This window comes from Diplotaxodon limnothrissa, linkage group LG15 (assembly GCF_057381915.1).
Source record: "Diplotaxodon limnothrissa isolate DT_005_m linkage group LG15, D_limnothrissa_male_GT1.1, whole genome shotgun sequence".
In the NCBI taxonomy this organism is placed as follows: Eukaryota; Metazoa; Chordata; class Actinopteri; order Cichliformes; family Cichlidae; genus Diplotaxodon; species Diplotaxodon limnothrissa.
In genome coordinates this window covers 27,432,215-27,576,393 of record NC_140610.1, presented here as the reverse complement: position 1 = coordinate 27,576,393, position 144,179 = coordinate 27,432,215, and the positions used below count along the sequence as shown (strand labels likewise).

Below are 144,179 nucleotides of genomic sequence, written 5' to 3'. Positions count from 1 at the left end.
GGCTCCGGTATGTGGGAGCCAAGTTAAGATAGTTCATATGCTCCCACATACCGGCCCCTAATTGTGACTCTATTACACAATTACCCAACTTGTGGAGCCAAAGTACACAAACTTCAGTCTCTGCAGTTGATTACTTCAGTCCGATTCCGGCAGAAGGCAAATCTTCGTAATAGGTCTGTCCAGTACACTCGTTTTGGTCTTGAGCCTAACCTGCCGCACCATTCCTGCCTTGTCCGAGATGGTATGGATTACTTTCCCTGTAATCCAAGAGTTGCGTGGGGCTGTATCATCAACAACAAGCACAATGTCTCCAACCAAAAAGTTGCGAGATGGACGGGTCCACCTTTGCCTCTCTTGAAGTTGTGGCAAATATTCCCGTGCCCATCGTTTCCAGAATATTTCCGACATGTATTGCACTTGCTTCCATCTTCTTGCATAGAGATCTTGCCTGTCGAACAGTCCGGGAGGAAGAGATGGTTTATTCCTGAGGATCAACAGGTGATTGGGAGTGAGTACTTCCAAATTATTTGGATTGCTGGACGCTTTGGTTATTGGCCGACTATTAATAATGGCCTCCGCCTCACACAGAAGTGTATGCAGGCTCTCTTCCTCCAGTGTCTGCAGCCTCAAGGTAACGTATGGGATTTTCTTCACTGACTTGATCAATCTCTCCCAGACCCCTCCATGATGGGGTCCTGAGGGAGGGTTGAACGTCCACTGAATGCCTTGTTGTTTTAGGTGGTCTTCAATTTTGGACACATTCCATTCAGCAATGGCTCTTTTAAGTTCACACTCTGCACCAATGAAGTCAGTTCCATTGTCAGAACGAAGGATCTTTATCTGGCCTTGTCTGGCTATGAAGCAACGGAGAGCATGGATGAAGGAATCTGTGTCCAGCGAGGCTGCCATCTCCAAGTGTATTGCACGAGTAGTTAGGCAGGTGAAAATGACTCCATACCTCTTCACCGTACTTGGACCACGTTTGATCTCGAACGGACCAAAGTAGTCTACTCCGCAGTTAGTAAATGGAGGGTCATCTGGCAAAACTCTGTCTCGGGGCAGGTCAGCCGTTTGCTGCTGCCCTGCAACTCCATGCTCACGCCGGCAGGCAATACACCTAGCGAGTATTTTTCTTACTGCAGAGGCACTGGGTACCCAAAATTTTGTTCTCAACTTGGAGAAAACATGATTGCGACCACAATGAGCCAAGTTCTCGTGTATTTCTCTGAGGATAAGCTTCGTGACGTGAAGATCCTTGTTCAGGATTGCTGGCCGCTTAGACTCCTCGGGTAGTGCTACTCTGCTGAGTCACCCTCCGACCCTGAGGATGCCTTGTTCAAGTACTGGACACAGTTTGAAAAGACTACTAGTCCTCTTCACCCCTTGACCTTTAGAAAGTGCGCTGATCTCCTTGGGAAATGTCTTCCTTTGACGGTAGCGAATGATTGCTTCTTCAGCCTTAGCAAGGTTCTCTACAGTTAGCTTGTTGGTGTCCCCTTGAAACAGGCTGTCCTTGAAACCTTTCATATCCCTATCGACTTCAGGATGAGTTTTAACAGCACTCAACTCCTTCCTTTTGAGACACAGTTGCAGCAGAATGCTCTTGACTTTAAGCATCCATGCCACTGCCCTTTTAAGCTTAAACCAGGATGAGAAGTACTGCAGGAACTCCAGCACTACATCTTCACATTCCTTGATTGTACTAGCACACACCAGGTTACCCTTTACCTCTGGGTCATCTGTAGTCAGGCCTTCAACTGGTTGCACCTCTTCTGGCCACTCTTTCATGGATTTGGTGAGAAAGTCCGGCCCCTGTACCCATGTGTGGGACTGCAGGTATCTCTCTGCTTGGAGCCCTCTTGACGCAAAGTCGGCAGGATTCAGTGAGGTGTTGATATACCTCCATTGCTCTGGACTGGAGCATTTCAAGATGGCATCCACACGGTTAGCAACAAAGGTATGGAATCTACTTGTTTGATTGCTGATATACTTGAGTACCATGGTACCATCTGACCAAAATACAGATGGTTGGAGTGGAAGCTGCAATCCAGATGTCAGAACCCTGTCCATGCGTGCTGCCATTGTTGCTGCGGTAAGTTCCATGCGGGGAACTGTAATGGGCTTAAGTGGGGCCACTCTTGCCTTTCCCAACATGAATGCGCAGTAGACTTCGTTACGGTTGTTCCTCTGTAGCAAGTAGCTTACTGTACCGTAGCCCTCTTCACTGGTATCAGCAAAGTGTTGCAGCTGATTGTATACTGACTCTCCAAAGCCCACAGGTTTAAAACATCTTGGAACGCTTATGTTCTCCAGCTGGTGGAGCTCATGCGTCATCAGATACACTTCATACATAGGTCACACCAAAACCACAATGACTTTTAACACAATTTAAAAAGGAACATGGCATCTTCATGGCAGATGTTTCCTGTCAACCTTTTGACTGCCGCTTCTCCAAACCCGCAGTTACAAGCAAACACGATTAACCTCTCACCTATCAATGATTCTCTCTAACTGAGTGTGTGTGTGTGTGTGTGTGTGTGTGTGTGTGTGTGTGTGTGTGTGTGTGTGTGTGTGTGTGTATGTCGTCCTTAAATGCTCTCTCATCTCACCCGTTGCACTTCTGACCTTTTACCAGAACAGAGGCTCATCCTTATGTGTAATAACCTAACTGGAACTATATGTAGTATGTTGAATAAATGTTTTAATCAAGAACCTCTACTAAAAGCTTAATAAAAGAATATAAGAGTATAAAAAGACAATTTGAATAACCTGCCCTTAGACTCTGCTTTCGGTTTCACTTCTGCAAAAGGCACACTCTGCAAACCTGCAATTTCCTGTCAGCCTGCAACTTAGTCTTTCTGAAAGACACACACTGTTTAAACATCTGAATACAATACCAATGCTGTAGATTATATTATTAATGCAATGGTAATGATGATGATTATTAACAATAGCAGTAAAATAATTTCCCTGATCTCCACAACAGCTGAAGCATAGTCCTTTAGTTCGCATGAAGTCAAGCTTTTCCTTATGAAGTGACTTCTTCATCCTCTTGCACTGTTCCATGGTGTGCTCTTCACCACGACAGAAGAGACAGGGTTTAGAAAATGCACACACCTGATTTCCGCTGACCTTGTTCCTTTCTTTAGAGGGTAAGTCCTGTGTAGTGGTGATAGTTGCAGCTGTGGTGAATCCTTTTCTGTTTCCACTTCTCCTTTGCAACCTCTCATCCACTTGCCCTCTAACTTGGACCTTTAAGGTGCTGTCCTTTATATCACCGAACAATGGATGCAAAACTTGTTTGGCCTGCTTATTGACAAACTCCGCCAGATCTGCAAACTTGACTCTGCGTTTTGCCTTGTCTAAGACCCCGCAAGCAAATGTTCTCCACCTTTCTCTCAGCTTGTACGGAAGCTTGGAAACGATAGCACGCATGTTGGCCGTGTTATCCAACTCCTCCATGTACTCCACATCCATCATTGCATTATGACATCCAGTAAGATAGAGGCTGAAAGCATGCAGAGCCTCTCCATCATCTGACTTGATGGTTGGCCAGTTAAGAGCCTTGTGAATGTATGCCACTGATATCTTGTAGGCATTTCCAAAGTGCTCTTCCAACAGTCTCTTAGCCGTTTGATATCCATGTATAGGTTCCATATGAAGACAACTCCGTATCAATTCTCGTGGTTGCCCACTTGTGTACTGTTCCATGTAGTACAATTGATCCTTGTCACTCTCTGTTCTATGCTCCACAACATGTTCAAATGACCGCATGAACAGCCGATACTCCAATGGGTCCCCTTTAAGTCACAGAAATGCGGCCTTTAAGGCTGCAGACCCTGAATTGGGGTACAGCCTGTGTCACCCCTCCTCTGCAGCAGGCCAGCAAACCACGCCCCCGACACAGCTTCCCCACCGGCCCACCGAGGCCGGGGACTAGGGATAAAAGGCTCAATAACAATTTAAAATTTATAATTTACAGTTTGATGATTTAAAGTCACACACACAACACGTCGAAAGGGGAGGGGCCGGCTGCTTCGAAATAGAGCACATTTCATTCATAATGTGGAATATCTAAGCCCATTATGTATTCATGATTTGAATCCTGGGTTGTGTGAAATCCCAGAAATACACCTTAGACAAAGTGAATCTGTGAACTAATATGTAGGTCTATTAGGTTATGTTGTGGTGATCCTCGGGTTGAAGGATGGGTGTTCATACTGGAGTGCATAATTAAAACCAATGGAAGATGGACAAGAAAAGTGTCATGGTCCCGGGCCATGTGGGCCCGGTATTCTCAGTTTTTGTATGTTTTGTATTTCATCCCCTAGTCATGCCTTGGTTCCTAGGTTCTTCTGTTAAGATGTTCCTTATTTGGTTACCTCCTGTGTGCCCCTGTGTAACTGTGAGCCCTCGTGTTTTATTCCATGTCTTCCTCAGCCCGTTATGTCTGTGTTTTCCCCGTGCTCTCTCTCCTCCTGTTTGAACCTCTGTACTTCCTGTTTGACTCTGCCTGTCTCCCGTCAGTGTTATGTTCACCCCGCCCTGTCTCGTTATGGTTATCTGTGTCAGCTGTGTTCCCCGTGTGTTCCCACTTTCCTCGTTAACCCTCTGTGTATTTCTGTCTGCGTCTCCCTCTGTTCGGCGTCGCATTCTCCCTCATGCTGTGTGTGATTCCCCCTGTGTTTCCTGGTGAACTTTATGTTAGTTTTTCCCAGTTTAGTTTTCCTATTATCTTTTGTCAGCAATAAAGCTGCATTTTGAGTTTATCCCTTGAGTCCGTGAGTTTTTGCGATTGGGTCCTCATCCTGCCTGCCACACAGCCGTATCATGACAGAAGAACGCGACCACGACATGGACCCAGCAACTCACAACCCCTCCGCTGAGCTCCGGGAGGATTTGATCTATACGGTGGAGTACCACTGTCAGGAGTGGGAGGCGCTGCCAGGAGACGAACATCGGGAGGTCGTAGCCGTCCGTCTACAGCGGATGGTGTCCGGACTCCCGTGGCTGTTCGGAGCGCTGCACCCCCACATCCGGGACTTCCTTGTTTCCACCGTAGGCGTCCGCCCGGAGCTGCCTCTCCAGTGTGAGGGGTCGGAGGACGTTCAGCCCGGTCCGCTGGAGGATTCGCGGCCCGGCTCATCTCCTCCCCCCTCTCGGCGAAAACGGCGCTCACGCCGCCGCCGCCCTAAAGTTTCTGAGCAAACTCCGGTGGTGAGTGACACTAACTGTTTCTTCCATGCCACTTCCAAGTCGGACCAACTCGGACAATATTCTGTTCCTGAGTCCGCAGTTTTTCACGTCTGTAACTCATCAGAGATGAACAGTAAGTTTGAAAATGACTGTGTTTCCAGGCCTCATAACATTTCTAAGTTCACCTCTGCACCTATTAAGCATGAGACTGAGTTCACTGCCCCCCTAGAGACTGCTGTTCAGGCTGACTTAAAAAACTCTGGCACTGTAGACTCTGTGTGCGTCATCCCAGAGACTGTTAACTCTGTGTCTGGTAATTCTGGGTCAGTTAATCCAGAGTCTGCATTACCTACCCTCACACCCATGTTTGAGAATGACTGTTTTTCCTTTGCTCCTCCCGGGTCAGCCGTAATTGACACACAGACTGATAATCCCACTTTAGAAAATAAAAAGACTATTTTTGAGTTGCATACTTGTGAACTAAGTGTTAAAACAAACTGTCCTGAGGTTCCTCTTCCTGCTGAAACCAGAGGGGACCCCCTGGAAAATGAACAGTGTGTCTGCCAACCTCCAAAGGCTACACTTTCTGTTTCTCAGGTTGCTTGTGACCCTCTGCCACATTTAGCTTTTCCTGCCTTGTCTGCTAGCTCTGACTCTGTTTCTCCAGGGATAAAGAATGTTGCTCCTCTCGTGTTAACACTAGCTGATGCGAAGTCTGTTAACTCAGGTTCTGAAAACACTAAGACTGTGCATTCAATCACAACTGTTAAGGTTAAGTGCAACAAGTTACCGTCCGTCATGTGTAAACTGCTAGGGGAGCTCAGGTTGACTATTCCTGAGTTAGTTTCTCACCAAGTTGCCTCGGACACCGCCTGTGTTAACTCCCCAACTCCTGTACCTCCTATGTATAAGACTGTGGATGGTGTTTCTTCAGTCCTGAACTATGCTGCTCTCCAGCCTGTATATTTGGTTACCTCCTGTGTGCCCCTGTGTAACTGTGAGCCCTCGTGTTTTATTCCATGTCTTCCTCAGCCCGTTATGTCTGTGTTTTCTCCTGTACCTCCTATGTATAAGACTGTGGATGGTGTTTCTTCAGTCCTGAACTATGCTGCTCTCCAGCCTGTATATTTAGAAACGGTCTGTGTGAATGCTCCTGTTATTGTCTCTGTCACCAGCTCAGTGCTTAGCCCAGCAACCCGTTCAGTCACTGCCCACCTCAGCTGGAAGCCTTTGTGAGCCTTCTTCGCCAGCTGAGGATTACGCGGTGCTGACACACTTTAAACTGACTGTTTGCCCTACACAGCCCCAGCCGTTGCATCCTAAGCCGGCTGTGTGCCCTGTGCCGCTACAGTCAGCGCCCGCGGTGCCAGAGGTCCCCGCACCCGCTGGCTCTGCATCCGTCTCCGCTGGGGGTTCAGGGGAACCCCTCCAGCCTCTCTTCGTCTCCGCTGGCGGCTCTGGTCAGCCCGGCCAGCGCCGCCTCGTCTCCGCTGGCGGCTCTGGTCAGCCCGGCCAGCGCCTCCTCGTCTCCGCTGGCGGCTCTGGTCAGCCGTCGCCGCCGTTGCCGTTGCCTTGCGCGCGGCCGGCCTCCGGACCAGCTCTGTCTCCTGTGCCACCCGTCTGGTCGGCCCCCCGACCGTGTGGCCCGTGAACTTTTGTGCCTGTGGGCCCTGGGTCGGCCTCCTGACGTTTGTTATGAACTAGTGTCTTGTGCTCCGGTGTTTTCTGTTGGGGGTTTTGTTTCCTGTTTTGGTCCCTCCGTCCTGGTCCCCCGCCTCCCGCCCTGGGTGGGGTGTTTTCTGTTTTGCTTGTGTTTTGGTTCCTGGGTTTGGGCTGTCGGGTGCCAGCCCTTAAGGGGGGGGGGGGTGATGTCATGGTCCCGGGCCATGTGGTCCCGGTATTCTCAGTTTTTGTATGTTTTGTATTTCATCCCCTAGTCATGCCTTGGTTCCTAGGTTCTTCTGTTAAGATGTTCCTTATTTGGTTACCTCCTGTGTGCCCCTGTGTAACTGTGAGCCCTCGTGTTTTATTCCATGTCTTCCTCAGCCCGTTATGTCTGTGTTTTCCCCGTGCTCTCTCTCCTCCTGTTTGAACCTCTGTACTTCCTGTTTGACTCTGCCTGTCTCCCGTCAGTGTTATGTTCACCCCGCCCTGTCTCGTTATGGTTATCTGTGTCAGCTGTGTTCCCCGTGTGTTCCCACTTTCCTCGTTAACCCTCTGTGTATTTCTGTCTGCGTCTCCCTCTGTTCGGCGTCGCATTCTCCCTCATGCTGTGTGTGATTCCCCCTGTGTTTCCTGGTGAACTTTATGTTAGTTTTTCCCAGTTTAGTTTTCCTATTATCTTTTGTCAGCAATAAAGCTGCATTTTGAGTTTATCCCTTGAGTCCGTGAGTTTTTGCGATTGGGTCCTCATCCTGCCTGCCACACAGCCGTATCATGACAAAAAGTTCAAAGCCATCAGGTGCTCAGTTTAGAAAAAAGAGAAAAGAAGAGGAGGAGAAACGAGCAAAAGATACAGGTAAGCAGATGTGTCATTGGATAATGGCAGGTCATCCTGAAACAATCAGAATCAGAATACTTTATTAATCCCTAAGGAAATAATGTGGATTACAGTTGCTCCAAGAAGAAATGGTAAAAATAGTAACAGTAACAGACTAAACTCCAAACAATACATTATGTTACAGATTTGAATAGTAATTAGTCATTGTCAATTGTTGATTTGTCCTGTTCTCATTGTATGACGAATTATGATGGCTGTTTGGTAGCCGTTTGCATACAATGCATACTCTCTCTCTCTTCAAATCAAATCAAATCAAATCACTTTTATTGTCACATCACATGTGCAGGCACACTGGCACAGCACATGCGAGTGAAATTCTTGTGTGCGAGCCCCACAAGCAACAGAGATGTGCAAACACAACAACACAAACGAGCAAAATACAAGAATGGCCAACCTGAAACTAATAAATATATGTACAATATATAATAGTGTATGCATTTCTGGATGTGTATACTAAATATTTTCCTGTGTGTGTGTGTGTGTGTGTGTGTATACACATTTTTACAAATTAAATAGTAAAAAAAAAAAAATATATATATATATATTATAATAATAATAATAAAATATATAAAATATACAGAGTTGAATATGTGCAAAACAAGTGGCATTTATATACAGTGTGGAGTGCATAATGTTGAAGTTCCAGTAGTGAAGCTGAGGTGTCTATGACGTGTTCAGCAGTCTGATGGCCTGATGGAAAAAGCTGTCTCTCAGTCTGCTGGTACGGGACCGGATGCTGCAGAACCTCCTTCCTGATGGAAGCAGTCTGAACAGTTTATGGCTGGGGTGACTGGAGTCCTTGATGATCCTCCCCGCTTTCCTCAGGCAGCGCTTCCTGTAGATGTCTTGGAGGGAGGGAAGCTCACCTCCAATTATCCTTTCAGAGCACCGCACTACTCGCTGGAGAGCTTTGCAGTTGTAGGCGGTGCTGTTGCCATACCAGGTGGTGATGCATCCAGTGAGGATGCTCTCAATGGCACAGTGATAGAAGGTCCTGAGGATGCGGGGGCTCATGCCAAATCTTTTCAGTCTCCTGAGAAAGAAGAGGCGCTGCTGCGCCTTCTTCACTGTTTTGTTTGTGTGTACTGACCACGTAAGATCCTCAGCCAGATGTACACCAAGGAACCGGAAGCTGCTCACTCTCTCCACAGCAGCGCCGTTGATGGTGATGGGGGTGTGTACTTCTCTGCACCTCCGGAAGTCCACTATCAACTCCTTTGTCTTTGCGACGTTGAGGGTGAGATGGTTGTCTTGACACCAGTGGGTCAGGGCGCTGACCTCCTCCCTGTAAGCCGTCTCATCACCGTTGGTGATAAGACCCACCACTGTAGTGTCGTCCGCAAACTTCACAATGATGTTGGAGTTGTTAGTGGCTGTGCAGTCGTAGGTGTAGAGTGAGTACAGGAGAGGGCTCAGTACACACCCCTGTGGAGCACCAGTGTTCAGTGTGATGGGGGATGAGGTGATGCTGCCCAGTCTGACCACCTGGCGTCTGTCAGACAGGAAGCTAAGGATCCAGCTGCAGAGGGAGCTGCTCAGTCCTAGATCCTGCAGTTTCCTGTCCAGCTTCGAGGGAACGATGGTATTGAATGCTGAGCTGTAATCTACAAACAGCATCCTCACATACGTGTCTCTCTTCATAAGTGTGTGTTTCTCTGGCGAAATTCAGTATGGTTCCGACAACAGTTTTATGTTAATGCACAATCCTTAATATGTTTTGTGTGTGTGTCTGTGTGTGTGTGTGTGTGTGGGGGGGGGGCGCCAGAGGGAGTGTTCACCCGGGGCGCCAAACAGGCTAGGATCGCCACTGCTTACAATAGAAAATAGACATAAAAAATATTTATTCTGTGACCCCAGTTCCACTCAGTCTTGTTTTTCAACAGTAATCTGCTGAAATTAGCCGGGCTGCTTTCATCTTTAGCTGAGGAGAGAATTTAATTCATTTCACTAATCTAAGCAATTAAAAAGAGCCACTGAGGTTCAGCTTCAGACTACAGAATGAACACTTTACAGCTACACGCTACAGCTTAAATAAAAGCCCCCCCCCCCCCCCCCCCCCCGAGGTTAAACCTGGAACCTGGAACACTTAGCAGATGCTCTGAGGCCTCGCTTGGGTCTGACTCAGGTCATATTCCAGTACAAATACTGATTACCTGAAGATTATGGAGGCAAAGGTCAAAATAATAATGATGATTCTAGTTTCCACAGCAGGAAGTTCTGACTCTGCCTCCACCTGCAGGCCTGCGTCCGTGCTGTGAGGAGGCACAGTGGTTCTCCTTCTCAGTGAGTCAAACCTGAGCACCAGCACCCTTCAAAGGAGGCTCACCGCCACTTACATTCACCCCCACCAGCTTTCAGTCAGTGACAGCTTCACAGCAGCTACACCAACCTGTCTGTCGTCTCCAGCTCCTCCCACCCCCACCACCCAGGAACAAGAACCTGAAGGCATTCCCACCTGCAGAGTCGAGACAGAGGTGTTAATCCTGGACCTGGTGTAAAGACCTCAGGACCGGCTCCTCGCTCACTGACCTCCACCCCACTTTAAACTCCTGTGGGTGGTGTTAGAGCACCATCAGCATTATGTAGCTGAAGTGTGCTGATGAGCCGTTATGTAAGCCCGTGTCAGAGCCTGTCCTGTCCCACTGTGTGAAGGTTCACGCTTCAGCAACATCATTCTCCACCCACAGCCCGTGCACACCCAGCGTCCCTTTATTCTGCAGTGGAAGCACAGATTTCCTCGGACGCTGAAGGAAAATCAAGCCAGAGAGTTCATAACTGAGCACTGGTTAAGCAGAGATGTACTCACAGTACTGGAACATGGCTCGGGGACGCGGGCCGGACTACAGGAGATATACGGTGAGTATCACACAATGCAAACCACTCTGATCCTGCTACACGTGAGACAGATGAGCACAAACATCTGTCCTAGGTCTACGCTGAGCTCACTGTTGAATGTGCTTGGCATCATTTCTAAAGCTTGATTCAGACTAACTTCAGTCCGAACTGATCCTCAAGTCTTTTCGGTACATGTCGGTGTGGAGTTGCTTTTCTCCCACGGTGCACATCAGGTTACTGCGTAGGGTTAAAATGGCGTTCTGGTTATGGCGACGTATATTTCACACGGCAGCACGATGGCACAGTGGTTAGCACTGTTGCCGCACAGCAAGAAGGTCCTGAGTTCAATTCCACCATCAGGCCGGGGTCTTTCTGTGTGGAGTTTGCATGTTCTCCCCGTGTTTGCGTGGGTTCCCTCCGGGTACTCCGGCTTCCTCCCACCGTCCAAAGACATGCAGCTTGTGGGGATATGTTAATTGGATAATCCAAATTGTCACTAGGTGTGAATGTGAGGGCGAATGGTTGTCTGTCCCTGTGTGTTGGCCCTGCGACAGACTGGCGACCTGTCCAGGGTGTACCCTGCCTCTCGCCCTATGACAGCTGGGATAGGCTCCAGCACCCCCCGTGACCCTGAAAAGGATAAGCGGAAGTGACTGGATGGTATAGTTCACGTATAAATGTGTCAAACTTGCTTTGCTGTACTTTCATGCAGCTTTCATGTCTCGCTCTGATTGGCTTGATGAAAACAACCTGATTGCCCTGTTTTTGTTTTAATTAATTATCAAAATAAATATTTTGATAAACAACAGAATAAATATGTGTTGCTGTAGCCGACTCCTGACCAATCACAACAATCCATTTTACTCTGACCAAAACCCGACTCGTTTCAACAGAGGATGCCACATGACTCGAGCACGCCGAGGGTTTGGTTCCATCTGTTCTTCAGGTATCCACACTCCTGGGTGTGGATACCTGAAGGAAAAAGGAAAAATACAGAAATCGCAGAGCAACAAAGGACCGAGACGACAGACTGTACACACAGAAGGTTACAGACACAGGTGAGGACAATCGAGACCACTAGACAAGAGGAGGAGCCTGAAACTAGGAGGAGCCTGTGATTCAGTGGTGCCTGGAGCAGCATCTAATAACCAACTCGCAAAATAAAACATAATAAAAACACAACAACAAACATGAAAACACCAGACATTATGATACAGACTTATAATTTGCACCGATGTTTTTTCGAAATTCTGTACGCGAAAAGTGAGCGCAAGAGCCCTCGGTGCGCCTGCTCACTGCTGAAGTCAAAGTCAACTTTATTGTCATCTCCGCTACATACAGTCCAGTATATAGAGAGATGAGATGACGAGGCTCCAGTTACAGCAGTGCAAGTAAACAAACAATAAATATAAGAGGAGTAAGAAAATAAATAATCACTTTAGGACTAGGGATATGTGACACAGGACCCACACACACATGGGTTATGCTTAGTGTCTTTTTATTTTGGCACCCGCCTCGGACGCAGCCACTCCCTCTCTCTGCCAGTATCATCTGCTCCATCTCACTGTGGGCACACAAAAAGACATCTCCCTCATTAACACAGTTCTGTACCCCTGTTGCCTCCCCGCCTCCATGCTGCCCAGAGAGTTCATTGTGGCTGTATCCCAATTCAGGGTCTGCAGCCTTAAAGTACGCAGCCTTAACGGTCCTCAAGGGCCGCGTACTCAAAGACCGCTAAGGCCGGAAGTGCGAGGCTTGTAGGCTTGTGAAATGGGATGGTCTAGCCTCCGTCGCGCTGCCCAGGTTGCCTAGCAACCATGATACTAACAGCTGGAAATGTTTCATACAGCTTTGTTTGACAGAAATGAAGGAGAACATATTTTGTACATTTGTTTCTACATGAGCTTTGTGTGATTTGATAAGTATCTGAGGCTGAGACCACAGGACTGTAAAACATGATTGTTGGGCTTCATATCTGTACTGAACAGTCATTTTAAGATTAGTTAGTAAATAACAATTAGCTAATGTTGTTCATGAGACTAAAGTCATCTCACTTTGGTAATGTAAATATAATATGGCCAATATTATCGTTATTATATTAATAATTATTAGTTATTACAGCAGTGAGTTTGAACTCTGTGTCAAACACTGAGCTTCAGTAAAGATTCAAATTGCAGCTATTTATATGTCCTATCACCTTAAATCTTCACTCAAAGACAAGTATCTTTGACAGTGTATCTATAGATATATTATATATAAGAGACAAATATTGTTCTTTTAATATATTGGCATTACTAAATTTGGCTCAATGCTTACATATATGTGTAAAAAGAAAATGTATGAGCTGTGATAACGGTTGCTGATAAAATGAAGAGTAGACTGATATATTAAATATTCCTTTATTGGGTGAGAAAATCAGACCATGTCATAACTGCTTTAAGTCATACAGAATAGATATCAGAGCCTTAAACAGTCTGACTTCTGTTAAATGGGTCAAACTGGGCAGAAAGTCTACAAACACATAACATCCTTATAGAATATGATGTAGATCAATTTAAAGCATATAAACAATTACAGCAATATGATGCAACAAACACAGCAGTGCTACTAATCCAAAATACTCAAAGCTTCATAGAACTGAAACAAACATTTATCTTTAGGTCCATTCTGCTGCTGATACATACTTTAGGTTTCTGAATATTAAACTTGTTTCTGCCTTTCATAGTGTGTAACGTGAAGGCCCTGAATACTTTCTCCCACACTGAAAACACTGGAATGATAAAATGATTTGAACATTACCTAATAAATAAGACGGATTCAGGACAGACAGTTATTTTAAACTTTTCTAGCAGTCATTCACAAACAGGGAACAGTCTGTCTATTCTCTCCATCTGTCAGCTGCTGCTGGCTCTTCCTCCTCCTCTTCCTCACACACTGCTGAGTTTGTCCTGGTGGATCATCAGGGGTGCAAAGCCTCACAGATGATGTGCAGCAGTGGGTCCCTCAGTCTGTCCTCACTCTGGACACTTGCAGTTGTCACACATGGAAATCAAATGTGTGATAAGCTGCAGAATTCAAACACAAATGTAACTTATAAATACATGTTCAGACTTTTATTACACAATCAGAGAGAAAGAAAAGAAGAGAGAGTGCAGGACAGACAGGTGACAGTCTCAGGTGTATACACTGCTACAAAACAGCACAAGAGAAGGAGAATTTAGTGATTGTGTTATTACGAGTACTAAACAAGAAGAGTTCCCAGATGGTACAGTGGACACATGTGTGACTCCTGTGATTAAAGCATCTTTCTATCAGCTTAACGAGTGAACCGTCAGCTCGTCCAAACAAACGTTAAAGTCCGTTTGGCTCGACACCACCGAACAGAGGCAGCAATATAACATAGCTAACATTAACAGTGCAGTGGATCCTGCTTGTGCGGTGATATCCAGGACCGCAAACCGAGCAGCATTCACTGACTTTCAGCTTGTTGCGTTTGTGGATATATGACTGACTTTAATTATCCACAAAATCATCACATTCTCTGTAAGATTAAGGCCAACTATCAAACGGCGTATAAAGTAAAGGCTTTAAAACAAAGTAAATGCTGAAAGTACAAACATCGCTAATGTCACATAACTTTGCCGGCATGTGGCCAAAAGTAATGTTTTAATGTTCTTCATTATTAAACATTTGCACATAAATAAGTGACATAATATTCAGTACTTATTGTATAAGCCATGAGACCAGTTTTCCCGTGCTTCACTCGCGTACGTCAGTTTGAAGAGGAAAAAGAACTCCACGGGACTCCGATGTGAAAAGATGTAACAAAAAATTTATTCCATAGTTTGCATCTTACAGGAGTGGTCAGGTTTAACTTATCCTCAACAAAATAACCTACTACGGTAGGAAAACCGTGTGGCTCTGTTCTACCCTGCTGCCGCTTATAGCTTATGCCGTATTAACTCTTTTTCTCTCTCCCCGCTCCCGCACCGCATGCGCTAATTTGCATATATCCATGTTATACCCCTAATTAAAGATTAGATTAAGAGCCCACTCCGGGTCGGGGATGAGTTCCTGCCCCAAGTGGAGGAGTTCAACTATCTCGGGGTGTTGTTCGTGAGTGATGGGAGAAGGGAGCCGGAGATCGACAGATGGATTATATATCCGTGTTGCCCGGATTTTACTATAAACACGAGTCTTTAAGGCACATGCATTCATGGTACTACGTAACCAAACCAACACAGCAATAAAATAATTTTAGTTCCACCATAAACATGCATTTACTTCTTAAATTATTAATTACACAAACAAGCTTAACAATAGTGAAATATAAATACTAAAACATATGAACTATCTTAACTTGGCTCCGGTATGTGGGAGCCAAGTTAAGATAGTTCATATGCTCCCACATACCGGCCCCTAATTGTGACTCTATTACACAATTACCCAACTTGTGGAGCCAAAGTACACAAACTTCAGTCTCTGCAGTTGATTACTTCAGTCCGATTCCGGCAGAAGGCAAATCTTCGTAATAGGTCTGTCCAGTACACTCGTTTTGGTCTTGAGCCTAACCTGCCGCACCATTCCTGCCTTGTCCGAGATGGTATGGATTACTTTCCCTGTAATCCAAGAGTTGCGTGGGGCTGTATCATCAACAACAAGCACAATGTCTCCAACCAAAAAGTTGCGAGATGGACGGGTCCACCTTTGCCTCTCTTGAAGTTGTGGCAAATATTCCCGTGCCCATCGTTTCCAGAATATTTCCGACATGTATTGCACTTGCTTCCATCTTCTTGCATAGAGATCTTGCCTGTCGAACAGTCCGGGAGGAAGAGATGGTTTATTCCTGAGGATCAACAGGTGATTGGGAGTGAGTACTTCCAAATTATTTGGATTGCTGGACGCTTTGGTTATTGGCCGACTATTAATAATGGCCTCCGCCTCACACAGAAGTGTATGCAGGCTCTCTTCCTCCAGTGTCTGCAGCCTCAAGGTAACGTATGGGATTTTCTTCACTGACTTGATCAATCTCTCCCAGACCCCTCCATGATGGGGTCCTGAGGGAGGGTTGAACGTCCACTGAATGCCTTGTTGTTTTAGGTGGTCTTCAATTTTGGACACATTCCATTCAGCAATGGCTCTTTTAAGTTCACACTCTGCACCAATGAAGTCAGTTCCATTGTCAGAACGAAGGATCTTTATCTGGCCTTGTCTGGCTATGAAGCAACGGAGAGCATGGATGAAGGAATCTGTGTCCAGCGAGGCTGCCATCTCCAAGTGTATTGCACGAGTAGTTAGGCAGGTGAAAATGACTCCATACCTCTTCACCGTACTTGGACCACGTTTGATCTCGAACGGACCAAAGTAGTCTACTCCGCAGTTAGTAAATGGAGGGTCATCTGGCAAAACTCTGTCTCGGGGCAGGTCAGCCGTTTGCTGCTGCCCTGCAACTCCATGCTCACGCCGGCAGGCAATACACCTAGCGAGTATTTTTCTTACTGCAGAGGCACTGGGTACCCAAAATTTTGTTCTCAACTTGGAGAAAACATGATTGCGACCACAATGAGCCAAGTTCTCGTGTATTTCTCTGAGGATAAGCTTCGTGACGTGAAGATCCTTGTTCAGGATTGCTGGCCGCTTAGACTCCTCGGGTAGTGCTACTCTGCTGAGTCACCCTCCGACCCTGAGGATGCCTTGTTCAAGTACTGGACACAGTTTGAAAAGACTACTAGTCCTCTTCACCCCTTGACCTTTAGAAAGTGCGCTGATCTCCTTGGGAAATGTCTTCCTTTGACGGTAGCGAATGATTGCTTCTTCAGCCTTAGCAAGGTTCTCTACAGTTAGCTTGTTGGTGTCCCCTTGAAACAGGCTGTCCTTGAAACCTTTCATATCCCTATCGACTTCAGGATGAGTTTTAACAGCACTCAACTCCTTCCTTTTGAGACACAGTTGCAGCAGAATGCTCTTGACTTTAAGCATCCATGCCACTGCCCTTTTAAGCTTAAACCAGGATGAGAAGTACTGCAGGAACTCCAGCACTACATCTTCACATTCCTTGATTGTACTAGCACACACCAGGTTACCCTTTACCTCTGGGTCATCTGTAGTCAGGCCTTCAACTGGTTGCACCTCTTCTGGCCACTCTTTCATGGATTTGGTGAGAAAGTCCGGCCCCTGTACCCATGTGTGGGACTGCAGGTATCTCTCTGCTTGGAGCCCTCTTGACGCAAAGTCGGCAGGATTCAGTGAGGTGTTGATATACCTCCATTGCTCTGGACTGGAGCATTTCAAGATGGCATCCACACGGTTAGCAACAAAGGTATGGAATCTACTTGTTTGATTGCTGATATACTTGAGTACCATGGTACCATCTGACCAAAATACAGATGGTTGGAGTGGAAGCTGCAATCCAGATGTCAGAACCCTGTCCATGCGTGCTGCCATTGTTGCTGCGGTAAGTTCCATGCGGGGAACTGTAATGGGCTTAAGTGGGGCCACTCTTGCCTTTCCCAACATGAATGCGCAGTAGACTTCGTTACGGTTGTTCCTCTGTAGCAAGTAGCTTACTGTACCGTAGCCCTCTTCACTGGTATCAGCAAAGTGTTGCAGCTGATTGTATACTGACTCTCCAAAGCCCACAGGTTTAAAACATCTTGGAACGCTTATGTTCTCCAGCTGGTGGAGCTCATGCGTCATCAGATACACTTCATACATAGGTCACACCAAAACCACAATGACTTTTAACACAATTTAAAAAGGAACATGGCATCTTCATGGCAGATGTTTCCTGTCAACCTTTTGACTGCCGCTTCTCCAAACCCGCAGTTACAAGCAAACACGATTAACCTCTCACCTATCAATGATTCTCTCTAACTGAGTGTGTGTGTGTGTGTGTGTGTGTGTGTGTGTGTGTGTGTGTGTGTGTGTGTGTGTGTGTGTGTGTATGTCGTCCTTAAATGCTCTCTCATCTCACCCGTTGCACTTCTGACCTTTTACCAGAACAGAGGCTCATCCTTATGTGTAATAACCTAACTGGAACTATATGTAGTATGTTGAATAAATGTTTTAATCAAGAACCTCTACTAAAAGCTTAATAAAAGAATATAAGAGTATAAAAAGACAATTTGAATAACCTGCCCTTAGACTCTGCTTTCGGTTTCACTTCTGCAAAAGGCACACTCTGCAAACCTGCAATTTCCTGTCAGCCTGCAACTTAGTCTTTCTGAAAGACACACACTGTTTAAACATCTGAATACAATACCAATGCTGTAGATTATATTATTAATGCAATGGTAATGATGATGATTATTAACAATAGCAGTAAAATAATTTCCCTGATCTCCACAACAGCTGAAGCATAGTCCTTTAGTTCGCATGAAGTCAAGCTTTTCCTTATGAAGTGACTTCTTCATCCTCTTGCACTGTTCCATGGTGTGCTCTTCACCACGACAGAAGAGACAGGGTTTAGAAAATGCACACACCTGATTTCCGCTGACCTTGTTCCTTTCTTTAGAGGGTAAGTCCTGTGTAGTGGTGATAGTTGCAGCTGTGGTGAATCCTTTTCTGTTTCCACTTCTCCTTTGCAACCTCTCATCCACTTGCCCTCTAACTTGGACCTTTAAGGTGCTGTCCTTTATATCACCGAACAATGGATGCAAAACTTGTTTGGCCTGCTTATTGACAAACTCCGCCAGATCTGCAAACTTGACTCTGCGTTTTGCCTTGTCTAAGACCCCGCAAGCAAATGTTCTCCACCTTTCTCTCAGCTTGTACGGAAGCTTGGAAACGATAGCACGCATGTTGGCCGTGTTATCCAACTCCTCCATGTACTCCACATCCATCATTGCATTATGACATCCAGTAAGATAGAGGCTGAAAGCATGCAGAGCCTCTCCATCATCTGACTTGATGGTTGGCCAGTTAAGAGCCTTGTGAATGTATGCCACTGATATCTTGTAGGCATTTCCAAAGTGCTCTTCCAACAGTCTCTTAGCCGTTTGATATCCATGTATAGGTTCCATATGAAGACAACTCCGTATCAATTCTCGTGGTTGCCCACTTGTGTACTGTTCCATGTAGTACAATTGATCCTTGTCACTCTCTGTTCTATGCTCCACAACATGTTCAAATGACCGCATGAACAGCCGATACTCCAATGGGTCCCCTTTAAGTCACAGAAATGCGGCCTTTAAGGCTGCAGACCCTGAATTGGGGTACAGCCTGTGTCACCCCTCCTCTGCAGCAGGCCAGCAAACCACGCCCCCGACACAGCTTCCCCACCGGCCCACCGAGGCCGGGGACTAGGGATAAAAGGCTCAATAACAATTTAAAATTTATAATTTACAGTTTGATGATTTAAAGTCACACACACAACACGTCGAAAGGGGAGGGGCCGGCTGCTTCGAAATAGAGCACATTTCATTCATAATGTGGAATATCTAAGCCCATTATGTATTCATGATTTGAATCCTGGGTTGTGTGAAATCCCAGAAATACACCTTAGACAAAGTGAATCTGTGAACTAATATGTAGGTCTATTAGGTTATGTTGTGGTGATCCTCGGGTTGAAGGATGGGTGTTCATACTGGAGTGCATAATTAAAACCAATGGAAGATGGACAAGAAAAGTGTCATGGTCCCGGGCCATGTGGGCCCGGTATTCTCAGTTTTTGTATGTTTTGTATTTCATCCCCTAGTCATGCCTTGGTTCCTAGGTTCTTCTGTTAAGATGTTCCTTATTTGGTTACCTCCTGTGTGCCCCTGTGTAACTGTGAGCCCTCGTGTTTTATTCCATGTCTTCCTCAGCCCGTTATGTCTGTGTTTTCCCCGTGCTCTCTCTCCTCCTGTTTGAACCTCTGTACTTCCTGTTTGACTCTGCCTGTCTCCCGTCAGTGTTATGTTCACCCCGCCCTGTCTCGTTATGGTTATCTGTGTCAGCTGTGTTCCCCGTGTGTTCCCACTTTCCTCGTTAACCCTCTGTGTATTTCTGTCTGCGTCTCCCTCTGTTCGGCGTCGCATTCTCCCTCATGCTGTGTGTGATTCCCCCTGTGTTTCCTGGTGAACTTTATGTTAGTTTTTCCCAGTTTAGTTTTCCTATTATCTTTTGTCAGCAATAAAGCTGCATTTTGAGTTTATCCCTTGAGTCCGTGAGTTTTTGCGATTGGGTCCTCATCCTGCCTGCCACACAGCCGTATCATGACAGAAGAACGCGACCACGACATGGACCCAGCAACTCACAACCCCTCCGCTGAGCTCCGGGAGGATTTGATCTATACGGTGGAGTACCACTGTCAGGAGTGGGAGGCGCTGCCAGGAGACGAACATCGGGAGGTCGTAGCCGTCCGTCTACAGCGGATGGTGTCCGGACTCCCGTGGCTGTTCGGAGCGCTGCACCCCCACATCCGGGACTTCCTTGTTTCCACCGTAGGCGTCCGCCCGGAGCTGCCTCTCCAGTGTGAGGGGTCGGAGGACGTTCAGCCCGGTCCGCTGGAGGATTCGCGGCCCGGCTCATCTCCTCCCCCCTCTCGGCGAAAACGGCGCTCACGCCGCCGCCGCCCTAAAGTTTCTGAGCAAACTCCGGTGGTGAGTGACACTAACTGTTTCTTCCATGCCACTTCCAAGTCGGACCAACTCGGACAATATTCTGTTCCTGAGTCCGCAGTTTTTCACGTCTGTAACTCATCAGAGATGAACAGTAAGTTTGAAAATGACTGTGTTTCCAGGCCTCATAACATTTCTAAGTTCACCTCTGCACCTATTAAGCATGAGACTGAGTTCACTGCCCCCCTAGAGACTGCTGTTCAGGCTGACTTAAAAAACTCTGGCACTGTAGACTCTGTGTGCGTCATCCCAGAGACTGTTAACTCTGTGTCTGGTAATTCTGGGTCAGTTAATCCAGAGTCTGCATTACCTACCCTCACACCCATGTTTGAGAATGACTGTTTTTCCTTTGCTCCTCCCGGGTCAGCCGTAATTGACACACAGACTGATAATCCCACTTTAGAAAATAAAAAGACTATTTTTGAGTTGCATACTTGTGAACTAAGTGTTAAAACAAACTGTCCTGAGGTTCCTCTTCCTGCTGAAACCAGAGGGGACCCCCTGGAAAATGAACAGTGTGTCTGCCAACCTCCAAAGGCTACACTTTCTGTTTCTCAGGTTGCTTGTGACCCTCTGCCACATTTAGCTTTTCCTGCCTTGTCTGCTAGCTCTGACTCTGTTTCTCCAGGGATAAAGAATGTTGCTCCTCTCGTGTTAACACTAGCTGATGCGAAGTCTGTTAACTCAGGTTCTGAAAACACTAAGACTGTGCATTCAATCACAACTGTTAAGGTTAAGTGCAACAAGTTACCGTCCGTCATGTGTAAACTGCTAGGGGAGCTCAGGTTGACTATTCCTGAGTTAGTTTCTCACCAAGTTGCCTCGGACACCGCCTGTGTTAACTCCCCAACTCCTGTACCTCCTATGTATAAGACTGTGGATGGTGTTTCTTCAGTCCTGAACTATGCTGCTCTCCAGCCTGTATATTTGGTTACCTCCTGTGTGCCCCTGTGTAACTGTGAGCCCTCGTGTTTTATTCCATGTCTTCCTCAGCCCGTTATGTCTGTGTTTTCTCCTGTACCTCCTATGTATAAGACTGTGGATGGTGTTTCTTCAGTCCTGAACTATGCTGCTCTCCAGCCTGTATATTTAGAAACGGTCTGTGTGAATGCTCCTGTTATTGTCTCTGTCACCAGCTCAGTGCTTAGCCCAGCAACCCGTTCAGTCACTGCCCACCTCAGCTGGAAGCCTTTGTGAGCCTTCTTCGCCAGCTGAGGATTACGCGGTGCTGACACACTTTAAACTGACTGTTTGCCCTACACAGCCCCAGCCGTTGCATCCTAAGCCGGCTGTGTGCCCTGTGCCGCTACAGTCAGCGCCCGCGGTGCCAGAGGTCCCCGCACCCGCTGGCTCTGCATCCGTCTCCGCTGGGGGTTCAGGGGAACCCCTCCAGCCTCTCTTCGTCTCCGCTGGCGGCTCTGGTCAGCCCGGCCAGCGCCGCCTCGTCTCCGCTGGCGGCTCTGGTCAGCCCGGCCAGCGCCTCCTCGTCTCCGCTGGCGGCTCTGGTCAGCCGTCGCCGCCGTTGCCGTTGCCTTGCGCGCGGCCGGCCTCCGGACCAGCTCTGTCTCCTGTGCCACCCGTCTGGTCGGCCCCCCGACCGTGTGGCCCGTGAACTTTTGTGCCTGTGGGCCCTGGGTCGGCCTCCTGACGTTTGTTATGAACTAGTGTCTTGTGCTCCGGTGTTTTCTGTTGGGGGTTTTGTTTCCTGTTTTGGTCCCTCCGTCCTGGTCCCCCGCCTCCCGCCCTGGGTGGGGTGTTTTCTGTTTTGCTTGTGTTTTGGTTCCTGGGTTTGGGCTGTCGGGTGCCAGCCCTTAAGGGGGGGGGGGTGATGTCATGGTCCCGGGCCATGTGGTCCCGGTATTCTCAGTTTTTGTATGTTTTGTATTTCATCCCCTAGTCATGCCTTGGTTCCTAGGTTCTTCTGTTAAGATGTTCCTTATTTGGTTACCTCCTGTGTGCCCCTGTGTAACTGTGAGCCCTCGTGTTTTATTCCATGTCTTCCTCAGCCCGTTATGTCTGTGTTTTCCCCGTGCTCTCTCTCCTCCTGTTTGAACCTCTGTACTTCCTGTTTGACTCTGCCTGTCTCCCGTCAGTGTTATGTTCACCCCGCCCTGTCTCGTTATGGTTATCTGTGTCAGCTGTGTTCCCCGTGTGTTCCCACTTTCCTCGTTAACCCTCTGTGTATTTCTGTCTGCGTCTCCCTCTGTTCGGCGTCGCATTCTCCCTCATGCTGTGTGTGATTCCCCCTGTGTTTCCTGGTGAACTTTATGTTAGTTTTTCCCAGTTTAGTTTTCCTATTATCTTTTGTCAGCAATAAAGCTGCATTTTGAGTTTATCCCTTGAGTCCGTGAGTTTTTGCGATTGGGTCCTCATCCTGCCTGCCACACAGCCGTATCATGACAAAAAGTTCAAAGCCATCAGGTGCTCAGTTTAGAAAAAAGAGAAAAGAAGAGGAGGAGAAACGAGCAAAAGATACAGGTAAGCAGATGTGTCATTGGATAATGGCAGGTCATCCTGAAACAATCAGAATCAGAATACTTTATTAATCCCTAAGGAAATAATGTGGATTACAGTTGCTCCAAGAAGAAATGGTAAAAATAGTAACAGTAACAGACTAAACTCCAAACAATACATTATGTTACAGATTTGAATAGTAATTAGTCATTGTCAATTGTTGATTTGTCCTGTTCTCATTGTATGACGAATTATGATGGCTGTTTGGTAGCCGTTTGCATACAATGCATACTCTCTCTCTCTTCAAATCAAATCAAATCAAATCACTTTTATTGTCACATCACATGTGCAGGCACACTGGCACAGCACATGCGAGTGAAATTCTTGTGTGCGAGCCCCACAAGCAACAGAGATGTGCAAACACAACAACACAAACGAGCAAAATACAAGAATGGCCAACCTGAAACTAATAAATATATGTACAATATATAATAGTGTATGCATTTCTGGATGTGTATACTAAATATTTTCCTGTGTGTGTGTGTGTGTGTGTGTGTATACACATTTTTACAAATTAAATAGTAAAAAAAAAAAAATATATATATATATATTATAATAATAATAATAAAATATATAAAATATACAGAGTTGAATATGTGCAAAACAAGTGGCATTTATATACAGTGTGGAGTGCATAATGTTGAAGTTCCAGTAGTGAAGCTGAGGTGTCTATGACGTGTTCAGCAGTCTGATGGCCTGATGGAAAAAGCTGTCTCTCAGTCTGCTGGTACGGGACCGGATGCTGCAGAACCTCCTTCCTGATGGAAGCAGTCTGAACAGTTTATGGCTGGGGTGACTGGAGTCCTTGATGATCCTCCCCGCTTTCCTCAGGCAGCGCTTCCTGTAGATGTCTTGGAGGGAGGGAAGCTCACCTCCAATTATCCTTTCAGAGCACCGCACTACTCGCTGGAGAGCTTTGCAGTTGTAGGCGGTGCTGTTGCCATACCAGGTGGTGATGCATCCAGTGAGGATGCTCTCAATGGCACAGTGATAGAAGGTCCTGAGGATGCGGGGGCTCATGCCAAATCTTTTCAGTCTCCTGAGAAAGAAGAGGCGCTGCTGCGCCTTCTTCACTGTTTTGTTTGTGTGTACTGACCACGTAAGATCCTCAGCCAGATGTACACCAAGGAACCGGAAGCTGCTCACTCTCTCCACAGCAGCGCCGTTGATGGTGATGGGGGTGTGTACTTCTCTGCACCTCCGGAAGTCCACTATCAACTCCTTTGTCTTTGCGACGTTGAGGGTGAGATGGTTGTCTTGACACCAGTGGGTCAGGGCGCTGACCTCCTCCCTGTAAGCCGTCTCATCACCGTTGGTGATAAGACCCACCACTGTAGTGTCGTCCGCAAACTTCACAATGATGTTGGAGTTGTTAGTGGCTGTGCAGTCGTAGGTGTAGAGTGAGTACAGGAGAGGGCTCAGTACACACCCCTGTGGAGCACCAGTGTTCAGTGTGATGGGGGATGAGGTGATGCTGCCCAGTCTGACCACCTGGCGTCTGTCAGACAGGAAGCTAAGGATCCAGCTGCAGAGGGAGCTGCTCAGTCCTAGATCCTGCAGTTTCCTGTCCAGCTTCGAGGGAACGATGGTATTGAATGCTGAGCTGTAATCTACAAACAGCATCCTCACATACGTGTCTCTCTTCATAAGTGTGTGTTTCTCTGGCGAAATTCAGTATGGTTCCGACAACAGTTTTATGTTAATGCACAATCCTTAATATGTTTTGTGTGTGTGTCTGTGTGTGTGTGTGTGTGTGGGGGGGGGCGCCAGAGGGAGTGTTCACCCGGGGCGCCAAACAGGCTAGGATCGCCACTGCTTACAATAGAAAATAGACATAAAAAATATTTATTCTGTGACCCCAGTTCCACTCAGTCTTGTTTTTCAACAGTAATCTGCTGAAATTAGCCGGGCTGCTTTCATCTTTAGCTGAGGAGAGAATTTAATTCATTTCACTAATCTAAGCAATTAAAAAGAGCCACTGAGGTTCAGCTTCAGACTACAGAATGAACACTTTACAGCTACACGCTACAGCTTAAATAAAAGCCCCCCCCGAGGTTAAACCTGGAACCTGGAACACTTAGCAGATGCTCTGAGGCCTCGCTTGGGTCTGACTCAGGTCATATTCCAGTACAAATACTGATTACCTGAAGATTATGGAGGCAAAGGTCAAAATAATAATGATGATTCTAGTTTCCACAGCAGGAAGTTCTGACTCTGCCTCCACCTGCAGGCCTGCGTCCGTGCTGTGAGGAGGCACAGTGGTTCTCCTTCTCAGTGAGTCAAACCTGAGCACCAGCACCCTTCAAAGGAGGCTCACCGCCACTTACATTCACCCCCACCAGCTTTCAGTCAGTGACAGCTTCACAGCAGCTACACCAACCTGTCTGTCGTCTCCAGCTCCTCCCACCCCCACCACCCAGGAACAAGAACCTGAAGGCATTCCCACCTGCAGAGTCGAGACAGAGGTGTTAATCCTGGACCTGGTGTAAAGACCTCAGGACCGGCTCCTCGCTCACTGACCTCCACCCCACTTTAAACTCCTGTGGGTGGTGTTAGAGCACCATCAGCATTATGTAGCTGAAGTGTGCTGATGAGCCGTTATGTAAGCCCGTGTCAGAGCCTGTCCTGTCCCACTGTGTGAAGGTTCACGCTTCAGCAACATCATTCTCCACCCACAGCCCGTGCACACCCAGCGTCCCTTTATTCTGCAGTGGAAGCACAGATTTCCTCGGACGCTGAAGGAAAATCAAGCCAGAGAGTTCATAACTGAGCACTGGTTAAGCAGAGATGTACTCACAGTACTGGAACATGGCTCGGGGACGCGGGCCGGACTACAGGAGATATACGGTGAGTATCACACAATGCAAACCACTCTGATCCTGCTACACGTGAGACAGATGAGCACAAACATCTGTCCTAGGTCTACGCTGAGCTCACTGTTGAATGTGCTTGGCATCATTTCTAAAGCTTGATTCAGACTAACTTCAGTCCGAACTGATCCTCAAGTCTTTTCGGTACATGTCGGTGTGGAGTTGCTTTTCTCCCACGGTGCACATCAGGTTACTGCGTAGGGTTAAAATGGCGTTCTGGTTATGGCGACGTATATTTCACACGGCAGCACGATGGCACAGTGGTTAGCACTGTTGCCGCACAGCAAGAAGGTCCTGAGTTCAATTCCACCATCAGGCCGGGGTCTTTCTGTGTGGAGTTTGCATGTTCTCCCCGTGTTTGCGTGGGTTCCCTCCGGGTACTCCGGCTTCCTCCCACCGTCCAAAGACATGCAGCTTGTGGGGATATGTTAATTGGATAATCCAAATTGTCACTAGGTGTGAATGTGAGGGCGAATGGTTGTCTGTCCCTGTGTGTTGGCCCTGCGACAGACTGGCGACCTGTCCAGGGTGTACCCTGCCTCTCGCCCTATGACAGCTGGGATAGGCTCCAGCACCCCCCGTGACCCTGAAAAGGATAAGCGGAAGTGACTGGATGGTATAGTTCACGTATAAATGTGTCAAACTTGCTTTGCTGTACTTTCATGCAGCTTTCATGTCTCGCTCTGATTGGCTTGATGAAAACAACCTGATTGCCCTGTTTTTGTTTTAATTAATTATCAAAATAAATATTTTGATAAACAACAGAATAAATATGTGTTGCTGTAGCCGACTCCTGACCAATCACAACAATCCATTTTACTCTGACCAAAACCCGACTCGTTTCAACAGAGGATGCCACATGACTCGAGCACGCCGAGGGTTTGGTTCCATCTGTTCTTCAGGTATCCACACTCCTGGGTTCTCAGTGGAACGCTGTTCACGCACAGCTTACCTGGTCAGTTTGGATTAAAGACATTTTCTATTGAAATTAGAAAACCCGAGACCAACAGACAAGACAAAAGTTAGAGCTGAAAGTAGAGACGGTTTCTACTGGTATGAGTGATCAACAGTCTATTGCTCCCTTTCTTTCACATGTGCTCAGTATTTATGCCCTTATACTTCTGTGTCTCTGAATGCATGCCCTGTTCTACACACTCCACATTAAATGTATATATGCACACCTGTATGCAGGTGGTGGAGGGGGACACGCCTCTTCCTTTGGGCTCCACCTGTTGCAGGAAACGCCTTCATTCTGCAGGAGAGGACGAAGAGGAGGAGTTGAGGAGGAGCTGCGCATCTCGGCCCAATCCCGAAGGCTCGCTGTCGGCTGGCGAGCTGAGCCGCTATGGCGAGCCTGAGGAGGAGGAGCTACAGAGACTGTGCCAGCGCTGCCACATCATGGCGTCCCAGCTGAACCGACAGGCTGCTGCTCTGGCCGACACCGCAGCGCTGAAGGTCAGAAACACATATGCACACACGTGTCTCGGAAACACGAAACCCGGCACCAGTGCAAGGACATCACTGATGTAGTTTCTGAATGTCTCTTTAGGCCTGTGGCGAGGGCGAATAACAGCGCCTGCCGAGCCACAGCCGCCTTTGAGGCGTGACCACAGGCTCCCATGAATAAACGTTAAGCTCTGTGGCACTCACAGATACGTCATATACATCCTGTATGTTCCACACGCTACAGTTTGTGGTTTTATTGATGTTTAGAAAAACGTTCCCATTAAAAGGAGGCTGGCTCCAGGCTCCAAGATTCACAGGGACTCTAACCCGTGTGTGACCACTGCACTCACCTGTTCTGTAGTTGTTTTCAGTTTGTTGTCAGTATTTGAGTGTATGTCGATGCAGGCAGGCCTGCGGTCTCTGATAACGCCGTCCACTCAGACTTCTCATCGTTTCCTTTGCTCATGTAGTTTGATGGAGTTCATGTTTCTGTATTTGCTATGAACTTTGATTGGGAGATTTGGAGGTCCACTTCCTGTCCTGGTGAATGTTTGACACTGAACTCCTTTGTCAGGCTTTTTTTTATATCAATGCATGAACATCAGAGTGGCTCACGTCTCCGTTGGGCCAAGCAAGCTTTGCTCTTCGCTCTCGCTCGCTCTGCAGAGCGGGTAGCTGTGATTATTCTGATGATCTCTCTGGTCACCGAGTCGCTGCTCGCTCTGCTGAACACAATAACATCACAAAGTCTGAATTACTTGTGTTCCTTCACTCGCCTCTTTAATCTCTTTTTTCCCCTCCATCTCGTTGTTATGTGTATTTTAAGTATATATTAGATCCAGAGAAAATAATTTTATCCTGGTATGCAGGAAGTATTTAGATCATGTATGGAAGGAAAAATTGTAAATTATTACTTGTAAATACTGAAATCCTTAAAATGAGCACTGACCGCCAGTTTGTGTTAGCTGAATTAGAACAGCCTTGTTCACTGACAGTCCGACGGATTAAAGTGTTTCCGGTCCGAGCATCTCCAGCGCTGGACAAGCCTCTCGTCTCTTTGTCTCTTTCATTGAACAGAAACGCATCTGCGGTCGTTCTAGCTCCAAGTTTAAAGGAAGTACAATGTAACTGCAGCCGTGGGACTCATGGTGTCCCGATCACTAAATAGACGAAGAATCCTTCTCAGTGTGGACATGAGGATCAGCAGCAGACTTATGGCTGACCTTGTGCTGCGGATGGATCGCCTCAGACATACTCTCTGCTGGACTTCGGTGCATCGTTTGTGTCTTCTTCCTGCCCATCAGGGACCCTCAATGTGAACAATTTAACCCTTAACCTCTATATTCCTGTTAATGTCTTCCTGTTAGCCTATCCAGAGCTCATTAGTTAGCAGTACGTCATCATCTGCCCTGATTTCACCAGCCCGCCAAACATCTCTGATATTTAGAATAAACTGATCATTGTGTGAGAGCTAAAAGGATCTGACTGGTTTGTCTGTTTGGACCCGGAAACGTCTCCTGGTGTCAGACTGATTTAGCTCGTGCATGGTGATGGGTATTTTATTTGGAGCAAGCAAAAACAATTTCATCAGTTTCTTCTCTGATTTCACGTAAATCTGCGCTAGAACTAAATTTCTACAAGTTTTCACATTTGCTTTAATCCTGAATCCTGTTTGATTATGGTATGCGCTACTGCTAAAGGTCTCGCTCCAGTAAAAGCCCTGAGGATGTGCTGTGTCAGCAGCAGCTTTATAAGCCTGACCTCAAGAGCCTGACAGGAAGTGCTGAGCGTCACTTCTGCCTGTGCATTCAGGCCCAATATTATCCTGATCATCACCACAGCACATATCTCACTTCATGATGGTGATGGGGATTTTGCAGGTTTTGAGGAGAATAAACTCTGAGCTCAGGTCTTCAGACTTTAAAAACCCAATTTAATGCTTTCAAATGGGTCATGTGAGCAGGATAGTAATTTAATGAAGTTCTTCCATCATTAAATATATAAACCCAGTTTACTTAATTGATTCTCCGCATAGTGTTCTGTTTTTGATGCTCAGAGCGTACAAGCTGATAATAATTTCTATGATTCAGGTTATAGGTTTGATTAATTAACAGCTGGTTTCATAGGCAAACACACTGTGGACTCCTGTATGCACACACCGGGGGGCACTGCTGCACATCATTTTCAGAGCATGAAAGAATGGCTTAAAGAGAAACATCTAGGCTGTTTGTGTGTTGCACATAAAAGCAGCCGGCAGCTCTGATGTGGAGTCTGAGCGTCTTCTCAAAGTTTGATCCTCAGCCTGAGGAGCTCCAAATAAGCATCAGAGTCAGTGAAAGCTCCACCCTGCTGTCTGACTGCAGGGACACAGACACTGAAACATAATGCTCTGAAATGCGGACTACAAGAGCATTTCTTTCAGAGTCTGAGACCCCGAGGAGGCCTGCTGAGATAAATGACTGTGTGATGGAGGGCAGATGAAGCTCCACCTCCTGAGAGGGAAGCCCCAGATCTGTTAGAGACAACAAATGGAGTCCACGCTGAGCTGCTAATGCAGGCCGGCACGGACTGAGACTGATGGGGTGGTTGTAGCTCAGGTGGTAGAGCGGGTCATCTACTGATCGGAAGGTTGGTGGTTCGACCCCTGGCTTCCCCAGTCTGCATGCCAAATGTCCTTGGCATGTTATCCTTGACTAACCCCAAATTGCTCTCCGATGCATCCATCGGAGTATGAATTTGTGTGTGAATGTTACTTAGAAGCTTGTGTGAATGGGTGAATGTACAAGTTGTGTACAGCGCTTTGAGTGCTCAGAAAGAGTAGAGTAGTGCTATATAAGAACCAGCCCATTTACCATGATGATGCTCTCTGCAGGACCCGCTCATCGACTCCATCCTTCACCCCACCAGCTGTAACAGGAACATCTTCACCCTCACAGAAAACATGCAACATATGTGACCTTCAATCAAACATCTAAGGTTCTTCTTTGAGGCTGTGAACGAACAGACAGATTTCAGAGCAGCTGAGGTTTCTCCTTTTCTACTTTTGGAAAAGACTGGAGATGCACAAATTTACATTCTTATCCATTCATACACAGTCACATCGTAGCCCTGCGAACATCCTGTCAGAGGTTTAGTTGAGGTTAGCAGGGAAGGAACATCTCCTACATCCAAAAGATAATTCTTTGTTTTTAAATTAATCAGGTCCCAATCAGCCCAAATAGCAAAGAGAAATTAAAAATGCATGCCATTAAAGAGATCAGGTCTTACGAGTTAAAGGCTTTACTCAACTTTATTTCCTGTGGTGAGAAGAGCAGAGCGGGAGAGAATAAAACTCTGCTTCTATAGTGACGTGTTTCTATTTTCCCGTTTCCCGTTTCTGTGGTCCTATGTTTCTATTTTCACGTTTCTATGGTCACGTGTTTCTGTGTTCCCGTATTCACGTTTCTTTGGTCACATGTTTATATTTTTACATGTTTCTGTGTTCATGTGGCTCTATTTCAACGTTTCTATGGTCACGTGTGCCTATTTTCACATATTTCTGTGTTCACTTGTTTCTATGGTCACGCGTTTCCATTTTAATGTGTTTCTATGGTCACATGTTTCTGTCACAGCTGCGGTGGCAGTCGTGTAGGGTTGAAGGGGAAAGGACCCAATCGCAGGCACTAATGATGCAAAGAGTGGGCTTTATTTACATGAGGTGATAATACAGACAGAGCAGAGATGGGACAGACGGAAACTAAGAACAAACCTAAACGGGGACAATCTAACCAACAAATCTGAAACCATAACTCACAGGAAAACATACTGGGAGGAACACAAGATGACCAGTAAGAAGCAGAATAAAACACAGGGTTTATATACACACAGGAGCAATCAGGGAATGGGAGACATTGGGAGACTGTGTTTACATTTCTATTTTCACATGTTTCTATGTTTACATGTTTCTAGCTCCTGAAACTTCTCTGGCTTCAGTTTCAGGATCGTTTCAGCTCATCCTTAAATCCTGAAAACATTCTGTGTGAACACTGATCCACGGCGCCCTCTGTGTGGCCACGCCCCCATATTATTTCACTCACTGTCCGTTTTCATTTCTCTTGGTGATGAACTCAGTCATGTGTCGCAGTCTCTGATTAATTTGCCAGCTACTCTTAATTAACAGATCAATGTGTGTGTGTCTCTGTGTGTGTTTTTTCAAACAAATTCAGACAAATTCATGTTTGTTGATAAGCATTTGAATTTCATTAACTTGCAACAAAATAAAAATGTAACAAATAAAAATGAAATTCTAATGAATCAGACAAGTGCAAAATCTGACTGTAATAAAGACAAACTGTTTTTAGCACTGCTGATTAGTGGTGGGCAGATCAATCCAAATATCAGTTGTATACCAATACCAAGTCAGCATAAGTATCGGATTGATACTAGCCTGGTGAGATCGATTCTTTACTTTAAGTTCCGCTCTTGTTTGCAATGTTGTGCTTTCGGCAAAGACGAAACAGCCAGGTCGCCAGACTCACCGCTGCTGTGTCAGCACAGAGCAGGCACACTTTGCTCCCCCTCCCCCCTCTTGTGCTTAGATATTGCGTTGTTACGTGACTTTGGTGATAAAGTGGCTTAAATATTATTTATATTTATTTATTTATTTAATAATTTTTTTTGCCTGTCCCGTTTGGTTCTTTTGCCATCAGAATTATTGTCTAAAGGCGAAGAAAGATGCCCAACGGATTTACTTTACCAAATGGACCATCCCAGCCTTGCCGTAATGGTCTATTTGATTCACCTTTTGGTGTTTATTTTATTTTCACTTGCTAAATACAGGACAGACTTGACTGGGGAACAGAAAGGTGAGAAAGAAAGACGGAAAGAATAACAGCGGAGAAGAGGGACGGTGATAAAGGGCAAAAAACAAAAAACAACAAAATAAGCAGACAAAAAATACATATATCAATCACCTGGATCACCTGTTGAGAAAGAAAAAAGGAACACAAGCAGAAGAAAAAGAGAGCAATATAATAAACAACATCACGATGATCTATGGGAATATAACGGTAAATACTAAATAGTAAACATTATTGTGCAGCACGTAAGATCGACAGCGCACAGTGTGCTTTGAGGTAGGAGCCAAAAAGGGTGTAGTTTGTATGTGTGAGCACCCGTGTGTACACCTGTGAGCATGAGCACGCTTGTATTTAAAAGGTTCCTTCATGTAATGATCTGGGTGTCGGGAGCCACAGCCCCGTCCACCAGGGCATGAAGCAGGTATGGAGGAGAGCAGGGGCCCGTTCTTCGTACCTCGCTAAGTAGGTTAGCTGGATTTGATCGTTGACGATTTCGCGTGATCTTGGATCGTTCGGTTCCCCAAAGCTCCTCCGGGACTTGCTGTCATAGCAACAGAGCCGTAAGCGTAAACCTACTCGGGAGCAGGTTTACTTTATGTAAACAGGATTAGATCGCGGCCACGCAGGTATGTCCGCTTCATTTATACGAAAGCAACAGCGATATTCCACCACTGTTTCACCATAAATAAATAACATCAATGTAACTAAAGACAATGCAGCACCTGATCCATTTATTGATTTCACACAGATACATACAGGTCATTTCCTAAAAAAGGGAAATGTACTATTAACATTCTATTACATGTATGTGATTATTACAGATGTAATTCATATTTCAGAGTAGCAATTGCAAATTACTTCGTGTAATCAAGATGAGAGACCACGGCTATAAAAGCGAAGGTGGATTTGGGAAGCCTGTCGCAGCCATGTCCTGTCCGTATACGCGAGCCACCCATTGCGGAAGGTGCAAGATTGATAAGGAGAGTTTTCAGAATTCAGCGTATATTGCGGGACAGACAGGATCCTTTAGCTCAGCGCGACAGTGTGCTCATAGAGAGATATCGATTTTCCCGTGAGGGTATTATTTACTTAACCAACTTGTTGACGAGGGGGTGCAGGACCACCACCTGTCTTTTTTTTGCTCTGCCCTTTTCTTGGTTGCTGTTATAAACAAACAAACAGATTATTTCAGGGTCTCTTTCCAAGAGACGAAAAGCAATATAAGTGATAAATATTACCATGCTGTAGAATATTCTTATATTTCACTTTTACTTGTTCCCATGTTCTAGTGGGTCCTGTTGTGGCTCTAATGTGAAAGGGGATATAATATAACATATTATAATATAATGTAATATAATATTGGATAATATAGTGTAATATAATAAATCTACCCTACCGCCTACTGGTGTTGGCCAGAGGGGCCGATGGCGCGATATGGCAGCCTGGCTTCTGTCAGTCTGCCCCAGGGCAGCTGTGGCTACAACCGTAGCTGCCTCCACCAGTGTGTGAATGTGAGAGTGACTGAATAGTGGCATTGTAAAGCGCTTTGGGTGCCTTGAAAAGCGCTATATAAATCCAATCCATTATTATTGTTATTATTAAATTACTTACGAGTTTAATTTGTCAGCAACTTTCTGCCAGCCTTGCTTTTGCAGCCTTTGCAGTGTTCCCTTGCGTTTTAATTAAACTCTGAAACTCCTGAAATCCCTCACTCAAGAGTTCTTGCTCTGCTGCCGAAAAATACCGAGCCGAGCGCGCTCCGTCGACATTTTCGCCGACCAATCAGAGGGTTGCCGATCAATGTTTCCACTATCGATGCGTAGCCCCTTTTACGACACCCAGTGATGTCACATTACTGCGTCCAGCTGTACTAATCGTCAACAGCAGGTGTGTTCGGGGAACCAGATTAGCGAGCTCACGGTTAGCGCGATGGTTTGGTCTTGGATGTGTCATTTGATCTTGGATGTAGTAAGCGACGTACGAAGAACGGGCCCCAAGACTCCAGACATCCAGAGGCCCTCAGAACACAAGAGACCAAGGAAGAACAACGGAGGGCCAGCTGCATCAATATCCCAGAAAGAGCTGAGGAGAGCCCCAGATGAGGGGTCACTCAGCTGTGCCAGAGTGACTGAGCCCCAGGCAAGTACAAGTGATTACAATAATCACTTGTACTTGCTGTAACAGTACATTCAACAGCTGCAGCTCTCCCGCTGCCAGCGGTACACATCACCAACACCACCAACAACAACAACAACACAAGCAGAGCATTGTTGATGCTGCAGCATTGCTGCAGGTTGCTTCACCAATCTCCGACAGCTACAGCCAGGACTGTTTTGAAGCACGCGCCTGCAGGGTCCCCGTGAATCTCGGCGAGGAAGCACTCCTCTGCCGCCACACTGATGATTAATGAGTTAATTAGCAGCGAGGGAGGCGAGTTCAGCTCCTGCCTTTAAACACGCTCAAAAGAGCCATTAGCTCTGAAAACTCTCTCACGGCCTCGCGGGAGAATTAGAGCACTGATTGATGCTCTATGTAGGTGTGGCAGAACCAGCTCTGACATGAGCTTCATGGTAAATGGTAAATGAACTGATTCTTATATAGCGCTTTTCTACTCTCCCGGAATACTCAAAGTACTCTTCCCCTAAGCACTGACTCTAAACTGAGTGCTTTTCTAACAACATTCACACACACATGCTGCACAATAATGTTTAACATTTAGTATTTACTGTCATATTCCCATATATCATTGTGATGTTGTTTATTCTATTACTCTTGTTCTCTTCTGCTTGCTTTCTTTTTTCTTTCTCAGCAGGTGACCCAGGTGATTGATATATGCATTTTTTTTCTCTGCCCGTTCTGTTGGTTTTTGTCTTTTGCCCTTCTCCCCCGTACCTCTTCTCAGCTGTTTCTCTTTCCCTCTTTCTTTCTCCCCTTCTTTCCCCCAGTCAAGTCTGTCCCGTATTCAGTAAGTGAAAATAAAATAAACAATAAAAGGTGAATCAAATGGACCATTACGGCAAGGCTGGGATGGTCAGTTTGGTAAAGTAAATCCGTTGGGCATCTTTCTTTGCCTTTAGACAACAATTCTGATGGCAAAAGAGCCAAACGGGACAGGCCAAAAAAACAAAAAAAAAACAAAAAAACATTCACACACACACATTCATACTCCGATGGATGCATCGGAGAGCAACTTGGGGTTTAGTATCTTGCCCAAGGATACTTGACATGCAGACTGGAGGGGCCAGGGATCGAACCACCAACCTTCCGATCAGTAGGTGACCTGTTCCGTCTAAAACTTTTTCACTCTGTCACAGAGAAGCAGGAGTGTGGCCTTGTGCTGGGGAAGAGCGCTGCAGAGATTTAGAGAAGGTCAGGGGCAGCTTCACTCTGTCTTTAGATAAACTTTAAACCACAGACTGTATATCAAAGGTGGATGTTGCAATATCCATGAGGGGTGGATCCAGTTGTGAGCCAGCGCTCTCATTGGCTGATGACTTGTGACTGACAGGTAGTTAGCCAGAGTGAGCATGCTCTGAATAATCCAGAACATACAGACTTCATGTTTCACTCAGTAAGACCAAAATCACTCAGGGAGGGGCAGCTATCTGCTGTGACCAGTTGGGGTGAGAGAAGGAAGACAGCATAAAAGACATGCTGTGGAAGAGAACCAGAGATTCTTCTTCTTGAATTTGCCCCTCGATTGGCGGTCGGTTGTCGCATCTCCGTCGGATGTCCTCGTTTCGAAGGCGGTCTGGGAAGTGATACTCATAATACTTGCCAAAGGCAGCGCATCTGGAAAACTTAGAGTTTGTTGAACCAGAGATTAATAACAACTATGAATAGGGATGGGTATCGTTTAGGTTTTATCCGATACCGGTGCCAAATCGGTACTTTTGAAACGGTGCCGGTGCTTAAACGGTGCTCAAACCAGTGCTTAAAGAATGGAGAACACAAAATTGGTCCAAAAACCTCTCATGTTCAGCTGGTTTTTTGTAAAAAGATAACAATGTTAGCCTTTTCTGCAGCTGTGGGGCATATATGGTATCACTCTTGGCTGGAAGCAGTGCTTAAACAATGGAAAAAACACAAACTTTGTCCAAAAACCTCTCATGTTTAGCTGTTTCCCTCTTTTTCTTTGGTCATTTTAGCCTTTTTGGCCAGGGTGAAGGGAGTATCTGCCATCAAACAAGAAGACAGCTGCATGTAGCTATGATGATGTTTGCTAGTTCACCTTACATGCATTAATGTAATAACGTGGTTAGCCTACTCAATGTAAATTGCACCCGAACAACATTAAGCTACTCACGCAGAGAAGAACGGCTGCTGCTGCCATCATCATCCGTCATCACTACATCACTACACTGGCAGGGCTAGGGGCCAGGACTCTCCTCTTCGTGTTTTTGGGGGATGTTGCTAACTCCGGGTCCGATAACAGGCAACCCACCCGCAGTAGATGTGCTCGGTGTGAGGTCTCGCAGCAAGCTATCAAATACGGCGCATTTCTCGGCTTTTTAAAAAAACGCTATGCATCGCCAGGTGTTTCATCGGATTTGAGGTGTTACCTCCTTTGACAGTATCACAGCCAGACTTTTGACCGCTTCGCCTTGGGCATTTTAATTTGTAGCTCTGCTCTAACAGAACGTACGTACCTGGACCCGCCTACTATCCTCGGAAACGTAAAATGATTGGCTAGAAGTGTATCACAGCTCAGGAAAAAAAAAGCACCGAAATAAAGCACCGAAATGTACGCTGCTTTTCGGTCTGGTTACTACCGTTTATGTCAGAACCGGTGCCATCATGGCACCGGACACCGGTACCCATCCCTAACTATGAATCATGTGATTAAAGTGAGTGTGAGGAGCATGCTCGGATAGTAAAGGGCCCTCCTGAGGAGCTACACAGCGGTCCTGGTGGTCAATAATATAACACCCTGAAACACTTTGAGTGAGCTCACCTCAGCACATCTTCTCACCTCCAACACCTTCAACACCTCCACCTCCAACACCACTTCCAACACCTCCACCTCTGCTTCAGAGCAGGTATTACTCTTGAAGGGATTTCATGCATCATATTTAAAACGTTGATATCCTTTGTGAGCATGCAGCCACAGCTGTGACTGACCACAGTGAGAAAAGGAAGTGACATCAGCACAGGGCCTGCTGCAGATGCAGGGTCCCAGCTCATGGAACAGCTCTCTGTCATGTGTGTGAATAAAAAGTGATTTAAAGAGAGGCGCCGGCTGCTCTCAAACTGAGACTACACTCAGCGTGGAAGTAGCTTCGGGATCAGACTGCACAACCTGGACTATCCAGGGAACCGGGGTCAGCTGGTCCAGGGAACCAGGGTCAGCTTGATCAGGGAACTGGGATCGGTCATTCAGTCTGTTTGCAAGTGTGTCGGCTTGAGCGGTAAGGTGTCAGCAGGTAGAAAAGGTTTGATAGTTTGACGTTACAAAGAGTTTGAGCTCCAGATGAGTTCAGTGATGATGTCATGATTGAAGCTCCACCTACAGCTCCTGCTGTGCGTGTTTCAGTCAGGTGGGTTCATGAGGTTCTGCTCGGTGTCTGTTTGCAATGATCTTGTTCAGCTTGAGCTGTGCATCTCCTGGACATGGTCACATTACGTGAAAGCTTCTGACTGGATGATCTTTTTAATCATTTTAGGAAGTTGCTTTTTGATGAGAAATGTTAATTTCATATTTTTTCCCCATTTTACCTCATCTGGCTCTCTCCATCTGTCAGCCTCCTCTGTTACTTCCTCTCTCTCATGGCTCGTATTAGGCTGTAAAAGTTCAGAAGTGGTTCTTGTTGATGAGGTTTTTTTTAACTGAAATCCTGCCAGCTGCTCTGCAGCAGCAGATGGGAGAGGTCAGAGGTCAGAGAGACTGTCAGAGAGATTTGTTTGTGTCGGAGCAGCTGGTTTCTGAAAGTGACTCCAGAGAGAGGCTCTTTATTTGGGCCAAAGTGAGAAATTTCTTCACGTGAACATGAACACAGTTCAACTCCTACATGGAGCTTGCCGCAGCAGCCAGCAGGACAAACGGCTGCAGGGCCGAGGAAACGTGCACGTTTGATTTTAGGGTGAAGCTCTTCAGCTCGGGCTGTTGGGCTGCAGCTGTCTGATTGGTCATGTGAAGTTATTCCAATCATGCAGGGCGCCAACCTCCATTGATGATCAGTGACTCGAGTCAACAGGAGGTAATACCCTGACACAGCCAACTGTAAATCTGAGGTTGACAGCTGTGTATGTGTGTGTGTGAGTGAGTGTGTGTTTGTCTGTGTGTGTGAGAGTGTGCATGTATGTGCATATGAGCATGTATTCGTATCTTCGTGGGGAGCAAAAATTGGAAGTTTACTATACTACACACTTATGGGGACCTAAATCCCCGTCCCTACAAGTTTGAAGACATTTTTGAGACTCTTTTGAGACTTCTGGTTTTAGTGTCAGGGTTACAGTTAGATTATGGTTAGGTTTAGAACAGTGGTTCTCAAACTTTTCACAATGAGTACAACCTCTTAAAATATATGGCTCTTGAAGTACGACCCTTATGACCGACATTAAAGTACAGTAGAATAGGCCTATTTAACACCACATACAGTTTACACGAGACAATTTTATTTCTTATATGAATGTTATTTATTTTAACTGTCATAAACAGGATGTGACATGTGATAATAATAACAACTGTACTGCATTAAAACATTTGCAACAGGTGGGATCTTGGAGTGATGACCTGATGAAACCTAGTTGCGGGCCCAAACAAGGATGTTGTGTTTTTAACATGTTTTACTGCTATTTAATCTGAACAAGCCCCTAAAACAGTCAGTGATCACCGACGGCCTCTTTCAGTTTTTATCATCACTATTCATTTTCAAGCTCAGTTTTTAAAACCTTACGATGTAACTACAGCTCAGCAGTATTATTATATTGCAGTTGTTCTCCTGACATTTGTTCATAACCATCGGGAACCCTCACTGAGTGGAAAAAAAGTTAGCGTTCATCCTCCAGCTTCACTGTGTTTATATTATGCTAACATAGCTGTGTCACTAGCCACCACACAGCACATCATTATATACCAGCTAGCCCAACATCGGTAACCCTACAGACACCACTGCTGTTTAGTTTTCTGTCTTCATTTACAGTGGGGCAAAAAAGTATTTAGTCAGCCACCGATTGTGCAAGTTCCCCCACCTAAAATGATGACAGAGGTCAGTAATTTGCACCAGAGGTACACTTCAACTGTGAGAGACAGAATGTGAAAAAAAAATCCATGAATCCACATGGTAGGATTTGTAAAGAATTTATTCGTAAATCAGGGTGGAAAATAAGTATTTGGTCAATAACAAAAATACAACTCAATACTTTGTAACATAACCTTTGTTGGCAATAACAGAGGTCAAACGTTTACTATAGGTCTTTACCAGGTTTGCACACACAGTAGCTGGTATTTTGGCCCATTCCTCCATGCAGATCTTCTCGAGAGCAGTGATGTTTTGGGGCTGTCGCCGAGCAACATGGACTTTCAACTCCCGCCACAGATTTTCTATGGGGTTGAGGTCTGGAGACTGGCTAGGCCACTCCAGGACTTTCAAATGCTTCTTACGGAGCCACTCCTTTGTTGCCCGGGCGGTGTGTTTTGGATCATTGTCATGTTGGAAGACCCAGCCTCGTTTCATCTTCAAAGTTCTCACTGATGGAAGGAGGTTTTGGCTCAAAATCTCACGATACATGGCCCCATTCATTCTGTCCTTAACACGGATCAGTCGTCCTGTCCCCTTGGCAGAAAAACAGCCCCATAGCATGATGTTTCCACCCCCATGCTTCACAGTAGGTATGGTGTTCTTGGGATGCAACTCAGTATTCTTCTTCCTCCAAACACGACGAGTTGAGTTTATACCAAAGAGTTCTACTTTGGTTTCATCTGACCACATGACATTCTCCCAATCCTCTGCTGTATACTCCATGTGCTCTCTGGCAAACTTCAGACGGGCCTGGACATGCACTGGCTTCAGCAGCGGAACACGTCTGGCACTGCGGGATTTGATTCCCTGCCGTTGTAGTGTGTTACTGATGGTGACCTTTGTTACTTTGGTCCCAGCTCTCTGCAGGTCATTCACCAGGTCCCCCCGTGTGGTTCTGGGATCTTTGCTCACCGTTCTCATGATCATTTTGACCCCACGGGATGAGATCTTGCGTGGAGCCCCAGATCGAGGGAGATTATCAGTGGTCTTGTATGTCTTCCATTTTCTGATGATTGCTCCCACAGTTGATTTTTTCACACCAAGCTGCTTGCCTATTGTAGATTCACTCTTCCCAGTCTGGTGCAGGTCTACAATACTTTTCCTGGTGTCCTTCGAAAGCTCTTTGGTCTTGGCCATGGCGGAGTTTGGAGTCTGACTGTTTGAGGCTGTGGACAGATGTCTTTTATACAGATGATGAGTTCAAACAGGTGCCATTCATACAGGTAACGAGTGGGGGACAGAAAAGCTTCTTACAGAAGACGTTACAGGTCTGTGAGAGCCAGAGATTTTCCTTGTTTGAGGTGACCAAATACTTATTTTCCACCCTAATTTACGAATAAATTCTTTACAAATCCTACCATGTGGATTCATGGATTTTTTTTTCACATTCTGTCTCTCACAGTTGAAGTGTACCTCTGGTGCAAATTACTGACCTCTGTCATCATTTTAAGTGGGGGAACTTGCACAATCGGTGGCTGACTAAATACTTTTTTGCCCCACTGTATGATACATTTTAATTTTTGCTGTGGCGGATAAGATGCCGGATTTTTGGCATCACGACCCTACTTCATGGTTCGTGCACTTTGAAACTCAGTTTGCTCTTCGTGGCATTTCAGCCGACGACACAAAATACCATCATGTGGTGGCCTTGCTGGATCAGCTGTCCACCCGCCGTGTGATGACCCTCCTCCGGGATCCCCCCACCCAAGGGAAATACACCGCTCTCAAGGCACTGCTGCTTTGGCGCTACTCCCTCTCTGATGCAGAGTGGCTGAGAAACTCCTCTCTCTCTCGGGCCTGGGTGATGGTACCGCACTCAAGCTTATGGAGGGCACGCTGTCCTTGTTAGGAACGGATGACGTCGGATTCCTCTTCACTCATGTCTTCCTACGATAGGTGCCTCCCCAACTACCTGCTGCTGGTCGCGAAGGATTACCACTCACTTGCAGAAGAAGCGGATCGCATTCTCCTGGCTACCAGGAGCTTTGGCATCAAGGGTTCCGATTCACTGGCGGCATCTCCCGCAGCCCTACCAATTCTCCCACCAGCGCTCCGTAGCGGCCACGACCGCTGGCGATAAGGAAGGGCTACTCTTTATAGAGGACTGACGCTCAGTGACACATTTTCTGGTTGACTCCGCCTCCCGGAAAAGCCTCAGGAACTCTCGTGTCGTCTTTGCATACCTCCACAATAGTATATTATTTAATCTTTAAAGAAAATTGAGATTTTCCGCATAGCACCAGAGACAGCCTGTGTGCCGTACCACTCTTTGAGAAAGACTGGTTTAGGGTAAGCGGTTAGGGAAAAGCAAAATGTCAATTAGATGTCCCCACAAGATATGAATACCAGATGTGTGTGTGTGTGTGTGTGTGTGTGTGTGTGTGTGTGTGTGTGTGTGTGTGTGTGTGTGTGTGTGTGTGTGTGGTTTTCCAAGCTTGCTGCTCTGACAGTTTTTGGTTGTTGATTCATGTTGTCGTCCAGCTGTACCAGCAGTGAGCTAACTTATTTTGAGATTATTTCTGCCAGCTTTAATTCTTCATGGTCCTCAGCTGTGTCAGTAACTGGATTTTGGTGTTCCTGTTATTTTGTCCAACCTTCCACATGACTGTCCTCTCTCTCTTCACCTCTTCCAGGATCTGGCCTATGCCTCCTTCCTCTTTAATAAGCTCCAGCGTCTCCAGTTGCCTCGCCGTGTTCGCCATACTTCTATCGAAGCCCACTGTGATGTATGCGGTGCCTCCTTCCAGCAACTGAGGCAACTCGCTCTGCAGCGGGCTCTGGGCATCAGCGGGGAGATGGCACCACGCCCTGCCACTCCCAGCGCTGCCCCAATCTCAGAGAGCAGCTGGGTCTGCAACGAGCTCCCAGTGAAGCAGCAGAGGTGGAAGCACGAGGAGCAGCAGCAGGAGGGAGGAGCCCCATGGAGATCGAGCATAGTGCAGAGCACCTACCTCGGTGGGGGCGGAGCTAAAGGGCTCGCCACAGTAACGCCCCTTCCCCTGAACCCAGCTCAGAACCTGGAGGGGGTGTGGAGGGTCTCCTGCTGCACACCTGAGCTTCGAAACAGTGCGGTAAGCACCCTATTTAGCTAGTTGTTCAGGAGAACCACAGATGTCAAGGGTCAGGGGTCACCTGGGTCAGGATTGTATTTTCTCCAAACGTGCGCTCTCTGCTGGTCTCCATATGAACTGTTCAGTTATCTCACACCAGTTTGCTCAGTATGGCTCCACCTGTACTCACTTGTGCACAACTGTAAACACACACACCTGTGCACACCTGTACACACGTGCACACCTGTACTCAGAAACCAGAAGCTTCAGCCTCACATTTTTTTCTGCATGTTGGGTCTGCGCTTCCACAGGCCCCGCTGGTTTAGAAACGTATTCTTATTAACGAAGCAAGGAAGCAAGACAATCAGCGATCGATCAATTTCACTTGCTAGCAAAGGGAGCCAGACGGCAGCAGTCCTCTGCCCTCGGTCCTCTGCCCTCGGTGTCAAACGAGTCCAAAGAACCAGCTTCCCCTGCCGCCTTTTATTCTGTTACACACAAACAGTTACAGTACACACAAGCACCACCCTAATACCCCCCCTATGGTTCTAAAAGATAAGGTACTATGTGTGTATGTGTGTGCACGTGTAAGCACATGTGTGTATGTGTGTGTGTATATGCATGTGCGAGAATGTGTGTGTGTGTATGCATGTGAGTGTGTGTGTTTGTGTTTGGGGGTGCGTTTGTGTGACCTCCTGCCCACAAAAGGGTCATAAAAGCAGGAAGCTTACTAAACAAGAAAACAGAACCCTCACATAGGATGTCTCATAATAAAACACTATAGCCTCCCCCACCGTTCAACAGGCTGGGCATGTCAACAGAAACAAAAGAATGTCATTGATCCTATAGTTTGTAGGGAACGCCAGGACTGACATAATGAATTAATTAAATAGACCATTAAATAATTAATTAAAATGAGAAATAATTAATTTAATAAATATTTATGACACCTTTAATTAATTATTGACTGTTTTAATTAATTAATAACACATTTAAATAATTATTGACAGTTTTAATTAATTATTTACCGATTTATTTATTTAATTCATTATGGCACTATTGTCCCATTCATGTCTCACTTTGAAATAATTTTATCTGTCAGCCTCACCCATCAAACTAAGTGGGCGGGGTTGCCACTGCAGCTTCTCTAACATTTGATTGGTTGCTGTGCAAAGTAAGTCAAGACAGGTCGATCCTAGATAATCGATGGACTTGGGGAAACCAGGTATCCCAGAATGCATTTCAAATCACAGGCAGTAATGGTGGTGGTGTAAAGTTTTAAAATGCCAGCTGTTTAAATTACAGCTACTTATGCAGTAACCATGGTAACCACGGACTCTAAGCGGCTGGATCGACGGAGGTCAGACAACAATTTTACATATATGATCTTAAAACAGGGCACAGCCACTTTACGTCCTAGCCTAATATCAAATGTGAACTCAGACTGAGTCTATGTTTGACGTTTTTTTTTATATCTAATCTTCTCTCTCAAACATTTAAACAGCAGCGAGTCTGCAGCTGAGGGAATACAAACTCAAATTGTCAGAACAGGTTTGATAGTTTCTTCTGTGTATTAATTTGGTGATTTGTTAAATGTACAAATGTTATTCTAATCTGCTGCTGAGTCTCTTACGCTGATGAAAATGCAGAAAACACAGATCACGAACACCTGTTCAACCAATCACTTTCATTTCACTTTGATCTGTGACAAACTGACGCGCTCATCTCTGTTACAGTGTTGCGTTAGACTGCTATATTTTTTTGTTCTTTATGCTGTAGATTTTCACGTCTCTGGAATAGTGGGCAGTAATAAGGATGATTTTCTGTTAAATCATATTGATATGACCCGTGAATTATTCGTAGATGACCGTTAGATTAGTCAGCTGGGAAACGCTGGGTTAACTCAGAGAGCTTGTGGAGGTAAGCATCAACGACACAGAGCTCTCAGTTCTCACTCCTTCTTTATTCGTGTCCAACATCAACTGCGCATATCGCGCCACAAAACACAGGAACACACTTCCTATACACTGGGTGTGAGTGGAGCCCTCTAGTGGTCCACCACACATGCCCCCCGAACACCCAGCAGAACTAGTCCAGGACCCGGGGCTTAAGCAAACGGCCGGAACGGCTGAACCGGGGGATGGGGAACTGACAGAGGGCAACCCAGTCCGGGAGCGAGGCTGGCACTGGCGGTCAGAAAAAGCTGCAGACGAGTCGGACTCCGTTGATTTTGGGTCGCTCCTGGGGGAAAAAACAGAATCCATCAGCCCGGTGACAGGTGGGCGGCCGCGGCGAGGGGTCTGGGCCGGGACCACCTGATCCTCTTGCATAACATGTGCAGGCTTAAGTCTGTCAACAGAGACAACCTCCTGCCTACCGCCAAAGTCCAAAATGAAATGTTTGTTGCTTGGTTTAAGAACTCTGTATGGCCCGTCATATGGTGGACGCAGCGGAGTCCTATGGGCATCGTGCCTGACGAAAACGAAAGGAGCAGAGTCCAACGAACTCGGAACAAAAGTGTCAGGCAGGCAGTGGTGCACAGGACCAGGAACAGGAAATGAGTCTCTTGGGGGGGCGAAAAGGCAACAAAGAGGTATCGAAACATGGGGGAGGGCTCTCAGGTAAGAATTCCCCAGGGACCCGGAGAGGCTGGCTGAGGACCAGTTCAGCCGGGAAAACCCCGAGGTCTTCTTTAACCGCGCTACGCAATCCCAGCAAAACCCATGGAAGACGGTCGACCCAGTCGCCACTAGTTAAGGAAGCCCGGAGCGCGGCCTTAAGTGACCGGTGAAACCGTTTGCACATCCCGTTAGCTTGCGGGTGGTATGCTGTGATGCGGTGGACCTTGACCCCCAGGCCGTCAGCCATAGCAGACCAAAGCTCAGAAACAAACTGGGGGCCCCTGTCCGAGGTAATGTTAGCAGGGGGACCGAAACGCAAAACCCACGTTGACAAAAAAGCCCTGGCCACCGTCACCGCTGTCGTGGACGCCAAGGGTACCGCCTCCTGCCACCTGGTCGTGCGGTCCACCACAGTCAAAAGGTGCGTGAAACCCTGTGACTGCGGCAAGGCACCAACCAGGCCCACATGAACGTGATCGAAACGCCTACCCGGGACACGGAAAGGTTCGAGGGGTGACTGTGTGTGCCGGTGGATTTTCGAGCGTTGGCATGGGATACAAACCGCCGCCCATTCTTTCACCGTCTTGCAAAGGCCCGGCCAAACAAACCTGGCGCTGACCAGCTTGACCGAGGCCCGGACGCCGGGATGAGAGAGGGCATGCACCGAGTCAAAAACACGACGACGCCACAAAAGGGGAACCACCGGGCGGGGGCGGCCGGTGGAAACGTCGCAAAGAAGGTGCGGACCGCGTCCCACACCGTACTCCAGCACGAGGCCCGTTTTTGTTGACTGAAGGGCAAGGACGTCTGGGTCAGCACGTTGCTCAGCGGCCATGGCAGCGTAGTCGACGCCGACATACACCGGAGAAACCAACACACGTGAGAGACAATCAGCGACGTGATTGGACTTACCAGCCACATGCTGAATGTCTGTGGTAAACTCTGAAATGGCCACCAACTGGCGCTGCTGGCGTGCGCTCCATGGGTCAGAGACCTTGGACATCGCAAACGTCAAAGGTTTGTGGTCAACGTACGCAGTAAAGTTGCGACCCTCGAGGAAAAAACAAAAATGTCGTGTCGCGAGGTGCAGGGCCAGCAACTCCCTGTCAAAAACACTGTACTTGCGTTCAGCATCCCGGAGCGTACGACTGAAAAAGGCGAGCGGTTGCCAGAGACCTGAAACCCGCTGTTCCAACACCCCACCCACTGCCACGTCGGACGCGTCGGTGGTCAACGCGATCTCCGCCGACGGAAGCTGGTGGGCCAGCAGGGTGGCGTCAGCCAGCGCAGACAACACCTGGATGCGTTCCGGCAGCCAGTCAACCGGATCTTTGGCTGTTTTACCTTTTAAGGCAGCATAGAGTGGCTGTAGCAGGTGGGCAGCTCTGGGGAGAAAAGCGGTTGTAAAAATTTATCATCCCCAAGAACTCCTGCAACGCTTTAACCGACGTGGGACGCGGAAAAGTCGAAACAGCCTGGACTCTGTTGGGCAACGGAAGCACACCTTCAGCGGAAATGCGGTGCCCGATGAAATCCAGAACAGGCAACCCAAACTGGCAGTTGGAAGGGTTGATGATCAGGCCGTGCGCTGCCAAACGCTGGAAAACCTGGCGCAGATGGGACTCGTGCTGGCTCGCTGAGCAGCTGGCCACCAATATATCATCCAGATAAAAAAAAAAAACCGAACGGCAGTCCACGCAAAACGGAGTCCATCAGCCGCTGAAAGGTCTGGGCAGCACCTTTCAGGCCAAACGGCATGCGCAAAAACTCGAACAAGCCGAAGGGGGTAATGACAGCAGGTTTAGGAACGTCTTCAGCGCGCACAGGAACTTGGTGATACCCCCGCACCAAGTCAATTTTAGAAAAAATCAATGTTCCGGCGAGATGGGCAGAAAAATCCTGAATGTGGGGGATGGGGTAACGGTCATTCTCCGTGGCATTATTTAAACGGCGGAAATCTCCGCATGGTCGCCACTGACCGTCCGATTTGGGCACCATGTGAAGCGGAGAGGCCCATGCACTGTTCGAACGCTCTACAATGCCAAGGCGCTCCATGGCTGCATCCCCGGAGGTCACTACATTAGCCCGAATCAGGGGTCACCAATGTGGAGGTAAGCATCAATGACACAGAACTCCCAGTTCTTACTCCTTCTTTATTCATGTCCAACATCAACTGCGCATATCGCGCCACAAAACACAGGAACACACCTGTGGTCCACCACAAGCTGAAGATATCGTGGACATGCTGACCTCGCTCCGTGGTGTACAGGGCCGTTTACCCTCATGATTAATATTCACAATAAAAATATTAGCTGAACATCATGGAGTCTGTATGTGTTTCATAGTGTCGAACAACCTTTGTACAGTTAAACCTAGCAGTTACTACATGACGGAAACACCAACGTTATTTCTTTTATGCGTTTATATGCAGGTCATGCTCATTATTGAACAAAAACCCAAACATCAGATGTTAATCGGATTTATTTGCTCTCTCTCCTCCTTAAACATGTTTTTAATGTAGAATTGAAACAGGTATGACACATACGAACATCAGGAAATAAAAACCCAATAAATATAACCTCAGTAAATGAAGTCAGTGTACTGCGGGGGTTATGGCAGCTGTGTACCAGGACCTGCATTTTGTTGGCGGTAATAACAGCTCAATTGCTTGCGAGGCAAGCGGGTCTATCCCACCCTTTGCCATGAGACTGGGCTGGGCAGACATCTCCGAAATCATCAAAGGGCTTTTGCAAAGAGGCTCTATCTTGACAAACCAACCACACATCTGAAGATTAAACCACTACATTCTCGGCTAAAAAATATTAAAACGGTATTTGATGACACACAAACAAGGTTTTTCAAAGTTCAGTTCTGTTAGTTTTAACATGTCGGTTGTTGTGTGCTAAAAACAATGGCCACAAGGCCAAAGCAATGGTTCTGACTCGATCAGCGTTAACCCCGCCTCCTGGGTTGGATGGATGAGGTTGACAGATAAAATTATTTCATGGTGAGACCTGAAGGAGTCAACTGTGCAAAAATGAATTAATTAAATACACCATTAAATAATTATTTAAATGTGGCAATAATTAATTAAAATGTTAAATAAATAATTAAATGTTGCAATAATTAATTAATTCAATGCATCAAAAATATTTAATTAATTAATTATTTCCCACTTTAATTAATTATTGCCACATTTAATTAATTATTTAATGGTGTATTTAATTAATTCATTATGGCAGTCCTGGCGTTTCATAAGTTTGAACTAAGACTTACAAATTTAAGTAACACAATGACGACATTTAACAATTTGACTCCAACACTGCACATGATTCTAATGCAGCTGTAAAGTCAGGCTACAACTCTTTGTGTGTGTGTGTGTGTGTGTCAGCTGCAGTTATAACAGACTGAAATTTCCAGTTTCTCCGGTGTTCCCAACCTTCAGCAGCAACCTTTGGAAAAAGACAAAGTTAGTCTCAGGTGTTTGATGGAGCAGTTGTGACAGCGTGATGACGGCAGCGGGACTAAAAACTCTCAAAGCGCTGTAGGAAGCCAGGTCTTCATCATGGGCCTCATTATTTGCCATCAGCATGCTGAGTTTAATCGTGGCAGCCTCTGATCCTCCACCAGCTCCGTTTTACTCCTTCTCCTACAGCAGTGATATGATCGTTCTGAGATTCACGATTCGCCGAGGTCGTCATCATCCATGGGGATACGTCCTCACAGTCCCACTGTTGACACAATGCACCTCCTCAGACCTGGATCGTTTGTTTCATGGATTCTTGTATAATAACTCAGACAATCATATTCAGGATTATCTCAGCTCCATGATTGGCATTCAGACTCAAAGGCAGGAGTAAACATGGCCGCCGATCACAGTGTGAGGAGAGGTTGTGATGATGTCATGTCCTTGACACTGCATTTCAGTGGCTGCTTTTCAGTAGGTGTTATTTAATAGACATGGCTTTTATTGTGAAAGGGTGAACATTGACTTGGTGACGCAGAGAAAGAGAAACAGAGTCAGAGCTGAGGTGAAGATGATGAAAACGAGTGTCACATGATTTTATGGATTTATCCTGCTCAGCCACATACACACCTGACCACACAACATGCCTCAGAGCCAGTCATATCCCACAGGTCAAAGGTCAAGTTCAGCACAGTTACAATAATTCACTCATTAAACCTTCACACAGGTGTGACATGATGACAGTGATGACATAAGCAGAAGGTGAAAGGTCACAGAGCATGTTTTCTTTGCTCTGATGTTTTAAACCTTCGCCGTGTCTGTTCCTCTTCCAAACTTGGATGGAAACCATCACTGCACAGCCGTGAGGCGGTAATCGCAGCGTGCTCTGTGGCCCTCGTGTTTGATTGGTCTCACTCAGGATGGCGTTTTGGCGCTGGCTCATCCCGTTGCCGGCTCTCTGTGTAATCCTGTTAGCCAGCCGAGCGTGTTGCGGTCACACAGCTGAAGAGTGGATCTGCCCCAGTGTGCCACTTCCTGTAACTGCGGTAATTCACCATAACTAGGCCACGGATCTGAGGCCAGAGACAGGAGCTGTGCTACTGCAGCTGCAAATAGCTGGACGTTTCTGAGATCACACTCATCTGTGGCTCCATTATCCTGGAATGAAAGCACAAAAGGACAAAACAAGCTGCTCTGTATGATGAAATGTAATTATAGCAGCAGACCAGCTGACCGGTCATTAGCCCAGTAGGACTAGCCATTAGCCACGGTAAACCGGAAAAAGCCTTCAGTGGTTGAAGCAGCCATGTTTGAGCAGAACAGGAAGTCTGGATGGCAACGATCAGGCTAACGACCTGAGGTAATTAACTAATGATCTCCTCATCCAGAGCTGCCTCCTCCTGCTGCTGATGAAGCCAGGAGCTAACGGCGCTCATCTGCAATTTCTGATAAATAAAGAGCGTTGGGGGAAGTCTGACCTCTGAATAAAAATAATACTGGGATATCGGCATTATTTACTATAAATATTATACTGCTACAAAAATATATTTAAACATAAATATCAAAGTCTGAGTACAGATGTTTCTCTAAAGGTGCAGCATTGATGGCGTCTGATGGCATCGGGATCCTCTGTGAGGTGGTGTCAGTCTGAAGGAGACTGTCTGCTTTTATTAATTATGTAAATTATGAAAAATGTGATGAGTTTTATTAAAAAATAAACGATTTAAGAACAGAACAAACATCAAAAGGAGACTGATGCTGGATTTCATGTTTTGGCTTAAGACCTGATATTTGTCTCATCTGTCAGGGTCTGACTGCAGATGGAGGTCATCTGACTGTGACGGGTACAGCCCAGAACGTTCCCGTTAAACCAGCAGCCCACAGCGTCAGCACCCAAACCAGCCAGCCACCGTCTGCCGCTGCCGCCTTCTTGATCAGGTCAGTGAACGCAACACGACAGAGAGACGCAAAGCAGCACATGCTGCACATAGATCAGTGTGACTAACCAATACTAACGTGCTTTAGACCTGCATTCTGGCCAGCAAGGGGCGACTCCTGTGGTCTGACTGGATGAAGTCTGTGAGCTCAGTGCAGGGGCGGATCTAGAGAAATTTTCTTAGGCTGGCATGAGGGTGGCAAAGAAATCAAATGGGGTGGCAAAATCAAAGCCCCCCCCCCCAAACGCATATGCAGGTGGTTACATATGGTTAAAATGATTCAAATGCAGTAAGTATACATGTTTTTCATATAAATATAGTCTATAACTTAATTTTTGTCTGTAGCCCACATAATTACACACTTTAGTTACATAAACCATGTGAGTTTTGATGTTATGTACTGTATAGCCTGTATAATAAATAAATATGTAGCCCAACAAGTATAAAATCCAGAAAGCTACACAACATGGGGCGGTTCATTTACAAACACAAGCCTAACTTGAGTTTCACATTGTTTTTTGTTAGAAAACAATCACATTGTTACAGCTTAAATTACACAAAATGTCAGAAATCTGCACTTTCATGAACAAAAATTTAAACCTAATTCTTCATGATTTGTTGGATTCACCCACTGACGTCTGAAATACAATCGGCCATTTTTGACTCCTTTTGAGTTTACGTTTGTATTTCACCCTCAAATTGTTTCTTTTTTTTTCCCCCTTGCCTTTTTGGTATCATTCTTTTCAGCTCAACTGAATTTAGTTGTTTTTTCACTGACATGCTGCATTAGTACTACTATTACTATTAATAGTACTATTACTGATCTGAAATCACACAAAGAACTTAAATCCTAGTAGTATTTTTTACTGTAAAAAAGAAAACCACAGACATGTTGAGTAAATTTTTATAACTTGAAATGAAAATATAAATTGTACATTTTCTAAACATATACAACTATTTATCTAAAAATGCAGCCAATGCACATGCTGTTTTTTTCATTTTGCACAACCATTTAAAAATATTACTAAAACTAAAATGAGAGAACAATCAGGTGTTGCAATAAGATGCCCCGCAAATGATGTGTGCCAGTAAAAAAAAAAACAGCACAGGGATAAACCTGCAGGCCTGACAACAGGATGTGTACCACTCCGCTGGTTTTCTACTTAGTGACAGTGTTTACATTGCAAATGTGCCTTAGTGACATTCATTAGTGCCCTCAGTGACACACAAAATAAAACGACTACACAACAGAACAGCTACACAAGACAACACAACACACTAAGTAAACACTCCACACTAAACGTCACAAATCTCCCACATCTAAAAACTCTCTCTCTCTCTCTCTCTCACTCATTCGCTCTGTCTCGCTGCCGTTACCGTCATTCCCAAAACTCTCCCCTCTTCCTAAACAACTAAATCCCACATGTTGACTTTTTTTTTAATTGGTCGACATGGTACATTTTTCCACCGATAGGAAAGTGGTGGCTTTTTTTCCTTTCTTTACTGTTTTTGCGCTGTCCTTAGAAAATGCTTAAAACACACACACACAAATACGTGATGACAGTATTTAGAAAAAAGCATGGCTTATATATATTATCATAACTCTGGATTTGTCACGGCTGGGAAGGCGAGCCGTGTGGTGTGGAGGAAGGAGGACCCAAGATGCAAGCAGTGGATGAAAACGCTAGTGAAGTTTATTTACAAGGTGTAGTGGCAAACAAGCAGTGGGGGCATGACAAATAACTGAAAACATCTAAACTGGGAGAACTAAAATAACAGACCTGGGAGCATACGACAAGGGGATGAGGGGATGAGAGGCAGAGAGGCAGACGACGAGCAGGACACCGAGTAACACAGACGAACCGGCAACAGGCAGGAGAACACACAGGGCTTAAATACACACACCAGTAATCAGGGGATGAGAGACAGGAAGGCAACACAGCTGGGAGGAATCGGAGCTGACGGGACAGGGGAAACGTAAACTGATCACACTCACATCAGACAGAGACCTTCACAATAAACTAGGAAACTCAAACACGGGGAACCAAACAAGACACAGAACTAAACAGACTGCTTCACAGACGGGTTGACACCATAGACAGACAGAGACACAGACGCAGACTCAAAGGCAAACCGAATATAACACATAGAACTCAAACAATAATAATAATCATCATCATCATCATAATAAACTAGAAAATGATAATAAACTAAAAGCGCTGTGTCACCGACCCAGGACCATGACAGGATTTACTGGCCCGTAATTAAAATGTAAAAACTTTGAAGTCCTAACTTTCAATGTGGGCTGACTCAGCTTGGCCGCAGCTTGTTGCTATGTCAGCTTAAAATAGTCATATGATTTGGAGGTGCAGCGTGGACCACAGAGGGTTAATAACACTCACCTTCCTTCCATTTCCAGAGTGTAGCATCCAACCACCTGAGTAAAATCCGAAATTCCCATGGTGTTGTTCAAAATGTGCTCTGGCACAATCATAAGCATGAATTGCTACTGAAAACAAGAAAAAAGACAGTTCTGCTATGGGCTGAACTATTTGTTAATGGTGCAAGGGGGGGACACTATCCAATATATTCAGTTTTAGCATTTATATTCACTGTTGACTGTAACTACGATAAAAATTGTTAATGCTATCTTATTTTAATAAACAACACCGTCATATGCAAAACTGGGGTGGCACTTGGGGTGGCAAGGGATCATTTTAGGGTGGCACTTGCCACCCCATGCCACCCTTCTAGATCCGCCCCTGGCTCAGTGAGTCATCACGACTCTCTGTATGTAAACTGTACGAAATAAACATTACAGCCAATGTAGCTCAGACTGTAACGATAAAACACGCTCACGCTTCTGTTAATTCACAGAAAACCTGGGTCACTGTGAACAAACCAAAACACTGCTTTATGAGGGAGGTCCTTATCGGCAGGGAAAACTGTGAATCTTATGAAGCTCTCTGGGCTTCAGTTGTGTTTGTCCTGTGAGGGAAGCTCATACAGCAGAACCTCATGTGTGGATTCACACGGAGATCCTGCTGCTGTAGGAACGTCTCCCTCAGGGATCAATGAAAGTGCTCCAGATTCAGATTCTCTCCTTGCAGAATCTAATTGGCAGCTTTTCCTCCTGTCCAAGCTGTCAGAGGTGGTGTTCGGCATCAGGGGGGCTTTGACTCCGTCTGTCTGCTCAAATCTGGTATTCTGACCCATTCTGGATGTTGAGGGTCACAGAGGGAATGGAGGCGGTGTGTCCTCCTGTTCGGACACACAAATGATCTGAAATGTTTTCTAGCCAGCTGTTCAGGGCGCGAACAAAACACTGTCAGAGTGTTTTATTTGTGTTTGTGTTTATTACATACATCCAATCAAAAACGTAGCTATGTTAATGCAGGGATCCCCTCCAACTGTCGACTCCACGCCGTCTGCAGGTACGACACCTGAGCCTCCGGCTGCTCTCCCCACTCGCTGTTTGCTCACTGCTGCTGCTCAGTCACAGCTGTAGGCTTAGCTCAGCCCGATGCAGCATCTTTACAGCGGTCAGGGCCACCTGATGCTGCTGTGCTGTGAGGAGGTGTTATCGGAGGTGATGGAGACACTGTGGACACGGGGCCGAAGGTTCGGACCGGCGTTGAGCCTGGAGCACAGAGCAGAGCCACACCTCCTGCCGCTTAGACTCACAGTGAAACCCCAAAATAAAGTGAGGATTAGACCCACTCCCACTATTAGAGTCAAGTTCCCCAAAGTGGATTTCTGGCTCACGGCCCAAGCTTTTTTTATCGACTTCCTGTCCAGAATAGAGCCTCTCCCAAACCGCTCAGACCCAACAGAGCCGCAGCGCTGCAGCAGAGTCTGCCCAGAGAAGGACTGCTGATTAACTGGCTCCAGTGTCAGTGAAACCCAATCACAGCTGCTGCTGACTTTGAGAAAGTCAGTGAACATGGAGCACAAACTTCTGCTGCTCTCTGTGCAGGGAGAGCCTCGTGAAGACATTCGTGAGTCAGAGTGCAGATAGGTAGAGCTTGTGGTTTAACCAGCGACAGGTCACCTGACGCTGCACGCTGGACAGTTTAAACTTCTCTCCACCTCGACGACGGTGACCTGTCCAGGTCCTCTTTGCTAGTGTGCAGACCTGCCTTTAACACCTGTGGGACTCCAGACCTGAAGAGTCGCAAGTACAGCCAGAATTCCTGCAGTCATTGAAGTAAACATCTTCCACTTAGGTTAGATTCTGTTATCGTGTCCTGTTGGAGGGCATCAGCAGTAACACAGTCCTCAGACACTCTGAGACACGGATCAGCCTTTGATATATGGATCGTCTCAGGCTTTTATTTCATAGCTCAGCATGTTTGTGAGGAGGACACTCTTTACTCAGTAACTAAGGCAGGCTGAGCTTTCTGCAGACGTGAGACTTTAAAATGACCTGTGTCCCTGATCCCTGTACGCATGGAATACAGAGTGATAGAGGAAGTGATGTAAGGAGGTTACACAGAGCAGAGAGTCACCCCTGGGGCTCAGCTGGGAATCAAACCTTCAACCTTGAGAGCAGTGTGTTGATAGAGTGGAAAGCTGAGGAGTAATGTGACCCACATCCAGAGAGAGCTGAGTCCTGAAGGCCTCGCTGAGCCGATCGTGCTACAGACATGAGTGTGACGGAGGGTTGGTACCTGCTGCTGCCCACCCCAGGACTTCCTGTCCAGACCGCCTCACAGTTTCCTGTCTCATGCCGAAGAATTACCCTTGTGTAACCTCATGTAATCATGAATGTGAAACTGAAAGAAACAGAAGGTGATGATTTCCAGATTTCATAATTTATTATCAACAGAGCTTATAAAACATGTCAAATGTCTAAATTGAGAAACCGTTTGACATGTTTTAAATGTTTCACAGTGCAGCAGCTGCTCTCATCTCACAGACTGATGTTGAAGACAATGACACTGCCCTCAGATTGAAAACGAGTTCATATTTGATTAAAGATCATATTTTCTGCATTCTACTGTCAATAAACTTTATGAACATCCTGACATTTTGCAGGTTCAACATGTGTCCCATCACATGTGAACTGTGTGAAACAAACAGTGGTTCAGCGGTTCACATGGAGTGCACGAGACTGTCCGCAGTCCATCCTGATTGTGCCAATTTCATTCCCGTTAAAGTCATCGCTGTCACGACTGTTTGTGATTCTGTGACGGTTGATCACAAAAGCTCTGCCCACTGTTGTCCCTGTTCCTGCAGCAGATAAAAGACAGAAACCTCAGTTTTCTCTGGAGCGTCTTCCAAATGAGCCACTGCTGCACCTCTCTGGGTTTAAGCAAGGTTTATGTCTTGCCATAGTGAGAAGTGGTATGAATTATGAGTTGTATTATTTATAACTGCGTGACACAAATATTTGATGATTCATACTGAATTCAAAAAAAGCCACTGGGGAGTTTGGGCAAAGGGCCAAAGCGATTGAGCTCATGAAGCAAAGTCACATCATTCCTTCAGAGTTTATCTCTCACTGTCAGACAGTCGGACTTCAGCGGCCTGGAGTGCAGGGCGTATGGCAGGAAGATAAAAGCTGGTGGTGCAGAGGTGGAGCTGCTGACGGCTGTCCAGGATAACAAGGGCTGAGATGATGTTTGGAGCAGCACTCTGAGGAGAAGCTGGACCGAAGGAGCTTGCACCCACACACTGACAGCAGGGCCCTGGGTCTGACAAACATCTGCCTCAGAGGACATCTGATCACAGAGTCATCAGATGATTCTGGAACAAAGAACATTGAGAAGGACGTCCTCGTGTTCAAACCATGTGTCAGACCGAAGGTGGTACCAGGATCACAACGATAATAAAACCATAAGACACCTGTTTATGTTAGAATAAAGCCCAAAGTTTGCATTATTAGGGGCGTGGCCTCTGTGACTGACAGGTGGACACAGGCTGCAGCTGCTAGCTTCACCTGAACTGGAGGTCTAGAACGTGTTTGAGCCTTTTGAGGCATTTTAATGACATCATGTGACCAAAAATATGGCTGCCACTAGGTTACTGTAGTAGTAGAGTGTACAGGAATGTGGAGCTTCAGTTTTAGGGTTTTGATTGGATGTTACTGATTAGCAGTCGGGGGTGATTCATGGTCTTTCAGGTCTAAACAGAGCCACTTTGTGTTATTGTGATTGGTCAGAAGGTGATGTCAATCTAACATGCACACCTGGAGACAGACAGAGAAGATGAAACCAAACAGTCAATGATAAAAAAAAAAACTGTAAATATGAAGGGTGAGCGGTGGAGCCTCTGAGCTTTTAGCTCCACGCTCTCACAGACGTGGTTCTTTTAATTGTGTCTAATCGTTCAGTGAGTGAACCTAAGACCACAGCTGATCATTACCTGCCTGCAGGTTAACTGTGACAGATGGCCTTGGGCTGCTCCTATCGATTGGCGTCTGCTTCAGAGAATTGATCTGGAAATGGATCTGTGGCTCTGATACCTCTCCTCGCTCTCTGCAGCAATAACACAGCTCTCTCCAGCTCCTCCTCTGATCAATAATCATCTCTCCACTCACATGTTGCTTGTTTTCCTGGGCATGCATTCAAACGTGTCCCCAGAGAGCAGCAGCAGGTAGGAACTACAGTAAAACTGCTGTCAGGCACATTTTGGCAGGTTTGTCTGGCCTGAGATGACCTGAAGGGGAGTTATGATAAATATAATTTCAGAGCAGCTGAGCTCCTGCAGACAGCGCTGAATGAACCCGAGCTCCTCATGCTGCTTTCCTCAGCTCTGATTTGTTCACTTCTGACAGTGAACTCTGTGTACTTTCCTGCTCAGGAAACAGCCAACCAGCTTTGGACCGGAACGGTGTGTCACCACCGTTGGGCTACATTATGGAGGGTTTTTTACCCCTCTGCCATAAAATGCTGGTGTGGAGTTGCTGTCATCCCGCTGGGCAGACACATGACTTTGTGACCACGATTACTGAGGATTGTCAAACTCTTACCGCATGTACATCTATGATCTACCAGGAGGCTGAGGGGAGCACTCCTTTCCCATAGAGAAGGGTCGAAAGGAGGGAGCTGAGGTCTTCCAGGCATGTCCTAGCAGGAGGAGGCCGGGGGCAGAGCCCGGACACGCTCCAGAGATTACATCTCTCTGATGGTTACATACCCACAATCCTTCACTCTCATCGTCGCTTTTTTTTCCATGTCATACTCTGCAAGATACACATTTTACCTGCAAATGAAGAGTTCCAGTGTGTCTGCACAGGTGTTCGTTCATAAAGCTGGAACAAGCCTCGTGCACGTGTGCATAACATTGTGATGAGATTTGATGAGAAAGAGTTTTAGTGCACACACACACACACACACAGACACACACACACAAGCCCGTTCAGCCATCTTAGCGAGGACCTTCATTGACATAATGGTTTCCCTAGCCCTTTAATTAACCATTAAAAATCAATGCCTAACCATAACCCTTACCCTAAACTTAACCATAACCTAATTGTAACCCTGACATTAAACCACATTTTGAGCCTCAAAAAGGCCTTCAAACTTGTGAGGACCGGCGTGTGTGTCCTCACAAGTGACTGTTGGTTCTCACAATTATAGTAGAATGCAGATTTCGGTCCTCACAAAGATGGCAAGACAGGAACACACACACACACACACACACACACACACACACACAAACTCATTTTCATACGATATTAAGGACATCTCATTGACATTTTACTTTCCCTAGTTACTTACCCTAACCATCAAAAATGAATACCTTAGGCCTGACACTAAAACTACATTTTGAGCCTCAAAAATGCCATCAAACTCGTGGCGACACTCACTTTGTCCCATAAGTATAGTAGCATGCCAATTTTATGTCCTCACAATGATGTCTAAACATGTACACACACACACACACACATTCTGCCTATGTGCACAGAAGCAGTGTTGGACACCTGGACATCCCATTCACATTAAACTGAAAGGGTTTTTTTCCTTTGTCCTTAAAAAAACCATTTACTTTTTTATTAATTATTGAAATGGATTAATTTGTGTTGATTGATCAGTGATTGCAGCTCACAGACTGAAGTCTCCTGTTTGCTCTCCTTCAGTCTGTCTGTGGTTTCATATCAGTGACCCAGCCTGCAGGTTCTCAGAGAGGTTACACTACACACACTCACTCGAACACATACACACATGCTGAGTGTCTTTGAAGTCCAGCAGTGGGGGTGTCTGTCATCTCATGAAGTATTCATGTAGCATATCAAGTGTGTGTGTGTGTGTGTGTGTGTGTGTGTGTGTGTGTGTGTGTGTGTGTGTGTGTGTGTGTGCGCGTGTGGTGGGGTGAACAGTGGTTTCACAGCTGCTGTGTGTCGACACACCGAGAAGGCGGGGCAGTGAAAAGAGAGAGAGGGGGTGAGCGAGGAGAGTGAGGGAAGGTGAGGTGAGCAAGGCAGACGGACCCACGGACGGAGGGAGGGGAGGAAGAGGAAGGAGGGAGGCTGGAGCTTTGCCAGTGTTTCCCAGCAACAACGGCAGGGAGAGGCAGGAATCCTCCCGCTCTCATTCACTCGTTTATTTCCACCTCTTATTTCAGTCCTTTATTCCTCCTCTGCTGATGCCACTTCCTTTCACCCCTCTCTCTCTCTCCTGGAGTTGGAGGAGGAGGAGGGAGGTGGGAGGGGTGGAGAGGAGTGGCATTGCGATACTGCAGGAACAGACTGAGGAGCTACGGGAGAGAAGAGAGAGGAGATGAGCAGGAGAGGTGGGAGAAGGAGGGAAGAAAAGAAAGGAGGCGAAATTAAAGAAGTGGAGCTTTGAAAAGGAAGAAATAAGGCGAGAGTAGGAGAGGAGAGATGACAAGAGGAGAGAGGAGGAGAGGTGGAAATAATGAAGAAGGAAAGGTAAAAGAAGAAGGAGAGGAAGGTGAGAGTGTGGAGAATGAGTTGCTGCAGGGTCAGAAAGATGGAAGAATGATTCAGTACGAGGAAAGAATGGAAGGAAGGAAAGCCGGCTGAGGCTCTTCATTTGGGACCGAGTGAGGCGAGTTCTACAGATTGGCTGCAGGGCGTGAGGACGGAGGGAAGGATGGAGGGATGCAAAGCTTTGTGGAGTACACACCATCGCAGGTGGATTGATAACAATCATAAAATAAAGTGAACTCATCCTCCAGGAGTCTCTGCAGAACTTTGCTCCAACCAATATGAAAATGTCCCGTGATCAGATTTGCACTTCCTGTCCGAAACACGGAAAGATAGATTTGGAGTTTAGCCATATGGAACAAACTGAGGGAAACGTGTTGAGATGCCAAGGTGCTGGTTTACAGATGAATACTGTCAGATATTTTTAGATGTATTTTTGATCAGGAACTCGGCACATGTTGTTGGACTTCAGTGAGAAAACTCTGATCACCTGAACATCACTCAGCAGAGGATGATTGGATTGATGACAGCGAGACGGGGTTGGGAGAGTTTGAGGATATGTTTGGACCTGTGAAGGGAGCAAAGACAGAAGGATGTTCATTCACGCATGAAATGAATGTGATGTGAGTTATTGCTTAAATGGGAACAATCATGAAAAACCTGAAGGGGTTTTTTGGTTTCCTGTCTTATTTTTGATTGAAGGACAGACTGAATCTTTATTGTTTGACAGAAGTGAGTAGGAATAATAATCTGCTGAAAGCTGAACATGGTGATAAGTCTGATGTACTCAACTGAATGCTTTAGGATTAGCAGAAGTTTGGGATCCCTCCGCAGCACTTTGGTAGTTTTAAAGATCTTTTAGGTTCAACCCCTAAACTTCTTTATGGATTTGGTAAAAACCAGATGTTGAAAATGAAAATGAACTTGTTAAAATGTTTAATCCCTCTGAAAGGACAGACACACTGTTGATGCTGTGATTGACGAACCAAGAAACTCTGCGAGTTTAGGAAAAACCATGTTGGACATCATGTTATCATCATTGTCTGGATGCATGGACAGTGTTCTCCTGTTGCAAAAGTAAAATGATTCTCGCTTTAAAGAGCGGTTTATTGGAGTTCAAGGGGGATGGAAAGTCAAACTGGTGGATGAAAAGCCATTTTGTTGGGAGCATGAAAATGAAGAGAAACCTTGGAGGACTTTGAGGCACCTGTTCTACCTGTAGAATTTACGAAACGCTACACTCGTGGATGTTTACAGCTGAATGCAGAAGGACAACAAAAGAAGAACCTTAAGTGCTTTAAAAGAGGACACATCTGGATAAACATCTGGGTAAACCTGAGACAGTGAAAATGGACTATATGGATATGGACCACCATCAGCGTTTTTCCTTGATCAGCTGAGTGTCCGCCGATCATGGGTAGATTTCTGGGTGCGCTTGGTTTGACACTGGATCTATTTTCTGGAGAAGGCTTCATAGGTCAGCCTCGATGATGCGGCCCGGGTGTCCCTCCTTTACAGCTGTGGTTTTAACACTTTGTTTGAATAGATCTGGGTCTTTACAATGGTGAATGAGGACGAGAAGAAGCTTGGTCCCAGTTCCTCTTTAAGATCAAGAAGTTTGAGCAGATAATGGATTGGAAGGAACTGTGAGTAATAATAATAGTGATTTTTAAATCCTATTTCATCTCAGTCCAGCTTCATGTTTGAGGTACTGACAGTTCTGTGGAAGGCAAAAGCCGAGAGACGTGGAGAGACGTGCTCGCGGTGATAAATGAAGTCCAGATGTAATTGATACTGTAGACGCGTGAAGCATAGAGTGTAAAATAACAGCTTCAACGAGTCTCTGATGTCTCTTCAGTTTCTCCTTCAGGGGCTGTTAAACATATTTCACCCTTTGTCCAATCTATTGCGGTTGCTCACCTGTGGAGTCAGACATCCACTCAGAGAAGATGGAGTCATCCCTAACCCAGTGACATCACTGAAACACCATCATTCGAGCTAACACGTGAAATTGTGTAAATGTAGATCACATGTCTCAGATCACGGGTGGGTGTGGATGGTGATGGTGTCAGAGCATCAGCACATCTGCATTAGCATTAAAAAGTCCTTTAAAGAAGTGTGTCAGCCGCAGAAGGACGTAACCGCCATCACTGCGGATGAGTTCCTGTTAGGTGACGTGCACAGAGAATGTCGGGTATGCCGAGGGTTAGCACAGGTTAATACGTACCTGGTTAAACACAACGATCAGGCTAAGGCTCTCCCACAGTGCGTAAACAGATAAACTGTGTTGAGGTTTACCTGAGCAGATGTGTGGACGATCTGCACCCTCTATGGCGGTATCCTCATCACCATGTTTGCCGAGCTTCACATTTTCTTCGTGAAGTAACCGAATATTAAGCATGCTTTAATGACTCTGAGCCACGGAGCAAGTTCATTAGCATCCTAATGCTGAGCCTAGAGAGAGCTGCATGACTGGGATCAAATAAAATAATCAGAGTAGGTTTTTTTGTATTTACTTTGAATTTTCTTGAGGTGAAAATTGGGGGTGAGAGAGGTTTGAAATGTAAAAACAACTTTAGAGCAAAAGCATCAATTCGATAAGATAATCAGTTGACCTGTGTGACCGCCAACTGTGGTCTCTGCAGTGGGGAACAACCCAAGACCAAAACACAGGTGCCTTCCTTATGGCCCTTGTCGCTGGTGGCCCTGCTTTCGCAGAGTGCTTTCCTCTCTTGTTGTGATGCAGCGCCGCAGTTTAATGGGAGCGGGACGGTTTTCATCCTCTTTCTTTCTCTGCATGTCCTGCTGTACCTTTGCTCCATCTATCTCCAAAGCACCAGGAGATGCTGCTGCTCCCTCGGACACACGGTCACACACAGACACTCTCTCTCTCTCTCTCTGGTAAATGTGACGTTGGCAGTGAGTCCTGCCGGTGGTTGGAGGCAATAATGAGTATAGTATCTGTCTGGGAGGGAGTTTGAGCCTCCTCCTCCTCCTCCCTTCTCTCTCTGCCTGTGTTTGACATGGACCTTAAACTCATCTCTTAATACTCAGTCTCAGATCAGCTCTTCTCTCTCTCTGATCTTATTTTATGTTTTCTTTTATTTCCTGTTAAACGGTGTGTTTGGGTGCAGCTCGGTGCTCTCTGACTCTGTTTCTGTGTTTTGTGTCTTCAGGGCGGCTCACAAGCTCAGTCTGTCCCGCAGGAAGAAGTCCCCGCCCGGCTCCGCCTCCCTGCCCGGCGAGTCCCCAGAACCGCTGCTTTACACCGGGGGCTTCAGCGGGGCCTTGCAGCTCTCCCCGCCTGCCATCCCACCATGTCTCCTTCGAGCTGGGTCAAAGGTCAAGGACACGCCGGGGATGGGAAAGGTGAGATAGTGTGGTGTTAGTCTGGATCTGATGGATGTAGCTACTGGGACTTTACCTGCTCAGCTGATGGAGTCGAGCCTTGAAGTCAGCGGTGGGGGTGTAGGGGAGGGTACCAGGTCACTGTAAGCTCTAAGGAGCTCAGAAAGAATCAACTGCACTTCTTCAGGTTTGGTGAAGAAGCTTTACCTCGCTCATGTGGCTATGGGCTGGCTGCAGGTGGGCAGTCTCTCTCTCAGGAGCTATCGTCCCTCGGCAGGATATCTGCAATCAGCAGGAATCTGTGCTGTAGTCTTAGTCTGGGCTCACACTGCCTGTGTCACATGTTTCTAACAATGGGTTAAACATCTGCTCTCCAGAAGATTAGCCCTGTAACCAGCATTACTCTAAGAAGAGTGTCGTTAGCTCAGAGGCTTTAATGAGCTCTGCAGCCCATCGGGGGGCGCTGACAGGCTCGTCTCTGACAGGTTAATGTTTGTTGGCGTTTGGGTGCAGATCAGACGCTTGGCTATCAGACTGTTGGTGGACGGAGCGATTAGCGTCTGAGCTCAGGTCTCCACCAAATCACCGTAATCACACGATGTCCTTGCTAACCTCTCAGACACAGCTGACTGGTGAGCCAGGTAACTCTGGCGCACCATTAGCTTGAAGCGTGAGCTCCTCATTTCTGTGCTCTCTCATCTCTGCTGACACAAAGAAGCACCGAACTGAGACTCGCAGACATACATGGTTCACTGACGTGTTTGAGTTTGATGACTCTCCGTCCATGTGAAGCCCTCATCATCCCCCTAAACTCTTCCTATGCCAGCTGCTGTGACTGCAGCAGTAAGTGTGCCTGAATCCTGAAGAGGAAGCTCTCTGCTGGCATTCAGATGTCAGGTGATTCCTCCTGCAGCAGGTGGGCTCTGTGTGAGGTCCCCACAGGTCAGGGTGTGCTGCTGGCTTCAGAGCCCTGCAGGCACCATGTAGGGACTCCATGTCTCCTCGCTGCAGCTCAGGTTCCTTCATCTCCATCCGCCGGCAGCTGCAGGAGCTCACATCTGCATCCTGCCAATGCAACGGTTAATGAGGCAAGGACAGAAATGAAAGAGCATTTTAAAGGAGACGCGGTGAAGTTAGGAGGATCATACATCTCTGCTCCTGCACCTTACACTGAACTAACAGAGTCACTGCCAACACCTACAAACTACTCACAATGTAGATCATCATTTCATCTTTCTCCTTCTTCTTTCCTTCTGATTTGAACACAAAGTTCTCATTAAGAAAACTGAAGCTGCTCATATTCTTCTTCTTTTTCTTTAATGGTCTGCACAACAGATCACCTGCCTCCATCTCCTCCTATCCTAGCATCCACCTCTGCATGTACTTCTTCATCCATGAGCCTTCTCTGCTACTCCATCTCCATCCTCTACCATCCCTCCTCTGCACATGCTTCTTGATTTGACTTTGTAAGAATTTAGTGACATTAGATGAACTCCTGGAAACAGGCAGAGTCAGAGGTAAGTATTCACTCTGACTGCCGTCTCTTCTCTCGTTTGCATTCAGCGCTGCATTCATTCCTCTGAACCTGCAGTTATTCTCTTTAATGTCTTAAAACTTCTCACCATGGCCTCTGGCTGCTCTCTGTGTGGGCGAGAGAGCCTGAGCTGGATTCTGGGTGTAAACACTTCATCGTGAGTGATATCAAACTCTGAGTTCAGACTGAGGTCAGAGCTGTTTCTGTTTGAAGCTCTGCAGTTTGAAAGCAGCCCTTCAGATTTTTGCTATTTGCTATCTTTGCTATCTATTGATGCTGTACCTTTAATCTGAAAATATCACAGCGAGGATCTGACCCAGCCTGCTTCTGCAACACTGCACTGAAACATGCACTTCCTCTGACGTCCAGCAGAGGCAGCAGGAAGTCAGTGCCCACATGTTTACAGCCTGATACACAAACTGTTTGGTCTCTATAAATATGTGTCCCTGTATAACAGCTGCATTTGAATTATTAGGGGTGTGGCCTCTCTGACTGACAGGTGACACAAGGGGTTTTAGCTTCAGCTAAACTGGACCTCTGTGCTGTGTTTGTGCTGTTGGAGCTTTTTGGAGCATTTTTAATGACATCATACATCTGCACTAACAGACTGTCCAGGAAGGCGGAGCTTCAGTTTTAGGGTTTTATTTGGATGTTACTGATCAGGTGAAAGAAAAAATGAAGAAAAAATCCTGTAAAAACATTTGTGATTGAACATAAATGTGCCGAGTAGGGCTGGGTATCGTCACTGATTTCTAGAATTGATTCACAAGGTCCCGATTTGATTTGATCCATGATTCGATTCGATTTGATTTGAATTGGGGAAATTTGCCTCAGACAGAAATATTATAATTCTGATCATTTATCAGTACATATCCATATTTTTATATCTTTAAAAAGAAAACTGACATTTCTGTAAGCATCACAGCAAATGCTTTTGTGTCAAAGTAACAGAGCGAAAACACAGAAAAACATGAAGGAGAATTTCCTGACCTGTCTTTTTATAGCAGATAACCACCTTAAAAATATTCTGCAGTAAAACAAAAACAGAAGAAAACCATTAATCTACACATGAACATTACCTGATGTTTCTGAAGTGAAAGCAAATTTACAGAGGTTTAATTAGAGACACAGCTAAGTGTTTTGCAATATCACATAATATTGAAAATTTTCTTCAGTATTGAACAAAAGAAATGGGGCTTTCTTGTCAGAAGTCAGTTAAATTAAAAAAAAGAAAAACAGCGGCCGACAGCGCTGTACATAACAGTAGACTTGTGCGTAATAAACAAGAAAATAATGCAGAAAACAGAGATTTTTAGATGAGAAAGTGTTTTTGAAGTGCACTGAGAGAGAGAGCTGTGCATGAAGTGTCATTTTACTGTGGTGGAAGCAAAACAGCAAAAGAGAGAATTCATGACGATGTTTATGTGAAGCGAAATGTGAAGTGAAATGTGAAGCGTAGTTTGGATCTTCTTTTGCTGCTGGTTCAGTCAAATTTGGTTGGAGAGAGACATAGCCTGAGATTCTGGCATTTCGGGCATAATAAATTTATATTTAGATTTATATTCATTCAAGATTTTAATCAATCGATATTGCGTTATTCAAGCTAGAATCGATTTTAATCTGAAAATCAATAATCAAAAAAATAATCAATAATCAAAACCCACCCCTAGTGCCGAGTGACTGGAACACATAAAATTAGCTGTGACTGGATCAGATGGCGACTTTCAAGCTGCTTCCTGTCTGTATCCGTGGTGACAGAGGAGCTGGCTCGCAGAGACTCGATGTTTAAAACCTGCTCCGTCTCATTATTGGCTGTAAACTCAAACTCCTCGCCACCAGCTCAGCAGCTCTATGACTGCACAATAAAACCCTTTAGAAGGCTGAGGGACACGGGCTGTTGAAGGTCAAAGGTCAGGAAAGCAGTGTGACTCCCTGCTCAGTCCAGCTCTGATTACAGTCTAAAATGTCATCCTGGAATACCTGAAGAAGAGCTCAGGACGTCTCTGGAGGCGTTACGGCTGATTCTGAGCTTCTTTCAGCACAAACAGTTGATGGTGTGTATCAGGTGATCTGAGTCAGGTGATCTAACGCAAACTCAGTGAAAACCACATGGAAAACAAAACTAAACAGCAGGTAGAAAAAATCAAATCAAAGTTTAACTAAACAAAGTCAAAGAAGCACAGTTTCCTTCCAACTCGGTGTCAATATCTCTGAACGCTTGTACCCAAGATAACGAACGGCTGCAGGTGAAGCAAACGTGGCCACGTTCAGGCCAACCATCTATCACTATCTGAGCACCTCTGGCTTAGTTTAACGTTTCATGATGCAACTCCATTGTCCAGCCAGAGACTTGATGAACGCAGCAGTCTTCTCTGTGCTTCATGCTTCCTGTCTGTCCTCAGGTCAGAGTCATGGTCCGGATCTGCTCGGTCCAGGATGAGTCCTCGGAGTCCATGTCCTTCCTGAAGGTCGACGGCAGGAAGAAGCAGCTCACGCTGTGCGAGACGTCAGCCCAGAGACGGTCCTCAGCCTCAGCGCCAAAGACCTTCACCTTTGATGCCATCTTCTCGCAGGACGCCTCCCAGGTGAGTTCTCCAGCATCAGGAACTTTACCATATCTTCTTCCGGGGATTAGTGTGGGTAACGTTACAGCTGATAATTTAGCTGCACAGACCTGCTGCTGGTGACGCAGAATGAACAGTTTAAAGTGAAACTTTCAGAGTTTTCTGAATAAAAATCTAAATTCAGGGCACCCACGAAGGTTTGAGCTCTTCATCAGCAACGTGTCAGCATGCTCTTTACCCACAAAGAGCAATGACAGCAGCAGACAGATCACAGTGCTGTGTGTGTGTGTGTGTGTGTGTGTGTGTGTGTGAGTGTCAGTGCTGAATGTTTGTATCTGTGATGTGACATATACCTGCAGATAGATTCATAAAAACATGTTTATGATGTTCAATTTTTCAGCTCCTCCAAGCAAACAACATGGCACTCAGCATCATCGTGCCTGCTGGGCTGCAGATCTTCTCTCTTTTTAGACACCTGACTGCATCGGTGATATAATGGTTTCATGTTTAACACGAGTTTTATTGGAGAATTGGAGAAAACACCTGGGTCAGTGTGGAGTCCACGCTCAGGTGTCTGACTGCTGGACAAAGTGCACCAATAAGAGACTTCCCTCATTCTTATTAATTTCAGTTTTATGTATATAGCACTAGATCACACCAACAGTTTCCTCAACAGTCAATCGTTGTTGTGGAAGTTACTTCTTACACAAATGAAAGAAAGCAGTCCTACATATTTGTTTAATATGTGCATTGAAGAACATATCCTGGACAAAAATGACTCCAAGGTTCATCACAGTGTTACTGCAAGTCAAGGTAATGCCATCCACTGTAAGAACATGCGACTCACTATGGAGCCCACGAACTTGCAATCCACAAGCCACTTTGCTAGCTATGACTGTGTCTACTGCTGTCATTGTACTGAGCCTTAATTGCACTGGCTGAGTCTTCACATTTAGTGCAGAGACCAGATCTCCCAAGATGAAAGTTGAATCGCTCTGTGTGTCGAGCAGAGCATATGTGAGAATCTCGCTGTGGGGGTCTTCTGCCAATGACACAAAAACAGGAACAATGCTAGACGTAGCTGAGGAGTATCTTGTCAATGTGTGTGACATGACTAGGGATGGGTATCGTTTAGGTTTTATCCGATACCGGTGCCAAATCGGTACTTTTGAAACGGTGCCGGTGCTCAAACGGTGCTCAAACCGGTGCTTAAAGAATGGAGAACACAAAATTGGTCCAAAAACCTCTCATGTTCAGCTGGTTTTTTGTAAAAAGATAACAATGTTAGCCTTTTCTGCAGCTATGGGGCATATATGGTATCACTCTTGGCTGGAAGCAGTGCTTAAACAATGGAAAAAACACAAACTTTGTCCAAAAACCTCTCATGTTTAGCTGTTTCCCTCTTTTTCTTTGGACATTTTAGCCTTTTTGGCCAGGGTGAAGGGAGTATCTGCCATCAAACAAGAAGACAGCCGCATGTAGCTATGATGATGTTTGCTAGTTCACCTTACCTGCACTAATGTAATAACGTGGTTAGCCTACTCAACGTAAATTACACACGAACAACATCAAACTACTCACGCAGAGAAGAACGGCTGCTGCTGCCATCATCATCCGTCATCATCCTGCTACACTGGCAGGGCTAGAGGCTAGGACTCTCCTCTTCGTGTTTTTGGGGATGTTGCTAACTCCGGGTCTGATAACAGGCACCACACCCGCAGTAGATGCGCTCGGTGTGAGGTCTCGCAGCAAGCTATCAAATACGGCGCATTTCTCGGCTTTTAAAAAAAACCCAAAATGTGCGCTGCTTTTCAGTCTGGTTACTACCGTTTATGTCCGACACCGGTACCCATCCCTAGACATGACATTGCGGACTTCCTTTGTCTCATTTCCTGCAGATGGTGAATCACTGTTTAACATTTCACTGGCTCCCTCAATTCTCTCTATGTGCAAGTTGGATGATTTCGACCACATATAGTGCATGTGTGCCTTCTTTTGCATTCTTTACTAGTGTGACCCTTTCTTAAACAGCCGAAGCAAAGACGGTTTTCACGAATGAAAGCTCTCTTTTCATCAGGAAGCCTTGTGGCAAAGGTTGGGCACTTGGCGACACCGTGTGTTTCATCGTTGCAGACGAAGCATGGTGGTCTTGGCTTTGAAATTAAGGTCCCTGGTTTACCTGCAGAGTGCTTAGCTTGAGCATTGGTGCTGAGTGCCTTGGTTCTCAGAATCAGAATCAGAATGGGGTTTATTGCCAAATGTTGAGCAGGTTTACAACATTAGGAAATTGCTGCGGTGCTTCAGTGCAAACATGGTGTCATAAATAACACTTAAATAGACATGGAAAAAATAAAAGTGGGGATAAGAATTAAAAGTGCTACGTGGAAAGATATGTGCATGAGATATACATGAGATATATACATGAGAGTAAGAATTAAGAGTGCTTCTCTTAGGAAGCCTTTCATCTGTTACTTTAGTGGTTAATAAGAAGGGAGAAGCAATGGGGTTGCAGGCTATTCTAGCTTCCCTTTGTAGAAATCTGGTGAAATGAGCAAATGGTGGATACTCTTGACATCTGTCTAGTTCATCCACAACAACGCGACCCCATCTGCGTACCAGCCATTCGGGCAGTTTTTTGAGAAGTTTATGATTTTCTTCACAATCATTTAGAATTGCCAGCCCTTTAACATGAGGGATGGCCTCGGCACAACTTTGAAGGAAATCTGAAAACTCTCTGAGGGCTACTGGGTCATTGGGAGCTATTTTTGGCCATTTCATCAGTTTATCCCTGAAAGCCTTGTGGACGACAAATGAACTTCCATACCTCTCCTGAAGAATCTCCCAGGCACCCTGATATGCATCTTCTGAGTTTCGATAGAAGAATCCTTCGACCGCCTTCCGTGCCTCACCTGCAAGATAACTTTTCAAATACAACATTTTTTCGCCTGCGGGGAGGGGTTTGTGGCCAGTCAATGCTATAAAGGATATCTTCCAGTCTATAAACTTTAAAGGGTTACCAGTGAACACTGTGGGTTCAGGTTCAGGCAGACAGTTGGAGACGAACAAGCTTGCAAGCTCCTGTGTTAAGCTGACCTCCTGTTGCTTTTGCAAAATCTCAGGTGGTGCACACTGAGGTCGAAATGATTCAGCCTGTGGATTCAATGGATTCTGAGATTCAATGATTTGGCTATCAAGTTGTGATTTGTCATCTGCTTCATACTTAAGGCTTTCCAATCCATTGTAGTTGTTGTAAGCTCTCACTCTGGCTGCTGCTACTTTTACCTCATTTTCTGCCTGTAGCTGTTGCAGTTTAGTTCTCTCTTCCTCTAACTTTGCTGTCATTTCTGCAATCATTTGTGCTTCCTTGATTTTCCACTCATGCTCTAAGCTACTCAACTTGGCTTGCTGTTCATGTATTCGTTGCATTGCCTTCGCCTGTTCTAGTTTAGCTGCAAGGTCAGCTTCGGCATCCACACGTTTGCTAGAAGTCGTAGATGTGGCTCCAGAGTATGAATCTGAGCCCTTTGAATGCTCTGAAATAACTGTTTCTGTTTCAGTTTTCCCAAAAACAGATCCATACTCCTCCTTACTTAATATCATCCTTACACGCTCCTTCTCGAACCTGTCATTAAAAGTCTTATCTATATCTTCTAGTCGTTTACTAATGAGATCACAAATTTCTGTTGTTAGGGCAACACAGGCATCCATTCTCTTGACAACATCTGGAGTAGAAGTATGATTACGTCGGCTAGGCTCATACAGTTCATGTACTAATGCTTCTTTAGCCTTAATGTCCGTTTGTGTTCTAACAAGGTCTTCGTTTGAGAAGAAACCTTTCAGCTTTGTTCTAACTCCTCTTGCTAACTCCTTCCAGGACTCATATGCCTTGCTAAATGACCTTTCATTTTTCTTGGCCTCCTGTTCATGCATCTCCTGCCCCTTTTCTGTTAGTCTTCGCTCTCTGGAGCTGGACCTGGCCTGTTGTGCCTCTGTAGATTTGTCTATTTCTTCAACGGGGGACCACATTATTATTAATTTTATTTTTGGCTTGTTGCACCTGCCCTTTTAAGTGTATATATCTGAACTCAAATGGGTTGAGTGGTGGTTTCAAACTTATTAACACTCAACTTAGATATTTACACCTTTAACCTCACAGACTGGCAACAAAACCCAAATAATACTGATGATGCCCTCAAATCAGACAATTTGCCACTTAAGTTTTTACAGAAGTACAACTGATAGTATAAAGCCCAGATTCAGTCTTAGACATTCTGATGTAAGAAATGTGGGATATTCAGCATCACAAGTTTACATGCTACTGTGTTAAATACAGAAGAGGTCTTTCTTTCTTGCATTACTTTAGACTGCCATGTTGAAGATCATTTGCTCACACAGCTTACAAGATGCAGATGTGCATGACATTGTATTTATAATGTCCTTATTTTGAGTCCTTTACTGATCCAGCAGTCTCTGGATGATGCGATACACTCCTTTACTCACAGTTCGACAAAAGAATAAGATGAGCGTAGATGGCTGCAAGGCAGCGATGAGTTTCACTGTAGCACCCCTTGGCATCAAGAACAACAGAAGAGTCTCTAACGGGTGCAGCCATTTATTTCCTCACCACACACGGCTCATTCTCTGGACGTTGAGCACCATGAAAACTATAAAATAAGAAAAAATTGATACCCGTACAGTACTTTTTGAACTATAACAATGAGGAATAACAACAATGAGCTTAAGTTAATTCAGGCAAGTTCAAACAAGTAATTATGAGATATACAGTCACAGATTAAATAAAACAAAAGGGGTTACTTCAAACAGCATCAAGGGATTACACAGTTCAGTTAAATAAAATATAACAACAGATCACCTCTCATCACATACCTCAGTCCGCTTGCCAAGGGTGCAAAACTCCGGTAAACACTTAAACACTTCGGCCCGTTTCTCATGGGGTGCTGCTAGCTTGCATGACACACATGTCTTGCCAAAAAAAATAGCACATGGATGTAAGTAACGTAAATACAGAATAAAAAGGTTTTCAGATAGCTCACAATACAAACGCAGCAACATACCTTACATTAGAAACACACTTATCATACTTATCAAAGTATTATCGTAACTTACATGGACTTTGTACAACTTATTCCTGCCGCGACAGACTGCTCCATACACATTACGGGGTATGCCTCTGAGCACATCTGTCCTTAGTGCGACTGCGCATACAGTTCCGACAACCCCCGCAAGGATGACTTATGGTACAGATCAGCGGTTCATTACATTGTATTTAAGGCACTAGAAAAGTCAAGATACTCAATCTCCATCAAAGTAATTAAGTAATAGATATACAACAACTATTTTTGGTTTGATTGTTTTTATCAGAACTCTTCCTGTAATTCTACACATTTATGTATTCCTGCTGATGATTTCTTTCGTTTACTGAGCTGTCTCTTTTTTACCTCCTAAATCACCATGGTAATGAACGCTGAACACTCATTTGGTTTAAAATCATCTGGAAGCACTAGATTTTTACAAATTCTCTTATTTACATCTTGCTTTCAGTGTGATATGAATGTTATATGTGCAGCCATCACCTTAGAAACAAACAGCAGCACTGAGCATACCCAGACACATCATTCACTGCCATTCATATCTTGAATTTACTGCTGTGTGACACAAATCACTAGATTAACCAGTTTCTGCCACTTTTGTCTTTAAGACTATTTTACTGTTAGATTTTATCATCGTCTCATCTGATATCGTCTCTGATTGGAGAAGGTGGAGCTCACAGGGAGCAGAGAGCCACAACAGAGAAAGTTGATAACCACAGTGATGAGACCCATGATCTCTGACTGAGGTTCCAGGTTTAGTTGAGTTAGCTAACTCAGAGGAAGCCTGGATATGTTAACTTCCTTTGTAGGACACCTCTCAGGTGTGTAAGCTCAGCTTTAAAGTCAAGGCATCCACATGGGGAAGGATTCACTTTGTCACTCACAGCTGGTCCTAAATGACTTTTCCTGCTCTGGTTACCTGCAGCAGGTCACATACCTGCCATGCTGTTGCTGGCATGTCAGCAGCGGGCTTCGGTACACCAAGTGCTCCAACATCTCTGACCTAAAGCTTGTCAAAACTACTGTACTGTGTGTATTGTTATGTATGAGGCGCTGTGATAGTGGCAGTGCTCTAAGTGATCGCTGGCTTCTCTCTTCTAGGCTGAAGTGTGTTCAGGAACGGTGGCAGAGGTCATCCAGTCGGTGGTGAATGGCGCGGACGGCTGCATCTTCTGCTTCGGGCATGCTCACCTGGGTAAACACATGATACGCCACCCACACACACAAAGACATAATTCTGAAAAGTCACATGATTGTTGAGTTGACCCTGCCTCCACAGGTAAGACGTACACCATGATTGGTCGGGACTGCTCCACCCAGAGCCTGGGTGTGGCTCCAACGGCGATCTCCTGGCTGTTCAATGTGATCGAGGACCGGAAGGAAAAGTCTGGAGCTTGTTTCTCAGTCAGAGTGTCGGCCGTGGAGATCTCCGGCCGCGAGGAGACGCTCACCGACCTCTTGGCCGAACTGGCGGCGGCAGGGCACCAGGAGGCACCAGGCCCCGCTGTGTTGCTGAGAGAAGATCCCATCTGTGGATCCCAGGTACAGGAAACAACTCGCACTTTGAGCACTTTTTAACCAATCACACAAACTGGCCTCTGATATAAACCGAGGACTGTGATTAGATGATATATAACTAATGATTACAGCTCAACATGATATCCAATATGTTCATCCAGTCATCCGGGCCACTCATGCCGTTCCCTTTCCAAAAGACCTCGCCATCTCCTCCTTTCCTTCTCTTTGTCTGTTCCTGACCTACTCACTGAACTCCTGTTCACTCTAGAGACTTCTTCACTGTTGACACCTGTCCAATTAGTCCTGACCTTCCTCCTCCAACTCGTTCAGTTTGTTTTATCTCCCCGGGCTCCTTCTATCTGCGCTCACTTTAATTTTCTTTCTCTTTTTCTCCTCTCATTCTGACATCCTTCCTTTTTTTCCTTTATCAAACCTCATTCTGTCTTACTTTAACTTTTATCTCGTTCATTTTCTCTCTAAGAGTAAAGAAGGATTTCTACTTTGAGCCAGAAGAACATCACAGAGCTGCAGATGGCAGGAAGATGATCACAGTCTGGTTTCTGTGCTGCAGAATGATTTAAAGCTTTGTTTCAGTCCGAGCCTGACTAATATGGGGTAAACTCTTGGCAGTGTCTGCGCCTGATTGCAAGATGCCTATGTGTTTTAATCGTGCCTGATGTTAAACTGAGTCAGGAGAAAGACATCAATATTGGATAAATACAGCTTCCATCAGGGTCATAGCTCAGTGAAATCTGAATGTGAATCCATCCATCCTCTTCCCCCTGTCCTGTGGTAGCTCTCAGACTCTGTGTATATATAAATCTAAGTTGGCTTTATATGAACAGAGAAGAAGAGCTCTTTCTTACTGCAGGATCTTCATTAGGGATGGGTATCGTTTAGGTTTTATCCGATACCGGTGCCAAATCGGTACTTTTGAAACGGTGCCGGTGCTCAAACGGTGCTCAAACCGGTGCTTAAAGAATGGAGAACACAAAATTGGTCCAAAAACCTCTCATGTTCAGCTGGTTTTTTGTAAAAAGATAACAATGTTAGCCTTTTCTGCAGCTATGGGGCATATATGGTATCACTCTTGGCTGGAAGCAGTGCTTAAACAATGGAAAAAAAACACAAACTTTGTCCAAAACCTCTCATGTTTAACTGTTTTCCACTTTTTCTTTGGTCATTTTAGCCTTTTTGGCCAGGGTGAAGGGAGTATCTGCCATCAAACAAGAAGACAGCCGCATGTAGCTATGATGTTGTTTGCTAGTTCACCTTACATGCATTAATGTAATAACGTGGTTAGCCTACTCAACGTAAATTACACACGAACAACATTAAGCTACTCACGCAGAGAAGAACGGCTGCTGCTGCCATCATCATCCATCATCATTTCACTACACTGGCAGGGCTAGAGGCCAGGACTCTCCTCTTCGGGGTTTTTTGGGGGATATTGCTAACTCCGGGTCCGATAACAGGCAACCCATGCACAGTAGATGCGCTCTGTGTGAGGTCTCGCAGCAAGCTATCATACGGCGCATTTCTGGGCTTTTAAAAAAAAACACTATGCGTCGCCAGGTGTTTCATCGGATTTGAGGTGTTGCCTCCTTTGACAGTATCAGCTTAAAGCACTTGTTGCAGGCTGCTGAGTTTGCATATTTTGCTGTGAAGTACAGCCAGACTTTTGACCGCTTCGCCTTGGGCATTTTTAATCTGTAGCTCTGCTCTAAAAGAACGTACGTACCTGGGCCCGCCTACTATCCTCGGAAACGTAAAATTATTGGCTAGAAGTGTATCACAGCTCAGGAAAAAAAAGCACCGAAATAAAGCACCGAAATGTGCGCTGCTTTTCGGTCTGGTTACTACAGTTTATGTCAGAACCTGTGCCATCATGGCACCGGACACCGGTACCCATCCCTAATCTTCATCATGTACACCTGCAAGCAGAAGCTGAAAACATGGACTTTCATGCTAGCCTGCAGCATTTCACCGTGAAGCATGCCTCTGTTCTGTGCAGCCACCTCAGTCCCAGCTTATCTGCATCTCATTAGCTCTTTCTATCAGCTGCAGAACCAGATAGAGGTTCGGGCGAGCAGTGCCGAGCGAGCAGCATCCTTCCTGGACGCCGCCCTGGCAGCGAGGAAGAGCAACCAAATGCCGAACAACCAGGAAGTCCGAAGGAACTCCCACTTCCTGTTTACCCTGCACCTCTACCAGGAGAGACTGGACAAGAGCAACAAGGCAGCCAGTGAGTGTGTGCGTGGTCATAACTGATATTTTGCCAGAATTATTAAAAGTTGCTGTGACGTTAAAACTCTACTCATATTTGTGGACCAGTTTCGCAGCTTCTTCCTCTTTTCAGTATGTTTGTTATCAGGAAGCAGAACCTCAAGCAATAAAACCTAAACCCTTTAAAATTCAAACTTGAGATCACTGAGGGAACTGATAGTATATCAGGAACATATACCTCACTCGTCTGACACCTGTTGGTTTGTGGACTCCACGTTTTGAAGGCTGAGACTAACCAAAGAGAACACTGATGGCAGGTTAAGCAGATACATGATGGACTAATGCTCTACATGGTTCACTTCTGACACGGTGTCAGACAAGTAACTGGACATGCTCCGATGAAATGGCTGAGAGATTCAGGCTGGGTGGAGCTCTCTGAGTTTGGTCTCCCTTCCTGTTGAGATGTTCACAGACGTTTCTGAAGGTGAAGGCAAGGTTGCAATTCATTCCATACAAACTGTGGATCTGGGAAAAAGCAGGGCGCTTTGAAGAGAAACTGGTACTCAGCATGTCATTGAAAACCCTAAATGAAGTCTGAATGGCTTATTTGGTTCAGCTGAAGCGAGATATGATAATCCTTAAACCTCCCAGCAGTACACAGACCTGCACACACACTCCAGCTGCAGACTCATCAGCTCAGCAAGGACTTGGAGCAGCAGCAGGTTAGAGGCTCTGACCCCGGGACAAGAATAAAAGCCCCCATTAGCGACCATGCAGCTGTAAAATTTGGCAGCTCAATTAGTCGTTAGCTCTTTTTTTCCACACTCCAAACATGTAGCTGCTAATTAGCTTGGTGTTGAATTGCTAACATGCTCAACAGGAGCGTTTACAAGCAGAGCAGCTACACTAACGCTGCCTCCACCCACGTCTACCTGTCAGCAGAGCCGCTTCCTCCGTTATTGGGCTTTTATGCTGGAATAAATCTGCATGGCTAACGAGCCCTGATGGCTTGGCATCCTGCAGTGTTTATAGAGCTGTGGAAAAGCATCCACTCAGTGGCGCTCAGCACTTTCTAAATCTTGCTGATGTGGCCGGTTAATGGTTCTCGCCATCATTACTCTGAATTAATGAAATGAGCAGGCAGTTAAACTGAGCGGATCAGACTGATACTGAAGCTTAGCGGGATGCATTTGGGACGTGTTCAGATGAAGCTTCTTTAACATTTGCACATGCATGCAGGCGTATATATGTTTCTACATTTGGTTAGTAATGTATTGGAAGTATGATCTGATGACTTGAGATTTGCTGCAGGACTTTACTTCAGCTCGCACACAGCCCACGGGCATTTTATATGATTCCTATCATTCACAGATAAGGAAGAGATGTCTTTACCCTAATGGCTGCTTGGTTCCTGATAAATGATTCAAAGCAGCCAATAAGTTATTACCAAAGCTATTGATTATGTTTCTGTCTATAGACTAATGAATAGATTGTTGTCTCAGAACTAATGAGCAGTTAAGCAGGCAGTGTCATACATTATAAAGCCCTCTCAATCTGCATGGAAGTGTCCAGTCGGAGTCGCCTTCACCTCCTGGATTTGGGCAGCTGCGAGACGGACATCAGCAGGACCCGAGAGGGGGGCGGGGGTCAGTGTCTGTCGTTCTCGGCGCTGGGAAATGTCATCCTCGCCCTTGCCAATGGAGCCAAGCACGTTCCCTACAGGTACGGGCATTTTGATGAGCTCAATGGGGTCAAAGGTCACAGCAGCCAAACAACAGATGGACCAATGATCCCCGTGAGGGGGGTGGGGGTCAAGCTGTGAGCTTTAATGAGCTTTCAGTCAGTGTTAAATGGTTGTTTATGCTGATGAATAAGTCACAGTAATGATAACTGATGTTCAGTCCTTTTTTGCTCCTCACATTTGGTCTTTTCTGTTTAATACCTATTTCTGGATGCTATTTTTTAATTATATTGATGAACTTTCACCTCGCTCCTTCGTCCCCTTTTCTTTTCGTTTGTGAAGCCATCAGCATCACATGTGTTTTATTTATGGAGCGATTATCTGCACCAAAGAATCTCATCAGTTATCATCCACAGACTTCAAAGACTAACATACAAGCCTGTCGATGGAAGAATCTTTGATATCTTTATGTTTTCATGTTTTTTAATGACAAGCAACCCTTGAGTTGTTTGATGCTCCAGTCACATCCATTAATAAGATTTTTTTTCACACATTTACATGAGTGAAGTTAGTGAGTGGAAGTTGAACCAAAGAAAACCCCCAAACGAGGACTTGTGATATTTTAGGTCAGTCGGTGGCTGGAGTTCAGTCGTGTTGGGTTAAAAAGGAGAAAAAGCTTAGACTGTTGTATGTAAATTCTGTGTTTGATCCGTCTTCTGTAGCGATAGTCCAGGTCTTTTCAAAGGCAGAGTTTCATGAACATTTCAGTCTGTCTCTGCCTCTGGATCACATGTGGCGTGTAGTTCAAAGCGAACTTCATTAATGTGAAATGAGAGCTCGTTCCTATTCCTTTTTGCCTATCTGTGCCAAACTGTTGTACGGTGTAATGAATGGTATCTGCGGCCCCGTGGGGATTCTCACGCCCGCAGCATGTCTTCCTTTTTTTGAGCTAACGAAGCATTTTTTTAATGTATTATTCAGGGATAGCAAGCTCACCATGCTGCTCCGCGAATCCTTGGGCAACATCAACTGCCGCACCACCATGATCGCTCACATCTCCGACTCCCCGGCGGGCTACATGGAGACGTTGACCACGGTGCAGTTGGCCTATCGCATCCACCGCATGAGGAAGAAGAAGTCGAAGGTGCTTCATCTTTATTCAGGTTTTCTTTCTGGAGCTCGTTGTGGCGGAGGTCACGGATCTCTGGTACAGTGTGCAAAACACCAAATGTTATATCACCAATACAGAAACCATTTACTCACATGTGGATGAGATTGATTAGGTTCTGATTGTTGTTAGGTTGAAGTTCACAGAAAACTGCACCTCAAACTTAAATCTCAATTCTTTGTCTCTGAACATTAAACATCTATAACACTGAAGGCAAAACAAATTCAAAGGACAAACTGAGGTTTAAAAGTTATCAAAGTCTTCAAACCATTCTTTGGGATTTCCAAACATTTTGGACTCTAAATGAATTTTCACTAATTTCTTGAGGCTAATAACAATAAACCCCTCACATCTATTTTAATGAGTTCAGAATGTCATAATTCACCGACTTTTCCTATCATGGTTTGATAGATAATCAATACCAGTGTATCTACAGAGATGGGCGTTTGTGTGCTGAGATGAGCCTCATTAGGCAGACTTACACACTGTATGTTGAAGATTTCAATCCAGAGTTAGTAGCATGTGCATCTCACTCACATTCATTTTAATGTAACACAGTGCATGGGCACTCATGTAATGATTTCCCTTCAGTTTAATCGCTGCATGCTCCAGCTCTCTTTAGGAGGTTAATTCTGTATTATTTCTCTTTTATTCGCAGCATGCCTCCAGCTCATCTGGAGGGGAGAGCTCCTGTGAGGAAGGCCCATCCTGTCGGCCTCCTCGTCTTCGACCCTTCCACCCTCTGACCGTGGCCCTCGACCCGGATGTTCCGCTGCTACTCTCGAGTGATCCCGACTATTCCTCCAGCAGTGAGCACTCCTGTGACACTGTCATCTACGTTGGGCCGGGAGGGAAGGCAATCTCAGACCGAGAGCTGAGCGACAACGAGGGTCCGCCTTCCTTCGTTCCCATTATTCCGTCCCTGAACAAAAAGCGAGTCAAAGATGCACCCAAGTCCGACGGTGACCACTTTAAGTGTAACACGTTTGCAGAACTACAGGAGAGACTCGACTGCATTGATGGCAGCGAGGGCCCGGCCATGTTCGGCACAGAGAAGAAATCAGTAGCGCTGAAGGCTCAGAGTGGCCCTCTTAAACCCACAGAGGCAACGTCTCCACCCAAATCTGAGAAGAACTCGTCCCACATGTTCTCAGAAAGCACACTGACAACATGCATAGACAAATCAGATCAGGATCAGCCCAAACTACCTTCAGCTGGTGGCTTCATCGAGACGTCCAAAAGGACGAGTGCAGATGGAGAGAAGCTTTCAGGCACCCCCGTTCAGCCATGTGTGGTAAAGTCAGGGGGGGCTCCAACCCATGACTCAGAGCCTGTAGTTCGAGAGAAAGTCTACCTCAGAGGAGCTGTACCCAAGCCACTGGCCTCACCGTCCTTACCCAGGACAACGAGGACGGCACCTCGGCCTAAGGAGGCTCTTGGCAGGACTCCCCCTGTCAGTATAAGTGAACAAGCAATGAGGCAAGACCAGCCACCCAAATCTATAAGCCCTAACCTAAACACAGATGGAGCTGCTCACACAAGCAGGTACCCCACGGAGGTGAACAACCTCCGGGCCTCTCTGTTAGGACGATGCCTGGACGGAGACTTTCTGAGGACCACAATCACTCTGCAGCAGCCCGTGGAGTTGAATGGAGAGGACGAGCTCGTGTTCACAGTTATAGAGGAGCTCCCGCACAGCCTTGTCCCAGATAATGGCCGTCCCTCCAACCTCCTCAGCTTTAACACCGACTGCTTTCCACAGACTTTAGCTGCTGGCTCTCGCCCGGTCAGCATCATCAGTAGTATTAATGATGAATATGATGCTTACACCTCTCTACAAGGAGCTGTGGGACCAGGCACTGATGTTGGCACCGAACACCAACAAGGTTTGCTTTCCCACAACAAAAAGCAGCCGTCTGTTGGCTCATGGCTTTGTGAATCAGCTGAAGGTGATGGTATTCATTCACAAAGCAGGCTTTACTTGAGGGATAAAACAATGGACAATGCCACCCTGCTGAGCTCACCATGTATATTCCATAAACAGCCGTTCTTACAGCATGGCATTAGGAGCTCCTTAAATGACAGCGGTGTCTGTTTCTCAGAGCTGGAAAGCGACCCTGCTAGCCCAAACAAACCATCTTTTACTAAGTGCCCTCCTTCCCCCGAGTCAGCCAAAGCATCTCTAAAAGGCTCTCTGAAGGTGAAAGCCAATACCCTGAACACATCAGTGTCAACACAGATTCCCCGCCATGCCACCCATTCCAGTCTTCCCAGGAAAACCAAGCCTACCTCATCTGCAGCTGTGGGCTGCAGCAGACAGGAAGGCAGGCAGGATGATGTTTTGCTTCAGCGAAGCAGTTATTGTGATACCAGAGAGGCGGAGTTTCTTTCTGCAAGTAAGCCAACAAGAAGTGGCGTGACTAATGTTTCCTCCAAGAGGTCCGGAGGGAACAGCAACAGTGTACCTCGCCCACCAAAGATGCAGATGTCTTCTTCAGCCCAGAGGGTTGTTGATGGCTGTGAGAAGTCCAGCAGCAGGAGAGGAGACACTCTCATCAAATTGCCACGACTCACTCGGGGCGCAACAACTCTAGGAACCGTTTCCACCCCCCAAGAAGCTGCTTCAGTGATCAGTACACTGAGGTTTTCATCCCTGGGAAAAAAGGCAAATGGACAAAAAAGCAGCACAAAGTTTGGACAGTCGAGTCAAGAACAAAAATTAAGAATTGTGCTGTCTCCAAGTGCCTTAAAAACAAGCAGCAACACTGGAAAGTCCTCAGAGGATGAAGTGCATGTCAAGCTCAGAGCTGGTTCATTCAGCCACAGGACATCCAGCTTTAAAACTGAACACAGTTTTGCAAGGACATCCTCAAGCCTGAAGACGCAAGGAGCCAAAGATTCTTCCAGGTACTTTGGGAGTCTAATGTCTTTGGAAAGGTGCGACAGCCCAACCTTAGCTGGGTCCAAACCTGAGCTGTTCAGAGAAAACAGTGGTGCTACATCTGGAGGAAATGGCAGATCCAACAGATCAGTGCCAAGACTCAGTGATCCGGCATCCACCTCCACATCGGCCTTTCCGTCCCAAGTTCCAGCTGGTGTTTTTGCAGCAACCAGCAAACTGTGGCAGGTCCGCAGTGGCAGCGGATCAAGAGGAGCAGCTTCTGGTGGACTGAAACTTCGAACGTTGTCTGCCAGCACTTCGAAGAGCCCAAGCTCCTCCCCCAAACTGCCAGAGAATGTAGCTGGGTGCAACACCAACCTACCTTCCAATGGCAAGTCCCCATCTCGCTCTGGAACCGGAGGCAAGACAGTAAAAGGCACCATTATGGGCACCAAGCAGACCATCGGCAGGGCAGCCAACAGCCGGATTAGCGAGTTGGTTTCAGGTAGCCAAAGGAAGATGTTTGGTGGTGGAGCTGGAAGCGACATCCCTGGCAGCAGGACTGGTAGCATCACTGGATCACCCCTCAACGCACCATTGCCATCACCTTACAGCAAGATCACAGCGCCTCGGAGGCCACAGCGCTACAGCAGTGGGCACGGCAGTGACAACAGTAGCATCCTGAGTGGGGAGCTGCCCCCCGCCATGGGACGCACCGCCCTGTTTTACCACAGCGGGGGCAGCAGCGGCTACGAGAGCATGATCCGAGACAGCGAGACAACCGGCAGCACCTCCTCGGCACACGACTCTATGAGCGAGAGCAGAGCATCCTCATCAAATAGGAGCCGAGTTTCTAAATCGCCCAAGAAGAGAGGAAACGGTGAGTGCATGCCGCCGCCAGAGATGGGGTAATGTAACACAGGTAACACTTTAGGTTCTGCTCCATGCAGCACTGCCCCTTTTTTACAGTGATCAGATCTGAAGAACAAAAATCTTTAACTCGTTGACTTCTCTGTACTCATCATAGAATTCTATGTAGAGCGCATATAATGAGCTCATCACCTAAATATGACATGAATTCAGTTCTAAGGCTCAGTGGAAGCTGAAGATTTTTTAAAGTCTTTTTAAAATTGTCTTTTCAAGTCAAGTCAACTGTCTTTATTGTTATTCCAACCATAAAGACAATTGCCAGTACATAGTGAAGCAAGACAGCGTTCCTCCAAGACCATGGTGCTACATAAAACAGACAATCAACACAGGACTACATAAAGTGCAAGTGTGCAAAAAAACAAAACAAAGACAGAAGAGAACGATACAGAGACAACAGTGCCGACACAACAGTGCAGGCACAACAGTGCAATAGAAAAGTGCAGCAATGACAGTGGATTGTGCAAAAAGTAGCTTGATGTGTGTGTGTGTGTGTGTGTGTGTGTGTGTGTGTGTGTGTGTGTGTGTGTGTGAGATAAGTGCAGATAAGTGCTTTTCCTTTTTTTGGCCCAACATTATTACTGTAAACATGATGTGGTATGTCAGCTGCTGTTCCATCAAGGGCCACATAAACACCAATGTCTGGCCACTCCTCCCCCCTTTGTGTCTGTCAGCAGATCCGTCCCGGTCGCTCCCATGTTAACCTCACAGCAGCTCACATAGACTTAAACGAGCCCTTGCTCTCCGAGGGATGGTATATCTAAGCAGTTATGGAAACGCAAAACGAAAGGTTTATGGGTTTTATGAAACAGCGGCTCGTGCAGAGGAACTTGGAAGCTTTTCTATCACAATGTGATATTATTTAAATAACCTGTGAAATCATTAGAGCTGATGGCCAAAATTTAAATCTCAGATTTGATATTCAGCAACTATTTCTCCGTGCATCGACTCAGAAAGTGAAAGAGCAATAAAACTCATCTCTGCTGAAGAATTAACATATTTATGGCTTTTTCCAGCATCCATCAGTGTGTGATGATGGCTGCTCGCTACAATATTCCTATGAGTGCTGAGCACACCGAGTACAGGTGCTACTGCTGTGGGAGCATCTATCAAAGGCAGCTCTCCTCCTTGATATCATGTGAAATTATCTCTCAGCCGGTGTCTTTGTACAAAAACTTGACATGGGCGCACATCATGTGGCACGCCGCTGCCACGTCCCAGCTCCCAGCAGCCGATTGCAATTCGTGCGGCAGGCGAGCCAGCGGCCTGATGCATACGGAATCGGCACTCTTGTGATCTGTCTGCCATTGGCCTGTGGATCTCGCCTCATTTCTGCCTCATGAATGTTTCATGAGGACAATTCCCAGTGTACATATCCAACTCCAATTATCACCCACACATCCTCCCATCCACTCCACAGAACTCCACAGCCTTCACACCCACTCCTCCTCAATCTGTCATCATGTCTGAATCCTCATCAGTGAGCCCGGATGTTTTTAATAAGCCATAACGGTTTTTTGTTGGTGGAGCACATGCCTGCTTCTGCTTTTACTTGGGAACCTAATTTGACAGCCGTGTGTACAAAGTCGTTAAAAATACGAGTGAGGTCTTCAGGTGGACAGCAGCGGCCTTAAAACCTGATCAGCAGCTCTAATGGATGTTGACAGAGGAGGAAGCACCACAGAAGAAGAGAAGGCTAATTAAAGCTGTCTGCTGAAATCAGCAACTTTTTATTGAGCTTATTGTGATATTTCACTGGCTCGCCTAGGGATGGGTATGGAAACCCGGTTCTTGTTGAGAACCAGTTCCCACTGTTTCAATTCCTTGGAATTGTTTGGCATTTTTGCAAACGATTCCCTTATCGATTCCAGTCGCCCCAAATGACGTCACCACGTTGCGGAGCGTCGCTTACCTGGCAGGAAACACGGCGTGTAAGCGGCTCAAATACTCAAAAGTTTGGTTATACTTTACGAGAACGGATGACAACAGGGCAACTTGGAATACTTGCAAAGTAGATATTTAACCCTTGAGCTCCCCTAGGGAAAAATGGGACCCGCTTGGGTACTTTTGGATTTTTGATTCTCAATATATCAGTCATTTTAAAGACTAGTTGCATGAAACTTGGCCAGGATGTGTGTTTTAGGATTATTTTTTAAATTCAATGATCCCCTCTATGGTGTGGTGTATAGTAAAGGAGATTCACATATGTACCCCCTGCAGTCACCCTTGTACCCGCTTGGGCCCCATTGACTCCCATTATAATCACATATTTTCGATATACTGTAATCCTGACATGTGATAATTTTTTTCTCGTGAATACCTAATGGATCTAAGCCTCTGCCTTCAAAATAAAGGAAAAATATGTTTTGGATCCAATGAGCACAATATTAGGTACAGCACCACCATAGACATTTTCAGTGGTTTTGAATGCAGGACATGGTTATCTTATTATGCAAAATACATGACAATAAAACAGCTGACCACCATAAAATAGTCTTGATGTAGTGGAACTGATATAAGAGAGTGGTGTGAATGTGATTGAGAATATATTTATACTGTGTGTGTGTGTGTCGGTCGCAAACAAAACAGCCCGTAGAGCCGCCTCCTTGAAGTGAACAACGGCAGCCTGCTTCGTTTTTTTTCTCTTTTCTTTGAACCTCTGTCAATGTTATTTTTCTGACTTGGCTGAGGGCAAAAACAAGGCTCATTGTGCAGAGAAGGGAGGGGTGTGAAAGCAGCCACTTCTTTGTTGAGCCAGAGGGGGGGAGGGGTGTGAAAACAGCCACCTGCTTGCTGAGCAGAGGGGGAGGGGCAGTCGTTACTCTCCCAGGCAAGTCAGCAGAGCGGAGGGAGAGAGACAGAGAGAGATCCTTTTCTATCTTCTTGGATTCAAGTGCACATTTGAAGTCTGTGGGAATAGTTTGCAGCCTTGTCTTACTAGTCATTTCTGCACAGACGCCACGAAATGCACAGATGCGTGCACGCACAACACGAAGCGCACGGTCAATTTAGGGGAGCTTGGAAGCAGTGATCATCCTGCAAACAGCGCATTATTATCGTAACGGCTGCAAAAGTTAGGATATGTCCTGTCTGCAACATCCATCCATCTAGAGGTTCGTGCTATAAAATGTAAATTACATCTTTGTTTAGTTTGTTGTTGAGTTTGCTAAGGTCAGTTCAGTTTCCCAGTGGCACAGGAATGGAACAGGAGGGAGAGACAGAAAAAGATAATCGTCTATCCAATAAGATAGAGGATGATCATTTTTTAATTCAGGTGCACCTTTGAAATCTGTGGGAATAGTTTGCAGCCTTGTCTTACTAGTCATTTCTGCACAGTCGCCACGAAATGCACAGATGCGCGCATGCACAACACGAAGCGCACGGTCAATTTAGGGGAGCTTGGAAGCAGTGATCATCCTGCAAACAGCGCATTATTATCGTAACGGCTGCAAAAGTTAGGATATGTCCTGTCTGCAACATCCATCCATCTAGAGGTTCGTGCTATAAAATGTAAATTACATCTTTGTTCAGTTTGTTGTTGAGTTTGCTAAGGTCAGTTCAGTTTCCCAGTGTCACAGGAATGGAACAGGAGGGAGAGACAGAAAATGATCATCGTCTATCCAATAAGATAGAGGATGATCATTTTTTAATTCAGGTGCACCTTTGAAGTCTGTGAGAATAGTTTGCAGACTTGTCTTACTAGTCATTTCTGCACAGATGCCACGAAATGAACAGATGCGCGCATGCACAACACAAAGCGCACGGTCAATTTAGGGGAGGCTTTTGCTGAGAAAGCGCAGCGTTCCAAAAAGCTGAAGCAGTGCTCATTGTGCAAACAGCACATTATTATCGTAACTGCTGCAAAGATATATATAAGATATGTCCTGTCTGCAAAATCTAACCATCTTATGGTTCATGCTATGTATGATAATGTAAATTACATCTTTGTTTAGTTTGTTGTTGAGTTTGTTCAGGTCAGTTCAGTTTGTTTTTTTGCAATAAAGTGTTATTGTTCCAAAAATAATAATGCATTCAAATCAATGTTGTTATGAATTATTTACCTATTCAAGGCTGTAATAACTTCATGCCAAATGCTTCCATTTGCAAGTCATTTTTTGAAAATATTGCATATTATGGGTTTCCCCCCCAAAAAACAGGGTTTTTTTTATGACAATAAAGCCATAAAAACCTAAAAAATATTTAAAAAATAATGAAAAACTTTATATCTGTGGTTAGGTCTGAAGTTGTTTAAAAGATCTGATGTGAAAAAAATCAGAAAAAAAATTCATATATGATATTGCTATATCACCTTTTGTCAGGGGACCCGTGTGGGTACGAAGGGGAACTAATGGGTGTAAATTTTAAAAACTCTTATTACTCCAAAAATAATAATGCATTCAAATCAATGTTGTTATGAATTATTTACCTATTCAAGGCTGTAATAACTTCATGCCAAATGCTTCCATTTGCAAGTCATTTTTTGAAAATATTGCATATTATGGGTTTTTCCCCCCCAAAAAACAGGGTTTTTTATGACAATAAAGCCATAAAAACCTAAAAAATATTTAAAAAATAATGAAAAACTTTATATCTGTGGTTAGGTCTGAAGTTGTTTAAAAGATCTGATGTGAAAAAAATCAGAAAAAAAATTCATATATGATATTGCTATATCACCTTTTGTCAGGGGACCCGTGTGGGTACGAAGGGGCACAGATGGGTGTAAATTTGAAAAACTCTTATTACTCCAAAAATAATAATGCATTCAAATCAATGTTGTTATGAATTATTTACCTATTCAAGGCTGTAATAACTTCATGCCAAATACTTCCATTTGCAAGTCATTTTTTGAAAATATTGCATATTATGGGTTTTTCCCCCCAAAAAAACAGGGTTTTTTATGACAATAAAGCCATAAAAACCTAAAAAATATTTAAAAAATAATGAAAAACTTTATATCTGTGGTTAGGTCTGAAGTTGTTTAAAAGATCTGATGTGAAAAAAATCAGAAAAAAAATTCATATATGATATTGCTATATCACCTTTTGTCAGGGGACCCGTGTGGGTACGAAGGGGCACAGATGGGTGTAAATTTGAAAAACTCTTATTACTCCAAAAATAATAATGCATTCAAATCAATGTTGTTATGAATTATTTACCTATTCAAGGCTGTAATAACTTCATGCCAAATACTTCCATTTGCAAGTCATTTTTTGAAAATATTGCATATTATGGGTTTTTCCCCCCCAAAAAACAGGGTTTTTTTATGACAATAAGGCCATAAAAACCTAAAAAATATTTAAAAAATAATGAAAAACTTTATATCTGTGGTTAGGTCTGAAGTTGTTTAAAAGATCTGATGTGAAAAAAATCAGAAAAAAAATTCATATATGATATTGCTATATCACCTTTTGTCAGGGGACCCGTGTGGGTACGAAGGGGCACAGATGGGTGTAAATTTGAAAAACTCTTATTACTCCAAAAATAATAATGCATTCAAATCAATGTTGTTATGAATTATTTACCTATTCAAGGCTGTAATAACTTCATGCCAAATACTTCCATTTGCAAGTCATTTTTTGAAAATATTGCATATTATGGGTTTTTCCCCCCAAAAAAACAGGGTTTTTTATGACAATAAAGCCATAAAAACCTAAAAAATATTTAAAAAATAATGAAAAACTTTATATCTGTGGTTAGGTCTGAAGTTGTTTAAAAGATCTGATGTGAAAAAAATCAGAAAAAAAATTCATATATGATATTGCTATATCACCTTTTGTCAGGGGACCCGTGTGGGTACGAAGGGGCACAGATGGGTATAAATTTTGAGGGATGCTCAAGGGTTAATTTAAGGGAGGAAACACTACGAATATGCAAAAGCATTTGCTCACAAAACACACGATGACCTTAAATAAATGTCGTGTTGTTAATTCCGCTCCGGACTCGTGAATCTCAACCCAGCAGCAGCGGTAACGTTTGCACGTCCTCTCCTGTTAATGCAGCAGATAAATAATCAACTAACAGTGCATATTATGTTAGCGCGATCGGCCTTATTACAAAACCTTCCATTACTGTGCATTTAGGTGACCACGATGAGAGACAAAGACAGAGTCTGGCTGGCTCAGATGCTGGCAGTTCTCGCTGCAGTCTACCAGTAGCGTCTCCTTTCAGACCAGGATAGACGAATGTCACCGAGCAGTGACTGAGTTTGTGGTAAAAGTCTTGCACCCATTTGCCACAGCAGATGCCCCCGATTTCACTTTGGTAAGTGAACGTGTTTAATTGTAGGCAGGACATTACTGGATATTCTTGTGTAATTGCTACAGAATAATTTATGTTACACTTTGTTATTGCTACAGAAGAATGTTTATTTTATTATTTTACATTTACATTTTTTTCCTGGGGACCCTGTGGCACCCCATTGAAGAGCCGTAGGCTGTGGATCTCTTAAGATCTCACTATTGGGTTTGTAAGGCCATGTTACTCCTAAATTTCTATCTTGTTCAAAGAGAAGATATAAAACAAAGTTTTAAGCTAATCGACCTTAGTGTTCTCCTTTTTTAAAAATAAGAATCGATAAGAGAATCGATAAAGAATCGAATCGTTAAACAGAATTGAAAATGGAATCGGAATCGTTAAAATCTTATCAATACCCATCCCTAGGCTCGCCTCACAACAGACAAACAGCTTTCTGTTAGCGTTTGGCGAGCGTTTATGTTCCAGCTGTGACTTCAGGTCCATCACCACCTGCTGCTGGCATTTAAAGGCACCGTCACATATTACACATAAAAGTGTTTTTATGGCCAATGTGCAGTGGCGTGTCTAGAAAATTTTTGTTGGGGGGGCCAGGTAGGGGCACAGATTTGGAGAAGGGTGGCAGATGTAATTGGCAGATAATGTTTAAAAAAAATTCTACCAACCATTAACCATAATTCAACAATCCTATAATACAATACAATCTTCTCACAAACTGGTGTTTGATTTTGAAACAGGAAAAAAGTGTGGAAACAAATGAAAAGACTAACATTTGAATAAAACCTGAAAGCAAGTAAATACTTTCTATGCTGCCTTATGGTAAACTTTGGTAATATTGATCAAGAGCAACACTGCCTGATGATGAAATACAGTCAGCTGGCATGGTGACACTGCCAGTATTAACCTGCAGGGCTGGACTGGGACAGAAAATCGGGCATTTTGACTACAGACCGGCCCACCAGGTATTAAAGCCATAAAGACTTTGAATGAAAACAAATGCTGTTATGACAGTGCCCATATGGAAAAGAAATAGTAAAAACTTTACTCATGAAAGTGGCCACTTTCTTATTACTTTCATATATTGTTTTAGTATCCAAAACATACAAGATTCATTATATAATCTTTCATGGGATCTTATATCTGTTTTTACTCTTGCATGCTTTTCATACAAGTTTCACACAAGACAGATACAAACTTTATAAAATTTATATATATCTTTTCCATATGTACACTGTCTTGTTGGTATATGTATGATTTCTATACATTTTACATCAGATAAAAACTTTGGTTGTAAGATTTAGATAATTATTTAATAAAAGCTAGATATTTTAAATGAGAATAAGAAAGAAAAGTATTTCCTTGTGCCCCACCTTTCCTGTTAATGCCCTACCTGCCCCCCTGGCAAAACTTTCCTAGACCCGCCCCTGCACAGTTACCAGCTGTCAGCTACATAAAAAAAGGATCCTGGTGTTATTTGTCTCTCAGAAACAGTTCATAACTTCAACTCATTCATGTCACCTAAAAGGTAAACCTGTTTCTCCATCACCTGTTCAGCTCCGATGATTCAGTAAGAACATCTCCTGGTTTCATCTTCATGTTTCCCTCTCACCACATATCCAAACCGACATCATGACCAGCAGCTTTTACAGCTGTGGCTCCAGCCAACATCAGCTGATACTAGAAATTAATATTAAATAAATTCTAACATCAGCTGATCAAGCTTAAACGTGCTGCTGTTGTTTAGCGCGACATCTGCTGGTTTCCTCTTTCTGGCGCAAAGTGGGCGATAAATAAACAAGAGAGAAAAGCCGATCAGCTGATCATTGATCAGTTTCATGATTGAAGTAGCAACAGGAGAGGGAGGGGGGAGAATGAGAGAAGTTCACTATCAGTAAAATCATAGCACCCACCCAGCTGTGTAGAAACTCTGTCAAGCTGGCTAGAACGCAGTATGAGTTATTGTAACTGACAGTAAAAAGTCAGCACAACGAAAATAAAGTCCACCTAAACTTGGTTTATATCTGACCCACATAGACTGCAGGTCATAACTTCTTACCTGAAGCTCAGTTCACCTGACACTCGGACTGGCGGCTGCCTCGGGGCTCTCCTCCTGCCTCCCCTTCCCTCATCCACCTGCTGGCCTCTGTGGAAGCCCTGCCACAGCCACCACCAAACAACTGAGTTATTCTTACACATCGACCTGCATCTGGCCAATCCACCACCTCTCATTGTTCATGCCATTACAAAAAAAATAAAAAATAAGTCACCGGGCATATGCCCGGTATGCCCGATGGCCAGTCCAGCTATGTTAACCTGCAACCAAATCTGCAGCTCCATACAGCAATGTTACGACTTAGATTATATCTTATAACGCATAACTCTTATGTTAGCTCCCCTCAGTAGCATACTGTCTGAAATATTTGACGGCTGCAATAATTCTTTAAGTGTTATTTTTTCCTTGGTATTCTAATTTCACCGAAGTTTACTAAACTCAACAAACTTAATATTACTTACCGGGACATTTATTCTGTCCTCATTTTCTTTCACCGAAAAATTGTTTCCTGCAGTGCCGTCTTTCGTGCTTGGCTCTCCTACCTTTGCTAACGTGATGCGCATAGCGCAGAAGCCGATGCTGCATTCACTTACACTCGGATATCTGAGCTTCACCGTGAAAACATAATCGTACATTTGATATTTGATTGAATTTTATTGTTTTGCCTTTGGGGTGGCACCTGGGGTGGCCAGTCTGGTTGGGGGGGTGGCCTGTGCCCCCCCAGGCCACCCCGCTGGACACGCCACTGCCAATGTGGACAGATTCAAAGTAAATAAAGGATAAGACTCGACAGCTGGCTGATATTTGACTCTTTACTTATTGTTTAATAATGTCTTGCACAGTCAAAGGAGCAGTTTAAGACACATTTCAGCTTGTGTGTCTTGTTCAGTGGTGGTCGTCTTTCAGCCTTTCTTACCTTGGCCATGTCTCTGAGTATTGCACACCTTGTGCTTTTGGGCACTCCAGTGATGTTGCAGCTCTGAAATATGGCCAAACTGGTGGCAAGTGGCATCTTGGCAGCTGCACGCTTGACTTTTCTCAGTTCATGGGCAGTTATTTTGCGCCTTGGTTTTTCCACACGCTTCTTGCGACCCTGTTGACTATTTTGAATGAAACGCTTGATTGTTCGATGATCACGCTTCAGAAGCTTTGCAATTTTGAGACTGCTGCATCCCTCTGCAAGATATCTCACTATTTTTGACTTTTCTGAGCCTGTCAAGTCCTTCTTTTGACCCATTTTGCCAAAGGAAAGGACGTTGCCTAATAATTATGCACACCTGATATAGGATGTTGATGTCATTAGACCACACCCCTTCTCATTACAGAGATGCACATCACCTAATATGCTTAATTGGTAGTAGGCTTTCGAGCCTATACAGCTTGGAGTAAGACAACATGCATGAAGAGGATGATGTGGACAAAATACTCATTTGCCTAATAATTCTGCACTCCCTGTACAGTCACCAGTCTGTGCCCTTCATTACACACGTTCTTGTAGTTTGTGCATGCCCAGCTACAGTGCTGATTTAAAATATGGTTCTTGAACACGACACCACAGACTGAGCTTACAGCTTTTCCTTTGACTTCAGTGAATAAAGAGTTTTTAGTCCGGGCCTTGTTAAAAACGCAGCATCGCAGATTGGTCAGTAAACATTTACCTGCACATGCATCTGTACATCAGTGAAAGTCACACGGGCTGGACAGGAAGGTTCACATGGGCTGATCTGGGCCAACCTGGGCTGACATGGGCCACGGCCCGTGAAATGCCCAGGTCTGGTTTAAGGCCATGTGGTGCAGCTGCGTTACAGCCTTGATAGTCCTGCCTGTTATTGAGTGCTATTGGCTGTCTTTTTAATGACATCACCGGCTCCTTGACACTGACTCAGGTACCTGCTCAGAGCACAGGTGTGACTAACTTCCTCGCTGACTGCAGCTTTAACTGAGCGAGTCAGCTGGCTGTGTTGAAGCTGTTCAGTGAGCATTCAAACACCAGTCTCCGAATGCAGGGCCCTGATGTTAGCTTCCACAGCTGGAAACACCTGCACCCCTAGCCCTGTGAACTTTACCTGACACACAGTCTGCTGCATTTACTGATCATGAGTTATTTCATCTCTTTCCTTTTCCACCTGCAGGGTTCCTGCGGCGGCGGCTAATCCCTGCCCCCCTGCCGGACACCTCCTCCCTGGGCAGGAAGCTGGGTGGTCAGTGGGTGGACCTGCCGCCGCTGGGCGGCACCCTGAAGGAGCAGTTTGAGATAAAGGTGTATGAGATCGACAACGTTGAGTGTGTGCAGAAGAGGAAGGAGGCGCTGATGGGATCTGAGGTGAGTCCTCCACCTGACCAGTAGGTGGTGGTTAAATAATGACGTGCTGCTCACATGCCATTCAGCATCACAGCATGCTGGTTTAGTCCCCTCACGTGTAGGTCGTGTTAGAACCCTCCGCTTCTCTGCGATGCACTGACAAGAATGACTCAAACACAGCCTCCTGAAGCAGGTGGAGTTTCATCTGGACCCTCAGCCTCAGTCTGAGCGCACTCAGAGGAGCTTTTTATATTTTTATCCAAATCACATATATAAAGCAGACCGTGGGGGGGATGCTTGTCTGGTCTCTGTGACAGCCGCCTCTCTCAGTGTTAACGGGTCATTAACCCTCGGCAGAGCGGCCTGTCGGGCTCTGATTTATTTTCAATTAGAGGAAGGTGACGTGCTCTTCATATCCGGAGCACTGCTCGGTGAATAATTGGCTTCTCTCTGTTTTTTTTTATACATATCACTGTACAATTTTTCAATTTTTCTATACATATTCTGTACATTGTTACCTGTATAAATGGACTTCGGTTGCTTATGTTTATAGGACCACCTTGTGTCTTCCTTTTATATTTTATTTTTCCTTGCTGTAAGAGCTGTGTAACACCAAAATTTCTCATCCGTGGGATAATAAAGGTTTATTCTATTCTATTCTATTCTATTTGTGTCCCAGCAGACGTTCCACGATGTTGAGAAGGTGAGTTGTCCTTTACACGTTCATTCCTACATTCCTCCAAACAAACCATCCATGACATGAAACTCGAACCGGCCCTGGTGTGGAGGACCTCTGTGATCCCACCGGAGAGTGCAGGGTTAAAGGTCAGAGAGGGTGCCGGTCTGACTGGCGGCCGGTGTAGAGACGCCAACATGGAGGCCGTGTGGTGTCGCTTGTCTGTGCTCAAACTTTTGTCTCACACACTGTGCCTGTCATGCTTTTTGTGTTTACCTGTTCACACTGGATTCATTCTGCTCGCTTCACCTGTCGGAGGTGCTTCCTGTCCTGCTGCATCTGTTCATGTGTATTTTACACCTGCATGTTTTCCCCAAATCCCAACTTGTCCTGTAGCTCCAAATGAAACAAGGCTTTCTTGCTGCTGACACGGAGACCTGAGTTGGCTTTACATCAGCAACTCGCTGGTTTCACTGGTTTCCCCTCCCATGGGCCTCACTGAGGTTGGTCACGCCTGTGTCATGGCCCCACATGAACAATTTGTGATGGTCTAACTGGAGTCAGTCAGTCTGACTTCACCTGAGAATCTGGCCTTTTTGGCTGCGTGTCACAGAGAAGCTGCTGCAAATGAAACATAAACACACAGTTAATGTTCAGGTCACTTATCATCTGGATGATCAACTCTTTTATTACTGCTCGGTTGCCCACATTTACAGACTTTCACAACAGAAACATCCCAGGATTTTCAGAATAAAGCTCTCTGAGGGGCAGCTGTAATGAAGCGCAGGTCTGAACCACCTCTCTGTCACCTGCTTGTCCTCAGTTGTCCTTAATCCTCCTCTGATCACAGATTAGCACTGCACTGACTCCTAATTAAAGCCAGACACAGGCTGGAGTCTCGAAGCCTCGTGCTAATCCCCCCTCCTCTTCCTTGTCATCGTCCACACCCCTACCAGCCGGTGTGTGCAGTTCGAGGCTCTGACTGTGTGCTCGCTCCTCAGGGTCTGCTCTACTTCAATGCCCGGTTGAGGATGCTGGAGAAGCGGCAGCAGCAGATCCAAGAGCTGAAGAGCAAACACGACAGGCTGAAGGCGGAGCTGGAGGAGGCCAAGAGCTGGCTGATGCTCCACCCGAGCAGGTGGAGTGGAGAGTGTGAGTATGAGCTGCAGCGGGAGGGAGCTGGTACGCATATAATAGATTACTCACCGTTTAGAAAGCCATCAGTGACCGGCTGCGATATTTCTGTGATGATGAACCACAGAAACCTCAGAGTTCAGCTTCATGTGTTTGTCATTAACTGAACTTAACTGACCGGGCCAAGCATTCAGAGATGCTGTGCACGAGCAGCTGAGGCAGCGTGGTGATGTCATGGTACAAACATCGGCCCGCATGCATCTAAATAGCTAACCGCTTTCTCCGTGTTTGCAGTTGACGTGGACCAGGACCTGGACTGCGAGTCCCAGGAGTACCTAGAGGCTCTGGCTCAGGCCACGGGGGAGCTGGAGTACTGCGTCAACCTGTGCAAGTCCCGTCTCATGATGGAGACCTGCTTTGACATCACCGTGATGATGGCAGGTGACGCTGCGCAAGGGGGCCGTCAGGAGGTGGAGGTGTGAAAGGTTCGCTGACTCACCGACGGAAGATTGAAGCAGACGTCCTGTCAGAGCAGAGCAGCAAATGGCTGATCGGAGATCAGACCTCAGAGGACGCAGCTTTGCAAGTGCCTTCTATTCACAAGCTCAACGACTCTGTGAGCTTGTTTGTCGTGGTGTTTTTTATGGTGCTGAATTCATCCGTTGTGCAGCAGAGTTTAGGAAAAATGATTCAGCTCCAGCATGGACTCTGTTCACCTGTAAGCTCCACCCCGAGCCTCAAACCTGAAGAACCCAGAGCAGGACCATGGGTTTGATCCCGCTCAACGACTTAAGCACTCGAGTTGAAGTGAACCAACTCTGAAGTTGGTTTTAGGAAACCGCCTCGTCCACCCTGAGTTCAGCCTGCTCATGTTCTCAGGGACTCAAACAGATGTTTCAGCAGGTAAAACATCTGTGGCAACATACATGATGACATCATCTGCACTGCAGCCAGAACCACAGAGCAGGAATGGTATCTAAATGACAGATGTACAGACATACAAACACACATTAAAGGGGACGTAAAACACTGAAACACTATGGTCTCCTCTCAGTAAATAACAACTCGGATGTGTTTCTGAAAGAGAACAATGTTCTGACAGTATCCAATTTTAAAATCACTGAATAAAAGCTAGAATCTCGGTCAGGTGACATCACGAATCACGTGACCGACGATCGCAAGTTGCCCATTTTAAGTCGAAGCGTCCAGAACAGGGGTGTCCGTATATTGACGTGAAGAAATATAATGCAGTTTTTTTCTGTTAGGGAGGATTTGTTTGTTGTTAAGTGTAATGTTAAAATAAGTTCTTTAAAAAGCCAAAAATGATTTAATATGAAGGCAATATGAGCAGAGAGTGCAAACATACTAAGAGATTGACTATGTTAGTTCAGTGAGACAGTCAAAAACTAATGTGTACACTTATGTCTGCATTTTTATTTTGTTAAATACGAACAAAATGATAGCAGAAGTGCTGCCACGTGTCTGGCCAGAAAGACAGGACCATTGTGTTTATTTGGTAGTTCAATGAAAGGCTTTAGTTAGTTAAGAGTGAGGAAAAGAATCTGTGTTCACGTTTGCAGTTTTGTCTTGTTATACACTATCTGAAATTAAAAAAAAACAAACAAAATATTACATTTTCAGAAATATTTGTGGGTGTTTTCTTGTTTGTTTCTTTGTTTCTTTTTTAATACCTGAACGCTAAAGTGGCCCTCCAATGAGATGACGGTGCCAGGAGTGGCCCACAGCTCATTAAAGTTTGAGACCCCTGGTCCAGAAGAGCACTGATGTGTAAAACCTGGAGATCTCTGACTGAAGCCCCACCCACTTATAAACTGTCAGTCACTTGTGGTTGCCTGATCGATGGTCTGTGGCCACGTTTATGCACACTCACTTCCTGTTGGACCCTGAAACGTTAGCTTGTCATGACGCATCGGAATCTTTTCTCGTCCACGAGTTCTACAGCCACATGAGGATGTCTCTGAAACTCCAAACTGTCCCCAGATGCTTTCTCAGACAGAGCGAAGATCAAACTCTGAGCTCCACACATGACCCCACCTCCAAACACAGTATACTCTCTGAAGAATACAAAATAAAAGTTCAGAGTCAGCTGTGAGGATGTAAAATTTCACATTGCAGATTTCCATCACACGTGTGATGTGCAGCAGGAACTGACACACTCAGATTCAGACGTTTCCCGTCTCAGGCTCTTTCTGAAGTGGCTGCATGAAGCATCATTCTGCATTGTGTTCTTGTTTTTGTTCGTCAGGTTTCGTGTTTTTCTTTAAATTGATTAAATCGCTCTGCTGATGTGGCGTGTTAACCGTCTGTTTCCTTTTCTTTGTTTTTGTATTGTACAGTTTTCTAACTATTTGTAAAAAAAAAAAAAAGAGGAGTGCGTGGGTCGGCGCAGAGGCAGCATCAGGAACATGAATAAAGATTCAAAGATTTCAATTCATGTTTTTGTTATTTGGTGAACTCTTTTTGTGCTCCAGGCTGAGCTGGTGGACTCGTTGCACTGCAGCACTTACCAATCACACGTCAGCATACGGCCAGTCTGTAAATCAAACCTGACCCAACAGAGCTCAGCTTCATCAGGTCGCCTGTTTAAAGTCCTCCATACAAGAGACATCATCATTCAGGAAACACTCCTCCTCCTCCTCCTGCCTGCCTCCTCCTACTCCACCCCTTCTCCTCCTCCTATCCTTCCCATCCTCCTCTTGTCCTCCTCCTCTCGCCCTCCTCCCCTCCTCCTCCTCCCCTCCTACTCCTCGACAGTTTCTGCTCCTCTCATCTCCAGGTCTCTCACACACCTGACATTTCACTTTCTGTCATGTGACTTCACACCTCGGTGGCAGTGGTCAAGTATGAGGAGGTAAAACGTCTACAAATGTCGTGAGGCCGGACTGAGCAAACGTGTTTGTTTATGTTAAGTTCACATCCAACCAGCTCCACCTGCACTGCCACAGATCTGCACCAGACTCACCTTCAGTCTCCGCCTCAGCTCAGTGTTTGTGGGCAGGGCCTGAAAGGATTAGATCACAGCTCCCTCTGAAGGCATGTGAGCCATTGGCCTCTGTCCGATCACATCTCGGAGGCCAAGCGTCCGTTTGTCTCCTGCTCAGTGGAGTTTCCCTGTGTCCTTGACTTTTTCTCTTTACCTTTCAGTAATAACCTTCCTGCTCTAAATCAAAGGCTCCTGTTAATTCATTTGACCAGGCTTCACGCAGCCATGGCAACACAGATGAAAAAGCTTTTCATCAGTTCGTTTCTGCTAAATTAGCCGTCGTTCAGGAAGTGGAAACAACCTCACCTCCTCCACTCTCCCTCACTGATGGCTCTTAATTAGCATTTGTCACCTGACCTGATTGCTGTGGAAACGCTCGCTGTCAGTTGATTATAAACTGTGACCTGGGTTTAAAGAGACGATTTCACTCAGCATCACTGATGGTTTTTGTGTCACTGCAGAGATTTGTGTGGCGTGTCTGACGCCGCCATCATAGAGATGAATATTTGTGAACACAGCTGACCCGTGATGTGAGCACGGCGTGGGTTTAAAGATGGACATGTGAGGACAGACATGTCCACGTCTCAGTCCAACACTCGTCAAACGTGTGACGCATGGTCAGGCTCCCTCTGCTTCACTTATGGACGCGCAGGGTACTGTCGCTACCCGATCCGTACCGGAAACCCGATCGGTTCTTACGTCACTTCCTCTCTTTGCCAACATTGCGACATTCAATATATTTGAATGATACGGTTAGCGCCCAGTTAGCTCTTAGCATTTCTCAACAGCTCTGCCTCCTTTTCGACTACCGGGACATTTAAACAATGGATAATCCGTATCCGCAACAAATTTTTGCTTTTCTCCTCAGAGAGCGTCCCCCGATTGAACAACAGCGCCATAAAATAAGAAGAATGGTGCCTAATGACAGAGTTAATAATACAGACTTTGTAATATGTCACGTGAAGATTCAGCAGCCAGATGAAGCGTTTACTGGCAATTGACAGTGATAGCGGACATCATCATAACTATTCCAACAATCCTCTCCACACAGACAAGCATAAACACACTCGACTATCACTAAATCAAATTCAACACACGTTTGTAATAACGCTAATTCAGTTTACAATAGGGTTCATTCGCTCAGTCACCAGGTGGCGGTATCCTCTTACACTGGGGAGTAAACTGCCATTAAACGAATAGAAGAAGAAGAAAACCCCTGCACATGCGCGGTACGGATCGGGTAGACCCGATTTGTACGGCCCGACTTTGAACATGCGCAGGATCGGGAGTTCCGATCTGTCGCTATCTTTTTATTTTTTTGTTTTTGTCTACATTATATTAATTGTTTCATTATCGGAAACATTTTAAGAGATACTTGTTATTCTTAACATCTTAACAGATACTCTGACATGTAACTATCGTAAAATGCTTCGACCGGAAGTAGACACCTTTCGCGCATGCGGGGTACCAATCGGGTTTCCGGTACGGATTTTTTTTTAATTTTTTTTTTTTATTAGCTTTATTTATCACATTTTAGACATACAGTCAAGTAAAACAGGGATCACATAAAAGATGACATTGTGGTAGTACAATGAAGAACAGAAAGAGTGACAAGGACAGTGAGACAAAAGTGAGTACAAAAAATAAAATAAATTAAGGGGAACATAAATAAACAAAAGTTTGCAAGAGCCAAAATCAAGTTAGCAGGTTCAATCGGTTATAGATGTTAACAGTCTTGAGAGCCTTAGTGTTTTTTGATGAGGAGATTGTCCTTATATATTGTGCAAGTTCCATTTTTAATACAAGAAGTTCAGGCTTTCTGCCGAGGACTTTGCTTTTTTGTATATGAAATTTTGCCGAAAATAAAACCAAATTTATAAAAAAGAAAGCATCATTGTCCTTGTCTTTAAAATTCTAATAGCCAAAGATAACATCCTTATAGTATAGTTGAAGATTAGGGAGAACAAAGTCAGTAATAAACTTGTGGAAATCCTTCCAGAATTTACACGTAAATTTACATGACCAAAACAGATGAGAAACTGTTTCAGGTTGCTCTTGACAGAAGGTACAATTTACATTTATTTCAGCCATAAATTTGGACAAATATTGTTTGGTAGGGTAAAATTTATGAATCAACTTCAAGAAAAGCCTTTGTGGTAAAGTCCAAATTTTTTTCCATTCAATATCTGTTACAAAATTGGCCCAATAAAATATGGCTGATGGAACAGAGACCATTGCATCCTGAAAGAGAGATCTTATTTTGGTATTTATAGACTTATGAGAGGAAAAGCACACATTGCCAAGAGAAGAATGTAACACATCCGGGGGAGTGACCTGTAGTGGAGCACTGTGGGAGCATCTGTGTAACATGGACAGACCAGATGGGATGGCATCGAACACTATTGAGAATTCTTTAGGCGTTATCGGTACATTGTATCTCTTGAGGAACTCAGAGTAATTATAAAAGAGTCTATCTTCTCTATATAACTGACTAACCAAGATTATTCCATTATTAAACCAGTTATTTAAAAAAAGAGTTTTATTTTTATAAATAATATTGCAGTTATTCCAAATAAAACAGTTTTGTGGAGAGAAATTGTGTTTGTAAATCAGCGCCCATGCCAAAAGAATTTGTTGATGAAAGTGAGAAAGTTTCAGTGGTATTTCTGGAATACTATAATTGCAGAGCAGTAGGAAGTTAAGGCCGCCTAAGGTTTCCGGTACGGATCGGGTAGTGACAGGTACCCCTCTCGCGTCAGGAATTGACGTGAAGGGTCCTCCGATTGAAGAGATTGCCGCGGAAGTGCCTGTTGTCGGTATATTTAGACATTTTCCAAATCACATACAGAACACAATAAATTATATAATGTAAACAACTACCTGAAAAACAGGTAGAACGATATTTTTGTATCGTTTATTGCATTTACGGAGGGAGTGATGTATGCTGGGTAATGGCACAGCTAGCTACTGGGTAACTTTATTCACCCGCTTCGGCTGTTATCAGTCCATACAATGGGCGTTATTAGCACAAATCAGTCCCATAGATATGGGCCATCTCCTGCTAGATTGTTCAGAAGGTTGTTCTCATCCATCCAGATGGAGGATCACTAACAGGAGCGTGGAAGACTCCAGAATCCACTCTGGCTGCAATCCGGTGGATACAGCAGTGTGTACAGGTAAGACCGTTTAAACGGACAGCATTTATAGAATGACTATTAAAAGTCAGCGCGTGTCAGTAATGTTAATGTGGTTATCTTAGTAATACACAGAGTGCTAATATAACATCTTTAAGATGCATTTGTAGATATTATTACGTGTTTTACCGTCTTTATGGTGCTAGCTTAAAGTTACTTAGCTAGCTTATATTGGAGTAAAGCTGTTACTGGTTAAACGATGTTAGCACAGAAATATTAGCTTCTGTCATGACTGATGAAGTTACTAGTTAATAAAGTTTTCAGTAAAGTGATTAATCGCAGCCACAGATTGACAGCAAATATCTCGATTAGCTTCAGTGCATCTATAATAAATATGTGCAAGTTTCAGTGCTTCGTTTAAACTGTATGATACTTATACTGACACAGGGTCAGTGTAAAATACAATCCTAGCTGTGTGAACAAAGCCACTGTAAATTTAATCCTGCATGACAAACCTCAGGATGCAGGCTATTATTACTCTTTCCTGCTGGCACACCTGGCACACCTGAGAGTCAGCTAGAAACTTACAGTGACGTGGACATCATGCAAAGACTGCCAGACTCTGTAATACTGCAAATGATCAGTGACTCAGGTTAACACTAAACTTTAAACGGCACCTCTGTGTCTCTCTGTGTGCTGAACAGAGATGGGCAGTAACGCGTTACGCGTTACTGTAATCTCATTCCTTTTTTCAAGTAACGAGTAAAGTAAGGGATTACTATTGTAAAATCGGTAATTAGATTACCGTTACTTTCCCGTAGGAACGCTGCGTTACTGCGTTACTAAAACCGTGATTTTTTTGCAAGAATGTCTCATGACAGTGACGTAAGCGAGTGCGCCGTTAGTGACAACAGCTGTGTGCAGATCAACAATGGATCACATATTGATTGTGGGAGAGAGTATGAGCGTGCAGCGTTTAAAGCGTGGAAGTACTGACCTTACTTTGAGTTTGATTCCATAAAAAGTGACAAAAACATTAGCGTCCGTTGTGCGTGGGAAGAAAACTTTTTACAAGGAAAAAAAACCCCTAAACTTCCAAGCAAGCACCGAGTGCGCAACGACGTAATGGGAAACTCACAGAGAATCTCGCGGATTCTTCAACTGACCGCGGCACACCTGCACCAGGGTAAACCTCCGCCTACCCAGTCCTGCTTTACAGGTGAAAATAGAGCAACAGGACCGCTGAGTCTTTGACTTTATTTATTTTCTGCTGTGTTTTACTTGCATCTATTTGAAAGAGTGAAGTGTTAACACAAAAAATATTTTATTTTATGTGCTGGAATGTGCAGAAAATATGTTTCTTTTCCAAATATTTATTTATAAGTGACTTATGTATGTATGTATGTATGTATATATATGTATATATTGTACTATTCTTAGTTAGCGTATTGTCTGTCTTGTCTTAATGTTGGTTTAAAATGGAGCACTGTAACAAAAAATAATTTCCCCCAGGGATCAATAAAGTATTCTGATTCTGATTCTGATTCTGAAATAGGTTTCAATGTTAAACTAATTTATTCAAGTCAGAGAATGTTGCATATAATTAAATTTTTGCTTGATGCATAAAGTTAAAAGATTAAAACTGATAAAAACAAGTAAAAAAAAAAGAGACTTTTCCATTTGATTACATTTTGTATGATGGAGAAAAAGTAGAATTGGGCTGAAAGATATATCGCTTTATCACCTCCTCAGGTTGTAAATCGTGTTTTTAAAAAGTAACTAAGTAACTAAGTAATTAATTACTTTTGAAAATAAGTAATCAGTAAAGTAACGGGATTACTTTTTTGGGGAAGTAATCAGTAATTAGTTACTGATTACTTTCCTCAAGTAACTTGACCAACACTGGTGCTGAACATTTAGGATTGAGTCAGGCTGCATCAGCTGAAGCTGTTATTTGTATATATCAGTATTTTTTATTCAGGTGTGGGGAAAATACTGCAGTGAAGCGATGTACCAGATTAATCCCTGGCCAAAGGTATCGTACTTAAATCAGACTACTGATCCAGCCACATCAGCCTTTTGTGAGGTCTGTTTAAAATTGACTAAAAGTGAACTGCAGGTTCCTGAGAGGTGGACTGTGAGCACAGAAACACATGGTCATACATACAGCTGCAGCAAACTTACATTAATTTTAAATAGATTTGTTACTCTGATGTCTGTCTCTGTTTTAGTCCTCTGGACTAAACAGGACACCCCCCATAATCTTTAGTTACAATATTATAGTTAGCTTTTGCTCCTCCCCCTTTGTGAGTGTGGACGCTTCATCTCTTTGCTCTTTAAATGCTTTGCTTCTTTTATTGATTTTTATGCTGATTTTTTTCCCTTTTTTCCGTATGAGCTTACCTGCGATAGCTTCTGGACACTTATAGATCATTAGGACTAAAGTGTTCTTAACAGAAACAGCAACATTTTTATAGTTACCTTATCCTCAGCGCTCCGTGTGTCTGTGGCCTAGACACAGCTGAAGCCTGATTACAGCGTCTGGGCACCGAGCAGCCTCAATACCCTGGAAAGGTGCTAACCGCTAGGCTAACTAGCAACAAGATGCCTTCCCTCTCCACAGATGACTACCACAGCCTCCTGCAGAAGATTGCAGTACTGGAGACAAAAATTCATCGCTTAGAAGTAAACGTGGAGGTAAATGGACTGTGTGGAAATGAAACAACCTTGCCTTTGATTCAAAACAATATCGATGAGCAGGCTAGTACACAGCTAAGGAGCACAGATAACATGACCAAGAAAGTAGACTTTGTGCACTATTATAAATCCTCAAGCGATAATCCCCCCTTGGACTGTCTTGGTGCAAAACCAAGACATAAATCATGTCTCCTAGAAGGGGGAGGACGTATCACAGGCAGGGCACAGCGAGCTGAAATCTCTGAAACCGACTGGCCTTCACTTCCTACGAGACAGAGAAGCTCTTCTACCCCTGTATACAAGAGGAAACAGGACTGGACAACCGTGAATAGGAAGTTTAACAACAAACCTTCAAAGCAACTGAATGTGAAACTGCACAACAGATTTTCTCCACTATCAAAGGACCCTGGATCTATATCGGACAACCATCCATCTAAAAGTAGCGAAGTAAGGTCCGAAAATCTTTTCAAAAGTAAAAGGCCACAGGGAAAGCTAAAGGCTAGGCCTGAAACTCTGATTGTGGGTGACTCTGCCGTAAAGGATGTACAAAGGATGTGCGGTAAGAACACTAAAGTCATCTGCTTTCCTAATGATATGGTTAACAACCTGAAGGAGAGAATTCTTCAAATTGCAGAGGAATATCCAACTGTGACAAACATTGTTCTGCATACAGGGTCAAACGATGTGTCCAAACAACAGTCGGAGGTTCTGAAACGGGACTTTACTGGATTACTAAATACTGTAAACTCTCTGAATGCAGCTGTATTCATCAGTGGACCTGTACCGCCGGTCAGAGGAGGAGACGAGAGATTCAGCAGGTTGTTTACACTGAATAAATGGCTTATATCAGCATGTGCTGACCACTCAGTGCATTTTATCAACAACTTTAATATTTTTTGGGAACGCAGGCATCTGTTTAAAGCAAATGGATTTAATTTTAACAAGTCAGGGGTGAAACTGTTCACCTCCAACTTGTTTTATTCCATACGTCATCCATCTGTGCTTGGTGCCAAGGCTGAGATAAACGAGGAGTTATCTCATAAAGAGGAACAAACAGTACTCCAAGAACAGACAAAGCCCAGCAGAAACCTTGAGGAGGAGCTCCATCTGCCCCCACCCGGGAAGAGCCTCAGAAAGGAGAGACATCTGAGGCAAAAAGAGGGGTCCCTATTTGCCTCCAACTCTCTCAACAACACCAACGACCAGGACCAGGACCAGGGACCACGATCTTCCCCAGTCCCCCAAACCCCTGACAGGCCATCACCCCCATCACCCTCCTCCCCCTCCCTTTCTCCCTCCTCCCCACACCTGAAATTCACTGAGGAGATGATGGAGCGGGTCAATGCTGGGCTCAGATCTACCCCCCGGCCCAATCCCTTTTTGTCCCCCATAAACCCCCCACCAGAGCGGCCAAAGGTTCGCCATCGAGCCCCACCCTCAACAGAGCAATCGAAGTCACATTGCTCAGCCTCGCCCCCCTTAGTTCCTCCTTACCACCTTCATGCTCTGTCTCCGAAGTCTGATGTGTGATGTGTGGAGGGTCCGGGCTGCGAGGATTATGGCAGTGGTGACTTTTCCCAGGAGAAGCTGGGACCCTGTTTACTAGAAGGTTTTAAAATCTCTGTACTTTTAGGTGACAGAAGGAGACATGTGGCCTGGTCAAAACACAGAGAAATGCACTCTAAAAGATCTTTAAATATAGTAAACATACCCTGTGTGCCACAGACTGCTCCCAAACACGAGGGGACAAGTAGTGCCTCTAAATCACTTAAGTTGGCTTTATTAAATGTTAGATCTTTAGCTGGGAAAACATTTTTAATTAATGATTTAATCACTGAGCACAGCCTTGATTTTATGTTTTTAACTGAAACTTGGTTGGACCAAAGTAACAGTGGAGCTGTTCTCATCGAGACGACCCCTCCTAACTACAGTTTTATCAGTGAGGCCAGGGTGAGCAGGAGAGGAGGAGGGGTTGCTGTCTTATTTAATGAATCATTTCAATGTAAGCAGCTATCTCCTGGAAGTTTTCAGTCTTTTGAATATGTGGCTTTACAGCTGAAGGCCCCATCCAAAGTTGTGTTTCTTAACAGTAGCACTGCCAGGCTTCTACCGTTCTACCTTTAAAACCCGGAGAGCAGCCAAATGGCTTTTAGCTAGGCTTTAGCTTCAGCCAAGTGGAAGCTAAATTGGCTAGTCATTCATATGTATATTAGGTTGTTACCTGGGAATTCTGGAGGGAGGGGAGTGAGGGTGTGTGATTGAGGGGGAGGGGGAGCTGCTAAAAGCTGTGAACTTCCTTATGTGTTCGTCTGATGCATTCTCAATCATCCAGGGAAATAAATCTCCAAAAGTCACCAACTTGGAGTGTTTCAGTTTGCCATCTTAGGGAGAAATCAACACACATGGGTGTATGTCCTTTGTTGCTGAGATTTATTGATAAAAACAGTACAAAAAACCAACCATTTGTACACATATTTACAAATAATAATAAAAAGTGAGTGAGTACATTTCAACATTTTCAGCAATCACTCACAATCCTGGCACTGCCATGGTATCTGTAGTCTGCATTTACCACATGTGTATCTGTTGCAGTGAACACATCGCACAGTGGCATGATTGTTCTTGCATTTGTGTTTGACCTGACACATGGCTCTTTTTCCAGGGCTAGGTGTGGAGGGTTGTGTCCAAAGCAACAACTAACTACATCCACTTACTTGTTTGAAATGAAATAGGAAATAACATGAAATGAAACTAACCGGAAGACTGATCAGACAGCTCTGAGTCCGAATCTGGCTGAACTTCTAGGTCTTCTCCATCCGAGTCACAAGGGTCGACTTCTCTCAGGATCATTTCCAAGGCCTGCTGAGTGGTGCACGGAGCATGTTCATTGGTTCATGGACCTCCCTGAACTAATGGCATTTATTGCAATTGTCATCTTGCGGGGGGTTAACAGGGTTCCATCTCTAAATGACTGCTGGTCAGCAAACCTGGGAAACCCACAGATAATTGGAACTATGGCACGAAACCGCTTCCAAGACATCATGCAACACCTACGCTTTGATGACAAGTCCACCCGCAGTGATCGAGCAAAGACTGATACGTCCGCTGCAATTTCCAGTGTGTGGGGATCATTTATCACCAACTGCATCACGTGCTACAACCCTGGTCTACATATCACCGTTGATGAACAGCTTTTCCCATCAAAGACTCGGTGCTGTTTCCTGCAGTATATTGCAAGTAAACCTGACAAGTTTGGGATCAAGTTTTGGGTGGCTTGCGACCTAAAATCCAAGTACATTTGCAATGTCTTCCCATATCTTGGCAAGGACCCCAATCGTCCCACTGGGGACAGACTTTCTGAAAATGTAGTAATGAGGCTGATGGAACCATTCCTAGACAAGGGCAGAAATGTTACCACGGACAATTTTTTCACATCGCTTTCACTTGCGCAAAAACTTCTTAGACGGAAAACCACCATCCTCGGCACAGTCAACAAGATTCGCAGGGAAATTCCTCAATCCACTAGACAGACAGATCGCAATGAATTCACCACTCAGGTATGTTGCAGGTCTTTTGTGGTTCTATGTTTATGTGTTTCATTGTGTGTAAAAGGGCTATGGAAATAACAATTTATCTTATTTCTTAGGTGTTTTCAACCTCTGCTGCCACGCTGACGGAGTATGCGGCCAAACGGAAGACAGTCTATTCTTAGCAGCATGCACAGCGTGGTTCAGACTGATAACACTACCAAAAGGAAGCCAAACACTGTCACCCTTTACAACAAAACAAAGTGTGGCGTGGATGTGATGGACCAGATGGTTCGGGAGTACACTGTCCGCAGAGGAACACGGCGCTGGCCAGTTGCTGTGTTTTATAACATGATTGACATGGCAGCACTGAATGCACATGTGCTGTATCAAGCATGCACCGGGATGAAGGAAAGACGGGTGGACTTCCTGGTGGAGCTTGCAAGAGAGTTGGCTCACTCTCATGTAGCTGCGAAGAAGGCAAGAAAAGAACAGTTGCTTTGGACACAACCCTCCACACCTAGCCCTGGAAAAAGAGCCATGTGTCAGGTCAAACACAAATGCAAGAACAATCATGCCACTGTGCGATGTGTTCACTGCAACAGATACACATGTGGTAAATGCAGACTACAGATACCATGGCAGTGCCAGGATTGTGAGTGATTGCTGAAAATGTTGAAATGTACTCACTCACTTTTTATTATTATTTGTAAATATGTGTACAAATGGTTGGTTTTTTGTACTGTTTTTATCAATAAATCTCAGCAACAAAGGACATACACCCATGTGTGTTGATTTCTCCCTAAGATGGCAAACTGAAACACTCCAAGTTGGTGACTTTTGGAGATTTATTTCCCTGGATGATTGAGAATGCATCAGACGAACACAAACGGAAGTTCACAGCTTTTAGCAGCTCCCCCACCCCCTCATTCACACACCCCCACTCCCCTCCCTCCAGAATTCCCAGGTAACAACCTAATATACATATGAATGACTAGCCAATTTAGCTTCCACTTGGCTGAAGCTAAAGCCTAGCTAAAAGCCATTTGGCTGCTCTCCGGGTTTTAAAGGTAGAAAAGCCAAATGCCTGCTCTCCGGGGGTTTAAGTGAATGTTTAAAGGCCTCCCAAATACTGCACAGACTTTTTTAATGACCTCAGTGAACTGCTGTCTGTGATCTGTGTTGATTTCGACTGTGTAATTATTGTTGGGGATTTTAACATCCATGTGGACAACCCTCAGGACAAAGGGACTAAAGATCTGAGTAACACTCTGGGCAACTTTGGGCTGACTCAGCATGTAACAGAGGCCACACATAATAGAGGACACACTCTTGACCTACTGATCTCCAAGGGCCTGAGCATTTCAAACATTACTGTGTCTGATGTGGGCCTGTCTGATCATTACTGTGTTTTCTTTGAAAGTAAAATCTCAGCCCACACAAATATATCAACAGCAGTGATCACAAAACGGTGTATAACTGAAGACAGTAGTGAGATCTTTAACCAGGTCTTCCCATTAACACCTGACCTGTCCAGAGGTTCAGTCAATGAGCTCGTCAATAGCTTCAATTTAAAAATGTTAAATGTAATGAATACAATTGCTCCCATTAAGGTGAAGGTTATCTCTGGAAGGAAAAAGTCTCCATGGAGAAACTCCACACTAGTGAAAAATGAAAAAAGAGAGTGTAGGAAAGCTGAGCGCAGATGGAGAAAAACAAACCTCCAGGTTCACTATGACATCTATAAAGAGAAACTTCACAATTATAATTTACAATTGAGGAGTGCAAGAAGGTCCTACTTCTCTGACATCATCACTAAAAACAGCCATAATGCTCGGGTCTTATTTTCTACAGTTGACAGGCTAACAAACCCTCCAGTGCCAGTGGCAGCTGAACTTCATTCAACCATGGCCTGCAATGACTTTGCCAAATTCTTCACAGAAAAAATCCAAAAGATTAGACAAGCAATTGGTATATCAACAGCAGATCCAGACTATGTATTGTGTCCACCGAAAAACTGTTTAAACACCATAAAACAGTTTCACCCTATTAACAGCAAAGACCTGGAGGACATCTTAGGTCAACTGAACTCCTCCTCTTGCTGTTTAGATGTCCTGCCAACAAGTTTTTTCAAAAAGGTCTCAAAGACTTTGGAGTCAGACCTGTTACAGATCGTCAACTTTTCTTTAATATCAGGTGTGTTTCCAGAATCACTAAAAACTGCTGTAATAAAACCTATACTGAAAAAGGACAATCTTGACAAGACACAAATGAACAACTACAGGCCAATCTCAAATCTCCAATTTTTAAGTAAGATCATTGAAAAAGCAGTTTCTCAACAGCTCAATTACTTCTTAACACAGAATAACTTCTACGATGCCTTCCAGTCAGGTTTTAGACAGAACCACAGCACTGAAACCGCTCTGACCAAAGTGTTTAATGACATATGTCTGAATACAGACAGTGGAAAAATGTCAGTCTTAGTTTTACTGGATCTCAGTGCAGCATTTGATACAGTTGACCACAACATATTACTCAAACGACTGGAGAACTGGGCAGGTCTTTCAGGAACTGTACTAAACTGGTTCAAAACATACTTAGAAAACAGGAAATACTTTGTATCAATAGGTAACTTCACATCTGAGCAGACAAGTATCACATGTGGAGTTCCCCAAGGTTCCATCTTGGGACCCCTTCTGTTTAACATTTACATGCTCCCACTGGCACAGATTATAAAGAACAACAAAATAAGCTACCACAGCTATGCAGATGACACACAAATATATATCACAATGTCACCAGGAGACCAAGGCCCTGTACAGGCTCTCGGTAAATGCATTGAGGAAATTAATGACTGGTTGTGCCAAAATTTTCTCCAGCTAAACAAAAACAAAACTGAGGTAATAGTCTTTGGCGCCAAAGAAAAACGATTACAGGTCACCAGAGAACTTCAATCTATACATCTAAAAACCAGGCGAGAAATTTGGGTGTAGTGATGGATGCAGACCTAAACTTAGAAAAACACATTAAGACAATAACAAAGTCAGCTTACTATCACCTCAAGAATATTTCAAGGATCAAAGATCTGATGTCTCAACAGGACCTGGAAAAACTAGTCCATGCATTCATCTTTAGTAGGCTTGATTACTGTAACAGCATCTTTACAGGTCTACCTAAAAAATCAGTCAGACAACTACAGCTCATTCAGAACTCTGCTGCTCGAGTCCTCACTAAGACCAAAAAAGTGGACCACATCAGTCCAGCTCTGAGGTCTTTACACTGGCTGCCTGTCCGTCAGAGGATAGACTTTAAAGTCCTGATGCTGGTCTATAAAGCTCTGAATGGTTTAGGACCAAAATACATCAGTGACCTCCTGACCCAGTATGAACCTTCCAGATCCCTCAGGTCATCTGGATCCGGTCTTTTATCAGTTCCCAGAGTCAGAACCAGACACGGAGAAGCTGCATTCAGCTTTTATGCTCCTTATATCTGGAACAAACTCCCAGAAAGCCTCAGATCAGCTGAAACACTCAGTTTATTTAAATCCAGGTTGAAGACTCACCTATTCTCAGCTGCATTTGAATAAAGCACCAAATCCACACTTTTAAGCTTAAATTTCAAAACTTACATTTTAACTACTGATTTTATCTATTGTTCTGATTTTATCTGTTTTGATTTTATATCCTGTTTTGTTTGTTTGTTTGTTAATTTGTTTGTTTGTTTGTTTGTTTGCTTGCTTGTTTTAATCAATTTTAAATCATGCTTTTATTTGTTTTTGTTTCTAATGTCTCTGTAAAGCACTTTGAATCACCTTGTTGTTGAATTGTGCTATACAAATAAACTTGCCTTGCCTTGCCTCTGACAGACTGGTGACCTGTCCAGATGTGTTCTACCTATTGTAACTCAGTTACCATTAATTGGAGGAACACATGACTGATAATTGTTCTGTTTTAAGTTTATTTTTAAGATATAGATTGGAACATGAGTGGGGAAAACTGAGCATTTTTAGTTTTGTATAGTATTTTGACACATTTCATGTATCAAAATAAAGGGGGGTTTAGGGTGTATTAATTTAATTGTTTAATAATTTAGGATCATTTTAGGACTTTTGGGGTTTTTGATCATTTGGATATGGTAAAACCGAAACTGTTATTTTTATGTTAAGGTTAAAGGATTAAAGTGAACTGAATCCTGTTTAGAAGATACAATGCCGGTTTTTCAAAGCTGTGAATAAATCTTAGAGGGAAAATTAGTGAGGGTTGAAGGAGTAGAACAGGTTTGATTTCTTTTTTGATTTCTAGAAGAAGTGGTTATAATGTAGGCTTACACAGACAGATATTACACAGAAACACACATGACAGTATTGATTCCAGGCAAAAGGCCTCAAATTCATTTAGCTTTTTAACTGAACTTAAAGAAGGACCAAAGGAAGGAAAGCATATATTTTGGTTAAGTCTGATAAATTAGAATTAGAAGGTATTGTTACATTAAAAGGAGCCAAATGAAACAAAAAGGCTATACCAAAAACAGGTGATAACATAGGAAATGTGAGGTTTTAAAATGAAGTTAGTGTTAACACACAGGAGTTGTTTCAAGGCAGCATTTAGCTATGATGAAATGTATACAGGAGTAATTGCTTATATGCTTAAACTTAATTGATTAAAGTGGTTGTTTTTCTTTTGGAGCTTTTAGTAGAATAGGCTGGTTCTAATGATTTTTTGTTAAAAAGGTGGACAATTTGTGCACAGGATGTTGATGATCAGATAAGGGAAAAATAGAGCGAGCAACCGGACGTGAAACCAGCGCTTAAAGAATTTTAAAGTGATGAGGAACGTTGAAGAATATATATAAATACAAGTCAATAAGTTAAGAGCATAATTAGGATCAGGCTTTTGATTAAAGAGTCCCAGATAGGATAAGTTAGGGAGGTGCAGGAAAAGGTGTTTTGTTTCCTTTGCAGAAGATCTCGACGACCACAGGGAGGTCCGAGACCACCAGAAAGGGACCGAGAAAACCTAAGCTTACACATGGAGTGTTCTCGAAGGGGAGCTGGTGTTTATTACCGGACCAATTAGATGACATGAGGTTGTCTGATTTGCTGAGCGAGGACACAATGTATTGCGACCTCTGGTGTTCCAGAGGTCGAGAGAGGGAGTGTGGAGCAGGGAAATTATTTTACTGCTATTGTTAAATAATCATCATTATTACCATTGCATTAATAATATAATCTGCAGTATGATCATTGCTTTAACAATGTAACAGATAGCTTTAAGATGGCCTTAAGATGTTTATGATGATGTTAATTTTGTGTTTCAGATGCAGTTATAACTATTGTGTACACAATGCATATCTGTGCTTATTTGAGTTGATGTTCAGGTTCTTTAAAGGTCTTAAGCTTCACTGACGTGACTGTTCAGGTGATACATGCTGAGGGAAAACTAGAACATAGAAGGAATTGCAATACATGCTTACAAAACACTTATATATCAGGTCATTTTATATTAAGGTTTTAAGTAGAGGTTCTTGGTTAAAACATTTATTTAGTAGAAGACATACACATAGTCTCAGTGAGCCTCTGGTCTAGTGAAAGGTCAGAAGTGCAACAGGTGAAGAGGTGACACAGAGAGCATGTGAGGTCGTGACACACACACATGAGTTAGATTTATTTAGAGGAGAGATTAGTCATGTCTCGGTAAAAGAGGAACCGTCCTTGTTGTCTCGGCAAGAAAGAGGAACAAGACAAGAACTGAAAGGTAGACAGGAAGTGCCAGCCATGAAGATAGAAGACGATGTTCTTTTTAAACTGTGTTAAAAGTCGTTGTGGTTTTGATTTGACGTATGTGTATATATCCTGTCTGTGACGCATGAAGGGGCGTCAGTAAATCAAGCCCTGACGGTATAAAATATCTGTTCATGCTTTGATTAAGTTGAAGATTAATTCCTGTCTGTGTACAGATTATTCTTCCCACACGTGTGTTCATTAAAATCATTGTTTGACCAAGATCCTCTGGACCAATGGTGGTTTGTACTCTCCCTCCTCAATTTTGAACCTTAACACTATGACTACTGGGACAGGCTCTAGCCTTTTTAATAGAAATTTTCTGTTATTCTCATTTAAAGTATTTAAGTGCTTATGCATATGCTTAGTTGTGACACTGTTATAGACTGTTCAGTGAAAGTTTCTAAAACTAGATGAACTTACTTCAGTGTCAGCAGTTTGAGAAAACAACTCCCTTTACAGGTGCTGATAACGCCAAGGGCACAAAACAGCATAACCATTGATCCGTTGAAGTGTGGTAGGATCAGTTTGTAACTTCCTCCCTCTTCCTTGGAATGCATAAAGGAGTAGGAGCACCACTTCTGTGGCAGCGCTGACATGACTGAACTGTGATGTTTGATGTGTGTTGGCGCAGTAATAAATAGCTTGATCACAGCTCTTTCTGTGTTGCAGACTTTATTTTAAAAATTCCACGACACCCCCCACCCTCCCACTGTGAACATGAATTGAATATTCAGAATCAGAATCAGAATCAGAATCAGAATACTTTATTGATCCCTGGGGGAAATTATTTTTTGTTACAGTGCTCCATTTTAAACCAACATTAAGACAAGACAGACAATACGCTAACTAAGAATAGTACAATATATACATATATATACATACATACATACATAAGTCACTTATAAATAAATATTTGGAAAAGAAACATGTGTAGTTGTAGCAGCAAACAGTGTGTTAAGTGGATGCGTTGTACAGGGAGATGGCCACAGGCAGGAATGATTTCCTGTGTCGTTCAGTGGTGCTTTTCGGTAATCTCAGTCTCTCACTGAACGAGCTCCTGTGACTGACCAACATGTCATGGAGTGGGTGGGAGGTGTTATCCAACATTGTCTTTATCTTGGACAGCATCCGCCTCTCCGACACCACCTTGAGGGAGTCCAGCTCCATCCCCACAACATTGCTGGCCTTACGGATCAGTTTATTAAGTCTGTTGGCATCTGCGAAGACATTTGTTTAAATAGTTCTACAAATCTGAGCCGTTGGTGTGTCCTTGGATTGTGTGGTAATAATATTAGAGCCTGCAATCTTTCTTACTGAAACTCTACTATGAGTCATGTTACCTGAGATTACCGTATTTTCACGACCATAAGGCGCACTTAAAAGTCTTAGATTTTCTTCAAAAAGTGCGGCGCGCCCTATAGCGCAGTGCGCCCTATGTGTTGTAAGGAGGACGTAGTAGAGAACATCATGAGAACGTTAAAGGGTGAAGTGTGGGCGTTGATCGTATATACCGGGACAATCGCACATACCTGTATAAAAGAACAGGTATGTGCATTATGCAGGACATCGTTGTTTTAACAACCCTGAAAATGGCAAAGAGACACGCTTACGAAGCACAGTTTAAACTGAAGGCCATCAGCTACGCGGAGGAACATGGAAATCGAGCAGCGGCGAGAGAATTTAAGATTAACGAATCGATGGTTCGCAAATGGAGGAAGCTGGAAAACAAGCTCCGGCAGGTCAAGAAAACGCAGCTGAGTTTCCGCGGACATAAGGCGAGGTGGCTCGAGTTGGAGGAAAGACTCGAGCGGTGGATCATCGAGCAAAGAGCGAGCGGGAGAAGCGTTTCGACGGTCACCATTCGGCTAAAAGAAGTTTCACTAGCTGAAGAGATGAACATTGAACATTTCCAAGGAGGTCCGTCTTGGTGCTTTCGTTTTATGAAACGGTGCCATTTTTCCATCCGGACCAGGACTACGGTAGCGCAGCAACTTCCAGCGGATTATAAGGAAAAGCTGGCCATCTTCCACTCCTACTGCAGCAAACACATCGGCGACAAAAACATCCAGCCCAGCCACATCACAAACATGGACGAGGTCCCGCTCACTTTTGACATCCCGGTGAGTCACACTGTGGAGAAGAAGGGGACCAGCACGGTAGCGATACACACAACGGGGTATGAAAAGTCTTCTTTTACTGTTGTGCTTGGCTGCCATGCTAATGGACAGAAACTGCCGCCTATGGTGATTTTTAAGCGAAAGACTTTGCCTAAAGAGAAGTTTCCAGCAGGAATCATCATTAAGGCAAATGAAAAGGGCTGGATGGATGAGGAAATGATGAAAGACTGGCTGAGGGAGGTGTATGTAAGGAGACCAGGTGGTTTTTTCCACGCATCACCATCGCTGTTGATCTGTGACTCTATGCGTGCCCATCTCACAGCCGATGTGAAAAAACTTGTGAAGCAAATGAACTGTGAGCTTGCTGTCATTCCGGGAGGCCTGACAAAGGAACTCCAACCGCTGGACATCGGTGTGAACCGCCCGTTCAAAGTAAGGCTGCGAGCGGCCTGGGAGCGATGGATGACCGGTGGAGACCACAGTTTCACTAAGAGTGGAAGGCAGCGCCGGGCGAGTTACGCCACAATTTGCCAATGGATTGTAGATGCTTGGGCTAACATGTGTCATGGTCCTGGGCCATGTGGGCCCAGTATTCTTAGTTTTCATGTATTTTTGTATTTTGTTCCTTATTTAGGCCATGTTTTCTGAGTTGCCCTGTTGTGTTGTTCCCTAAGTGTTTTCCCTTCATGGCTCTCTCCCCCCTGTGTGCCCTCTATGTATTTATGAGCCCTCGTCTCCCTTTGTGGTTGTTTCATGTTTCCCCAGCCCGTTACGTCTGTTTCCCCGTGCTCTCTCTCCTCCTGTCTGAACCTCTGTGCCTGTACATGTCATGTTCAGTTCACCCCGCCCTGTCTCGTTATGATTATCAGTGTCACCTGTGTTCCCCGTGTGTGCCCACTTTCCTCGTTTACCCTCTGTGTATTTCTGTCTGAGTCTCCCTCTGTTCGGCGTCGCGTTCTCCCTCATGTTGTGTGTGTTCCTCCCTGTGTTTCTTGGCGAGCTTTGTATTTAGTTTTCCCAGTTTAGTTTTGTATTTCCTACGTTCTGCCGTGCCAGCATTAAAGCTGTGTTCTTTAAGTTTATCCCCGTGTCTGTGAGTCTGCATCTTGGGTCCTTCTCCTGCCTGCCACACAACGAACCATGACAGAAGAACGCGACCACGATATGGACCCAGCGACTCCTGGCAGAGACGTAATACAAGCGGTGGAGTCGTTATGCTACCAGTGGAGCCGAAGCTCTAGTGAGGAGGAGAGGGAGGAGTTACTTTCCTCGTTGGGGACAAGCGTCACGGTTTTTCCCTGGTTATGGGAGGCGCTACCCCCTCTGATCTCGGACTTCCTCCGCACCATCCTCCCAGCCTGCCCTCGGCAGCATCAGCGGTCCGGTGTGCGGACTGCGTCACCACAGCCCCGTGGCCGCGCAGCCTCCCCTCCGCCTGCTGTGAGCATACAAGTCGGCACGCTGAGGTTCGCCACGGCACCACACTCCTCTACGCTGGCGCCGTCCCTCTACTCGCCGGCTTCCACTTCGCTGTCGCAGCTCAGTCGTTCACCCTCACCGCCTCGACCGACCTACCCGTCCTCCGCTTCCTATCTGGCACGGATGTGGTCAGAAGACGAGGAGCCGGTCGCCACAGAAATCGAAGTTTCATCCACGACCACCTCAAAGAGGAAGCGGCGTTCGCGTCGCCGTCGCCCCGCGCTACGGCATGTTTCGCCCTCCAACGAGCCACACGAGGATGCGGGGGAGGTCATGGATTTCGACCTGGAGGAGCGGCAGCGTGCAGCATGCGATCAACTGGATGAAGAGCTCCGGTGGAAGCCGTGGCTAGCTCCTGACTATGAGGAGATCTTCCGGGGAACCCGCCTGGCTCTCGGGGGTCCCCTGAGCTTCCAGGAACTCTCATCTACCGCTCCATCAGCACCCAGTTCACCAGCCTCTGCGACGCCGCCCGGCGCGCATGAAGCGCCGTTGTCTGGTTCATCGGGAGCTGCAGTCAAGAAGGAACGGCGTTCACGCCGCCGTCGCACCACCCCACAGCCGGACATTCGGACTCCTAATTCACCTGCTGTGGTGAGTGAGGACTCTGTGTCTTTTCCAGACATTATGACTGTTCATTCAGGAGCTGTGTCTTGTGTGGCGGAGGTCAAAGCGAGCTGCTTATCGCCTGCGCAGCCACCCTCAGTTCAGTTAGCACCCTCGCAGCCACCCTCAGTTCAGTTAGCACCCTCGCAGCCACCCTCAGTTCAGTTAGCTCCCTCGCAGCCACCCTCAGTTCAGTTAGCTCCCTCGCAGCCACCCTCAGTTCAGTTAGCTCCCTCGCAGCCACCCTCAGTTCAGTTAGCTCCCTCGCAGCCCTTCACAGCTCAGTCGGCTACCCTCCTGGAAGCCCCCGCTGCCTGGTATTTTCAGCATCGGCATCTTTTCCCGTCAAGATTTATCGCTAAATCATTCGATCCTCCCTTAAGAGAGAGACTGCATCCTCGCTGCCTTCACCCCAGTACACCAGTGTCACCTGGGTCTCCAGTGTCACCCCCAGTTCAGTCTCCAGTAGCTCCAGTGTCACCCCCGGTGCAGTCTCCAGTAGCTCCAGTGTCACCCCCGGTGCAGTCTCCAGTAGCTCCAGTGTCACCCCCGGTTCAGTCTCCAGTAGCTCCAGTGTCACCCCCGGTTCAGTCCCCAGTAGCTCCAGTGTCACCCCCGGTTCAGTTCCCAGTAGCTCCAGTGTCACCCCCGGTTCAGTCCCCAGTAGCTCCAGTGCCGCCAGTAGCGCAGGCCCCAGTAGCTCCAGTGCCGCCTGTAGCGCAGGCCCCAGTAGCTCCAGTGCCGCCTGTAGCGCAGGCCCCAGTAGCTCCAGTGCCGCCTGTAGCGCAGGCCCCAGTAGCTCCAGTGCCGCCTGTAGCGCAGGTCCCAGTAGCTCCAGTGCCGCCTGTAGCGCAGGCCCCAGTAGCTCCTGTAGCCCAGTCCCCGATAGCAGTACGGTCCGCTGGTCAGCTTAACATCCAGCCAGGGGTCTCAAATCTCTCTGGCTCTGCATCAGCTCCTGCTGGGAGCTCGGATGAGCTCATCCAGGACTCCGCGGCTCCCACGCCGCCATCTACCTCGTCAGCTGGAGGGTCCGAGGGGCCTGTCCAGCCTCATGCCTCGTCAGCTGGAGGGTCTGAGGGGCCCGTCCAGCCTCATGCCTCGTCAGCTGGAGGGTCCGAGGGGCCCGTTCAGCCTCCTGTCTCCGCTGGAGGGTCCGAGGGGCCCGTTCAGCCTCCTGTCTCCGCTGGAGGGTCCGAGGGGCCCGTTCAGCCTCCTGTCTCCGCTGGAGGGTCCGAGGGGCCCGTTCAGCCTCCTGTCTCCGCTGGAGGGTCCGAGGGGCCCGTTCAGCCTCACGCCGCATCAGCTGGAGGGCCCGAGGAGCCTGTCCTGCCGCCACCTGCGACCGCCTCGTCGTCGCCTGGTCTGGCTGCATCTGCCTGTGCCTCTGCTACGCCTGGGCCAGCCTCTGCCTGTGCTTCTGCTACGCCTGGCCCAGCCTCAGAGTCTTCGTCCTCGTCTGGCCCGGCCTCAGAGTCTTCGTCCTCGTCTGGCCCGGCCTCAGAGTCTTCGTCCTCGTCTGGCCCAGCCTCAGAGTCTTCGTCCTCGTCTGGCCCAGCCTCAGAGTCTTCGTCCTCGTCTGGCCCAGCCTCAGAGTCTTCGTCCTCGTCTGGTCCAGCCTCTGAGTCTTCAGCCTGTGCTTCGTCTGGTCCAGCCTCTGAGTCTTCAGCCTGTGCTTCGTCTGGTCCAGCCTCTGAGTCTTCAGCCTGTGCTTCGTCTGGTCCAGCCTCTGAGTCTTCAGCCTGTGCTTCGTCTGGTCCTGTGCCCACCGGGCCTCGGCCAGTACGCCTGACACTGGAGAGCCGCCGCCGCTGCCTTCCGCGCGGCCGGCCCCCTGAACTGCTCCGTCGTCTCCTTCGCCGCCGCCGCTGCCTTCCGCGCGGCCGGCCTCCTGAACTGCTCCGTCGTCTCCTTCGCCGCCGCCGCTGCCTCCCGCGCGGCCGGCCTCCGGACCAGCTCTGCCACCTGTGCCACCCGCCTGGTCGGTCCCCCGACCGTGTGACCCGTGAACTCTGGTGCCTGTGGGCTCTGGGTCGGCCCCCTGAGCTTTATTTTGACTATGGTCATGTGCTCCCGTGTTTTCTGTTGTTTATTTTGTTTCCCGTTCTGGTCCCTCCGTCCTGGTCCCCCGCCCCCCGCCCTGGGTGGGTTGTTTTCTGTTTTTGTTTTTGTTTCTCGGGTTTGGGCTGTCGGGAGCCAGCCCTTTAGGGGGGGGTGGTGTCATGGTCCTGGGCCATGTGGGCCCAGTATTCTTAGTTTTCATGTATTTTTGTATTTTGTTCCTTATTTAGGCCATGTTTTCTGAGTTGCCCTGTTGTGTTGTTCCCTAAGTGTTTTCCCTTCATGGCTCTCTCCCCCCTGTGTGCCCTCTATGTATTTATGAGCCCTCGTCTCCCTTTGTGGTTGTTTCATGTTTCCCCAGCCCGTTACGTCTGTTTCCCCGTGCTCTCTCTCCTCCTGTCTGAACCTCTGTGCCTGTACATGTCATGTTCAGTTCACCCCGCCCTGTCTCGTTATGATTATCAGTGTCACCTGTGTTCCCCGTGTGTGCCCACTTTCCTCGTTTACCCTCTGTGTATTTCTGTCTGAGTCTCCCTCTGTTCGGCGTCGCGTTCTCCCTCATGTTGTGTGTGTTCCTCCCTGTGTTTCTTGGCGAGCTTTGTATTTAGTTTTCCCAGTTTAGTTTTGTATTTCCTACGTTCTGCCGTGCCAGCATTAAAGCTGTGTTCTTTAAGTTTATCCCCGTGTCTGTGAGTCTGCATCTTGGGTCCTTCTCCTGCCTGCCACACAACGAACCATGACAACATGTCTGCTGGCACTGTTGTTCGAGCTTTCGCAAAAGCCGGCATCGTTTCCGAGGAGCCGCACGGCACGGAAAGTGACTCTGACGGTGAAGACAGTGAACCTGGCATGTTTGATGGAGATTTAGCGCAGCTGTTCAATTCAGACACAGAGGATGAGGACTTCGATGGGTTTGATTGATGATAAAAATGTGAGTACCAAACTTTGTTTTGCTCCTGCTTTATTTTTAAATACGCACACTTGTATGCTTGTGTGTTGTTGATGATGGCGATTATTGGTAATAAAAATGTGAGTACCAAACTCAGTTTTGCTCCTGCTTTATTTTTAAATATGCACACTTGTATGCTTGTGTGTTGTTGATGATGACGATTACCGGCAATAGAAATGTGAGTAAGGTACCGAATTCAAGTTTGCTCCCGCTTTATTTTTAAATACGCATACGGTACTTGTATGCGCCCTATGGTCCAGTGCGCCTTATGTGTGTGTTAAATACAGTAAGGGCACACATAACTGAGACTGCGCCTTTTAGCACAGTGCGCCTTATGGTCGTGAAAATACGGTAATTCTATGTTTACCTGTCAGCCTGGACAAATGTGCTGTGTGAAGGAAATTAAATCAAATCAGATCTGAACTGCGTACATTTAAGGAACCTGTTCATATTTAATTGAAATATGAACCAGTGATTTTTTTGATTGCTGATTCCAAGAGAGTCTTTGTGGAAATCCTCTTTGGCTTTTTGTTATTTTAATTCTCTTCTCTGTTTTCCAGAACAGTTCTCCACAGTCACTCTCCACATGGGTCAGTGGGACCAAGAAGCACTCTGCTAATGTGTGGACTCTGACCAGCAACATCCAGCAAGACCCAGACAGTGGTTTCTATCTCCCAGCTGGAGTTTTTGTTTGTCTGTGACTGGAGAGTCAGATTTTTGTCGAGCTTCACACTTGCAGAGGTAAGTCAGTTTGTAGAGATCCCTCCCACCCTGGCTTTCTTATCTGAAAGAGTAATATTTCAGTGACTGCTGCTTATACCACAGGTTAATACACGCTACTGATCCCTGATGGGAGAATCATCAATTTTGCCAACAAAGAAGCCTGGTGGATGTTTGTTTACAGTCTGATGATGGGACATCATGCTCTGCATCTTGAGGCTAGCTCTGTGGTCGGCATGAAGCTGGACACTCTGGTGACAGTGGCAGAGAAAAGGACACTAAAAAAGCTGCTGGACATTATGAACAATGCTGGGCATCCTCTGCACACGGCCATTAACAACCAGAAGAGTCTGTTCAGTGACAGGTTGCTTCTCCCCAAGACAAGAACTAACAGACTTAAAAACTCCTTTGTCCCACACGCCATCAAACTGTTTAACTCCTCTCTGGAGGGGAGAGGGAGGGGAAACAGGAGGACAAAGGAGGGGGGAACAACTAAGCTGTAGTGCCTCTTCACCTCACTGTGCAATACCTTGTGCAATACTTTTTGTAAATAGTCAATGGTTCAATAGACCTCAATACTTGAAATGTGCAATTCACTTGTATTTTTATTTTTATTCCTATTTATTCTATTTATCCCCTTCGTATATTTTATTTATATTTGTGTGTGTGTGTGTGTGTGTGTGTGTGTGTGTGTGTGTGTGTGTGTGTGTGTGTGTATATAATATTCTGTAACTGTAACTTCTGTCGGTGCTGTGCTTTTTGGAAACCGAATTTCCCAGAGGAACCCACCCAAGGGATTAATAAAGTTCTATATTATCTTATCTTATCTTATCTTATCTTATCTTATCTTATCTATCTGACTGATGTTCGTCTGCACTGCACAGAGGAAATCAACTGACCAAGGTTTGTCCAGTGACGTGTTATGAAATGTATATTTGTTTTATGCTTACAGTTATGTTTTTTCTTGACAGAGGCTCTGCAGAGGTTTGACAAAGCAGAGAAAATATGTGCTTTACATTTTACTGTGATTTATTGAGATATTTGTTGCCTGATGTTCAGCAGGAATGGAGAAATAGAATCAAAGGGAGATGTTTTTGATGTTTTTGTAATGATGTAAATAAATCTTCAATATTATTTATTTGCTTGGTTATATTAGGAGTGTTTCTGAGTGAGGGGGAGAGGAGTCATCATCCAGGTAAAGTGTTAGAGGAAACAATTCGTTAAACAAGTACTTGGAGCAATAAAACACAGAGACCTTAGATTTGTCTTTTTTAACGTGCACGGGTGAGGCCCAAAGGAAACTCACACCGAGTCGCAGGCGTTTCTTTTATTTAACAAGCATAGCAGTTCCTGTTTTTCATGTTCGTGTGTGGGTGCAGTGAGTGTGCTGTTTGTGAGTCAACTTCTGCAAAAGCTGGGCTGCACAGTGTAAAATATGAACACTATTATTATAAAGCAAAGCATAAAAACATTTCCCCATAACATTCCCCCCTGCTGTTAATATTTATATACTGTCACAATACATCTTGTCATCAGCTAGCGACCACTTGTAGAAAACATTTTCGATCGTAACATCCTTGTGTATGTGAACTTTAATGCGTTAGCCATTTTTAACATTACTTCCATAGTCTTCTTGAGGGATTCCAACATATGCAGTTATTGATGTGGTTACCATTTTTAAGATCATTGATCTTATACACGGCAGGATACAGGTGGAAAACATACACAGTAACAAAAGCAATACTCCTATGATAACCAGTCCTTTTATTAATAGAGTCTTCCAGCTGCCACTCAGTAGCCATGTTAGCCAGTCTTCAGAGCTAGGCATGTAGTCCTCAAATTGGGCTCTTTGAAGCTTTTTCAAAGTGTTCAAAGCATCCGTCATGTTCTGAGAGTGCATGTTGTCTGGTATGTAGGTGCAACAAGTGGTGTTAAATAGGACACAGAGTCCTCCTCTCTCTGCGAGTATCATGATCCAGGGCGACTCTGTGTTGCATGACCACTATTCTTATTGCGTCAATTTCCTCGTTTTGTGCCTTGTTGATATTTGTCGAGCTGTTCAGGAATAGTCCGTTGGGTCACTCACTTTTTTGCAGTGGCTTTGGTGGATCCAAGAGGGTCTTTCTGCAATCTTACAGGCAGTTGGCGTGGTCAGTAGGACCTGGCCCTCCCACCTTGGCGAACTCCAACTATATCTTTGGAGTACTTTTATCAGGATCCAATCACCTGGTTTCAACCTGCAATGACTTTTAACACAGTTTAAAAGAACGTTGTCTTCTATCTTCATGGCTGGTACATCCTGTCACTGCCGGATGCTCGCTTGTCATCTTGACACCTCAGCAGCAGTTATGCGACAAAATGCTCTTTTTGCAACCCCAAGCAAAACATGATTAAACTTCCACCTATAAATGATTCTCTCTAACTGAGTGTGTGTGTGTGTCTATGTCGTCCTCAAATGCTCTCTCAATTCACCCGTTGCACTTCTGACCTTTTACCAGACCAGAGGCTCATCCTTATGTGTAATAACCTAACTGAAACTACATGTACTATGTTGAATAAATGTTTTAATCAAGAACCTCTACTAAGAGCTTAGTAAAAGAATATAAAAGTATAACAGACAATTTGAATAACCTAGTAATTCAAATAGCCTCGTCTAACCTGCTCCTCAGAATAACTTTCGGTTTCAGTTCTGCAAACTCTCTGCAACTTCCTGTCAACTGCAACTTAGTCTTTCTGAAAGACACACACACTGTTTAAACCTCTGAATACAATATCAATGCTGCAGATTATATTATTAATGCAATAGTAATAATGATGATTATTTACCAATAGCAGTAAAATAATTTCCCTGCTTCACACTCCCTCTCTCGACCTCTGGAACACCAGAGGTCGCAATACATTGTGTCCTCTAGCTGTCCTCTGGCTCAGCAAATCAGACAACCTCATGTCATCCAATTGGTCCAGCAATAAACACCAGCTCCCACTCGAGAACACTCCATGCGTAAGATTAGGTTTTCTCAGTCCCTCTCTTGTGGTCCAGAGATCTTCTGCAAAGGAAACAAAACACCTTTTCCTGCACCTCCCTAACTTATCATATTTGGGACTCTTTAATCAAAAGCCTTATCCTAATTATCTTCTTAACTTATTGACTTGTATTTATATATATTCTTCAACGTTACTCATCATTTTAAAACTCTTGAAACGCTGCTTTCACGTCCGGTTGCTCACTCTATTTTCCCTTATCTGATCATCAAAATCCTGTACACAAACTGTCGCTGCTGCAAGGTCCTCTATTTTAATCTAAAGTCACCTTTTTAACAAGAAAATCATTATAAACACCTATTCTACTAAAAGATCCAAAAGAAAACAACCACTTTAATCAATTAAGTTTAAGCATATAAGCAACTACTCCTGCATACATTTCATCATAGCTAAACGCTGCCTAAAAACAACTCCTGTGTTAACACTAACTTCATTTTAAAACCTCACATTTCCTATGTTATAACCTGTTTTGGTATAGCCTTTTTATTTCATTTTGCTCATTTTAATGTAACAATACCTTCTAATTCTAGTTTATCAGACTTAACCAAAATATATGCTTTCCCTCCTCTTTGGTCCGTCTTTAAGTTAAAAGCTAAATGAATTTGAGGCCTTTTGCCTTTTGCGTGTGCAATTCTTTAATAACTCATATCATCCTGACAGTAGATTAGCCAATCATAGCGCTAGCCAAAGGCTCGTGACCCTCAAGAGACGAATTGAGCCACAACTCCTTTAAAGGCACAAAATGCAATATGGATAAAAATCATTTCTATTTATGAGCTCTCCCCTTTATCCTAAAAATAAATCTTCTGTCTGCTATGCAATAATTGATTACACAGCGGTGGAGAGTAGACTTTATCAAAGTAGATGTCTTTCTGAAAGCGCTGTAACTAAGTTTAAGTGTCACAAACTGAAAGCAGGGACTCAAGCGCAGAGCAGGTTGACGTATCAGAACACGATTTATTTACACACCAGTGCAATACTATATACAGTGACGGGGAAAGTCCAGGGTTCCAGGGGATTAGGGGAAGGCTCTCTCTCTCTCTCTCACGCTCGCTCACGTCCTCACATCCGACTCACACACGTCCGTACCGCGGGGAGGTCACAGGTCCGGGAAGATAAACTGGAATAGGGAAGGGAGAAATCACTCACAAATCATGAAGGTAGGGCGTAAAGGTATAAGACCAAAAGAAAGACTAACGTCAGTAGCTCAATCATCCAGCGATGAGAGGATCTGTGACCCAGCCTCAAATAGTAGACCGGTAATCAGCTGATTGCCATCAGCTGATCGCCAACAGCTGTGTGAGCCAAGGGTGGGAGCCAGCTGTGAGCTCCGCCCAGGCAGAGAGGTAGGGGAGAGAAAAAGCAAAAACACAAGTGTAGCCTTGTGAGGCCGGCTGGGCAGGCACAGGGACCATGACATTAAGAATATAATCCACCCACTGTTATCATCTTCAATGCCCTGTACCAACATAGAGCAGAGCAGCTATCTGAACGCTACTCCAACAGAGGTCGATTATCTTGTTAATAATTTCACCTCCTCACTACGTACGACTCTGGATACTGTAGCTCCTGTGAAAACTAAGGTATCAAATCAGAAGTACCTGACTCCGTGGTATAATTCTCAAACACGTACCCTAAAGCAGATGACTCGTAATCTGGAGAGGAAATGGCGTGTCACAAATTTAGAGGATCATCATTTAGCCTGGAGAAATAGTTTGCTGCTTTATAAGAAAGCCCTCCGCAAAGCCAGAACATCTTACTATTCATCACTGATTGAAGAAAATAAGAACAACCCCAGGTTTCTCTTCAGCACTGTAGCCAGGCTGACAAACAGTCAGAGCTCTTTTGAGCCAACAATCCCTTTAATGTTAACTAGTAATGACTTCATGAACTTCTTCACAAATAAAATTTTTATCATTAGAGAAAAAATTACCAGTAATCATCCCACAGATGTAATATTATCTACAGCTACTCTTAGTACCATTGATGTTAAGTTAGACTCTTTTTCTCCAATTGATCTTTCTGAGTTAACTTCAATAATTACTTCCTCTAAACCATCAACGTGTCTTTTAGACCCCATTCCTACAAAACTGCTCAAAGAAGTCCTGCCATTAATTAATTCTTCGATCTTAAATATGATCAACCTATCTCTAATGATCGGCTATGTACCACAGGCCTTCAAGCTAGCTGTAGTTAAACCTTTACTCAAAAAGCCATTTCTAGACCCAGCAGTCTTAGCTAATTATAGGCCAATCTCCAACCTTCCTTTCATATCAAAAATCCTTGAAAGAGTAGTTGTCAAACAGCTAACAGATCATCTGCAGAGGAATGGTTTATTTGAAGAGTTTCAGTCAGGTTTCAGAGCTCATCACAGCACAGAAACAGCTTTAGTGAAGCTTACAAATGATCTTCTTATGGCCTCTGACAGTGGACTCATCTCTGTGCTTGTCCTGCTAGACCTTAAATGGTAAATGGCCTGTATTTATATAGCGCTTTACTAGTCCCTAAGGACCCCAAAGCGCTTTACATATCCAGTCATCCACCCATTCACACACACATTCACACACTGGTGATGGCAAGCTACAGTGTAGCCACAGCCACCCTGGGGTGCACTGACAGAGGCGAGGCTGCCGAACACTGGCGCCACCGGGCCCTCTGACCACCACCAGACCTTAGTGCAGCATTCGATACTGTCAACCATAATATCCTATTAGAGCGATTAGAACATGCTCCAGGTATTACAGGTACTGCACTGCAGTGGTTTGTATCATATCTATCTAATAGACTCCAATTTGTTCATGTAAATGGAGAGTCCTCTTCACACACTGAGGTTAATTATGGAGTTCCACAGGGTTCAGTGCTAGGACCAATTCTGTTTACATTATACATGCTTCCCTTAGGCAGTATCATTAGAAGACATAGCATACATTTTCACTGCTATGCTGATGACACCCAGCTCTACCTGTCCATGAAGCCAGATAACACACACCAATTAGTTAAACTGCAGGAATGTCTTAAAGACATAAAGACCTGGATGTCCGCTAACTTTCTGCTTCTTAATTCAGATAAAACTGAGGTTATTGTACTCGGCCCTGAAAAGCCTAGAAATATGGTATCTAACCAGATTCTTACTCTGGATGGCATTACCTTGGCCTCCAGTAACGCTGTGAGGAACCTTGGAGTCATTTTTGACCAGGACATGTCCTTCAATGCACATATTAAACAAATATGTAAGACTGCGTTCTTCCATTTGCGCAACATCTCTAAAATTAGAAATATCCTGTCTCAGAGTGACGCTGAAAAACTAGTTCATGCATTTATTACTTCCAGGCTGGACTACTGTAATTCATTATTATCAGGATGTCCAAAAAACTCATTGAAAAGCCTTCAGCTAATCCAAAATGCTGCAGCAAGAGTCCTGACAGGGACTAGAAAGAGAGAGCATATTTCTCCTGTTTTGGCTTCCCTTCATTGGCTTCCTGTTAAATCCAGAATTGAATTCAAAATCCTGCTCCTCACATACAAGGTCTTAAATAATCAGGCCCCATCTCATCTTAATGACCTTGTAGTACCATATCACCCTATTAGAGCACTTCGCTCTCGCTCTGCAGGCTTACTTGTTGTTCCTAGAGTATTTAAAAGTAGAATGGGAGGCAGAGCCTTCAGTTTTCAGGCCCCTCTTCTGTGGAACCAGCTTCCAGTTTGGATTCAGGAGACAGACACTATCTCTACTTTCAAGATTAGGCTTAAAACTTTCCTTTTTGCTAAAGCATATAGTTAGGGCTGGACCAGGTGACCCTGAATCCTCCCTTAGTTATGCTCAGTGTTGGGAAGGTTACTTTTAAAATGTATTCCGTTACAGAATACAGAATACATGCCCCAAAATGTATTCTGTAACGTATTCCGTTACGTTACTCAATGAGAGTAACATATTCTGAATACTTTGGATTACTTAATATATTATCGTGCTTTTTACAACAACGTGAATGTACTATTGCTGTGTGATTTATTACTATTACTGAAGGTCCGCGACTCCGAACTGTAGTAAAGGGACCTCTGACTAATACGGCGGGGTCCCTGTCGGCTCGTAGCCGAAAAATAGCTTTACTTTGTTGTGTGGGTCAACTTTGCTAGCAGAGACAGAGAGAGGCGTTGAAAGACTGCTCCAACGGAACTTATTGTTTTCGGAGGAAAACACGAACACGGTGTACAGTCGAGTCTTAATAGCTTACTTACAACTGGGCTCGTCAGGCACTCTTCTTGGCTGCAGTGGTTATTATTATATTTACATGCTTCCAGCTCCCGTTTTTCCTCGACGACAACTCGTACCTTTCCACTCGCCTTTTTCTCCCTCCTCGCGCTCACAGACACATAACGTGTATGGCAGTCCATTCTCCCTGCAACACGGACTATACTGCCCATGGTGCTACATTCTTTAGAGCTATGCTTGTAGCATTCTGCCTGTTAGCTTAGCACAACAACAACAACGAAAAGGCACTCTCTCACCCAGGAAACACACAGTCGCAGAAAGAGAGAGAGAGCGTCGCCCTGTAACCATGGCAACCGTAACGCTGCCGCCTGGAACAACAGAACGTAGCTGTCAAACAAAACCCAAACAGTCCTGACCCGCGACAATATGAAACAGGAAAGTACCGCAGTGTAATCCATTTATTTCAACAAAGTAACTGTATTCTGAATACCACCTTTTTAAACGGTAACTGTAACGGAATACAGTTACTCATATTTTGTATTCTAAATACGTAACGGCGGTACATGTATTCCGTTACTCCCCAACACTGGTTATGCTGCAATAGACGTAGGCTGCCGGGGGATTCCCATGATGCATTGAGTTTTTCCTTTCCAGTCACCTTTCTCACTCACTATGTATTAACAGACCTCTCTGCATTGAATCATATCTGTTATTAACCTCTGTCTCTCTTCCACAGCATGTCTTTTATCCTGTCTTCCTTCTCTCACCCCAACCGGTCGCAGCAGATGGCCGCCCCTCCCTGAGCCTGGTTCTGCCGGAGGTTTCTTCCTCTTAAAAGGGAGTTTTTCCTTCCCACTGTTGCCAAAGTGCTTGCTCATAGGGGGTCATATGATTGTTGGGTTTTTCTCTGTATCTATGAAGTGCCTTGAGGCGACTTATGTTGTGATTTGGCGCTATATAAATAAAATTGAATTGAATTGAATTGAATATGCTTCCTCTCCTGAAAGCCTCAGTCACACACAGGAAGCTCCTTCGTCACCACTCACTCCAGCTAATTTGCATACTGAGTCGTCTCTCAAAAAGTTGCCGTAACAAGAGAAACATATGTTTAAACATTACCAACTTATTAAATTATTTTATTTCTTTCTACAGTGATCACTGGTTTTGATCACTCAGTACCAGGGCACTCCTAAGTCACTCTTTTAAAACTACTTTAATCACTTTTTCTTTTTTCATAACTCACTCCCTTTGTCATATAGCTTCTTTGAGTTATTCCTCAACTTCAAACTTAAATGTATTCTATTAAACATTCACACCATTCTATCACCCATACAAATAGCAAGCTGTTCTTCATTGCGTATGTTTGTGTTCTTAGCCCAGTTTAATCAATGTCTATGCATTAATCTCCACGAGCTTATCCTTGTAAGGTTAATGCATTTTCTGCTTGTGTATGTGAATTTCCATATGTTGCTTTTGCAGTGTTTCAGACTCCTGCACAATTCTCCACTTAAGCCGTCAGTTTTCTTTCCCAAATTTGCTAACCCAAATTTTAAGTTCCCACCTTATTAACAGCATTCCTGGTCCTCAGCCAGAAGTTAGGGCTCACTTGTCAGGTTTATGGAGACATGGCGCTGTGAAAAATTCAACCAGAAACTTGCCTTAACATATCCAGTCATGTTGACCTATAACTTTCTTCCGACCGCTGCACGTGGAGAATTGATCCAGGTCTGTTTTGCACCTGAAGAAACACAACTGAGACATTTTATTATTATCATGAGTACTTAAACTACCCGTTTCCCCCTCTCTGGTCAGAAATACCAACTTATGTTATGTGTATAAGTGTAAGCAGGTCTTCATTGCTTTTCCTATGTATTTTTGTTAATGTTCAGTGAGTGTAAGCTGCTTTCTTCATTGCCTCTGTATGTTATAATTAAGTGTAATTCATGCATCTTTTCACTGATTTCTTAATTCAAAACTATCTCACTTCTGATTCTTTCCAGAAATAATTTCACGTGTAACACTTTGTGTATGTGTGTTTTCTATTCATTGATGTAATTGTCAGTTATTTTCTCTCTTCATTTTACCTTCTTTTGTTTACCTCTTTAGTTTTCTGGTGAAAATCTCTAAACACCATCATGAGTTCAGGCTTTCATTTCAGTCCAATTATACCCTGTATTCTCGCAGTCGAACTCGTCTGGCTTCACCTCTCACTGGTCCCTGTCCTCTTCTCTCAGTGTCCTTTTGTTGTCTTGAATTCTCCAGCAAACACAGTCCGTTTCTTCTCCGTTTCTCTTCAGTATTTTCCTTCTGGATTAAGTCCCAGCCTGGCAAAATATCACATTCAGTGCCTTTAAACAGTCATGTCACACTGTTCTTACCAGCCTGCAGTTCACTGTCCATGTTTCATCATGTGGTTTCTTCTTTTCTGTTGATCCTTTCAGTCGTCTCTTTCAAGATTACTCCAAGCATGGGAAATCTTGCAATCAATGTCCAGTGCTTTCCACAGCTTTCCATAGTTGTCTACAGGGTTTGGCTTATGAGTTCTTATTATAGACGTGCTCTATATCTCAGCAATATTTTATCTAGGATAAATGACAGGTTATCAAGCAGATCAAGTGCCTTTATGCACTTAATTAGTTTAGATAGTTTCTTTATTTTCTTCATCTCATATGTCATTATACTGAGTTTGAGCAACCTTAAGCTTGGGGCAGACTACTTCATAACAATTATCCACCTCACATCATAACTGACCAAGGTGCCACTTATGATTAATATTATATCAGCACTAATGTTATCATCTTTTTTTTATTATATATAACAGCAATAATATATTACAATATTTATTAGTGTAAACCACTATACTACTACTGAGCCAATAATAATAATAATAATAATAATAATACATTTTATTTAAATAGCGCCTTTCAAAGCACCCAAGGACACTGTACAACAGATAAAAACTGGAAATATACACAATGATAAAAATAGAAGATAAAAGTTAAAACATACAGAAATTTAAGAATAGGCAATTTTAAACAGATGAGTTTTGAGGGTGGACTTAAAAAGAGAGAATGAACTAATATTTCTGAGGTCCGGGGGTAGGGAATTCCAAAGTCGAGGGGCAGAGCAGCTAAAGGCCCTCCCTCCCATTGTGATCAGACGAGCAGAGGGAACAGAGAGAGAAAGAGAAGATGAAGATCTGAGGCAGCGGGATGGGAGCTTCATCTGTAATAAGTCAGAGAGGTACGGTGGAGAGAGAGAATGAATAGCCTTGAATGTATACAGAATTATTTTAAAATGGATGCGAAATTTGACCGGGAGCCAGTGAAGTTGCTTCAGGATTGGAGAGATCTGGTGGGTAGAAGAAGTCCTAGTAATAATACGGGCAGCAGAGTTCTGGACACGTTGGAGCTTGTTGATAGATTTTTGTGTAAGGCCAAATAATAATGAGTTGCAGTAGTCAATATAATAGTTAGGATCATCTTACTCAGCAAACAGATGATTTAGAATTCATCCAATCTGTACAAATTTGCTTTTTCACTGAACAGGTTTGTGCCTACTTTTTAGACTGGTCTTCTGTTTGCCTCATCTCAGATCCAACCTTCAGTCACAATCATTCTCTGTTGCATGTCGAACCAAGCAGTTTATTACAATATTTTATTTATATTTTATTTCGTATCCATCAAGGGCTTCGGGTGATCTGCAGTTCCACCCTTTCCCAAGCTGGAGACATTTACCTTTTCACACAATTTTTCCTTGGCTGAACAACGACACAGCCTTAATGTACCTTATACATCTCTCTATTTTATTTAAAAGGTTTTCATGTGAATTATTTCCTTTCACTTATTTTATACATTCTGGGCATGGTCGTCATGCCAACTATGTTTCATTGTTAATATCAGTTTACAGGTTGTTATCCTCACTATTATTAGTTCTGTTTGTAAGGTTTCTTTTAGGGTCGTCACTGCAGACGGATTACATTTACCTTCCCATGCGGGACAGTTTAATTTTTTCGGATTTCTCCACCTATTTGCACTTATTTGACCGGCGCCGGGACATATTTTCTCTAACCATTGTTCATCTGCAGTTAGTTTTGTTGCGTTATTACCCATTTTTATGTATTACCATAGGTTTCCTATTTTATATCTAAATACAACAACAACTGCAGTAATTTTCTCTGGCACGAGAATCAAAGGTGGGTATCAACACAGGCTTCCACATCCGGACTAAATTACGGAAGCGGTGTTGATTTTATGTGATGAAGCACAACCTTTCCCTTTATCCACCAGTACGTCAACGATTTGCAGCAAACAATTGGGTGAAATAGTTCGGTTATCCTAGAACCGTGTAATGTAACTTGTCAAAGGAGCTTGCAAAGAAAAGCGTCTGGACTTCTTTAAGTTGCTTGAAGACGTTTCACCTCTCATCCGAGAAGCTTCTTCAGTTCTAAGGTCAAATGGTGGAGAGTCCCAGATATAAACCTAGTGGGAGTAACCCCTCACAGAGGGACAAAAGGACCCCCTGATGATCCTCTAATCGCCTGAGCCAAGGTGTGAAACTGTTACAAACAATGTTATAAGTGGCTGAGTTTATGCTACTGACTATGGGTCTGAGTGGGACAGCTTCCTTGTGGATCTTAGGAAGTCCATAGATGCAGGGTATGGCATCCCCTGGGTAAAGGCGGTGATATGTAAGGCAGTCAATAATTTTGGACAAAACTTCACCGACAAGGTCCAGAAACTTACCCTGGATCCAGATGAAACCATGGTGTCCTTTGATGTAGTCTCTCTCTTCACTTGCATACCCACCACGGAGGCCGTGGAGACTGTCAGAAAACGACTACAAGAAGACAGCTCCTTGGAGGACAGGACCAACTTCACACCCGATCAGATCTGCACACTGTTAGACCTCTGCCTCACCACTACATATTTCAAGTACAACGAAGGCTTTTACAGACTGGCTGTGCCATGGGCTCCCCCGTGTCACCTATTGTAGCCAACCTTTACATGGAGGAAGTGGAAAGGAAGGCTCTTGGCTCTTTCAAAGGGAGAGTACCCAGCCACTGGTACAGATATGTGGACGACACCTGGGTCAAAATCAAGACACAAGAAGTGGAATCCTTCACTGCGCACATCAACGCTGTGGATAAAAACATCAAGTTCACCAGGGAAGACACAAAGGACAACTGTTTGCCTTTCCTGGACTGCGCTGTGCACATTGAAGAGAACGGCAAACTCAACATCGAAGTTTACCGGAAGCCCACACACACGGACCAGTACCTCCTCTTTGACTCCCATCACCCTTTGGAACACAAACTTGGAGTAATCAGGACCCTACACCACCGGGCAGAACATGTTCCCTCTAAGCCTGAAGGAAAAAAGAAGGAACACACACATGTAAAGGAAGCACTCAAAAGGTGCGGCTATCCTAAATGGGCATTCTTAAAGTCAGCAAAGAGGCACAGAAAAGAAGACCAGACACCAGCGAGGGAGGATAAGAAGGACAGACGCAACAACATTGTCATCCCCTATGTAGCCGGTGTATCAGAGAAACTCAGGAGAGTTTTCTCCAAGCATGACATCCCAGTGTATTTCAGACCCAGCAACATGCTCAGACAGAAACTGGTTCACCCGAAAGACAAAACGCCAAAACACAAACGTAACAATGTGGTGTATGCTGTACAGTGCAGCGAGGAATGCCCAGACCTCTACATTGGAGAGACCAAACAGCCACTTCACAAGCGCATGGCACAACACAGAAGAGCCACCTCCACAGGACAAGACTCAGCAGTCCATCTGCATCTTAAGGATAAAGGACACTCTTTCGAGGATGCCAATGTTCACATTTTGGACAGAGAGGACAGATGGTTTGAAAGAGGAGTGAAAGAAGCCATCTATGTCCACTGTGAGCGACCATCTTTGAACAGAGGCGGGGGTTTACGACACCAACTCTCTGCCATCTATAATCCAGTTTTGAGATCCCTTCCCAGACGCCTTAACGCCCACTCACATCCTGGGCCATCTGACCTCAGGAATTCGCATGATAAGGTGGGGCCAGGTTTCACAATGAACACACCCGAAACTCTGGCTGATTGGGACCCACGCCCAGTTTCCCACCTTGGCTCAGGCGATTAGAGGATCATCAGGGGGTCCTTTTGTCCTTCTGTGGGGGGTCACTCCCACTAGGTTTATATCTGGGACTCTCCGCCATTTGACCTTAGAACTGAAGAAGCTTCTCGGATGAGAGGTGAAACGTCTTCAAGCAACTTAAAGAAGTCCAGACGCTTTTCTTTGCAAGCTCCTTTGACTACGATGACCTGGATGACTGAGAACCTTCACAGACATTCATATTCAGTATTGGTCCTTTTATATTATAACCACGTATCCACCCAGGCTCATGGTGGGGCAGGGCTCTGTCCTGGGATGCTTGAGTACAAGGTAATGTAGACCCTGACCAGGTATCCAGAATTGTTTTCAATATTTGGTTCAAAAACATGAGTGACAACAAAAATCCAACTAGGATTCTTGCATATGATGAATGAAGTCTGTCTTTGACTGTATTGTCCAGCTGATCCATCAAACCCCCAGCAGGTGAACCTTATTCATGACATAATACTGCAACAATGTAAAAAATGAAACAGCAACAGTCTAAATGTAAAGTGCATTCTAAAGTCCTCTTCAATAAATCATATGCAAAGAGTCATTCAGGACTGTAAAACGTGAACTACAGAACCCAGAGTCTTCATCATTAAATCTCTGGTTGCTTCATTTTTCTATCCTATATCAGACACTTTAAGGTTAGGTTAGGTAAACTTGCATTCTCATGGTGAGGCAAAGTGCTTTATGTGTGTGTGTGCGTGTCATGAACGGCTATAAAAGGCCTATAATTAAAGAACAAAGCGGGGTTTGAGTTCGAGTTGCGGCAGACTGTCACTACTTGTAAATGGAACGCAGCCTTCCTACGGCGGACAGCTAATAACAGGAATCGGACGCGGTCCACCCAAGTCCACAGCAACCACCATAGCAACCGCCTAGCATGACCTTAAAAACATATTCTGTCTTCATAACTATCAAACACATGAAATGATTTGCAAAGTGTGAAAGTGTTACAGCTGCAGAGAGCTATGACGGTATCTTTGGAAGCTGTTTACATAGCTAATAATATACGATGTAACCATGGAGACAGTCAGTCACGTGAGCTAGCGGTGCATGTTTACTACAGTAAATAAGATGATTGCGTGCACAGCGTCCACACGCTGCAGAGGGTAAAGACATTACTTCAATATTGTTTTATATTGATATATATTTGCCTTCTGTTGACCATCACCTCAGGTTCACCATTACAGTTTCAGATTACAGATGCACACTGTCTAAATATGAACACATTCAAAAACTCATGTCTCAGAAATAAGCACAGCTGTTCATGTTTGTCATTAGAGTTTTATTTGTAAGAAAATTATGAGCTTCATATTGTGCATTAAATAAAAGAACATTTCACAACTCTGAGTCAACAGAAACAGGTAACAGAAATGTCTCTAATGTGTACAGTGTAGTGTAAGCATTAAAAGATCATAAAGGCAACACTAACATTTATGTGAAACTAATTGTAATAAAAAATGAGCAGGTGCTTTATAGATGTAAAAGAAAGAATCTGAAAACAACAGTTTTTTGGTCTAAGTGATCAAAGTAGAAAACAGAACTGATGTTCAAGAACAAACCGTAGCTGCACTAATATTACACATCTCCATTGTTGTGGTGAACAGACATGTTGCTTTTAAAACCACATGCAGTGTGTGACCATGACTGTTCACTGAGACCATGAACGCCACTTCGCTGAAGCCTTCGCCTTCTTCTTCTTCTTCTAAATTGGAAGCAGAAGGAGCACGAGCTGCTTTGATCTACTGAAAGGAAAAAGCAGAACATCTGAGCTGAAACCAGTCAGCTGAAATCATTAAGACAGGAACAAATTCAATGCAGTGGCTCAGGTGGCTTAGCCTGTTACAACTGTTGATACAAGCTAAATACGGTTAACACACAGTGTCAGGGAGCTCCAGTGTGGGAACTAGTGGCTTTAGGTTTGTAGTCATTTAACTTTCATCCATTCATTCATTTAATTCAGGAGGAAGAAATGTCAGGTGGGTGCAGGCTGGTTACATGCATTTGGTCCCATTCTGTCTTTAACTAAATGACTTGGTTCGCTTTATGGCTGGGCTGTATGTGGGGTTATATCATGTTATTTGGGCAGGAGTACCTGTCCCCTGTTAGACTTAGAAAGTTTCTCCATAAGTAGAGTTTCTAACTCTTATAGCACATCTGTGGCTGACAGCTTTTTGGTGGCTCTGGTTGTGAGTGTGTAAATAGCCCCACTAGTTCTTTTGGGTTGCAGTTAACTTGGGAGGAAGAGGTAGGTCTGCCATGACTAGATGAATAACAATTATCTGGGATACATAAATTTCATAATGCATGCATATATCTATAAACCTGGCCTGAGGGCTGCCATTTTTTACATTCAGTTATTTCTTTGTTGAATCTAAATAATGAATGTGTTACAGTTAAACTGACACTGATCAGTGTAAATGGCTCATTGGGACACAGAAACCTTTAAATTAAACCCTATCACCTGATATCGAGTGTCAAACAATATCAAAGCTGTAAAAGCTGTTTACAGTCAGAATTTATAAAACTATGATTGTAAATAAATTCAAACAAGTGAGCTTTTCTCTTTGTGCTGAATATCAACACTGTGATTTCTTAGACTGTAAGCTTTACTTTAGCACAACCAGTTGTAGAAGCCGTCACTCCAAATGTCTTTTGATAACAAGAAAAAAATACCTTTTCAGTCCACGGCCTGAAGTTCTTCTCTGACATCTTCTGCAATCGGCTTTGTCTGCTGGTTTGAAGACAATAAACCACAAAAAAGATGATTTAGTCACTTTGTCTGCGTCATGCAGCTCGAATGTGTCGTGTAATGATGTTGAATAGCCGTCGTTATCCCTCTGCTGTGTCAGTAGGATTGTACTGTACAGCATCTCATTGATATGTGAGGAATGCTAATGTAACACGATAACAGACTTACATCATTAAAACATAAAGTGCAGGAGATATTTAGATATTTTTATATTTATATTACATTTTATAGCTGACGGATATTACTAAATAGATAGAATTTACTAAATAGCTGGATGAACATTGTAACAAATGACCATGAGAGCCAGTAGAATTAATTCAACTGGACACTCAAAAGATGTCCTTAAATGCTCTTTAAGTGGCAGAACAGATGAACAAACAGTTAATTGCTTACTTGAGATTAAATCTGCTCGCTACTTTGAAAACAGCTTCTAACTGGTTCCTCCTTTAACAGGATGACGGCTCAGGGGTAAGGCCATCATGCAATCCAGCAACCTTTATGGTTCTGCTTTGATCCACCAGGAACTATTAGGGAAACCTTCCAGCGCCTCCTGTGAAAGACACAGGCATAAACACACAAACATTTATTAACATGTTCCACAGTGTTCCAGTTTGATTTTCTCATCCTGTGGACAACAACGTACATGGATGCAGGTTTATTGTTAACTTTTGTAAGGTTTATTTAGTGAACATATCCAGCTGCAGCTCAACTGTGATCCTGAACTGGATAAGCACTTAAGAAAATGTGTCAATAAATGGACAAACATCAACTTACTATATTTGTCCAAACAGACGGGACCAATAATGCTTCACTGAGTTAGAGACTTTAATGTCTCTTCTATGTAAGAATGTCTCGTGCTGATATACCTGCAAACTTGACAACAAAGGTTTTTCAGACTACATGTAGCTGTCCTCTATGTCAGCTAACACATTTACATTCATGTCACACTTATTTCTGCTTTCCCATTTTATCATTATTACTTACATTTTGATTAGATACCTTGAGTTTGTAAATGATCAGATTACATAATTGGAATACAATGTATCCAATTCAGGGTTGCGGGAGGATGAAGCCTATCCCAGCTGATACAGGACAAAGACAGGCTGCCAGTTTATTGCAGGGCTAACACGATATGTGTAACAGAAAATCCACTTAAATGTTTGATATTTCTTATAATAATCAGAACTATGACTATTATTTAAAGGTTTCTTTATAAATACATTTTGATTTTTTATAACCTCTAAAATATAAACCTGAGCTGTTTCAGATTCTGACCTCTGACCTCACTGCAGCTCCCTCTTGGAAGTACGTCTGCTTCTTGTCTACCCCCAGTGTTGACCGCCTGCCCTTGATATCACGTACTGTACCTGAGGAACAAAAAAGGACAAACACTTGCCTTCGTTTAAGAAGTACATTCATACAGAGGTAATCTATGGAAACACACTAGTTCAACCTTTGGGAGAAATCAGTTCCTGTGAAACATTTCTGTATATGAACATCATGTGGAGAATGAATGAAATGAGTTCTTCAGGTGACTCAGCAGTCCCACACTGACAAATGAAATCTAGTTAAACTATTAAGCATATTTGCTCTTCTGAAATCTGTGTTAAACAACAACAAACATAAATTAGTAACAAAAATACAGCTGAGTAGAGGCTTTACAAACCACCAGCAGCCATAATGCTAAATTTTAATCTTCAAATGTTTCTGAGCCGTCTTCAACCTGCTTTTAACACATTAAAGTCCCACAGTCAATGCAGCCTGACTCAATCCTAGATGTTCAGCACACAGAGAGACACAGAGGTTTTAATCTTTTAATCTTTTAACTTTATGCATCAAGCAAAAATTTAATTATATGCAACATTCTCTGACTTGAATAAATTAGTTTAACATTGAAACCTATTTTCTGCACATTCCAGCACATAAAATAAAATATTTTTTGTGTTAACACTTCACTCTTTCAAATAGATGCAAGTAAAACACAGCAGAAAATAAATAAAGTCAAAGACTCAGCGGTCCTGTTGCTCTATTTTCACCTGTAAAGCAGGACTGGGTAGGCGGAGGTTTACCCTGGTGCAGGTGTGCCGCGGTCAGTTGAAGAATCCGCGAGATTCTCTGTGAGTTTCCCATTACGTCGTTGCGCACTCGGTGCTTGCTTGGAAGTTTAGGGGTTTTTTTTCCTTGTAAAAAGTTTTCTTCCCACGCACAACGGACGCTAATGTTTTTGTCACTTTTTATGGAATCAAACTCAAAGTAAGGTCAGTACTTCCACGCTTTAAACGCTGCACGCTCATACTCTCTCCCACAATCAATATGTGATCCATTGTTGATCTGCACACAGCTGTTGTCACTAACGGCGCACTCGCTTACGTCACTGTCATGAGACATTCTCGCAAAAAAATCACGGTTTTAGTAACGCAGTAACGCAGCGTTCCTACGGGAAAGTAACGGTAATCTAATTACCGATTTTACAATAGTAATCCCTTACTTTACTCGTTACTTGAAAAAAGGAATCAGATTACGCGTTACAAGTAACGCGTTACTGCCCATCTCTGTTCAGCACACAGAAAGACACAGAGGTGCCGTTTAAAGTTTAGTGTTAACCTGAGTCACTGATCATTTGCAGTATTACAGAGTCTGGAAGTCTTTGCATGATGTCCACGTCACTGTAAGTTTCTAGCTAACTCTCAGGTGTGACAGGTGTGCCAGCAGGAAAGAGTAATAATAGCCTGCATCCTGAGGTTTGTCATCCAGGATTAAATTTACAGTGGCTTTGTTCACACAGCTAGGATTGTATTATACACTGACCCTGGGTCAGTATAAGTATCATACAGTTTAAACGAAGCACTGAAACTTGCACATATTTATTATAGATGCACTGAAGCTAATCGAGATATTTGCTGTCAATCTGTGGCTGCGATTAATCACTTTACTGAAAACTTTATTAACTAGTAACTTCATCAGTCATGACAGAAGCTAATATTTCTGTGCTAACATCGTAACAGCTTTACTCCAATATAAGCTAACGTTTACACCGTAACTTTAAGCTAGCACCATAAAGACGGTAAAACACGTAATAATATCTACAAATGCATCTTAAAGCTGTTATATTAGCACTCTGTGTATTACTAAGATAACCACATTAACATTACTGACACTCGCTGACTTTTAATAGTCATTCTATAAATGCTGTCCGTTTAAATGGTCTTACCTGTACACACTGCATTAGGGCTGGGCCATATTATACCGTTCACGGTAATACCGGTATAATGTTAGGCAACGATAGGAAAATGAAATATCGCAATAGAATATGAGTAAAACACGCATGCGCAGTGCCTTTGTTTTCATACGCACATGGCCGATTGTTGAGTGAAACAGATGAACCAGAACTGGTTTGTAAAAATGGTGCAACTTCAGTGATGTGGAACTGGTTTGGTGTTTGTCCGTCAGATACACAACAAAGCACATTTTTTTGCAGAACATGCAAGCGGCCGTCGTTATTGTCGTATTTGTCGGACTAAGATGCTCTTAAATCTGGGAGTAATCTGGGTCCTAAACTCCGTACGCTTCAGGTCAAACGAACACTGCAGCATCACTGAGAGTTAAAAACTGTCTAAATTCTTTCATCTTTAATAAAACGATCAGCATTGCTGCTTTACCAGGTGTAACTATGAAGTTTAACTTCCAGGCATCCATGAAAACAAAATTTATTACATTTAACGGAGTTAGAAGTTAGCAGGAAGCTAGCGGAAGTTAGCTTGCTAGTTTCGCTAGTTACCTAAGCATGATATAGCATGTTCTGACTGAGAGATTTCTGAAAAAATTCAAACGTACAGCTCTGCTATCACTTCCAACATAAATGAAGACAGGAAACTAAACAGCAGTGACGTTTGTAGGGTTACTGTAGTTGGGCTAGCTGGTATATAATGATGTGCTACGTGATCGCTAGCGACACAGCTATGTTAGCATAATATAAACAGTGAAGCTGGAGGACGAACGCTAACACTTTTCCACTTATAAAAGTTAATGTGAAGGTTCCTCATAGTTAGAAACAAATGCAAGCGCACGGCAGGATGCTGTAAACGGACCAAACTTCAGTCAGGAGAACAACTGAGATAATCCATCCACAATACAAGGTTAGTCATTCATATACTGCAACAACATGGGAATAGAGCAGCTGCCAGAGAATTCAACATTAATGAATCAATGGTACAGAAGTGGAGGAAGCAAGAAGAATGAGTTTAATAAAGTTTGATTTATCTGACTGCTTTGTTTCGCTTAATGTGCCTTATAATCCCGTGCACCTTATGGTCCGAAAAATGCGTACTGCACACTGCAGTTTAATGTTGCAAAGCACCTCTTTTTAACTTCAGTGGATATTATACATGGTTATGCTCAGGATATGTCAGCCCATTTCTACTGGAAATGCCTTTTGGTTAAACTTTCAGCAAGGAATTTGCATTTGCACTGTTACATTTTTATAAAGCTTTAATGTACATAAAAACCAGCTTCTTGTTTAAGTGAAAATAAATGGAAGGTTGTCTTTTTGCGCTAGTAATGTTGTGGAGTTGTATTTTGTCTCGCATCAACTATATCGTCAGTTATATCGTTATCGCAAATTTTCAAATATATATCGTGATAAATTTTTTTGGCCATATCGCCCTGCTCTACACTGCATATCCACTGGATTCCAGCCAGAGTGGATTCTGGAGTCTTCCACGCTCCTGTTAGTGATCCTCCATCTGGATGGATGAGAACAACCTTCTGAACAATCTAGCAGGAGATGGCCCATATCTATGGGACTGATTTGTGCTAATAACGCCCATTGTATGGACTGATAACAGCCGAAGCGGGTGAATAAAGTCACCCAGTAGCTAGCTGTGCCATTACCCAGCATACATCACTCCCTCCGTAAATGCAATAAACGATAAAAAAGTATCGTTCTACCTGTTTTTCAGGTAGTTGTTTACATTATATAATTTATTGTGTTCTGTATACGTCACTACAATGTGATTTGGAAAATGTCTAAATATACCGACAACAGGCACTTCCGCGGCAATCTCTTCAATCGGAAGACCCCTCACGTCAATTCCCAACGCGAGAGGGGTACCCTGCGCTTCCATAAGTGAAGCAGAGGGAGCCTGACCATGCGTCACACGTTTGACGAGTTGGGAGTGAGAACGTGTTGCTCAGTCACACGGACCCTGACCGTTTGGCGAGTGGTTCCTAGACGAAGCCCGTGGTCACCCATTGACTGCTGCCATCATCTGCAGGAACACTACACAAAGAAGAACTGGAAATGGTGGATGCCTTTTTGTATTGATTTATACAACAGGAGCGATATGTTAACGTTGCTTTATTAATCAGTGCATATGTATATGAGACCTGGACCCTGGTTAGGCTTTAAAGACACAAGGAAACAGCATTATTAATAATTAATAGTACAAATACATGGAAACATTTCACAATAATCATTAATATAAGCAGAGCCGCTTCAGAGATTACAGATTTGATTATGTAACATATTGTCTTTGCATTTAAGATCAGTGAAAGTTTTCATTTGTTTCATAAATTAGGCATTAATAAAAGATTCTGATTCTGATGTCAAAGGGCTCCAGATCTGTGAAGTGTCACAGATGACAACCACATGATGTTTCAGTAACTTACAGTCGCCATAAAGCATGCCATGGTTTCGATGCTACTGCTGAACCGTCAGTCTGATTGTGTGTGGCAGTTGCAGGTTACATTGGTTAGCTCACCCAGAACGTTCACACAGTGCAAACTTCACAGGCAGTCGGGAGCGAACACTCCGAAATCGCTCATCCTGATGCTTTTACTTTGAAGGGGAACATCCTCTGTTTCCGGTTTGTGTCCAGTGGCGGAGCGGAGGGGTGGCTTACTGGGCTTAAGCCCGGGTTGTTTTTTCAGAAGCCCGGGGTCTTTTGGAGTGTAATTTTTTCATAGTTAGATGCCTGGCTGACAACTGTATAAAACAAAAAACTACACATAACATTCGAAGCACATAGTTCACACTGTGGGAATTTACAACTGTGCGTAAATCCCCCCTAATATTGGTATGATCCGAGCTCAGGCACGAAGCAGGGCGGGGCAGCTGCTGCCTGCGAGTGAGCTAGGCAGACAGAGGAGAACTGAAGTTCAACCAGGTACCAAAGCAAACCATTCGTACGTATAAATAATGTAAATATGACGGTGTATCACAAAAGATTCAAGTCAAGTCAAGTCAAGTTTATTTATAAAGCACATTTAAAAACAACCGAGGCTGACCAAAGTGCTGTACAATAAAATACAAATATAAAATACAATAAAACACAAGTACATAAAACACCTCACTGATAAAACAATAAATTAAAACAATAAGTTAAACCTTGCTAAAAGCCAATGAGAAGAGGTGAGTTTTAAGAGCAGTTTTAAAAGTTCCAAGGCTTGTGGAGAATCTGATGTGAGGAGGTAAACTGTTCCACAGTCTGGGTGCAGCCACAGCAAAAGCCCTCTCTCCCCTAGTCTTTAGTCTGTACCTGGGAACATCTAAAAGCATCAGGTCTGCTGACCTCAAAGATCTCCTGGGGCGGTAAATGCTAAGAAGCTCTGCCAGGTAAGGAGGTGCAGTACCGTTAAGAACCTTAAAAACCAACAGTAAAATTTTAAAATCAATCCTAAAAGCAACTGGGAGCCAGTGGAGAGAGCAGAGGACCGGAGTGATGTGGTCTCTCTTTTTGGAGCCGGTCAGCATGCGAGCAGCAGCGTTCTGCACCAGTTGAAGGCGATGCAGGCAGGAACGATCTAAACCAGCATAAAGGGAGTTACAGTAGTCCAGCCGTGAAGTAATAAAAGCATGGACCACCCTTTCTAGATCGTTCCTGGACAGGTAGGACTTGACTTTAGCTAAAATCCGTAGATGATAAAAAGATCCCTTGACTACGGAGCTGATTTGTTTATCAAATTTAAAAGCACTGTCAAAAGTAACACCGAGGCTCTTAATGGAGGAAGTACATTCGGAAGTTAGGGGTCCCATAAAATCAAAGGAAAGGTCGGGGTCTTTAGGAAGCCCAAACACAATGACTTCAGTTTTACTTTCATTTAGATGTAGAAAATTAAGAGCCATCCAAGTCTTAATGTCAGACAAACAGGAGAATAACGGCTGCAGAGAGTCCTTACAGTCTAACCTCAGAGGGAGGTAGATCTGAATGTCATCAGCAAAGGTGTGGAAGGACACATTATGTTTGCGCAGCACATCGCCCAGAGGGAGCAAATACAGATTGATATCAAACTGATCACTTGACCCATATTACATTACTCGCTCTTCAAGTGAATCAACAAATGGCGAAATGAAAAGCCGAACAACAACAATGCTGTTTCTTTAGAGTCTTAGCTTACATGTGTGTTTATTTCATATTTTCAGTTGTTACCCTCCACGGCTAAATAAATCAGTTTCAGTAATGCACTGATATACAAGAATGGACATAAGGAGCTTCTTTCAAAGAA

The 144,179-nt window shown here is 44.6% G+C and overlaps 1 protein-coding gene across 1 annotated transcript; it reads left to right on the top strand.

Moving 5' to 3' along the window:
- Positions 1-25,491: 25,491 nt before the first annotated feature.
- On the top strand, positions 25,492-94,923 carry LOC146617679 (kinesin-like protein KIF26A). Its single transcript, XM_085371907.1, has 16 exons — positions 25,492-25,551; positions 26,766-27,029; positions 41,733-42,170; positions 50,044-50,174; positions 62,243-62,435; positions 66,351-66,533; positions 72,725-72,818; positions 72,903-73,165; positions 75,203-75,386; positions 76,933-77,089; positions 78,030-78,192; positions 78,875-81,977; positions 92,462-92,652; positions 93,311-93,334; positions 94,309-94,459; positions 94,736-94,923. The coding sequence occupies exons 1-16, from the start codon at positions 25,492-25,494 to the stop codon at positions 94,921-94,923; spliced, it is 5,787 nt and encodes a 1,928-aa protein (XP_085228033.1).
- The last annotated feature ends 49,256 nt before the right edge of the window (positions 94,924-144,179 follow it).

Bases quoted from the DNA above. Each gene is read 5' to 3' on its own strand.
- LOC146617679 (XM_085371907.1), top strand. From the start codon at position 25,492: ATGTACTCACAGTACTGGAACATGGCTCGGGGACGCGGGCCGGACTAC. The intron at 42,171-50,043 runs GTAAGCACCCTA...CTCATCTGTCAG, and splicing joins CTGAGCTTCGAAACAGTGCG to GGTCTGACTGCAGATGGAGG. The intron at 73,166-75,202 runs GTACAGGAAACA...TCTTTCTATCAG, and splicing joins ATCCCATCTGTGGATCCCAG to CTGCAGAACCAGATAGAGGT.